At 35.4% G+C, this 144179-nt stretch overlaps 2 protein-coding genes across 2 annotated transcripts; one reads left to right on the top strand and one right to left on the bottom strand.

Moving 5' to 3' along the window:
• The first annotated feature begins 29197 nt into the window (after positions 1 to 29197).
• Positions 29198 to 92304, top strand: LOC149426372 (netrin receptor UNC5B-like). Its single transcript, XM_089650916.1, has 13 exons — positions 29198 to 29513; positions 52866 to 53286; positions 55071 to 55492; positions 55598 to 55811; positions 62388 to 62593; positions 63001 to 63079; positions 63176 to 63349; positions 63837 to 64037; positions 89587 to 89727; positions 89812 to 89989; positions 90069 to 90181; positions 90302 to 90568; positions 90662 to 92304. The coding sequence occupies exons 2-13, from the start codon at positions 53184 to 53186 to the stop codon at positions 91876 to 91878; spliced, it is 3315 nt and encodes a 1104-aa protein (XP_089507042.1). The 5' UTR covers positions 29198 to 29513; positions 52866 to 53183; the 3' UTR covers positions 91879 to 92304.
• Positions 74219 to 77269, bottom strand: LOC149426373 (uncharacterized). Its single transcript, XM_089650928.1, has 2 exons — positions 75490 to 77269; positions 74219 to 75389 (listed from the first exon to the last, which is right to left on the bottom strand). The coding sequence occupies exons 1-2, from the start codon at positions 77173 to 77175 to the stop codon at positions 74562 to 74564; spliced, it is 2514 nt and encodes an 837-aa protein (XP_089507054.1). The 5' UTR covers positions 77176 to 77269; the 3' UTR covers positions 74219 to 74561.
• Positions 92305 to 144179: the final 51875 nt, after the last annotated feature.

Raw genomic sequence — 144179 nt, 5'->3', positions numbered from 1 at the left:
CCATTTTAATAATATTAACCATAAAACATCATTTATATATGTATAGATGATACCTACAACCGTCTGATTCGAAAACCTGACCAAAACCTCTCAAACGGTGAGTTCTGGGGTCGTGAAATTCCATCGGCATTTTTTTGAGACAAGGCTACCAAAATAAGTTCGCATCGTTATTTCCATCTTATGAAAATTTAATATATTCACTGCTTAAAATAAGATACCATCTTATTTTTATTCAACATATTACTTGTTCCATATTTTTTAATCCAACCTAACCTAAAAGCTATGATGAAAGTATGAAAAGCTTACACACTGCGATATTGGAATTTAACCATAGACCACCAGCTACAGGATAGGTAGGTACTTGTATCAGACGTAATCGTGTGACACATAAGACTGTAAGGGGCCGGTGATCCCAATCCGTGGAGGCGGAAGATGTCGTCCTTCAGTGGCGTGGAGGGGTAGAACGGGGCCGTCTCTGAAGCCGCTGTAGAGCTGGTCCGTTCGCTTGTCGCTTGTTCTTGAGCTGATTCCGAGTCTGGTCCAAAGGGGTAGGCAGTCCGTGGTCCAGGGTGAGGCGGGGGTCAGAGTGAAAGAAGGCGAGCAGAGTCAGAAGTCGGAGCGAGGTAGAGGGCAGAGCAGAGAGAGAGGTGTAGAGCTGGTGGTGGTTTCTGGAGATCTCACGTTTTGAGGGCCTGTTGCCCGTTTTATAGCCGCCAGCGGGCGCACGACGCGCACACGGGCTCACATTCTCTTTGATTCCTGGAATCCGTGAGCCGTGTTTGCGACGCTATCGCGGCGCCCCGCCGCTCGGCCGGTAGTTTTGGGCCGTGGCCGAACGTGACCACGGCCTTCCTTTGTGATTCTCAGAACCGTGCCCGTGGGACGTAATGACGGCGTACCACCGGTCATTTGTGACGCTATGATGGCGCATGGCGCACGGCACGGCTTCCCACTACGTTTTGGCACGGTTTTAACAATCGTGCCCGAATTAAATTATGATTTTACCAGCTCTCACAATACTTCTCTGCCCGTATACCCCTAGCCAAGCTCCGACGTTCATTTATTATAAGATCACAAAAACATTTTACATCATTTTACAAACAGAGGGTTATAACAATTTATCATTTCACACATCAGCATTTTACATTCTTCAATTTAACAACAGGGCAAATATCAAATTTTAATATGGGGCGACCGCGGCCGAGCCGGAGCAGTACGTCCGTTACACTCCCCCCGTGGAGCTCGGCTACACTCTTCGCAAGCGGCGTGCTGCAACATGGTCCCCGGCGGCATTGTTGCCGGTGGCATGGTCCCCGGCGGTATGGTCCCCGGCGGCATGGTCCCCGGCGGCATGGTCCAGGGCGTCGGCGGCGAGGACGGTGTTTGGACAAGCCATCCTCGGCGTTGTCCCAGCTTCGGCGTCGCGCCGGGTGCTCCCATGCGTGATCCAACCGAGGGCTGTCCGGGACGTCATTTGGCCGCTCTCTTCCTTCCGCACCTCCCGCGACACGATAAGCAGCGCGTTATCTTGGCCGATCAGCAGCCTCGGCTTCACTTGCCGGCAGCCGGCTACTGTTTGCCGCGGGAGGTCTAGGTCTGTTACGGTGTGGGCCGTCACCGTGAACGCATCTCCGTCGCCGCGCACCGACAGTCTCACCCGCCGGGACGTAGCATCGAATGAGCACATCCCATTAGCGCCCCGAATTTGCAGGCCGCGTACCGGACCCGCGGCTCCAACGATGTCTGCAACATCCACCTCGACTAGGGTTATTGCAGAGCCCTCGTCAAGCAGCGCGTGCACGGTCGCATGGCCCCCGGGGCCGCACAATGTCACGGAAATCAGCCTCGGTCGATGCGTCCTCTTGTAGTCGGGTTAGCCGCTTTATCTTGTCGAACATGACAGTCGCGACAGAGTGCGCGCCACCAAAGCGATGCTCCAGGACGTCCATGATTTCCGGCACCTGCGCCGGGTCCAGGAGGAGAGGGCTGACGGCTTCTCGTGCCTTTCCCTTCAGGGCACGCTGCAGCCGCATCAGGTTCTCGGCCGCCGTCATCCCGCAGGTGGCCGTCGACTGGAGAAATTGCGCCTTCCAGGCTTGCCACTCTATGGCGTCGCCAGCGTAGGGCGGCAAGTCCTTTGCGCTGGACTGCCGGGCGATGAGGGATTCCATCCGCTCATTTTCGGGATGGTAGCGAGGTGTGCCACCGGCCTGGGACTGCCGGAGGGCGTCGGCGAACATGGCCGTCACCTGGACGAGAGGGACATTCCCTTGATGCACCCAGTCTCGTGTCTGCCTCGCTGCCTCATCCGCTCGGTTGCAGGCCCCGTATCCGTCAGCGGGGGGCTGCGATGGCGAGTTTCCGCTCGGGGCAAATGCTGGGAACTGGGCGGGCCCGCGGGTCACACCGGGATAGCCGTACTGCGGCTCTGGTCCACCTCGCAGCGTCGCGGCGCCTGGAGAAGCGCCGTCCGTGAGTGGATCCGCATCATGGTTTCTCTCCGTCCCGGTGTGAGCCCTCGCGGCGCAGCGCGAGCTCCCGAAAACATCGCTAGGCTGGGCTGTAGTTTGTGGCACAGTGGGCTCTCCCCCCACTGTGTACGTAAGGCTGTGACCGGGGCCGCAAGGGGGCGCCGCAGTCTGCGGAAGGCCAGTGGTTTGCGCCTCCGCTGCGTAGCTCTGAGTAGGTACGCCCAGGGGCGCCGGCGTTGGCGTCGGTCTGTAATCCAGCCGCGGCGCAGTGGTTCGCGCCTCCGCTGCATACCCGAAGCCGTGGGTGAAGCCGCTAGATGGCGCCGCCGTCAGTTGGTAGTTCGCTCGTGGTTCTGTAGCTTGCGGAACAGTGGGCTCTCTCCCCACTGTGTAGGCAAGGCTGCGACTGGAGCCGCTAGAGGGCGCCGCAGTCTGTGGAAGACCCACCCGTGGTGCTGTAGCTTGCGGAACAGTGGGTTCTCCCCCCACTGTGTAGGCAAGGCTGTGACTGGGGCCGCTAGAGGGCGCCGCAGTCTGTGGCAGGCCCACCCGTGGGCCAGTGGTGTGCGCCTCGGGTGCGTAGCTCTGAGTAGGTACGCCCGGGGGCGCCGGCGTCGGCGTCGGTAGGTATTCCACCCGTGGTTCTGTAGCTTGCCAAACAGTGGGCTCTCCCCCCACTGTGTAGGCAAGGCTGTAACTGGGGCCACTCGGGGGCGCCGCAGTCTGTGGAAGACCCACCCGTGGTGTTGTAGCTTGCGGAACAGTGGGCTCTCCCCCCACTGTGTAGGCAAGGATGTGACTGGGGCCGCTAGAGTGGGCCGCAGTCTGTGGCAGGCCCACCCGTGGGCCAGTGGTGTGCGCCTCGGGTGCGTAGCTCTGAGCTTGCCCGGGGCCGCTAGATGGCTGGCTTCCGGGATAGGCTCCGTCGGGTTGCCAGGCTGCAGGTGAAGCGGTCCGCGTGAGGCCCTTCAGCATGGCGACAAGTTCTGCCATCTGTCGAGCGTGGTCGTCCTGCAGCTTCTGGGTGCGCCGCCTCTCAGCTCTTAGCTCGAGCTGCGCCTGCCGGAGCGTGTCCTCGCTGGAAGCCTCGCTTCTTGACGAGACGTCGGCCGCGGCAGGGGGCGTCTGTGGTGGTGATGCGCCGGAGGGACCAGGCAGTGGGTCCGCTCGGGGATCAGAGGGGGCCAGGGGGGCGGTTGGCCGGAGTCCGGGGGGCGCGGCTGTGGCCGCCCCGGTTGGTGTGGGATCATCGCTTCCCTGCGATGAATCCCCGTCAGCGCTGTTCTTCCCAGAGCGCAGTGAAGGTGACATCTTATCCACAGAAAGATCCGGCGTCGAAGGACCACTTATGTATCAGACGTAATCGTGTGACACATAAGACTGTAAGGGGCCGGTGATCCCAATCCGTGGAGGCGGAAGATGTCGTCCTTCAGTGGCGTGGAGGGGTAGAACGGGGCCGTCTCTGAAGCCGCTGTAGAGCTGGTCCGTTCGCTTGTCGCTTGTTCTTGAGCTGATTCCGAGTCTGGTCCAAAGGGGTAGGCAGTCCGTGGTCCAGGGTGAGGCGGGGGTCAGAGTGAAAGAAGGCGAGCAGAGTCAGAAGTCGGAGCGAGGTAGAGGGCAGAGCAGAGAGAGAGGTGTAGAGCTGGTGGTGGTTTCTGGAGATCTCACGTTTTGAGGGCCTGTTGCCCGTTTTATAGCCACCAGCGGGCGCACGACGCGCACACGGGCTCACATTCTCTTTGATTCCTGGAATCCGTGAGCCGTGTTTGCGACGCTATCGCGGCGCCCCGCCGCTCGGCCGGTAGTTTTGGGCCGTGGCCGAACGTGACCACGGCCTTCCTTTGTGATTCTCAGAACCGTGCCCGTGGGACGTAATGACGGCGAACCACCGGTCATTTGTGACGCTATGACGGCGCATGGCGCATGGCACGGCTTCCCATTACGTTTTGGCACGGTTCTAACAATCGTGCCCGAATTAAATTATGATTTTACCAGCTCTCACAATACTTCTCTGCCCGTATACCCCTAGCCAAGCTCCGACGTTCATTTATTATAAGATCACAAAAACATTTTACATCATTTTACAAACAGAGGGTTATAACAATTTATCATTTCACACATCAGCATTTTACATTCTTCAATTTAACAACAGGGCAAATATCAAATTTTAATATGGGGCGACCGCGGCCGAGCCGGAGCAGTACGTCCGTTACAGTACTTACGCAACGAATTCCGTTTTCATTTAAATATACATATCCAGTTCTTTCAGTCAGTTTTCCGGACGTATCCTCCATCCGGTCCCCTGGGAGGAATTCAGTTTATGAACAAACAAATGAACACAATGTTCCAAATAAGTTTCTGATTCTTTAAAACGAAAAATCTGTCGAGTGTTTGTTTTATATGTAGCAGAAGCTCTCACAGTAGGCTTCATCGCTGTACCCACCTTGAAAGGAAAGTTTCAAAGGATTTTCTGTCATAATAAAGGAAACTCACGGCCGAAGAATAGAAGCAAAGAACAGTTTGTAGAGAAAGGCTATTATATTTTCCAGCGCAAAAATGAGGAAACTTTTGTTAGCTACCAAACAAATAAAAAAATACAAAAGAATGGCTGAAGTGAACAGAAATAATGATATGACTTCAAATTACAAGAAAATGACACTAGAATTCGCTAAAATGCATTTCAAATTAAAAAATTTGTTTTTTTAATTTTCATTGAAAATAGTTTCACTCGATATAATTAGGTATAATACTAGCGTAGACAACATTTTTTTTTACAAAATAAAAATAAAATTCTTAAAAATTAAAACAACAACAAAAAATTTCCATGGGTGAGGGTTGAACCCCGCTCAAGTGCTTGAAAAGCAACCATCACCACAAATAATTTTAAGAACTGCGACGCAAATTAATTACATCAAAATTTTTAAACATAAATTACAAATTACAACCGAAAATACATTGTTTATTTACTAGTGCAGACCCGTGAACAATCACGATGTAGTATGAAATCTTGATAATCACTTCCAATTTTGAAAATGTATAAAAAATATTTTATTTCGATACTTTATCGCTTGTCTGTATTCTTAATACAATCAGTTCCAATTTTTAAAATAAAACTGAAAATCCAAGCAAATTTTAGTGCAACCAAACCAGGAGTATTCACACAGGACTAACGAACAGCACAGACAACCGAAATAAGTATGTTTGGTAATCAATTTTTGCTTGATTTTTTGGGTGGAAAGTATGCTTTTCCATGTCGAGTCACAGAATAATTGAACAGGTGCTGGGAAAGGATTGCTGAATTCATTTTTTTAATTTTTTAAACAAGTTTTTTAATGCAAAAAATATTAATTCTAGCTGCCTTGATAGTGGAAGTCGGGAGAGGCAAGGATGGGGAGGTTGGGATGTACCTGGGTCTTCAGAACCTGGAAAACAAACACGTCTAACGATATTAAGACAAATTCATCAAGGCGATACTGGGAGTACAAACCACTCTGAATAAGAGGAGTTGTAAATCTGAATCGAAATAATCGGCGTTGGTATGTTGTGAACGAACCAAGGTTTGTATGCGAGGTCATACTTAGAGAAAAATCCAACCCATCTGCATACTCCTCCGGAAACGACATGAATACTAGTTAGCTTTGTAAAAGCTTCATACTAGCAAAGGGTAATTTATCCATTTTTTAATGCCGGATAACTCCTTTTTTGTTCGTATTTAAATTGAACGTTGGGACCAGCGGGGTCGCTAATCGCCGGGGTAATGACGCGACAGTAATGCTGGAATTTCCTCAGGAGAAGCAAGGGGTGGAGAGGACAGGGGAAAAAGGGATGAGTAGGCGGCTGCCAGGAGATCCAAGAGACTTACTTATGTGTGTGGTCTTCTGGACTCCAACAAACTGTGTAGGTACTAAGTTTACCTAAGCCAAAACTTTAAAATTAAAAAATATTCTTATATCATTACGTTATATTCAATTTTATCACCATATAAAATAAAATAATAAAATTGTGCATTCATTTAAAATTGAAATAAAAACAGTTTGCCCCACGAATGGTCAAAACTTGAAAAATATCTATTTTCAGAATCGCCCCACGATATACCAACATTTAGAACCGATACGTTTACCGGAATGGCGTTTCTCATGCCTATGGGTACACCCTTGCATTTCCTTGGCTAAAGGTAATTAGCCATATACTTCCCAAACTACTCTTAAACTATTGTTTTTTTAATCGTTGTTTTCCTTCCACCTTACATTGTGTCATTGGTCACCAATCTGACTCTTTTATGATATTCAAAACAATTCAGAACTTATTTCTTGAAATAAGCATTATTTTGGAACTCTCTGCCATCCCCAATCCTTCTGAAACAGGATGGTAGGTAGTAACTAAATGTTCAAGTGATGCCAACCCAAATTGGCTGTATTGGAGGTGTCCAGTGCAGTGATTAATCAAGTGCTGATTCAGCGGTATTTGGAATTCGGACTCGGCGGGTGAATTAGCAATTTAATGGTTCACTCTACGAAATCCTGTTGTTGCATGTACTCAAAAGCTGTCCTGTAGATTACCAGTAGTGAGGGTACTTTGTAACTTAAAACAAAAAAAAATTACTGGAACAGAAACATTTTCAGAAACGTTTGGTTAATCGATGAAAATTTTTTACTTCCTTCTGCTCTATTGGTGCCTTCACATTTTTTCCAAATTGAATTTGATGTATTGAGCTAAGTTTCTACCACAAATGTACAAAAAAATAATCCTCTCAATATTTTTTTTGTCAGGATTATGGTATACTTAAGGATGTTCGTACTCAACAAACAATCAAAATTATTAAATTGTATGGGAATAACTTTTGAATGTTATCACTCAACGTAATATTAATCGTCGAAGAAGAAGATAATACTAATAAATTTTATACGAAATGTCAAACAGTAAAAGACACAAAAAAATAAAAACATACGGTTAGTTGTCTTATTTGTTGTCCTTAGTTGCGACCCTTAGCTGCATGATTTACATAACATAAACATTTTGAAACGAATTTTGTTAGATTCGTTATGTTTATAAAACAATCAAAGGTGAATATCAACTTATGCAGTACTTAATACATCTTAGATTTTAGAAATTTATCGAAATAACGCCAGATGAACATGATTTTTTAAAAAGGTAAGTATTGAATCGCCATTTTTTAATACATCACAGTAACGGTATCACCGATGGATTTCAGCAACCAAAGCAGGGTTTTTTAGCAACCTCAATTATGTATATTCTGGTGGATTTCCCTCCCTCATCAATCAATGGTCACTTGCAGATAGCCAGAAGAGTAATCACTTCGCGGCCAACTTCCTCTTCCTCTATAGACAAAAAAGGGTTCCTTGCGAAACTTTTGGCGGATTTTTTTGACCTAATTTTCTCGCCATCAATTAATTACGGACCTTCGTTTGTTGTTAGCATCTGCTGTTTTTAATCAATTAGGTTTGGATAATTAACAGGATTTACCTACGAACAAGTTATACAAATAAAGCAAAGCTGAAGCCAATGAAGGGCCACGTCTCGATTTTCAATAGTGATTTATGTCAGTGGCAATACATTTAATTTCAATAAATTCTGTATTTGAACAAATTCATACATATATGGGTACGTTAATTATATATTTAAGTTAGATACATAGTTGGTATACATTATATCTATTTTATGTACGAACGTTTACCTCACGCCACCCTCAACATTCGGTAGGTACTCGACTAATTTGAATCGAGTGGCCGAAAGCAGTTGCCATGGAGATTCCATTTTTTATTCATCACCCAAAAACAATTTTGGGTGATGAATAAATGAGAAGCGACAAACCTTAAACACCTTAACAGAATATAATAAAACACTTATATTTATAATTATTAACCTGTGCGAAAACTTTCATATGTGTTTTCACATCCCGGTAGGTATTCAAAAAAACTTTTGGGAATTTTAATACCCACTGCACCAGTGATGATCAATATTTTTGGATAAATTCTCGCGGGCATCATGGGGAAAGGTTCACGTGCACTTGGTGTGAGAAACCTATTTATCTTACTCCTGATGAGGTGAACTTCGTTCACAAAACTTGTAGAGATGTAAACAAAGTTATTTGTGTTTTAATAAAATAAATAATGCCATCAAAAAGTGATAAGCTTTCAGAAGAAATCTTAATTAAACCTATTTAATATGGAATATTTTTGATAAAACATTTTTGCTGAGTTCATGTTAATCAAAATTGACTCCAGAAAACTTTTGGTATTTTATAAAACGGGAAACCTTTAATGCGTTAAACATTATTCTCATGGAAGGTTAAAATTTTTCTTCAACCCACGAAACGGATTCGAGGGCCACATATTGCCCGTCACTGCAGTACACAGTAGAAAAAATATTGAATCATGCTTCTATTACCCACCTACACAAAGTACAACGATAAGCAACTAAGTATTTTGTAACATGTTTCTTTAAATTTTTCTTTCTTTCCTCCTGAAGGCAAGTGCAATATTTAGATAACTGTAATATTACCAAGAGTATAAGTACTACGTAGTAACTGTAAGTAGGTAGGTAGGTACACATTCATTAGGTAGTATCCTTAATTTATTGTTTATTTCATCCATTTATGAACCCTCATCCTGAGCTAGATCCAAACCTCTTCTAAATCTATTTATTGTTAATGTTTTCAATTCGCTGAACACCATTTAGGATTTTGAAAATGTAATGTAAATAAAATTAAACAAGGTTATTTTTATGTAATTTCTAAAGTATTTTTTTGTATTTATCATTGGGACAGCTATTTCGGCGATCAAGTCCTGTATTAAATTGTGGTTATGCCATGTCGAGATGATTAAATAAATAGGTCGTCTCATGTAGCATAAACACAGTTTGATAATGGACATAAACGCCGAGACACAGTAAAAAAAAAAAAAAATATTGCATAATTTATACAAATAACATTCAGACATATTTGATTACGAAAAAAAACTCCAATATTTTCCATAAATGACATATTTTGGTTCTTTTACATTTTAAAATTTTGTTCTTTGTTCGAATCAATTTGTGCGAATTCCGTAAATGTTTCTTTAAGGCGATGCACTACGTCGTGTAATATTTTAAATTGAGCCGCTATCAATAACAACCCTTGCGTAGATGGCGATAAGGTTAAAATTCCCGCTTAACACCATCCGCCTGTTTTGATTTATACAAGAAAAAAACATGGCCAAAAAGTGCCTTTTATTTTATTTTGTGGATGTTCAGGCATAAATATTTAATTTTTTTTCGATCATTTTATAAATAACTAAATTTTCCACATTATACAATAAAATCATAACCGAAAATGGGTTCGTAAGTAGGAGATTTTGAACTTTAAAGCAGTTTTCATAGGCTTTTACATTATTTTTTTCTGGGCTTATAAAAAGACTTATCTAAAAATACTCGATTATTTCAATGACCAAGATGTATTCTACTTGCAGTATTTAATTAAAGCATCTGAAACATTTCTAGGCGACCAAATTTTCAAACCAAAAACACATGATTTTGCATTACTACTTATGGCATCGCCTTAAAGTTATTTTATATTAATCCCGAAGTAATAAACCAATTTAATTTTTTTAATACTCAAATCCATGGTGGGTAAATCTAAACAAACACCTTTACAAGACACGTATAAATCTCATTCCAGACTTAGTGAGGACCAAATCTCGGGGAGAGCCGCGACAAATAATTGCAGAGGACGAGAACGACTTTACGCAGTCGGTCCGGAAATTTGGCAGACATAATTTACAAAGACGACAAGTGCAGCCATAAATTTTCCGACGCGTAAATTACGCATTTTGCTCCCGAGGTCGGCTGGCGGCGCGCCCCGCCGAATAGTGCTGTCTAGCGAGCTTCTTAATCCGAATACTGCAACTTGGTAGGTACAAGTAGATAAAATTTACCGGTATTCGGACGTTATATTGAATATTTCACTCTGAAGGAAAGGTGCTACCAAGACTCCAATACAGACTACAGACCCCCCTCTTGTAAGCTTGCGTCGAGACGCTTAAATTTTTTACGCTTACTTGAAGGTATACATTGTATATATAAATCTAAACTATTTGGAAATTTGTAGAAGATTCGGACATTATAATGTATGTGTAATGTATAATGTAGGATACAGGTTTTGTGTCAAGCTTCTTTTCAGAATACTGCGACTTAGAAATTAAAAACAGTGTATTATTATTACTATCTCTTTCTCATATCTAAATAAATACCTACGTAGTACCTGAAGATACTTATAATAACTTATTTGATACCCACGGTATAAATACACCATACACTAATTGTAAATATGTCAAAGGTCGAAGTTGATTAAGTCAAAAATTATTCGTACACTAAATTGGACATCCATATAAGTTTTGTGAATTGACTACGGAATACGGAGAACTTTTCGTCTTATTACTGGTAATTACAAACTTTATTAACTTCAACTCGTTTCGACATCAAAATAAGTAGTATTGGTCGTAGATAAGTGCAGCAGAGGCGTACGACAGTCAATATGTGGTAATTATTACATTCCGAATAATTAACACATTTTTACCAATAATTAAATTCTTAGCCTCTTTTTTCTGTAAGGCTGTGCTGACAAAAACTTGGTTAGTATACACCTGCTGTTGTTATGTTATGGTTGTGTAATGGTTAACATCAACCATTTTCACAGTCCATCAAATTTTTTTTGGCTGTAAGTGGCACGTAATGTTCAAGCTGTGTTGTACTATATCGTTGTTCTATGAATATTTGATGATTTAGTGCCGACTCCGGAAACACTGAAGGTTTATATGAATGGTGGGAGGTGTGAGTGCAATATAATGTGCGCAGTGACTGGCTCAAGTCTAATTCCGTTTATATGAATGTGTTTTTAATACAATTTATTACAGCCCTCCCGATATGCATATTTGAATGAATAGGTACTAATTACAGTAATTACAGACCACGCATCCTATGCCGCGATTAATCCAAATGAATTACGCGCAGAGTAAACAACTTAGTATCATGTATCGTGTTTATAATTCACGTTTAATTGAAGTGCAAACGATAATAACCGCCGTTCTTCTCGTGTCGCGTTATGGAGCGACTGCGGAAGGAGGCGGGCGGATAACGTGTCATATTAACTGGCTGCGTGGGCAACTCGCGCCGCGCAATTACAAGGGAATGATCCGAAGGCTTTACATACATCCGCCAACAAAGCCTGCATCGTACCGAGGACTGAAAACTGTCCACAAAGAATCCGGTGGATAAAAAAACAACGCTATCTTGCGAAGGTAGAATGTAACGGCTAATGAAAAAGGGAATTGCGCTGCAACAAAATGGCGCTTCCTAAATGCCTACACTGTATGTCCTGACTACAGACAGCTTACAAACATTGCATTTTCCCATGTTGGGGGAGCCTACTAGAATTTTGCTGTAAGCATATTCTTCCACAATTTTCATCAGGAGAAAAATTTTACTCTTGTTTTATGTGTTATGGTACTAGAGACCTATTATCAATCTTATTTGGGAAATGTAACAAAATGGTGAAAAAATGTGAATAAAGGAGGGTAAATTAATGTTGAGAAGTAACTACCTACCTGGCTGTTCAGACCTGGTTGCTAAATATAGCTTATGTCATTTCAACAATTTCGCTTTCGAGTGGTGGAAACTCACCAAGGCGTTACTGCGAACAGGGTGCAAATAAAATGTCCATCCTTTGGTTTAAGCCGCAAACCTCTAGGACAGGAAATAAAACAAAGAATAAATTAACAAACACAATTTTAATAGGCCTATTATTTCTGGATTAGTCAAACGCATAATTCCTTAAAAATTGAAAAACAAAAAATTGCGTTAGACCATTTAAATATAAATCGTATTCCAATAATTCCTTGTCCGTAAAAGAAAAATTCTAAAGGTACTTGGTGATGAAACATCAGAAGCCATAAACAAACCCTGTTTTATATTCCTACAGAGTGGACTGTCGTCAACTCTATTAGGCTAAGAGCAATATATCATAATATAATTGGACTTGAAAGCAATTACATATTCCCACTAAACGTCAAGTATTTTCTCTAATAAGGTAAGTAAACACCGTAAGTATAAAAACATTTAATCATCGGAGAAACTTACTCGTAAAAACTGCAAAGTAACCAGAAGTTGTGTGATTGCTACAATAACATTTGGCTGTCATCAGTTGTTTTGTTTTGCTCTATCTAAAATTAATTTTTTACCATTATATTTTGTTTTCTGGCCAAAAAAAAAGTGTAGTGTGTTGTGCCTTGAGGTTTCTTCTCCCTTCTGATCTTCCAGGAGTCACTTTTCGCTGCTGATTTCCAGATATTTATAAACTTTTTTACTTCTGTCATTTTTCATACTATTATTGTAGTTGTTTACTGTTGTGAATAATGGAGGAAGATTTCCCTCCTGTACCCCCTACAAAGCCCCCAGATCCCTCTCCGGACCCCCCAGACGGGGAAAATGTAGAAATTTCTGACAGTGATTCTGTCATTTTGACTTCTACCAAAAAAAGGAAATTTACTCCTTCTTCCCCAATAAAACTTGACTCGCCTTCGACTTCACAGTCCCCACCAGCACTTTCTCAACTTCCTCCAACAAACTTTTATTCTCCTCATTCCCGTGGCCCATTCATAGTATACGCCCAAAAAACTGAGCAAGGAAAAACCATCCACCCTCTTGAATTTGGCAAATTCCTATCAAATAGCAAGAATCTTTCAATCAAGCCTGGAGGTGTAAAAGCCGAGGGTCGCTTCCGAATCTCCGTCGAATTCCTCTCAGGGTCAGCTGCCAACAGTTTCATCAAAAATATCTTCATTTCATCTAATTCAAAGTTTAAGGCATATATCCCTACTTTCAATGTCACTCGCATGGGCCTGGTCAGAGGTATCTCGACCGATCTGTCCATCGAAGAAATTCTGTCTTCACTTTCAACCCCCCAACACATTGGCAATCCCATAAAAGCCAGGAGGCTAAATTACAAGGACTCCTCTGAGGGTATAATTTCCTGGAAGCCCTCCCAATCTGTCGTTATCACCTTTGAAGGTCAATCTCTTCCCTCCCATATATATTTATTCTTCAACTCATTACCAGTTGAAATGTATACTTATCCCACCACTCAATGTTTCAATTGCTGCCGTTTTGGTCATACCAAAGCTGCATGCAGATCTCAACCCAGATGTTTTAAATGTGGAGAAAACCACGCAGCTGACCAATGTCCTTCTTCCTCCTCACCTAAATGTTTTAACTGCTCAGGCTCACATACAGCTATCAACAAATCTTGCCCAGAACAATCTCGCCAAAAAAATATTAAAATTTCTATGGCCTCTCAGAACTTGTCTTTTCTGCAGGCTTCTAAACTATTCCCGCCTGTCAAAAAATCATTTGCTGAGGCTTTATCCAGCAACTCCTCATCCAACCCTCTTCCCTCCACTACAACAACTTCTTCTCGTTCAACTAAATTCACATACAAAAACGCTATCTCTAAACCGGCTCCTGGATACGATCAGCAACAACACAACTCACTGCTCTTAAATCCCAATGGTTCACCTCTTTCAAATGCCACAAATGGGTGTGCAAATAATTATAATCCGTCCTCAATGAACTCTCTTAAACTTTCTGAAAAACTCTCCCAAGACAATTCTTCATTTATCCAAACTCTTATTATGCTTCTAATTGAGCTTATTTCTTCTCAAACTAATCTACCGTCCAACGCTGCTACTATTATTTCCACATTAAAATCATTTATTCAAAATGGCTCTTCAGGATGTCAGAATACTTCAGTGGAATAGCCGAAGTGCTATTTCTAACAAATCTGATCTCCTTAACCTATTAAATTCCAACATTATTTCTTTGGCTGCTATCTCGGAGACTTGGTTTACTCCATCCACCCACTTTAATGTGGGAGGGTATTCCTGTCTCCGCGACGACCGCCCGGAAGGTTCGGGTGGCGGTGCTGCCCTTTTTATTAAAAAATCCATATCATTTTCCCCAATAAATAATATCAAACCCCCCAATGCTGACTTCCAAATGGTTGCAGCTAAAATAAAGGACACATCCTTTATTTCAGTCTATCTTCCCCCAACAGCCCACTTCAATAAACAAACTTGGTTGCAAATTGTAAGTCAACTAAGCCCTCCTTTCTTTATATTAGGCGATTTTAATGCCCATTCCCCCGTCTGGGGTTCTGCTTTCTCCGACCGAGATGGTCGAAGTGTGATGGATTTCCTAGATCAATCCAACCTTTTCCTTTTGAATGACGGATCTCCTACTAGGATCTCACGCCCCAGCACAAACCCCAGTGCAGTGGATCTATCGATATGTTCTACTAGTCTGGCTTCTCTCTCCTCGTGGGTGGTGTCCCCCGACCCTTGCTCCAGTGATCATTTCCCGATCACCATTACTTATCAAACTTCTTTCCAATCAGACAAGTCTCATATTTCGACAAAAATTAAAACGAAACACACCAAATGGGATGAATTTAACTCTCATATGGACAAGTTCCTATTAAATTCACCCGCCACCGATATATTTTCCATCAAAGATGATTATAATAACTTCAAATCAATGCTCATAACTGCAATAAATAAATCAAATCCTCCCCCTAAAACTAAATCTCTCAAAAAACTTCCTCCAACTCCCTGGTGGGATGAGGAATGTTCCAAAGTAGTAAGAATTCGGAAAGCTAAATCTCTTTCCTATCGTTACAATATGACTATGGAGAACTATCTTATATACAAAAACGCTGAATCCAATGCCAAAAGGGTATTGAGGTCAAAAAAAAGATCCGGGTGGTACAACTTCTGCAGTTCAGTATCTCCGAACACTCCAATTTCGGAAGTTTGGTCTATGATCCGAAGATTTAGATCCTCCTCCAGTTCACCATCTCCTCGAGCGTCTCATTCTAAATGGATCGATGAATTTTTGGACAAAATTGCCCCCCCTTCTGTACCTAACTTAGATGAAATAACGCCCATCTATAATACTCCTATGTCTAATCATTGGCTAGACTCTCCATTCACCTTAATTGAGCTAAAAAATTGTTTATCAACAGTCAAGGACTCATCTCCAGGCAGAGATGGTATACCTTACAGCATAATCAAAAATAGTAATGATAATGTTCTAAACCACTTCTTAAGCATCTTAAATAAAATCTTCCAGACTGGTATAATGCCTGATGACTGGAGTTGTCAAATAATCATCCCTATTTTAAAAACAAACAAATCACCAAATTCTGGATCCAACTACAGGCCAATCGCTCTTTCATCCACCCTCAGTAAACTTTATGAAAAATTAATTAAAAACCGATTAGAATTTTTCGTCGAGAGTAAACAGCTTCTCTGACTCTCTCCATCTCAATTTGGATTTAGGAAAAAAAAATCCACTCAAGATAACCTTGCCATCATCAGTACTGATATTAATTTATCAATTTCTAAACAGGAAGTTTGTCTTGCCGTCTTTATAGATATAGAAGGCGCCTTTGACAATGTTTCCATCCCAATCTTGAAAAAAAAACTTCTAGGCCTTGGCCTTCCCCCCATGTTTGTCCAATCTATTATTAATCTATTTCTAGATAGAAAAATTTTCATTGAACTTCCAGATATTTTTCCTCAAAGTAGGTCTATTTGGAAGGGTTTACCACAAGGCGATGTATTGTCCCCCTTACTGTATAATATATACACATATGATATGCATGTCGCTATTCCCCCACAAGTAAAAGTTATTGAGTTCGCAGATGACATAGCTTTCTTCTTATCATCCAAAATCATCCCTCTCGCCGTCAAATATCTTAACGAAGCCATGAATGCCCTTTGCACATGGCTCACGTTAAATGGTCTTGAACTTTCAATCCAAAAGACTCAGTGTGTCACCTTCTCAAACCGCCATAAAACCCCCCCCGTTCAAATTTTATTTAAAAATTCTCCAATCCCCAACGCTTCTGAAGTAAAATTTTTGGGAGTAACATTTGATAGGAAACTTAAATGGTCTTCCCATATTAATAATTTAGTTACTAAATGCGAAAAAAATTTAAATATCATCAGATCATTATCTGGCGTTTGGTGGGGTGCTCACCCTACTTGCATTAAGTTGCTTTACAACGCACTTATTCGAAGCCATCTTGACTATGCCTGCCCACTTTTTAGTACTGCCTCAAAAAATGTACTTGATAAATTAGACAAAATTCAATCTAAATCTTTGCGAATTATAACTGGAGCGATGCAATCGTCACCCATCAATTCCCTTCAAGTAGAATGTTCTGATCCTCCTCTTTATTTAAGGCGTCAACTATTTGCTGACAAATTTGTTCTTAAATGTTTAAATTCTAAATGTCATCAGGTTATCCCCAGCGTCTCGTTGTTCATTGACTCAACCCATTCATCTACAATCAGAGCTTCAACTAAACCTCTTCCTGACATCTGTAAAAATTTTAAGTCTCTCTCAGAGCTTCACATCATCCAAAATGATCTACTACCCTTATACAAATTAAAATATAGTCACGTCACCCTATCCCCAACAATAATAGAAGGGATCGGAATCTTTAAAAGTCATTCCAATCTCCCGGCCCGAACTGTCAATAATATGTTCAATGACATTATTTCATCTAAATGGCCCAACTTTTCTCTTTTATTTACTGATGGATCCAAATCTCCCGATTCTCCTAACTGTGGTATAGGTATTAACGTTTACCACAATAATACCACTAATGACAGAATATTTCATTCAATTTCAAATCAATTTTCAATATTTTCAGCCGAGTGTATTGCAATAATAGAATCTCTCAAATATATAATCAAAAATAATTTTGAACATTCCCTCGTTCTCTCTGACTCCCTCAGTTCCCTCCAAAAACTTAAATCCAGTCCTCTTCTTCATCCTGATGATCACTTTGTATGCCTTATTCGAGAGATGATAGCCTCCATTCAAAGCTCTGGTAAAACTGTAACTCTGATTTGGATTCCTGGACATGTTGGTATCATGGGTAATGATATTGCGGATGCCTTGGCAAAACAAGGAGCGTCCAACCCTGTTGTTACCCTCGTAAACCACATTCCCCTATCTGACATTTTTTCCATCATCAAAGATAGATCCCGCAATGTTTGGTCGGAGTATTGGCACATTGCTAGTCAATCCAAGGGAGCCTGCTATGCCTCAATACAAAGGACTATTCCATCAAAACCGTGGTTTCAGCAATTCCCTCATTTTTCCAAAAAAGAAATTTCTTCACTCATTCGAATGAGGATCGGACATTGTTCCGTTCCTTCCCATCTTTTTAAAATTCACGTCCTTGACTCCCCAGATTGTACATTCTGTGGTCTAGAAGTGGGAACTTTAGATCACATATTTTTTGGTTGTCCCTCTCTAAACAAATATCCTCTCTTCTATCAAGCCTTATCTAAAATTGCCTCCCCTCCATTCAACATCTCATCTCTTCTAAGTCTGAACTCGACTCCAATTTTCATTATAATTTTGAAATTTGCCTATTTAAATAAAATTAATATTTAAATTCACCTTTCATTTCTCAATAATTTTAAATGATGGCCAAGAACACCCTTGAAGGGTGAAAGCCAGAAATAATAAGAAAAAAAAAAAAAAAACCAGAAGTTGTCTCGTTTCCTGCAGCTGGGAACCAGCGGTACCCACTGGATTTATTTTATATCCCTATAAAATAAATCCCGAGGTAAAACTAAGAGCTTGCTCTAATGGCTGACACATAATATACACTTAAGGGCCTAATTTAAAACATTTTTCATTTATTATTTGGCTTTTATGACGGAATCGGACGCTTGCATTCATTTAATTTTTTCGCTTCACCTTGTATTATGCATTTTGATATTCTGAGGATTATTTTATACTTGGTGATGATTGACGATTGCAATGAAGTTGGTCTCACTACAAATACGGCACGTAGGTTTATTATTTGTAAGCTATTTTGATGATAGTTTATAAACGGCTGTGAAGAAAAAATGTATGACTAGCTCTCCGATAATATTGAAATCAAAGCTTTTGATATTGATGTCAGGTATTCCAAACGAATTCTGAAATACCAATATGCTTGAAAATTTTATGCGCCTCTGAGAGTTATCGTACGAGTTTAAGGCCAAACCCAGTATTCATCTAAAATTTTACTATTGATATGGAGTAAATTAATAATTCAATATATCTGAAAGAATCTCACCTACCAGCCATTATTTTTTTAAACACTTTATGTTGGACAAAGAAGTCATGTTTTCTTTATAATAATATTCTCACACCTCGCCGATCTACGATAGTTGTGTGTTTTTTTCAGTAAAATTTTCGCTGAATGGTGGTATTTTACGGGATGTGTCACCCTGACTCTCAAAGGTAAATATTAATATAAAGTGACACTCACGTAAATATTTACAATATTTTTCATTTGTCGGCGTTTCGGCACTAATGTGATCAATTACTCGTTCATAAATTATATTTTTAAAGTACAATATTTAGAAATAATCATAACATTTCATGTGACACAAACTTCATTAGGTAAATATTATTACAATACGACACCACATGTGAATTATGTTCTTGAGTTCAAAAAGCATGTGGCATTTATTGTAAATAATGTACCCAACCCGTTGACATAAATGATGTAAAGATTTCTATTGAACGGTAAACTTTTTACACGATATGAAAAAGCTCTTCATTTGCTTACTACTACTCTTGTGAAGTTAAATTTTTGATTTTAAAACCGTCGAACTTTCTACAAATTCTTCAGCGAAGCCGTAATGGAGTAATTTGAACTTCAATAAGTTAAGCTCCATCCAAAGGCAGGAGTTTTATGGTAACTGTAATGTTAATTTTATGATCATAAATGGTCATAATTTATAAACAAATTATCTTTAAATTTTGTAAGATTATGAAATTGATCCATAAATGATTATCTTGGACACATTTCTTAAGCTTTGTAATTTGAATAAGATGCTCTAGGACCATACTTTAATTTAATGGTGGATTAACTGCTATTAAACAGATTTATTAGTACCATTGTATAATCTATACATATTTACATTTCTATTTTGTGTAAATTATTCTTAGTTATATCGGAAAGTAAGCTTTGGTGAGATAATTAAATGGGAAATGTTAATTTGAATTATGAATTGTAATAATTATATAGACATGGAGGGCATAAGGTGCAAGCACATATTATTCGAAAACATCAAAATGGAATGACTGTACAATTCAGGAGAATTTCGCACTGCGGTAATGGCGGGAACGGGTAAGGGTGGCATAAATTTTTATTTAGTACCCTTAAAACAGATACCATTCCTTTTTTATATCCAGTATAATTTTAGTTGGAAACTGCAGGTAGCGAAATTTCGTTAATGAGTTTACTACGAATATCTCTACTTGTCCACTTCCATTCTGGTGGTGATATTTCAGAGATGTTATAAATTTAACCCTTCATTATTTTCTTCACATTTTTTCACTTTGAAATGTTTTATATGTATTTCAAACGCGCTACATAGGCATCTTATTTTTTAATTGTTTTAGAAACTAGATAAAATTATCTTTCCGGTGTATGCATTTAAAATAAACATTACTATTTCTAAATAATTCAATTTTAATATCAAACGTGAAAAATGTTGTCAAAAACGCTAACCACATTTTCACTTAATTTTTTTACTCCAATCGTAGAAAAGTTGAGATGACTCGATATTTGAAAAACACATTCGTTTTGTTTGGGGAATTTGTAAGAAAAATGCACGGTCATAATAATAAATAAGAAATAATTTTAACCGATTGTTACGATAGCGGCGTGAAATATGAATTATTCATTTCGGCTTTTTTTAGGATTTTATTAATGGAATCCAGTAAAATATTTAAGACAAACTGGAAATAATTATTATTTTTCTTTCTAACGTCAAAAAAATTACGTATTTCCGCATAATAATAAATAGATAAAATATATAAAGCATAAAAACACTTGTACAAAATGTGGAAGCCCGGTCATATTTGGCTCTCAAACGCTGAAGGGGTTAAGAACTTTTTTGTGTGTTCACATTTATTTATGTGACTATGAACGGTTATTACCATAATTGGTGAGGATTTAAACCGTTATTTAAGTATTGATGATAAGTGGAGGCACTATAACTTTGTAGATGGAGGAAATTTACGTATGATTTTATTAATACAATTTAATAAGGAATTTAAGTAAAAAATATTAAGATTTCTAATAAAATCATGTAGATCAAAAAAACATCGATTCTGAATATATTCATCTATTTATTTTTTACACTCAGAATTAATAAATCGTTCTTTAAAAGTGATTTAAAAGCTTTTCTGTGTAAACGCTTCATGATTACATGAAATAAGATTAGTAAACATTGATAAATAAATGTACTGGAATTCCTTACTAAAGAATGAAAAAGATCTTCATATGAAATTCACTAACTACAGGACGTTAAGGCAAAGCTTAATGCTAAATTAATATTTTGATCAATCTTTATAATGAATTAGTGTACTTTATGAATATAAATTACTCAATAAAAAATATAAATTTAAACTATTAATTTTTTTTCATAATAAATGTATGAACGCGTAAAAAAAAAACTTTAAAAAATACAGTATTTTAGCTAAGATTATCTGTGAAAGTTTAACTAGATTAACTTTTTTTCTTTCTTACAAAATATATAAAAAACAATTTTGTGCTTGAAGTCGAACGTTCCTAGACTTTGTTTGTCAAGCGATTTTAATGCCTATTACCTACAATATAAGGCATACCAAGAATATACACATTTTTGGCTTGTAGCTTCCTCTTAAGCGCACAGTTTCGTCACGCACTCTCCAACTTTTGTTTGGCGGACTAAAAAATATTGAAAGTTGGAGAATTAATTTAATCATAAAACGATTTACAAAAAAAAATTCATTTATGTTTGAATTTCGATGTTGATAAAAAAGTTTTAATCAATTGAGTCAAATTCCTTATTGCGATGGACAGTGCACGCGGTGCCCACATTATTTATATTACGCATTGGGTAATTACAACATAATACAAGTAAAATACATTAATGATATTACGATATGCCTATGCTAAACCCCGCATATTATGTTAACTATACGCAATTGACTTGTATTGTATCTAAGTGTTTTTATTGATAATTTTTTGGTGTTGGTGTTCGACATACCTCAATATTAATAAACAAACAAAAAAGTGAATAAAACAAACATATAATTATTTTGTAAAATTCTTGATATGAAAATTGTGACCGTATTACAAGTGTAGAGATCTGGAAAGAATGTAATGCTAATGAGCGTATAAGCAAAAATAAAGGTTAGGGCAGGTTGAGCAGATGAACGAAGAAATGAGTGTAAGGAGACGGCCGGCATAGTCCAGTGGTAACGCATTGGACTGCCATTCCGAAGGTCGCGGGTTCGAACCCGGCGTGCGCAAATAAATTTTATTTGATTAATTTGTGTTATTTCACAATTAATTAATTAAAATAAAAATAATATATAGTATATTTGCGGCACGTTCCAGAGTGGAAGATACTACCAGTATCGCCCTGGTGTAAGACCACCATTCAGAATTGAAACGTTGCTCCAAATGGCTTTAGCCGTGTTTAGTGACTAGATCTGAATAGCCAGGTACTTCCCCACCTTCCTCTTTCCCTTCCCCACTTACCTTCAGCCTCACAACATCCCCCAATTGGGGATGCAATAGTCTCACTGGCTCCAGACGGGAGCAGTTGGGACTCTTGTGAGGTATTCACTATAAAAAAAAAGGAGAATTCATGACGGGTAAGAGAGCGGCGAAGAATTAGAGGATAATTACAATTTGACTTCACGATATAATTTAAAAAAATATATTTTATATTGCAATTTTATTTTTTAATAATATTTAATTGATAATTATTCTTTTTGCCTATGCCTAACTAATACTAATTACAGGTGATTTATTATAATAGCTCATAACTTAAAGAAAACAGATTGAATCTACCAGATGATCAGTCAATAAGTGCGATGCTGCATACAAATGTTCATATCATAATATTTGTTATGTACAGGAAGATAATTATACATTTTATGCGGGACCAGGCATTATTGGTCATGGCCTGTTAGTCATTTTAGTGTTAGAGACTTTTAAATACAATATATTATGAATGTGAATGAAGCAAGGAGGGAGTACTTGTTTAGAGTTGTGTTGCAGCCGGTCCACTCCGCCCACCGCTGCAGGAAAGGGCAAGATGGTTTGTTAAAATAATGTTTGATATATAGATTTTAGGTTTCAACTGGGTAGGGATGAATATTATTTGGCCCCCGTATAATGAAAGTTTTTATCTGTAGAATGTTCGCAACTCTTAATGTACCCGTTCCTTGTCCCACGTTTAGCTGTGAGTTTGGGGAAAAGGTCTGTCCTAATTTATATGGACCTGGAATTTATAGGAGATCTTGTCGCCTGCTTGGTTATAACTCAGATTTGCAGATTGTCCTTTCTTATCTGGTAACTAACCTTTTATCCCTAGACCTGAAAAAAATAATTGACCATATTAGACTTCATACATGTAAATCAGTCTTAGTACTTTGGTATGTAAAATTATGACTTTCGGTACCGACTTCCAACAGTTAAGCTTGTAATAATAATATTGGATGATTTGTATAGAAAAATTACCACAAGGGCGCTATACCAATATATAATTTATTTCTACAATGCTAACTATCGACTAGACAAACTATCATCAATTTATGGGTAATAGATTGCATCCACCGATTGGCCGATCAGTAATACAAAACTATATGTACCTATAACTTATTCACAATCTTTTAATATATTTAATATGAATGAAAAATTATGGACTGCAACATTCAGATCAATATCACAAAAAAATGTGGATCTAAAAAAATTTAATACATTTACGTTCCTCCTTTAAGTGTGTTAAGGTGTACGTACAAGACCTCTCTCCGTTGTTCCAGCGTTTATTGCATTGAACTTTTAAAATTTGTGATGAATTTGTTAGAATATGGGTATATCGAACTTATTTATTTATTTATTATTGGATAATTTGTATAGCGCCGCTTTTGTGAGATATCACCTCAGGGGCGCTTTACAGTTGATGCAGGTATTACAGAAAATATAAATATTACAAAAATAGAGTGAAGTTAAGTTAAGTAAAATGAAGTAAAGGAACAGGTGACACGAAGATAGAAGATGGAGACTCTGCAGCAAGAATCCCAGGTGGTGAAGAAACTGGTCCAGCTGCTGCAGCGAAAGAGTCCACCGCGTCCACCAACAGTGCCAGCACGAGGTTCGTCATCCGTCCAGGTATGTGTCTGCTGCTAATAAAGCGCTGAAACACTATCCTCTCACAGATACCAGACCTTGGCAGCACCGCTGTGACGTTCTACGAAGATAGAAGATGGAGACTCTGCAGCAAGAATCCTAAGTGGTGAAGGAACTGGACCAGCTGCTGCAGTAAGAGAGTCCACCGCGTCCAACAACAGCGTCCAGGTATGTATCTGCTGCTAATAAAGCGCTGACACCTCACATAGATAAGAGACCCTGGCAGCACCGCTGTGACGTTTGGCAAGTCCATCATTTATCTCCATGTAATCCTGTTCCTGGTAATTGTTGAAGTGGTGCATTCTGTCCGCAATAAAAAGCGACGGTTGGGTAATAAATTGCCCTGGGCTTAGTAAAAAACTTGCCAGTGTCCAAGCTTGCCCAGTTTCCGAGAATTTTGTTGAAAACATCTGGAGTGCATTTACCGGTCGCCGTTCGTTTCGAAAGTCCGATATTTTTGAGCAAATTTCAGAATATTCACTTTAAAACACTGCACTCAAATCTCATATTATAAAGTTCTAATAATTATTAAGTTTATTTTTATTTAAGTTCAAATGTTGATGGATTGATTTTAAAAATAATTTCAAAGGGATGTTGCCTCATTTCCCTTGAAAATACTAAAAAAACACAAAGCGGTTGGAGGAAGCGTTAGGACGCGTCCTGCTGCCACGAAGGGCGCTACAATACTACAGAACATGGGCGATCGATAAAGGGTTTATCAATAATGTCATTATTCCCGAGTATGACTGCAGATTGCGTACGAACAAACAACAGTTCACAGCGCCAAGGTGTTCTTAATTTATTCAATTTGAACTGTTGTTCGTACTTCGGCGATCTGCAGTCATGCTCGGGAACGACCACAAGTTATCGACTTATCGATAAATTCTTTCAAATCATACCAAATACTTTGTTGATCGAGCGTGATAGTTAGATACCCTGGAGAAATTAGAACTAGAACTCTCCTAGTATTGGGGAATTTCGTGGAATGAAAATAATAGGTCAGGGAAAGCAGGATGATGGGATGGGGAGGAAAATTTTTATTTTCATTGTTCGTTGTTTTACGATAATAATTCCTCTTTAACTTGAATGTGAATAAAACTAATTAATCAATAAAAATAATCACTTTATTCCCCACTTTTTAACGAAAAAGATCGACATATTTCGAAACAGGATAAACATTTTTAAAAACTAATATTTATTGCAAAAGAATGAAGTTCAAACATATTTTTTCTAAATAATGATGTGCCTGGCTGCATTTTGTTGTTTATTGAGCCAGACATTTTTTAACAACAGTTTTTGCTCACAATTTCGCCCCTGAGTGAATGGAAATTCGCAACACCCCGGCTTGTTAGATTTGAACACTAAATCTAGCTAAAGCCATTACAAGTTGTAAATTGTTTTCTGAATGGAGATCTATTAAAAGCATCTAGAAATCAATTTTAATTACATGTACCAATGAAGTAGACACCCAAAGGTACAACCATCAATCGTCGGCATCTAAAGTGATTAATTTATAAATTTATGTGTTGTATAATTACTAATATATGCAATGTTTCATAGTGTTGTTAAGTTTATGAAGACAAAACCTATTAAATAACACAAGTATCCACCCAACAAATGTATTCTTAAAAGTGTCATATTATATCACGTGGAAAGCAATCCGGGGAGAATTCTGAGGGACGGATGAAATTAAAAACGAAAAGCCTGTTTCGTATAGAAATTGGTAAAATACGGGGGAAGTTGTCACCTGAGATGACGCAATGAATTTTACCATATTATGTCAGGCTACCTCCAGCCAGCGCTACCTGCCCCGAAACACGAAACTAGAGACATGCTTTTTTAAATTACTTCACTGTTATTTGATATCTTTTACATTTCATGTTTATTATTATAGAATATAAAGAGTTTCCAGCCTTTATTCGGAGGCAGGTGTGCGTGAAACTTCCAGTCAGAAGATTGAGCGTGTTTTTACGTTTGCATTTATTCATATTGTTATTTATATTTATTCATATTTCATCGGATTTAAAAGAAGACTAGCTTCTAATTCACAAGAGTTAGAATCGAACTCGTTATCGTTTATACGCTAATAGCAAACATATTTGTATTTAGCCGACCATTGATACAATCACCTGAACCTGAACAAAATTACCCGAAAAATTTGAACAGCTGCAATAGCTAAGAATTTCTACTCATTGTAAATGTTTGATTTGTGAATGCAGAGTTCATTATGTATATAAAAGGACGATTTGAGTGGCTTTCTGCACAAAACACTGTAGATATCTACGTAGTATTGGAATTTACTTTTACCTGTCGCGTTTATGATTTTGGTCGAAGTGGATCATTTTTGTTGCACTATCGTTGGTCTAAAAAAACAATGACCTATTATGGATACTTCATTCCTGGCATTGTGAATGATGATTGATGAATCCTTGAAGCTGACTTTTCAGCTGTCCTGAACTGTATTGACTGTTGATTGAACTGTTTCTGAAGTTGTTTTTTTACACAGTACTACGTCCACCTGTCTTTATAAACGAACTAAAGTTTTGGGCATCATCATCAGTATCATAGCTTTATGTAATCCCAAATACATTATTTGATAATGTAAAAATATACCCCTTTTCACAACCCCCAGCTTCATAAATTAAATTATTTTATTTAGATGTAAATATCAATATTTTAGGGGATGACAATAACCTACTACCGATTTTTGGATTTTATAATTGACAACTGAATTAGTGTTAGCCTATTTTGAATATCGAATAAATTATTAGTTTTTTACCGGTTTTATCTAAATTACATATATTATATAAACGACTTAGAAATTAGGTAGCTCCCAAGGATAAAAAAGTAATTGCTGTATACCAATTACAATACAGAGCTCAAAAAATGAGTTCGGGTCCATCCTTCAAACCATATTTTGATGGTAAGTATCTAATTTTCCTTTTTTTATATTTGATTAGAAAGCGCCCTTGAGGATTCTCCAAAAGGGGTAATGCAATATAATTATTATTTGTACAAAATAAACCACCTCTATTAAATTTTGGAAGGCACTCAACCTACCTACTATTTTTTTTTGTTTAAGTAGTATAATTTTTTCAGGAAACAATCAAGGTAAGTACTAATACTTTTTATAAGCCTTCTGTTAAAGGATCAGTCCCCGTTATTTTTCCAAGGTTTTAAGGCCCAATAATGATCTTCTGTCTTCCCTACCGAGCAATCAACCTTCAAGAAAGCTTCTCTAGAAAGCTCTTAGATAAACTAGTTTAAATTTATTGATTCGATTGGTACTCGACGAATGGACTGTAATTTTTAACCAGAAAATAAGATTAAATAATCGTGTTAATTAATCGTGAAAAATAGGAGTGGGAAAGGAGGCCTTTACCTTATGAATGATCTTGCTTCATTTGGAATTTCTGACGTTAGTCGCGAATGTAGGCACTATAGTTTTTAGATGTAAATCTAGTATTGTTTCACAACACAAACGTTTTTTTGTACAATTTGTACAATATTTATTAATGTATGATGATTGGGGCTGATAATTTAAACTGTTTTCCGAAAATTATTACGAGGGGGCGACAAATATGCAACTATATGCAACAACGATGAAAATAACAATAAAAAACAAATGACATTTGCTTTTGACTTCTATTTTTCATATTTTATTGCTTGCTTTTTTCGAAGATAAGATCTTAGGGAAATGGAATAAAAACAAGGGAAAGGGCAATTTAGGTAGGAACCGGTTTGTTGGGATAACCATAAAAGTGTTCCAATATTAAACAATATTTGATCAAAATTCTCTTTCACAGTCTATTATATAAAGTGTTTTATTTGAAAAATACCCACAAAAAGTGCAAAACAGAAAGATATTTTAAATTCATGTGAATAAGTGAAATAACAGTACTTCAACTCACTATCAAAAGTTTGGTCAGTGAGGCTTATTCCTGGTTAATTTTCATCTTCTAAAAGCTGGGTTTAACTATGAAATGAATCCCTCTTAAGCTACGATCATCATTTTGATGCTTACCGATTCCCCCCCCCCCATTTTGGGGCGTATTATGTCTCCATAGAATAACTGTTTGTTAGCATTTTTAATGCCAGGTGGTACACCAGATGACAGAAAATTAAAAAAAAAAACTAACGGTCATCGTTTTATATTATTAATCACTTGTCAATAATAAAATCGTCACCTAGATAATTCATGCCATTGTCAAGTTCTTTGTTTGTTTTTAATATCATAATCATTTGGTTGGTGCATCAGCGTAATATTGCATAATCTTCTTCAGTAAGGGAATGGTGTCACATTTAGAATTTTATTGTAAAAAATAACGATGACAGTTTCAACAGCTGTCTTATTTGATGTTATAGCGACAAGCGCCATGAGGATTAGGAATTCATTTTAGTTTAGGTTCTTTTAAGATTAAATTAAATCAGGGGTTTCATTCGTTAAACTCAGCTGGATGAAAAATTGTACAGAAATCATTTTTCATAAAACCTTATCCTTAAGGCGATGCCATACGTAGTAATTCAAAATCATGTGTTTTTCATTTGAAAATTTGGTCGTCTAGAAATGTTTCAAATGCTTTGATTAAATACTGCGAGTAGAATACATCTTGGCCTTTGAAATAATTGAGTATTTTTTAAGTCTTTTTATAAGCCCGGAAAAAAATAGTGTAAAGGCCTATGAAAACTGCTTTAAAGTTCAAAATCTCCTACTTACGAACCCATATTCGGTTATGATTTTATTGTATAATGTGGAAAATTAAGTTATTTATAAAATGATCGGAAAAAAATTAAATATTTGTGCCTGAACATCCACAAAATAAAAAATGCACTTTTTGGCCATGTTTTTTTCTTGCATAAATCAAAACAGGCGGATGTTGTTAAGCGGGAATTTAAACCTTATCGCCATCTACGTAAGGGTTGTTATTGATAGTGGTTCAATTTAAAATATTACACCGCGTAGTGCATCGCCTTAAACCATATCTGAGAGAAAAAAATATGGATATTAATACATGAACTTGAGCAAGCATACGAGTTAAGACGCAACAAGGAACCATAGGTTTTAAGACATATTAATACATGATCTTCAGCAAGGATACAAGTATTACGAGTTAAGACGCAACAAGGATATAGTTTTTAGGAGAGAGGCATCTCATTCTAAGTCATAAATATTTAATGTTTATGACTTCGAATATGTATTTGCATCCCTCTCTGCCACAATGAGCTTTTGGGGATGATCGTGTCTCTCACGTCACATGTTTTGTTGCATCGGCATGTTTTTGTGCATTCTCTTTCTAGCGCGCTGCTTCTTACATCGGCCGTTTCACTCTAGCGCATGGCTGCGGCGCGCGCATGCGCCGATCAAGTCTGATTTAAAATAATCTTCAGTTTCAGTCGCGCCAAAGCTTTGAAAGGTGAGGGTCTAGTCGGGAGCTTTTAAACCTTTTGGAAACATCGTGGTTTTAATTGGAAAAAATTAACAAAGTTTTAATTGTCGGAGAACTATTAAGAGCTTCCATAACATGACTTTAGAAAGTGGAATTTCGAGCGTTCGGGGCATTAACATTTATAAGCAGTTTTTGGTGACACGATAGGAATTTTTTATTTCCGATGGTAAGCCGTGGAGTGACAGTGATTAAAGCTATACGAACACAGTATACATTTTAAGCAGTTAAACGTGTGAAAACTATCGTGTTGGAAGTTTGAAGGAACAACTGTTCTTGAGGGTAAGGGAATCTTTATAAATAGCTTGTAAGCATTGTTGACACTAACAAATATATGCATATTGAAGTAAGCGTTATAGAGTTCAAAAAACATTGTTTTATATTGGTGCAACTAGCATATTTTATGTTGTAAATACTGTTCGATGAAGATTTAATATTATAAAATATTGGTCACAAATTATATTAAGACATTGTAGAATTGAATAAGGCCTACCTTTTGAAGGTTCAATGAGTAGTATGTAATTCAAATAAAATCTTATTGTTTTAAGTTTTTAAATATATTGGTGGCTAGGTTGAAGCGCTGAAAAATTTTCGGAGTACAAGTTTTAATAATAATAATAATGATTGGATTATTTATATAGCGCCGTTTTCGTGAGAAAATCACCTCAAGGGCGCTTTTTCCATCGTTTCATTAATTATTCGGTAGATGAAATCTCGGTTCTTTAAAGAAATTGGTTAAATGCTCCCCTTTCACGTAACACTCACAAATGTACCTACTTTACGTTATTTCGATTACACTTATTAGCCAACAACTATTAATTTTTCTAAAAAATCCTCTTTTGAACACCTATTTAAAGGTTTTGAGGTACCATCAAACATACTTATTTCAGTTGTCTGAAATGAACGTTATTCGCGCATAATATTATTTACGATCAATTAACTCAAATTTATTTTTAAAAAGCGTCATTTTCAATTTTATAATTGATTTTCTTAATAAATTAAGACAAGCTATAAATACCTACATATAATACAATTATTTTAATTGTCTTTTTCAAAATTGTAATTATAAAATCCCGTTATTTTTCAAGGGTTTTGATATATATTTTTTATATTAACCCCACATAGGAGGCAGTGAGGAAAATAATTTCCCTCAAGGTCTATGTTATCTTTTGGGATGCTGTGTGGAAGGTCTTTTTTAAAGAGAGGAAGGAGAGGCAGTTCTAGGAAGGTAAAATGTATGAGGGTTGGGTAGGAATCAAGGGACGGAAAAATGAATACATCCCTTCTACTGCTGCATAAGGCGATGGGTTGAGAGACCAGTTGAAAAGATCAAAGAGATTCCCCAAACCAGCCTCTCCCGATCTGGCAAACCACGCAACTGGTGGGTAGGCGCATCCTGAACACACCTCACCCGATGAATCCGGGCATCCATGCTAAATCATAAAACATAGTGAACCACTTGAAGTGGCCCTTGGCAGAGGTGTCTGCCAATAAATGGTTACCGGGGCGGCGGTATCCAAACCCGCCTCCCAAATTGAATTGAACGTACCGGTACCTTTACAAACAAATCAATCATTTCCGAGGTGCGTATTATAAAATTTAAACAGTAAAATTCTTTCCATACTATACATTATAACTTCGAATGTGGAAAAGTGTCTCAAAATGAATGAATACTTGAATTCAGGTGATATTTCATCGATTTTTTCTTATATATTGTACTTTCAAGTACGTAAGAGATGTGCATTGACATGTTTTTTTTTAATGTTGTTTGATCTACAAAGGACATTCTATTCTAATAGTTTTGCTGGTTGGTAGGTTGCTTTGTCCGGAAATACGCTTGCGTTACACAATACTCTAAACAGTATTCGAGTAGATACTGCAAATCATACAATCTAATGTGGTAGGCACTGAGAGTAGAAACCTTAGTAGGTATATTATGCTCTAACTACTTGATTAAAGGTAGATTATTCTAAAAATAAGTGCAGAATATTTGAATAACCTCCATTTTGTTTAGAGAAGTAGACACCTATCCAAACTGTTTAATTACACGGTTAACTTGGAAAGACCTCTTTCGTCACGTAAAACAATTTTTCAAGTATTCACACCTGCAAATATTATAATAATTACAATAAATGTAATAATAGCTATCAACACAAGACATATAATCTTACTTAGGTACCTAAATACGCACACCATATAGGAACAAACTTTTTCAGAAAACATTATTTTAGTCTCTAGCAAACATAGGCCAAACGCATTGGGCCAATGCGCTGGCCCAACGGGTGGGTACAGGACCACTTGGCGTATATTGGCCGCCAACATCGGTTTTCGTGCACGCAAGGATCTTGGTGAAAACCCGCCAATGTGTGAAACCTGTTGGCGGGTTGGCACCAACGTTGGCCCAATGCTAAGGGCTTTATTCATTGACGTTATAAAAGACGAAAATCTGAAAACACGCTTAGCTCAGTTTATGGGCGCAATCGAAACGATCGATCCCGAAAGACTTAAATATTCGAACGGGCACATAAAAAACCGATTAATATTTCTAATTGTTGAAAATAACAACCATCGATTTTGTCCACTACGAAGAATTTCGATGTTACCTATTCGACAGTTTTGGAATCATTATCATTTGGTTAATACGAGAAATCGGCATTCAGAAAAGTATTATTATTTGGAATGCATCTTTATCGATTAATTTATGACTCGGAATAGCCGAATGAATTTTAGTCGCTTTTAGAAACGGCATAAATATTTTCATTATTATAATCTGTCAATTTGTAATGAATATCTTGGTGGCGCCTATCGCTTATCGGGATTCAACATTCATTCTGAACAATGAATTAAATTTTCTAAAACGTATACTGGCGAGTGATTGGATTTATGACTAGTAAATTACTTGCGGATAGGTATTACATCACTTGAAAAATATAAAATGTAGGTATATATATATGATGTTGCTATGTGTATCAAAATTTTACGGGAAAATTAAATGAAAAATAAATAACTCGTCGATTTTCAATATATACTCTGTTCATGAAGCTACGTGCACCACATACCGCTTCATTCACTCTGTCGGAAAATGCAGTAAAGCATTGCTGGGATTCCCTGGCTGTAGATGAAGGCTCTGATAGTACAACGGCGCTGTTCACAGATGACTGCAAGAGCAAAATATAATAATCTATCTCAACATTACCAGTCCCGCATGGAGTCCAGATAGCATTCACTTCATAAGCTTAAACCTCAATACGGCGACCACAGACGTTCTCAGAGAACTCCACAAGCCCAGGGCAGGCTGCAAACCATCACAGAATAATATCGTGCCTGAAATCATTGATTCGTATGTAATACACATTCACTGAATACCTACTCTGTAAATTCTCATCTCCTAATGCAGTGGATGGAATGCTTGCTATTTTTTTGACGGTGAATCTGATATCTGAATAATTTGCTAGTAAAATATAACTTTTTGATTAAAGTATGAATCTTTTAAACCATTATTTTATTATTTTTTTAACTGGCTTTTGTTCGGTCACATTACAATTTCATTTCGCTGTTGCAGCTAAAAAGTTGTTAATTAAAAGTTTTTAATATTATTTGCAAACAGACCAGCATCGTCACAAAGATAGAAGTCCAATTATAATTGACTTGTAATTGGTAAATTTTATTACATAAATCATAATTTAGTACGGTAGTCCGTTGTTTAAAGCCGTGTGTCCATAAACCTCTCTGCGTCATAATATAATACAGGCAATCTGACAATTTTACATTCTAAACAAAAAAAAAATTCACTAACAGAATCAAGATATGGATTAAATAGCAGTAATCTCTACCTCAGAAGCGGATAGTGACGGATAAGTAAATTAGATTTGATTAATTTAAGTCATGAGTATATTTTTCTTCTACATCTTGCTTTTTATTTTAGTATTTGTCGATATTTAATATTTAAAAGATAATCGAAACTAAAAGTTACGAAGGCAGGAAAAGAAACATTTTAAACCTTCGATTATTCCTACGCGTTCATTTTGCGTCCTATCTACCTACATTTGAAATCGCACACTTTCATGTATCACATCTCAAGCTCATTTATGGGACCCCTCTTTATATTTTTGAATGGCGATAGGTCCTTTATTAGGTATTTTCTTTCTCCATGTGAGTGCGGATGGAGCCCGTCCCCGCAGTAAACCGTTTTCTGGGCTCATTTGCGTTCCGCAATCGGCTTACCGGTTCCACTGCGGTTTTTTCTCCGTATACCACTTGTTCTTCAAAGGGCGTAACTAGATTTCTGGAAAAGGGATTTCGTGTAATTTAATACCAAAAGAAAGACTGATTTGCTTATTTATATTTTGCATAATCACGAATACGTACCATTTTGGGGCTTTTATATCGTAAGAATGTTTTACTTTGAATTTTAAAATCCCGTGTTACTTTACAAGTACTTATCTACATCACACATCCTAACAGGGCCCTTGAGATTATTTTGCAAAAACACGGAGCTATGCAAATCATCCAAATATTCTTATTATTATTCAGTATAATGTTAATATAATGTTATTACACACAAAACTCTTACTTAAGTGAGTTGTTAATCCAGAATGCATTTAGTGACAGTACAACACAATTCCACATATGGGTGAGATCTATATACATATGCTTAATAATTATTATCGGATAATTTGCACAGGGCTGATTTTGCGAAAAATTACCAAATGAAATTGGAACACCAAAGTGTTTCTTAATAATATTTGGTTAATTTATTTAGCACAGTTTTCGTGAAAAATCTCTATTTTCAATAATGATTGAATAATTTATGGGAAACATTAATTTGTAGTTGTCCTTTGGCCAAATGATGTTCTAAGGAGACATATAACGTTGAGAGTGTAAATTTTATATTTAACCTTATTTTACTATTCTTCATCTTGATGCTCACCACTCTTCTGTACACAATCGCCAGCTTCTATAGAAGAGGAACATTAACAAATAAAAAGCAGTGAAAACTATTTTACACGTAAGGACAAATCATTTATCAATTTTACTAACAACTATGAAAGTTATGTAAATAGATTTTTATTAGGATATCAAATGTGTAGTTTATTAAATTTATCTATATAAAGTATAAAAATAAACATATCATCTAATTGTTTATTTTAAAAATATAGCTGTTCGTGACAAAAATTAGCTGTGAAATATATCTCAAGAAAATTAACGAATGTAAAAGTATTTTTTATCGGTCTTTATAATTAACTTTTTTTTCATTTGTAGCAAACACTTGGGTATACATAATTCTAATAATTAAAATAAAATAACTTTGTTTCAATACCACTTTATTATTTATATTTCTAACCAACCGGTTTCAGTTTAACCCGTACATTTTTGTGCATATCACATTCAAAATCGCCCACCTTACTTTTTTTTAAATTTTGTTTAAATCTTTAACAGACATCGTAATTTTATTTCTGAATACTTATTTAGAGAACCTGTTTAAATAATCAATTTCAATTGCTAACGAATTTCTCGAAAATTATTTCATTTGTTAAAATGTGAGGAACAGGCGATCACCGGGTGATGATGTAGAAAATAATAATCACTATTTTGTATTATTTTTAGTAACCGAAATAGTTTTTATAAACCCTGATGAAGGTTCGGGTTGAACTGAAACCGGTTGGTTAGAAATATATATATTTATAATAAAGTGGTATTCGAACAAAGTTATTTTATTTTAATTATTAACTTAAAATTGTTCATTCTCTTATAAAATACACACAAAAAAAATATTTTTGGTACAATATTGGCGCATTTATGTATATGGTGTTCTCCGCAGACTAAACTGAACTAAAAAGGGTACCTTCGCCCCGAAGCACGGTCACTCCCTGCAAGTGCTCGTTGGAGACACGTAGAACAACCGCAATCGGCGAGGTGCATTCGTTAGAGGATACCTAGAACATAAAATGTACGCAGTGGTAGTCGAAACTACTAAGATTGGTATTCAAGGGTTAAATACAAATAAAGTATATTTTCAGTAACAATTTATTACTTTAAGATTTTTACATATATTTATATTTTTAATTCATTGGAAAATTTCCTCCAGAATTTACTTTCCATAACCACTTGTTTCCGTTCGCGTTTGTATACACTCCTTGGTCACATCATTATAGACTGTCAGCACCTCTCATTCGAAATGCTTAACTATGTAGACTTATTTATTCTTATTTTACTCCAGGAACTGTATTATAACTTCTTATAAGGCCATTTTCCACACGTCTCATAGAATAGACCTATCTGCCATGAACCACTAATTCGCACAATTGTAAATAGGCATTTAGATACAGTGAATAACTACTACCTATTGTAAAAGGGAGATATTTCAGTTCATTCATCAATATTCTTGTGTACTTGTAATGTAATTAATTTAAATTTTATTTTGTTGAACTGCAGATTTTTATTATGTAGTTTAATGTTGCAACGACCTTCCAATTGCCGACTTATATTACTTTGCTGGGGTAGATGATACATTTCAGCTTCACAGCCGTAGGTACCAATGGTAAATATTCAATTGATCGGTATCCAAATCCCTGACATTATTTTTGATTAATGTCAAGAAAACTATTTATTTTTTATGCGTATTTGCCTATAGATATCTACTGCGTGATATCTAGATATCTATTCCGCGCATTACTTCATGGCTTTGCTAGGAACTATTTAATTTTTCGAACATCAAATTTACCTTCGGAAAAAATCGAAAGCGTTAGTTCGTAGCCCACTGAAAACCCGTGCCAAAATAACCATTAATTTTGCATTAGCTTCTGTGGAAATTTCCCATTTGCTTCATTTGCGCTCGTACAGGGAAGGAATGAAAAACGTCTGCCAAGATTGTTTCAAAGTAACAATAAGAAAGGTTTTCATTAGAGAGGAGGAGATAAATCAAAGAACGGCTCGCGCTCCGCGGTTCCCCATCGCTGATTATGATTTACCGCTTTACCCGGGACATGTTTACACCGCGGACTTGTTGGCTGAACAAGCGAAAACCTTTCCGTCGAGCGAGATATATTCGTTACATTCTGGAAGACATTCATTTCGAAATAAAAGTCGAGTGTCGACTCATTCCATCTCATATTCTTCGGGCGTTATTCCGAGAACGATTTTTTATGAGATTTTTCCCAGGAAGTTACATTGAGGATGTTTGAATGAGAATAATATGTAATGGAAAACATATTTCACTAATTTCGAAGATATAAATAAGGCGAACACTTCGTGTTTTGTAAAATGGTTTCATAATATTTCGTTCTTCCGTAACTCAATTTATCTAAATTAATACGACATAATTAACACCGAATCAAATAAAAAATACCTAGCACAAAACAAGCTAATAATACTTCTACAATACCACTACTATTAGCCTTTTTATTGTCTTTTTTATATCTAACTACTTACGTACCTACCACTGTAATCCAGTTGACTAGGTACTAATAAGTATTTATTTTATATCAACAAAACCATATTAGTTAAAACATATTTTAAAAAGTCTACACAGAATTGAAAAATGACCGCATTGGAAAGAATTTGTTTCTCAAAAAGAATAGTTTTTTCAAGTCACAGCAGAGATAGATAATTCAATTCAGCGGGTCACAAGAAGTCCACGGTATACAGGATTTAACTACTTCGGTCGATACGGACGATTAATTTTCTTAGGGGCATCAGTCATTCTGTCGTTGACAATAAAAAGCTCCTTAAAGCATCCTTAGAAGTTAGAAGCGGGGGTTCCAGGTTCCAGTTTGTGGTACGGTTTGTTCCTTGAATGTATCTCCTTGATGTAGGGGGCGGACCGGAGTATCATAAAATCCATCGGCGACAAAGATATAAAATGAAATTATATTTATGCCACGTAGTCAGGCTCGTAAAAGACTTTGGGCGCTTTTGTTTGACATTTCCAGTCATGGAACACAAACACTAACACAATTCCCGAGCATTTTTACGCAAAGATCCGTCTACGACGTTAATTTTACGAGAAAACAAGGTTATTTTATTAAAATTAGCCCAAACTGGGGTCGGCCCCCAACAAAAGTCTTAACTAACTTCAATAATTACCAAATTTCTTGTCGTGGATTTGGTTAGGTACGTTGTTTGTAATTCGCTTTCTATTCTCTTGTAAATTAACAAACAAATCCTTGTTGAGGGGAAATGCGTTTTGAGGAAATACAATATTAATTTATTGAATTAATGAATGCAGACATCTGATAATATTATTACTCCAGCGTCTGGACGGTGTAGGCCCTGTGATTGGTCAAATTCAAATTGTGTTTAAATAAGACTTTAAAGATTAAGACACCATTTCATACTGAAATAGAATCGCCACATGTAATACGATATTTCTTAAAAAATATCGTTTCTGCTCATACAATTTTTGGATAATATCGAAGAAAATATGTCTTAGAAAGTTCATAATCCATTGGATTAATTACATTACAGTGAAAATTATCCACAATTACGTGATTACATTTGACGTTTGACGAAAAAAGCAGGCGTTAATTCAATATGGCCGATTCCCGATACGCATCGCGGCTAGGTGGCCGACAGAGCGCCCCTCTGGCGGTGAAGAAACGAATCAAATGACTGGCGCGTATATTTAAATATGCAAAATTACTTGAACATCAAGCATTTAATAATAAGATTTCTTCTGGAAGTTTAGTTCTACTTTGCAATGGCATTTTTCATTATTATTTATAATTTTTTTTTTGCTTATTAATTACATCTGATTTTATTTGCGATGCTTTAATCCTGAGTGAAGTATTTTAAGACCTGAATTTTTATCGAAAGTGTGATTCAAAAGATGATTTGCAAACTCATATTCACTATTTCCATTTAGAACCCTGAGATATTTTTTAGTTCTGACTTCAAAGTTTCTATTGGTTCTACCTTTGTAAAATAAATTACAAATCCAGCCCAATTGAGTTTATAAACTCCTGATTTTTTTGTTTGATTTTCGCAATCTATATTATTAAGAATATATTTATTCATTCTGTTATTAGTGTAAAACGCCGGTTGAATAGTACCAGGAATGTTTATATATATCATTTTAGAAGTGTCGTTATCCACAAACAGAATTCTACGCCATTGTTTATTTATATCTTAAGAACTAGGGTAAAAATACCGTTTGAAGATAATATGTTTAATTATTTTATTTAGTATTTCAACTATCAATTTATTAGAATAACCGTTATTAAATGTTATTTGTCTTATGAATATATTGTTTTATGGTTATATGCAAAAAAAAATTTCAGGTCTTAAAATACTTCACACAGGATATAAAGCATCACAAATAAATAATTTAGAAATTTTAGAAATAAGAGAACATGTTTATAAAAGTAGATGTAATTAACAAGAATTTTTTTTTATAAACTCTCTTTTAAATATTTTCCCACTTAACTGGTCTTTCATATTGTAATTCCTAATTCTTATAAACCCAGCCTACTCTTACCCCTCCCCCCTCCTTCCACTTCTTTTTTCCAATTGTAATCTATATTTAATTTTTGACTTCGGTGTATACTTCGTTCATGAAACATGTATTGGTTGTATATAATAAAGTGAAGTTAAAAAAATTATTTGTTTTTTAATAAAATAAAGTTTAATCGGATAACATTATTTTATCTATTTCCATTGTATATCAATGCATACGAACATAATAAAATGTAAACATTATATTTATTTATTAATTGGACAATTTGCATGGCGCCGCTTTTGTGAGATATTACCTCAGGGGCGCTATATTGTAATAATCTACCTTTATATATAGATTTTTACTCTCCTGATGAAGGTGTATATATAATCTAACTTTAAACTTTATTAGATACAGTAACAGTTTTAGGAAAAGAATTACCACCAGTTGGAGTAAAATTCACACCTTTTAATTAAACCGACTGCTAATCACATTGCACCATTACCCTCCTTTTATCCATAAACACGGGTACAATTAATCAATATGTAATAATGTATTATTTCAGTCAACTTTGTTGTAACTATCTTTAATTGTTGTGACAAACTATACGATATTGATTCAACTTATAGACATTGACGGTTGTAACACATATTTAAGCACTGCAAGTCTCCTATGAGCAAATTATATTAGGTACCATAACAGTTAATATCAGTTGTAGACATGTAGTCAATAATAGTGTTTCATTTGAAATAATCCATCACAAATACGTAAAATTTCATTTATTCAAACAACTGTCATTCTTATTATGCCTAAATTGAGCATGTTATTATTCATTAACTCCTTCCTGTTCCGTGTTTTAACAATATATACTCACCCTCTCTCTGTGAATGACCTAATATCTATCTATTAAATGTAACTGTTGTTAATATCACTTAAACTGGGCGCAGCCCAACCAAGTGCCGCCCGCAGGGCCCAGCAGCAAAAACCCGCGGAGCGGGTTTTTAACTGCTAGTTAGCAATTAATGCTTTCTAAATCTCGTAAGAAATATGAATTCCTTTTTATGTTGGCTGAATTTAATGAATCCAATCGTAAGTTAAGCGTTTTCCTAAGAGAAGAATGTTTTCCGACATAATCCACATTTACGGGATAAATAAAAGAAGAAGACGCTATTCATTATATCATAATGATTTATGATGTATTCGGAAACATAATATCTTTTAACATCACCTGAGCTCATAGGCCATTATTCTCCGCTCTGCGCTCTCGGGTCCTGCAGAATGAGGCCGCGGCTCACGAACGTATTTTTACTACAAAATACCAACAATGCGAAAATAAACAATGCCTTGGAGATTAATGAACGCGTATATTCCCATCGAAGCTCGGACAACTATTGCTTTTATATGAAAGATTAAGCGAGCCTTTCGGGAATCAGTCGAAAACGCTTTGAATGGAATATGTTTGTATTCTCATTACCTACACAAAGTATAATCTAAATCCTGTTAATTTGAAGTGGGGCTCCTATTGATAGGAGGAGAACAAATTCCTTCCTTTGAAGTGCGGCTATTGGCTCCAATCTGCAATGTTGCTCAACAAACCCATTCATCCCGGGAATGGTTCGGGCGAAGGGCCGATCCGACAGTAAAACAATCTCGGGAGGGTTTATTGTAACTCTCGCCCGCTCGCCGCCTTGAATACTAAACCGCGGAGGTTTGCAAATTAGAGTAGAGAGGGTTGTTTTTAACGGGACCTAATAACACAAATTTCCAAGGTACAAATTAAACCAGAGACCTTGTTCAAAAAGCAATTAGACCGCGCGCTCTTTCGAGTGTTGCTCACGAAATGTTTCCCATTATTTCCAGAGTTTTTGCTTGTATCACTATTCGAACAATCTACCTGTATTCATTGTTGTTTTTTAAATACAATAATTGTCCTCCTACCTTGTTAATGAAAACATTGGTTAAAATGTAGTGGAGTTTCACAGCAGTTCAACAGCTAACCTATTGACGTATGAACATTTATGTGACGATTAATTTATAGGAAATGAGTCGTCCGACGCATCGCGGTCGGCCATTACGAGTCCAGTCGTGTTTGTCGCAGTCGGCAGGTAGGAACTTTATCTTTATCGACGGATAAAAATTTTATGCTAATAAAATTAAGGAATCGGATGTGGCCTCTGGCATTAATATTCATGTAAAATGTCAGCGCCACGACACTTTGCTGGAATCGTGTCGTGAGCTCACGGCACTCTGGCTTCCTGTCAGTAGTCAGAAGGTGAAGGCAAAAATAACAGATCAACGCGTTTTCGGTTGATGAAGGATATTTTTTTAAAGTATGCCACGTTTCAGGAATCAATACAAATCAACGGCGAGAGAGTTCAGAGCGGTAGGATGTAATGAGGTACTGGGTAAGAAATGGGTCGTTGTTGGTAGGTAGCAATGGCGTCCATTGCTCTACCAACAAAGAGTACGTATGTTTTTCAAGTTCGGGTGAGAATTGTTCATTGAATATTTGAGCATGGCCACAATATTTTCATCATCCGCCGATTGATGAGGTCAACTAAGTTTCTTAACTATTTTTAGGTAGGTATATAAAATATTTTTTCATATAAATTATTTTAATGTATCGTTTTCTTAGGGTAGGCACCGATTTTTAGCTTGTATGGACTGGACGCCACTGGCAATATTTTTCCGCAGTGGGCAGGTACTAAGTTACGAAGATTCCATGACTCGAAAAACTTTATGCGTTATGCGAAATTTCTCCACCAAAATTCTCTGCTGGGAAGTTATTAGCGAACTGTTTGCCTGTAATAATAATTTGCTAACTTGATTGAATTACCCCTAGCTTACAAAATACTTGCTTTTTTCGGAGTTTAATTAATCTTACATTATTATAGAAATGATGATGCTTGACTTTCACATTCAAACCAATAATATATCAGAGTTCACTTTTAAGTGTTCTTGATCTAGCAAATAACAAACAAAGTATAAACAGAGGTAGCCGATAATTCGAAATAAGCTTAGAAGGTATTAATCTTTTAATTACTCTTTCGGAGTAGAGATTTAAACATTAATTCCCTTCGGAAAGAACCAGCTATATTATACGAAAATCACTTTAGTTTTTTTTTAAATTTAATAATTTAAAAAATAAGTACTTTGGTGTTCGAATTTCACTAGAGTTCCGAGAAACAATAGCTTCGCATTATTTGGCATTTTTTTAAAGGTTGAACTAATCGGTACTTAAAGCCGCCATTTACCCTCTTCATCGAAAAACGGCATCAATTTTGTTGATAGTGAAATAACATCTTTGGAATTCGACGAATTTTATAATAAAATGTCTCGATTTATTAAAAAAAATACAGAGAAAATGGGTTAATGTGATCTTGGGTAAATTGTTGAGAGCTTTTTGAAAATTATTGATTTTTCGCAGTGCGTACTTAGGTACCCTAGGTAATAGGAAGTTTTCTATTTATCATCATTACAGAATATTTTCAAATATTTTTTCCCGTGTAATTGTACATTCATTCAAATTGATAATTAACATCGATGCAAGCACACATGTGTATTTACACTACAGTCGAAAATAACCATAACATTATTTCATATCACAGAGATAATTGCATAGGGGCATCTGTAACACAGATGCAAAACAATTTTGTCTTCTTTTTGGTATGTACTAATAGAAAAAGTGAACAAGATTATTAATTAATTTATAGTTTCCCGTCGGCAGCATCTATTTTATATCGGAAGATTTTTTCAACTTATATGGGTTTTTCAGACTAATAATAAACGTTTTTTTTTAATAATTTGTTATCTTTTGTGATTTGCATAAAAACCACGTGTTGTAAACATGAATTTATCGTAAAAAATAATTATTATAGTGTTCATTCCAAATTAAATAAGTCTTCCGCGCTTTACATTAATTATTATAATATTTTATTGAATTAATTCATATTTTATATATTACATGACGGAATTAATAATAAAGACTATTTTTTCACATTATCTCCACATAGGCCACGAGCCACGAGGAAAAGAATTTCTCTCTGGATCTTAGTCATCTTTGGGGATGCTGTGTGAAAGTTTTTTTAAGGATTTTTGTGTCCAATGACAGACGTATAAATCCACCCCTCCCACTGCGGTTCAAGGCGATGGGTTGAGAGTGTCCGGCTAAAGATGAGAATGGGTTTCTCTCAACCGACCTCTCCCAATCTGGGAATTCCTTCTAAGTCACCAAAGTTAGCGAATCACTTGTAGTGACCTATGGCAGAGGTGTTGATTATCCAATAAATGGTTCCCGGGGCGGCGGTATCCATTCTCGCCTCCTAGTGTAAATGTGTATGATTTGTTTCTAATTACTGTTTTTAATCTCAATCAATGTTAAAAATATTGTGAAATCAGATATGAACGCATCAGATCAGCAGAATGCTACCTGCTCATTAAATAATAATAATAATAAAATAATTTAATAAATCGAAACCAAAATTTCTTCAGAATATAAGATTTGTAAGTAGTTAGTAAAACACCCACCAAATTAATATTATAAACCGTGAATTATTATTATTATTATTACACGCCCTAATGGGCTTTTACACACCACAAAGTTTAATAGTAGAGTATCACAGTTATTATAGATTCTACAAAATTAAAACAATAAAGGAAACATAATACAACGAAAAAAGAAAAAATATTAAATTTTACAACAAAAGCATATAATAAAATAAGATACATTAGTAAAAATGATAAGAAGTCTCACATAAATAGATATTCAAAATAAAAATAAAAATATATATATTGCGGAAATTATAGATGTCTATTTGTGTCTCGATCTATAAAAGAATTGAAATAAACAATATTTATATTGATTATTTTTAAGATGAAATATATCTCCCAGATCAGAGTATTTATTTCCGAGACTGTGAAGTCTTGGAATTGGGGAATTTTGATAAGACAGTGTCCTTGTGTTGTAAAAATAAAAGGGTAGTAAATTTCGGATTACATAATTTGTCCAAAGAAACGTTACTATCTCAATGACAAATCTTTTTTTAAACTTTCTTCAGACAAATATCTACCATAATATAAAAAAAATGCGAATAAAAAGTCCGAATAAACACGACGATTTCAAATTTGAATAATAATTTGTATTGAATAAAAGTAAGAGTAGCTTGAATAATAAAGTGGATGCAGCAGATTTTCAAAAAACAGAACACACAAACGAATTTATAGACCAATGAAATTCCAAATGGTTGAGTTAAAATCGCTATACTCAGTCGATAAAAATAATATATTTTTTTAATGACAGCTGTGTAAAAAAACACCCTACATAGAAAAAATGTTATGAAGTTAGGTTCAAAATATAACAATTTAATTGGTGAATGTGGACTGATATTTGAGCGACCAACTACGGGAATGAGAGAGAAAAAGATCTCTCATACGTCATCACAGCATGCGGGCCACTTGTAATATAATTATTAGTTATGTTTTATGATAAATATTTTAATTCAAACAACATTTTCATCAATCTCCTTTATTATTTACATAATTACAGATCATGTTTCAGTGAATTATACTCTTAAGTGCCCGGTTCCCCTTTAAATCAAGATGTTAAGTCAATTTAGCTGTTGTCGATAGCCATGTATGAATGTATGAACAACTACAATATATTATGTGAATAGATTTACATTCTGAGTTGATTATGTGGACATTATACATATGCATGATGCATGATAGATGGTTTGGGAAAGCACAAAGGACGTTGGTAGCCTACTTTACATATTAATAATTAGTAGGTATACCCATATACAGTATACAATTTGTATGTTACAAATAAATAAATATATCATTTTTATCATTAATATTAATACATTTAAACGTAACATGAAATAGACCAAGACATAGAAAAATAAAAAGGACGATTAATTTCATTCATTCACTTCATTAATTTAAGATATATATCCAGCCAACAATAAACACTAATTATAAAAACTACCTCATATAATAGAACTTCCTTCTTCTTCTGGCACTAGTAAAATTAGATTTTTAATGTTAATTTTAGGTGTAAGTTTCTAACTAACTAACTAACTAACTAACCATCACGCCGTTCCCCCGAAGGGGTAGGCAGAGAGGACGGACCGCCAAACAACTCGGTCTTGGCACACACTCCTTGCCTCATTCACATTCATACATCGTCTCATACATACTCTTCTATTATTCTGACTCTTGACATGGCCCGACTCGAGTATCTGATTCACTTGATCGTGCCATGTCTTCCTCGGGCGTCCCCGACTTCTGCTACCATTCACATTTGCATCATATATCCTCCTTACACTCCTATCTTCGCTCATTCGCTCTACATGCCCAAACCATCTAAGCGTCCCTTTCTTAATCTTACTCATTACGCTTACATCAGCCTTGCACTCTTTGCGGATCTCCACATTCCTCACACGATCAAACATGGTTTTACCACACATACGCCTCAGGGATCTCATTTCAACAGCATTTAATCTACTTTCATCCTTTCTTTGCCAGTTCCATGCCTCACTTCCATACATCAAGGTAGGTACCAGCACTCCGTTGTGGACTGCTAACTTCGCTTCTTTGGACAATTTTTTGTTAGCGCCTACGGCGTTTAGTCCTCCATTAACGGAATTACCTGCATTTACCCTTCTTTCAATATCTCTGTCAGCCTTCCCATCTCTCGTAAACATACTTCCTAAATACACAAACTCATCCACCTGCTCCAAGTATTCCCCATTCACAATTATATTGCACACTGTTTTCGTACTCTCTCTTTCAAACACCATTACTTTAGACTTACTTACATTCATCATTAACTCATTCTTCATGCATACTTCGTTCATCCTAGACACGAGAGACTGTAGATCATCTATACTATTAGCAATCAGCACCGCATCATCAGCATTCAACAGGCAACATACTTTCAAATTATTCAAATTCGCGCCCAATCCCACCTCCTTCAATTCTTGCAGGTAAGTTTCTACATATGTAAATAAATGCCATTAAGATAGTAGTAATAGGCCTTAGTCGTAAGTCACCAGATATAAGTCTTAGAGGTAAGTCAGAAGTAATTATATTTGTTCAGCGCCCTTGAGGTGATTTCTCACGAAAACGGCGCTACATAAATTAGCCAAATATTATTATTATAACCGTCCGAGTTCGGAATCGAAACCAGGATCTCGTTGCTTACCGGGACAGGCGTCTTAAACCACTCGTCGAGTATTGATAAGTTATTAAGAATCTCTTCAAACTATTCGTAATCCGGTTAAAAACGAGATTGCAAGCCCTTAACGAATGAATTGATATTTTTTTTGTTGTAAAATGTCTTATCACAGTGTAGGAACACGTGTTCATAACAAAATTCAATATATTATCAAGGCAAATTCAGGTGCATGAACACGTGTTCCGATATATTAGGAATTTACTAAAAGTTTATCAGGAAACGGCAGAAAATCCAGTTTTTAACTGGATTACCAATAATTTGAAGAGAATTAATAAAAAATAGCAATACCATTTTTCTCCGTGCACCTGAGCAGCCGACAAGCTATTTCAAATACCTATTCAATAACCCAGGTAGATTCTATGTAGATATAATACGTGGTTGTAAAGTTTTAAGGTAGGTTCGTTTTTTTATGTTCATATCCATAATCATTTTATAATGACGATTGCTAGATTATTCATCCATAGACCCAACCTTGAAAGAAAAAATATACACGTCGCTATTACATTGTTTATGTTTATTGTCTGATCAAAATTAAACGTGCTGTAAAAAAGTTAGCCAATGTATTCGTGTGAATACCATTTTATAGTATTCTCAATCGTGAGGCTAATATTTATCCTATCTATAACCGCCTCCGCAGGTAGGCATCAGTTTTTTACGATGGGGCATAATTGATCACGTAGAAATTTTATTTGCCGTGGCTAAATTCCCGACGTGCGATCAATCAACGCGAGAATTAAGTAAGTAAGGGGTAGATCTTTCCTACTTTAAATACATTCCGTTGTTCTATCGATTCTCTTCGTGTGAACTAGTTCAACCTGGAAAACACTGTTGTCATAGTGTGCTTGCAGAGCGGTTCCTTCAGACTTTATACATATATATTATTATTTTTTAATCACAAACCTACAGTCGATTGAAATGAGAACTATATAAGTAATTAATAATACTTTTTTTGATATTAAAGAAACAAACAATACATTGGTTACAGTGATCATAGAGCTAAAATTAGAGGCGCAATTGCGTACTAATATCTCGTCGAAACTTGTTCCACTATTATAACGGGATGAGCAGTGCGCGTAGACCTGAATCGGTAGTTTTAGTTAGAGCGTTGGGAGAGTTGGAGGTCAGTTGGAGGTCAACAAGTGGAATATATTTTTATGTCTCATTTAAATATAATACATCAATGACAGTGCTGAAACAATTTATCTTACAAGTTTCCTTGAATTGTCTTTTATGTGGTATGTATATTCAGTAATTACTAGATCACAAGTGTATGTGTGAGCGTGTGTGTATATGTATGCGATTTGAACAGTTTATATTATTGACATGATGCCACGTTTAAATTTGGGCAGTGAGTCCGAAAATATGTCGTTGTTTAGAAATATTATTGAAAGAATGAAATGCACGGTTGATTGGCGAATTAGATGCTGATTTGTTTTGTAATTAAACGTGTGGAATAGTACTGTATGTCAGGTATGTTAAAATTAATAAGGGACAGAGGTTCGGTACAGTTAATGTTATTCTATGTATAGATGTTAAGTCAGCTACTACTCGCCCTGGCTTATATCTAAGATAATTAATACTTTTATATTACAACTAATACTTATAACTGAGACTTATAATTAGTGACTTAAAACTATACATATTTTTCTCATTCACACGGAGAAACGAGTACTTAAAAAAAATAGTTAAAAAATTGTTAAAAACGTGACTGCATGACCATTTTCTGATAAAATATTAGTCATTGAGAATATATCTAAACACGCGTTCAAACAGGTGACCTTGTCTGAATAAATATATAATGGACGAGATGCGCAAATATCATTATTTTGAAGAAAACGTGTTCAGACTTCCTCATAACTCTTCACATTAATCTTCATATATAATATGAATTAACCACAGAAACCAGGATGTGATAAAAAACGTATTATTTGTAACACAAAGTGTCATCCACTTTTCAAAAAATAAGTTTGAAAAGTAAATACATAGGTATATAAGCTATTTAGATACCTAGGTGCAGTGCCTAGGTGTCAAATAAATTGGCTGTACAGGCACGTTAAGTTCAAAGAATTCGTTTGTACGCTTGGTAAACACGCTCCGTCATTTATCACTTGAGTACATAGGTGTTTTGGCTAACTGGTCTGTAGAGGGCTTTCGCTATGTGCTTGGAGTAGGGCCATCAACGCGAGAGTATAACACTTTACTCTTTAAACTGGGAACTACTTGGAACTGGTAATGGACATTTCTCGTCACTCCGCGCTCTCCATCCTGATGTTTCCACAGCATTACCATATCGACACAATTCCAGTTCGTTTTACTACTTCCTATTTCATTCTGCCGATCTGTTTATAACATCCTTTTCTCCTACTCTTGCAAGCACTTCTCCTGATCACGAAATCTAATGGAATATTCGTGTTGCGATGGCTTTAATATCGCTCGGGTAAACCTCCCAAAGGATTTGTGTGGAATTTTTCATGTTTTCCATAATCCGTGTATGGATTTACGCAAATGTACAATTTCCAGAAAACCTACCGACGTAAACCATTCGCCCTTTTTGCGGAATATGATATTGGCATAATAAACTTTCCAGAATATTTTCCTGGCATTAACCATACCCGCCTCGGTGAGGTAAGTACGAACTCTCCACCACTTACCCCGACTACCTTCAGACTTCAGAGAGTTGTGTATGTCTCCTGCAATGCTCGGATTCAATCGGACCGTTCTCATTTGTGGAAAAAATATATTGTGGTACCTACTTGGGTGTCAATTTATCCGACCAATACCTACATATTCATTAGAAACCAGATATACTAATAGTTATGCGAACAGAAATCGCGTCCAAAAAAGTTTGTTTCTAATTTTGTCAATGAAAATTCTTTTTAAAACTTTCTTCGTGCAGGTAGGTACAATAATATCAAAAAGCTCAATAAAAGTAGGCCGCCGAATCAAAGTTGTGTTTGCTCAAATAAATGCTGCAGATTTTTGAAATCGGAAATAGAAAGCACGAACAAATTTACTAACAGATACAATGACAAACGGTCGAGTTAAAAAAATTGGAATAACAACATTTATCCAGAAAAAAATATACATACTTTGAAACTTTGAACCGCGAAAACCCACGCGTTCACAGTCAAGAAGATAACAAAATTTTAGATCTTCTTTCACATTTCAAGGTAACTTTACAGGTGGTATATTCATCTCAGTCCAAAGATAAAAAATGCTGGTCAAATTTTTCAATCATCAGAAACTCGGCTCCTTACCACAACATACCAATGTACGTGAATATACGTACTAAACCAATTAAAAGAATATAAGATTCGAAGCCAGAATGAACCTAAATTGGAATCGACCTATGGAGCTTTGGGTCAGTAGGCGTACGAGAAACCAATAAAATAAGACGTAGGTATACCAAACTCAGATAGCGTAACACAAACGTGTTTTTTTTCGGCTTGGTATTGGTTGTCTCGGACAACTTGAGGCTGGGTCATTCATCTGAGGAGCAGATGTTCCCGGGGGTTGCATGGTATTTGTGTAGTATTACCAGAAGACCGCGCACAATACGACGGGTTACATGTCCAGACGTAGGCATTGTCAGGTCCCTCAATGGACGGATAATGGTTAATTATAATTTGAAGTAAAGCCGTGCAAGTACTAGTAAAGTAAGTTAGCGCTGCGTCCGAGCTGTGGCCGGACCGTGTAATTACAAAGATAATTGTTGGAGATACTGGCTGCTTCTTGCCTCTACCTGTTCCATGATGTGCGGGTCTGTCTTTGTGGCTCGCGAATAGCAGAATAGTAACAGACCAACCTTCCATAAAAAGAGCTTTGCGAATTAAATTGAGGAAGTTTTACGTGCAAAGATTTTTTATTTATAACTAATCGGCACTTTTCATTAGTTCCTTGGTACTTTAAATACGCCTTTTTGAAATGCGCAGAGAGATGAAGCCAAGGGAATTTATAAGCAATACTATAATTAGAAAAATTAGTACGGCTTTTTAAAATCACAATACTGTTAAAAATGTGACTGCATGACCATTTCCTAGTAAAATATTAGTCATTCAGAATATATCTGAACACGTGTTGACGCAGGTGGCCTTGTCCTAATAAATATAATGGACGAAATGAGAAAGTATTTTAATTTTTAAGAACACGCGTTCCGACTTCCTCACAACATATTTATGCTTTACTGATAGTTTGTTATGAAATTTGTCAATACATTCGTTAGAGGCCTCCATCTCGTTTTTCAACAGGAAAACGAATAATTTGACCAGATTTTTAATAAATTAACAATATTTCATATCATTAGGTTTTCTCCGTATTGTATCTTCCTGACTTCGCACGAGATTATTCGATTTCTTCTGTTGCTAAGCTAAACAGTTGAAAAAATTCTGAACAAACGATAAAATATTTATATTGACTTAAAAATTTCATAAAGTAAAATTTGTTCAAAATTCTGAATATATTTCTCAAGTTCTCACAGTTCGAGAGTTACAAAATTATGAGGCATGTTTTTTTAAGGTTTTAGTTAAATAAATTTTATCCAACAATGAACACCGCATAAGGAAGTTATTTTGAATACCTATTGAGTTGGAAATGTCAAAGGTTATTTGTATATTTTAGAATTAATCCTGGCGGGTACATTGAACGCCTAGCTACTTTTATCTTTTTAAGGTATCTTATCAAATAGGTTAAAGTTTATCCACGTTGTTCCATCAATTTCATATTTTGTAGTCATATTATTAATTCTAACCGATTTTTACAAGATAAAAACAGGTATCTTCTGCACAAAAGAAAGCAATGGCAATGACATTGGTAGATGATATAAGATTTCGAAGCTTAAAAAAATATTTTTCTATTCATTTCTGAATAATTCTCACTTTTGTGGTCAAGAGCAAATGCCAAAAGTGTGAATTGTGGTTAAGAGCAAAAGGCAGTCCTAATACGGAACGTATTGTCCTTCTAACTGTTTGCATTGTCCTCCCACGGTTGGTAGTCTGCTCCTATTCAAGGGACGCTCGGACAATGGTTTTTGGCGGAGGTCTCAATTCTGCGCAAGAAACAGAACAGAACTGCTGCGCTAATAATAAGATTATTGTTTGAGGCTAACTTGGTCGATTGTAGCATCTTATTGTGAGTCGTAAGCTGCTAGTTCTTCTCCCCATTGTCGGGTATCGGCTCAAGGGACAAGTTACGCCCTTGTACCGCAAACAGCACCAGCGGCTCTTTAACTATTATAATATTTTTTGAATGGTTTTGAGAAATAAATATAAACGGCGTTTTGTAAAGCTAAAGATGCATAAAACAATAATTAAATACATTTAAAATATGCATACACTAACTAACTAACTAACTAACCATCACGCCGTTTCCCCGCAGGGGTAGGCAGAGAGGACGGACCGCCAAACAACTCGGACTTGGCACACACTCCTTGCCTCATTCACATTCATACATCGTCTCATACATACTTTTCTATTATTATTACTCTTGACATGGCCCGACTCGAGTATCTGATTCACTTGATCGTGCCATGTCTTCCTCGGGCGTCCCCGACTTCTGCTACCATTCACATTTGCATCATATATCCTCCTTACACTCCTATCTTCGCTCATTCGCTCTACATGCCCAAACCATCTAAGCGTCCCTTTCTTAATCTTACTCATTACGCTCACATCAGCCTTGCACTCTTTGCGGATCTCCACATTCCTCACACGATCAAACATGGTTTTACCACACATACGCCTCAGGGATCTCATTTCAACAGCATTTAATCTACTTTCATCATTTCTTTGCCAGTTCCATGCCTCACTGCCATACATCAAGGTAGGTACCAGCACTCCGTTGTGGACTGCTAACTTCGCTTCTTTGGACAATTTTCAACTATGTGAGGGTTTATGTAATAAACAGTAAATGGTTGATATATATTTTTCGGTTCCATGATAACTCAACACAGTGACAATTCAACACACTTTTAAAAAGTGATATAAAGTCATTAAAAACGATGCACAAAAATAAATTTTAACCTAACCTAACCCAACCTAACCTAGCCTAAATAACCAAGTTAATAAAGTTTTTGTTTCATCACTTTCCATGACTTTATATAACTTTTTAAAGATGTAATGAATTATCATTCTGATGATTTATCCGGTTACCAGATAAAATGTATTATAATATCATTATGTTGGGAACCACTGTACTTGTGTTTTTAATACACAAGATGCCCAAAACTGTGCCTTTGTAAAAAAATGACATATGACTTTGAGGGAGAAGAAAGATAAAGGCTGGAAGGAGATGGCGTCAAGGGTTTGTGGGAAAAGGGCCTTCGGGGTTTTTGGTTAGGTCAGGTATATTTAGTTAGCGTGCCCCCCTGCTCCGACATACACACATAACATAGCTGCCAGTTGCTTCACTCAGGCCCTAGTTGCAACGTTCAGTCATTGCACGTTTAATTTCTTCCTACTGCGTTCTGCAGAAATAATTGTGCAATCAGTATACTGGATGTGAATATATTCAGTTCATAATTTATGTTGACCATTGCCGGTGTGATGAAGTGTCCGTGAAATTAGTTATAAATGACAATCTTAATGGAGCAACGTGTCTGCGTTGGTGGTGTTATATTAACATTGAAAATTAAATAAATTACTAGAAAGGATGGTAAAATTTTTTTCTTGAATTTTCATTTTTGTTTTTATATAACATCCTAAAACATAACTGATGCTGATGTTGTTTACGACTCTTAAATGGCACTAAACTTTGGCGCCAAGCAAAATATTTTTTTAAAGGAAATTATACCCTCGCACCTACCAAAGTTTCAACCTACTTTCGTTCCATTAGAAACACGGCATCAGAGAAAAATTGTACATTAGAATTTTAGAATCTCATTGATTAATTTTTTGATTCCTTATAGTTGATCAATTGTTTTATAAACAACATTAGATTGCGTATTCATAATGGTGTTTTTTTGTTACAGGTGAATAACAGTCGTGCTTTGAACAGTCTGTTACGAAATAAACAACGAGTGAATCAAAACACTACAATTTTACGAAGGCTTTACGTTTAATTGCGTACTAAACAGCCAGTGAATTAAATGTGATTATTGTGAATCGAATATCAGTGAAAATTTACTATTAACAGTGCAACTTAAATCCCAGTTTGTCTTAAATGCCTGCTATTAAATTGACGAGCGGAGTGTTGCATGTCGCGTCGCTCTAATGACACCAGGTGAGTGCTGGGACATCAGCCTCGCGTGGAAAAATAACTATAGCACGAGGGGTGCTGCAGCCTGCAGATGGGCAGCACCATGAAGAGGAAAAGCACCATACAGAGGGCGGTACTGCCACTAGTGCTGCTAGCGATCTTCGTGTCCGCTGCACCGCAGCTGCCCGCCCAAGGTGAGTTAACTAGTTTACCAATAAACTTGCAATTAATGACTTCCATATTGTAATACGATATCATTTCATTTACTACCACCTGCAATTCAGTCTGAATAATGACAAGCAACGGGGAAGAGTTATTTGACGATATTAGTAGTACTTGTTTATTACCGGGGAGTATCGGTTTACTGTTCGGTTGAAACTGATATAAATTTGCGCTGCGCACAGGTTGTTGAATCAATTATTGAACCAACAGATTACACCGTAAATCGTTTTATTGCCGTTATACATATAACGATTAAATTAGTGTAAGCTTGTCATAATTATGTTATTAAGAGAACAGGTTATTATTTGAATATTCATAGACCAGTAGCTAAATCAACTAATAAAACACTACAAGTTATGGCCATAATAGTAATGTGTAATAAATGAGATAAAAAGAATTTGGCATTCTCAGACTATAAAAATATTACCATTCGTTATTTCGGCTACTGGCATTATACCTAGCTCTCTCAATAAAAATTTAGGCGTATTAGATCTATCAACAAATTTATATATAAAGATGTAAAAGTCGGTTATTTTGAATACATGTAGGATAACGAAAGATTTTTAAAATATTTATGCTGAGGGATCAGTAGGATTTATAGGCCCCGTTAGGAGTTCTACCGAGCCAAACCCTCTGATATGAAAATAGCTTGAGTCGGTGAATTATTTTCCCATTTGATCTCTGGTGGGTTGACGTGTTGTTATTGTATTGTTTTGTATTTATTTTGCTTACATAATGCACTTGCATAATGTTGATTGACAAGATGATCATTTGTGGAAAAGTGTGTGGAAGGGCTTAGTTTTTCCTATGGGGAAGATTTAACCCGGACATAAAATCGGAAAACAGTATATATTTAACTACGAAAATAATTATTAAATGTCTATCTCGATGCGGGAACTCTCCCCAGCGAGAAAGTCTTAGCAAAAACCATTGCTTTGAAAAATAACTAATGACCGTAAAAAGTATTTTTAATCTCTTTGCATTGAAATGCTAAATTAAAGTTTAGGCAAACCGATTAACCAATTAATGTGATAGCAATATGTATATTGCAAACAAAACAACATTAATCATGCAAAAAGTAATTTTTAACGTTTTTTCATCAAATCCTAAATGTATACGTGTAAAGTAAAAAAAGGTTTGGCGAACCGATTAAAAGCACACAGTGGATGTTGTTTGGCATTCACGTGTACGTAGTCCTACAAAGAGCGCAGTCAATTTATCAGAGGCCCGGGTCCGGCTACCTAAAACCATTGCTCCATGATAAATAGCCGAATCAAGCGGCGCGACGGATTCGGGGAAAGTGCTGGATATGCCGCAGGATAAAGTCCATTTAATTGTTGTTTTATCACTTTTCCCGCTTTTTCATTAATCACATTTGAAAAAACTTCACCAGAACATTTATCCTAAAAAGTTTCCGTATCAAATGAAAACCCACGAATGATTCATACCAAAAGTTATATCAATACTTATTATTTATTAACGATGGGATGAAACATTTATTGTAATTTTGATACCCAGTAGAAACTCAATCAATCGATCAATTTATTTTATGGCACGGTACCAAATTTATCTGGAGACAGGAGACCATCAAACACCCCACATTAATTAATCTATTGAATTGATGCTTTACTCTGTGTGAACATATTTTTCGCTAGGGATTTTTTTCTCTTACCCACTTATGAAGGGTTTTGATATGTACTAGCCCTACTACTACTGAAATTAAATGTTATTATTATTAATTTGTCTCTCTCACTAGGTGATAATAATTTAAAGTTTCTTGACGATTCTTTGGAGTCCAGAAATAAAACATCAGCTCCTGCGCCACGGACAGATAAAACCAAAGAACCCAACCATGCTCCAGAATTGAGTCCTGAGCCATACGATCCCTACAATCCGGCACACAAGTTCCACGTCGAAGAGAGCAGACACGGTGGTGAAGATGAATTAGATTACGAGAACTACGACGTGAAAGAATCGTTGATCCCTCGAGGGAACGAAGGTCGTGAAAGAGATGTGGCAGAGGAAGATGAACATCATTTGCTGGCGCCTGCAGGAAATGATCACCTGTTCCAACCAAATTCAGACAACCTTCCAGTTTTTCTTCTTGAGCCAAAAAATGCTTACGTGATCAAAGGTAAACCTGCCACCCTACAATGCAGAGCCGCTAACGCACTTCAGGTAACTACATATTTTCTATGTCAATACAAAAGTTATAATTGTGAATCTTATTGTAATAATATGTTCAAAAAATTAAAAGTCACCAATGTACTGATTCTTTTACAGCTGTACTTCAGATGTAACGGAGTGAGATGGGTGGGGTCATCCCAACAGGAGTTTGTAGATCCTCAATCAGGAATGAGGATTGTGGAGGCTGAATGCAATGTGACCAGGAATCAGGTGGAGGAGTATTTTGGAAAGGAGGCCTTCCGCTGTGATTGCATCGCCTGGACCGGCCGAGGCCAGATCAAGAGTCAACCCGCTTTTGTGGAAGTTGCATGTGAGTACATTGCTATGTAAAATACATTTTTTACCACTTTCTTTCCTCTCCAGTTAGAACCAGATACAGTGAAAGGATTAAAACTTGCGCGGTAAATAACTTCCTTCGTGATTATTCTTTAGTCATCAGCTATTTTTTTATAAAAATTGACGTTAATGAGTCTTAGAAACGATCCATTCTCGTTAGATGAATGTCAACCATGTCAAATAATGAGCGCGCGTTTGGCGTGTTTCCGACTATGAACCGGTGCCGAAGGGTTCATTGACGCTAGTTCCTGGGAGTATCTTCAGAACAAAAACAACATTAACACCTGACGATTGTGCTTTAATGATTGCGATCCGTTTGTTAAGATAGGGGAAATGACTGTCCGTTTCTGCACAGAGTCGAGGCTTTTTCAAGTACTTTGGGGCTCCAGACCAGAGGTGGTTGCCACATTCAACACAATTGTAATATCATCAGTGTTAACAGTTGTTTACTATTATCTGCGGGCACTGTAAAGTAATCCTAGCATCTGAGAAATGCAAATGCAATCAACAAAACTGATTACCAATAATTTAACTGTAAAACCATTTTCTTTTCACATTTAATTATTAATCTCATCATACTACGTAGCCTTATTCTTTCAAAAGACCTATTTTTGATGTTAAGAAACCATTAATTCTTCGGTTTCTAATTAAAAGTCACACGATAATCATATCCTGTATAGGTAATACTAATAATCCAGAGACGTAATTGAAATAACCAAAGGTAGAAGCTTTTTCTAATTTATTACGAATCCTTTATGTGGGTTATACAAGTAACGTATGAGGGCGAATTCAACCTTTTTCCATTAGCCTAATAACACTGCTACTTTTTTCGTTACAACGATTTTCTCACGTGAAGAAACATTTTGAATAGGGTTCAAATTAAGTAGGAATATACAAAATATACCACCCTTACAAATGAGACATTATTTTTTCTGTTGCAAAATGAAAGCATTGGAAGAAACATCAAAATAAATTAATAAACCATTTTGAAGGAGTTTGGCAGTTTTAACTCTTATACTTGGACAAACTTATAAAATATTAATATAAACACCAAAATATTAAAATTTGAACAGTGCGCCCTTCTCAAATTTATGCCAGACCGCAAAATTTATGGTCGTAAAATGAAAACTTTAAAAATGTCTCCTTCGGTACACTTTTCCCTAAAAACTCCTCCATAGATTAATTTCCCTATAATTATTCAGTCAACTCGTTCATTTGGAAATTACAAATGGCTGATACATAACTTGTATATTATTTGTAATTCCGCTGGTGCGGAAACCCAAGCTATCTCAAGTGTAACTTTAAAGTTTGATTTCTCAGTTTCACGTTTAATGATGTATACACCATTTAACCTGCAATCTTTGGTAGATCGTGGTGCTCTCTGGCGGTAAACTTGTCACTAAACCACCGAATAGTGATACTTAAACTTTGTCACAAAACCATTGTCACTTAATGTCGATCGTAAAGCACGCGCATTCCGAGCTATTATTTTTAAGCACTCAACAGCATTATGTAGATATTAATAATACAAATACGGAACGCAAAACTATATTCCGATACACACTTGATTTTATATTCATCGAAAACGACAAAGTCTAACTGTGTATTTCAATAGCTTATGCAAATGGATAATAATTAGTGATATTAATTCATGGTTCTAAAGATGGATAATTTATAGACATAAATTAGTGGCATTTAGCGGAAGCACGTTCATTTCCATAGTTTAATGTTATTGTGAACATCCGTCCCTTTGTTGATTACAGCTTCTGTTCTCGGTCCAGCCAATTTAATCGGATAAATAAAATAGTTAGTTTAATGACTCTTTATAATATTTACGAAATGAGAGCCTTTTCTTCTCATACTCCGTGGTAACCTAAAGGAAAAAAACTGTTATTAGAACACTTAACCGACCTCTCTCAATAACACATTTCGAGGAATTCATTATTTTCAGTTATCACGCAAGCAATCAATGCAACGAAAGAGTTTTCAACAGTCAGTATGTATTCGTACGCTGAATCAATTAAATTTTCTCATCCGCAGGAACAGAAGATCCAAGTTACGAATTCGACAGTGAAGATGGAATACTTGGGAAACAATTTTAATGAACCCATTTTGCGGCGTATGTTATCGCAGTTGAAGCGTTACGTTATATAAACTTCCTTTGCTAATTATGACAAATTAAATTAAAACTTGTTCGGCTCATATCGGTACGTATTTTAGTATTCCAAATGGAGTTGAGCTCGAGCTCACCGAAACAAGAAGTAGGGATTGCTCTTGGCTATGCGAAATGTACTCTCCCGACTTGCTCTGTTACAACTTTAAATCGTCTGCAAAGTTACGGCTATAATTCAAATTGTATGAATTTATTTGTAATGCTCCTCCGAATTGGGATAAACGAGTTGTTGTGTACGTATGTGGTTTTTGTTGCCGGAAACTTTATACGGGGTTTACTTCGAACTCAATTTCGTTATAATTGCAGTTGAATTAGAACTTGTGTCGAATAACTCATTCATTTATGTAGATTCTAGGATTCAATTACCATAATAATATACACATCTCTGTGATGTATGTCAATATTCAGTCATTTCCGCGCTATTTTCAAGACGAACTATTCTTACGAAACATTGTTTCCACAAAGTTATAATTTATTTTTATTTGATACAATAAAACTTTATCGAATTAAGCCAAATGTATATATTCATCGATATGAGTAGCATGGTATAATATAATACGGGTATACATGCATCGAGGATAAGCTGCAAAATAGGTGTGGACACATCATGTCCCCATCTAAGATTAGTTTCTAACTAGGTAAGTTTCTAAGAAAGTTACAAACTTATAATCACTTCGGGGTTCTGATATGTGTCGGTCGTCATTGTTGACATTTAATTTTTTTTATTTTTTATACTTTATTTACAGTACGGTGTATGAATGAATATATTTTATTTAAATTATTTAATTAAACTGCTGCTAAACATTTATCGTGAACCAAATGTGGCCGATTTATATAAAAATTTACTTGCTAGATTTTCACTATTTCGGAAAACGATATATTTAATCGCCTTGAAAGATCATGAATCACCGGTGACAAATCGACTTGTGTCCGTACAAAGACAAGCGAATCCAGAGTCCGTGGGAATATGGCAACGGGCGCTCTCGGTACCGGGTTAGGGCTCGCCCGAGTGTACCCGGCGTACCCGGCGTACCCGGCGTACCCGGCGTACCCGAGAGTAGCCGGTCATACCCCACTATTCCGGTGATGAGCTCGTGAAGAGTGAAATTGAAATCGTGCAGCATGCCCTAATGGGCGGCCGTGGAGTGCCGCGGCGTCTACAGACTACAGAGCACAGAACGGAGTACGGAGTTTGCTAGTCCCGGCGGTTCACCTACCCGCTGAATGCGGTCATTAGTCATAAGTCCCCGCAATTATCAGCCCGCCATTGTGCAAGGCGGCTCAAGGGGTGCGAATCTCCAAGACGCATCATTAGCACGGCGGAGAAACGCAGAGGACGTGCTCCACGAGAGGGGATTAAGTCCATCGGCGTTTTACGACATATTTTTTCTTGTTTGCTGGATTGTTTTAAAATGAGAAAATCCCCTTCTTTATAATAAATTTGATTAAACGTGATGCGGTTGCTTGATTTTTTTCTTCTCACGATTTGAATCTCGCTCTAGAATATCTTAATCATACTATTTTTTTGAAGTTCTTGATGATAAGGATACCCATTCAAAATACTTCGAAATACTTTAAAAAATTGACAGGAACGACTTTAGAAAAGATCGATTGAGTAATGAAACCGCTATTATACTAACGAATGTAGGAATGAAAACCATCTGTATCAAAGTTTCGCCTCCAGAAAGCGGATTTTCGCCTATTTTGTTAGTTATACTATTTTTTTATGAAAACATAACCTAATTCTTAAAATTCGTATTGTGATGGTATGTGGGTAAAACTGAAAAAAAATACAATTAAATCTTAGAAATGCTAGCCGCTTGTTACAAAAGGAGTTTCGCAGCTTCATAAAATTGGTACATTTGTCATGAACAATAAACCCGTCGAGAAGAGAAGCGCTCTAGTTTTTTTATGAACAAGTTGTTAGGATAGCTGATTTTACGCTTTATAGCACACATTTTTTATAATTTAAATGTTTACCAACTAGGCTTTTACATGGAATTTTATTAGTTACAATATATAAGGACAAAAGTAAAACAAGTAGGTATAACAGGATATATAATATAGTAGTCGGTAGTCGATACACATATAACATCCTACAACAAAACTACTTAAAATTAGCAAAATACTTTTAAATAAGAATAACCCGAAATATTAAATAAAGCAAATTATGACATGTAAAAGTACATATTATTTGAATTAGTATAAACTAGTTAATATTAATAAAATTTGATTAATCCTTAAAAATTAAAATATAAACACATAAATTGGTTTTTGACAACATTACTTTAATTACACTCGATTTGTTTCAGAAGTACCCTTCCTTTATCAGGAGAATATTAAAACTAACTTATAAGATTACATAATATAGTTTACTTATAATTTAGATTTAATATTCTCCTGACGAAGGAAGGGTACTTCTGTGTAATACTCAAGTGTAATTAAAATAAAGTGGTCAATAACAAATGTATGTTTTTTATATTGTAAATTAAAGCGAGTGCTACACACTAAAGTGTACGAAACAAAATTACAATTACCTGCAGTGATCATTATATTTTCCAATGAATGCGTTCATCAACACTTTCTTCTTGTAATCTTATATTTTATCTGTAAATTTTGTTCGTTAATAATAATTAGTGGGCTTATTTGTCTCGCTCACAGACTAACCCTAATTCCTTCTGGACGGGCAATACTTGCCACCCTCCGCAAGCAGCTAAAGCTTCCGTTTTGGTAAACAACACCGTTCAACTTACTGTTTCAGGGGCTAAGGTTACACGAGATTCCGAGCTTACGCCAAATCCTAACTCGATCCCAGACTCTCTTAGATCTGCTTAAATATACCTAAGTTATGTAAATATAGACTTTATTGGCTTGTGTAAACACTATACCGACTAGCTCTACTCTTGAAACCGAAATGAAACTCAGTTATTATTGAATTATTCTGATCATTTTCCCAAACCCCTAGTACGGTACGTACACATATATTATTCTGAGAATCTCTTCCAATTCGGGTCCCACATTATTTGACAAAATATGAGAAGGATTTTTGCGAGTATTGTATAAATAATAACGTCTTCCGAGTAATCAGAGCTTTGCTTCCGTCACAGCTGTACCAACTGAGAGAATGATTAGTTTATTTAAAGTGACGCAACGTAAAATCTAGGCCAGAAAAATATGTATATCTTTTCACTAGCTTAACAGATAAGCAAAATCCTTACCTGGCTTAGCTCGCGGTTGCGGCCAAACCCGATAGCATTTCCATAATTATACCCGAAGTATTTACCAAGTCCTAAATACGCGCTTCGGTAACTTTCGTCCTATTGAACAAGCAAACTTAAGTTCTTGAATGGTGTTTGTTTGAATTCTGTGCAGTTCCGCTAAACGGTTCATTCAAACGCGGCCGCAGCCGAGAAAAGGAGCCAAATTCGAGAACATTATGTCCGCATTATTATGAATATGGGATTCACTAAGCGCTGAAACATTGCATAATCGGGGAATGCCTAGTTCCTAGTTGTTTAGAATACGCAAACATTAGAATTTCAGTTTGAAAGGGTAACACGATTAGGGTTAGGCTGGAACAAGTCTGCTTTGAATGGAATGTAGATATCTAAGTACCTATTATTATGCTGCAATTTGATTTAATGTGCATCTATCGAAAGTTGGATGTTAAAATCAATTGTTCGAAATAATTATATAAATTTTGTGCAGGTCAAAATACGTAGAATAAAGGAGAAAACTATAAATGCCGATAGAAGTGCTGAAGTACAAATTTTAATGGAGACAAATGTGCCACTGACTTAGTACCTTCTGGTTCTAGAACACTTAGCACGCGGTGTCCATATTAACACTTGCCTGAAATTGTATATCGCTATCCCATACGATTATCACTTCAATTTCAAAATCACGGCGAAACACAGTTTTGTATGGAAATATAGGCCCAAATCTGGCTTATATTTGGATTACGAAACATGTCCAGAAGGCACTTCTCGTGTTATTCTTTATTCTATGACCAAAATAGGTTCGAACATTAATACTTGCAAGGAAATTTAAAATGCCGATTCCCAATTTTTTGGGGTTATAGTGAGGCTCACGGAACTGGGGAGCATAAAAAGTCAAGTGAGTAATATCTGGCTATTCAAACCTGATCACTGAATACGGATAAAGTCAAGGCAAGCAATGTTTCTATCGAAATTGTGGCTTATGTATTCGTCCGCCAGTGTGCCTTCCACTATTGCTTAAACGTGTTATTAGATTCGAGAACAATAAAGTGAGCACGGGTGTGCCAAGACAGAGCTGTGTGGAATTCTACCCTATCAGCAACCAACGGCCCGATTGTTAGTTTGGAATTCAGTAATAATAAATTGTTCTTCTCGTTAGATCTTCGAAAGCAGTTCATATCACCTCCGGAATCGACGAGCGTTGAGCTATACGGGCAGGCCGCCATGCGTTGTCTGCCGCCCGCAGGTGCTCCGCCCGCCCAGCTGCACTGGCTGAAGAACGGGGCCCTCATGACCCCCGAGACCCAGTCTACCGTACTCATCTCTGCCGAGGGGCACCTGTTGGTCACACAGGCCACACTGCAGGTAAAAATTCAAACAAATGAATGTCACAAACATTACCGATATTTTCCGTTGGCCAAAACATTAAAAACCCATGAATATCACACACACTAAAACAATGCGTTTTCCTGTGGCGAAGCTTTTTCATAATAAGGCTCTGGTAAAACTGGTAAACTTTTATGAAAATAATAATATATAAAATCAATGACAAAAAAATGATTGCTTAACCAAACATAACTTTGGCAGTAGGTATGCCTATTATTGTCCTTTAAGACCTTTCCTTCTCTTGTATGCCTCGTACACGAAAATGTGGGGGAGGTTACAATGATTAGCTGCATGTGGCCAATGTTTTCAGAAAAACAATTTTTTACTCGTTTCAATATCTCAACAGTCAATTATTACGTCAAAAATTACAATGAAATCTTTTTTAGGACATGGCGAACTACACATGCGTGGCAGAAAATGTTGCAGGAAAACGAATAGCTGAACAAGCCATGCTCACAGTTTATGGTAAGCAGTCTTTATTTGAAATACTTATACAGACTTTTTGCGTTGGACTGAATGCCCTAAAACTGTCAGTTATTTACAATTGTATAATGTTTTTAGTAAATGGAGGCTGGAGTTCCTGGTCTCAGTGGTCTGAGTGCCGCTGTCCAGGGCAGGCAGCTGAAGGCCAGAGAAGAACTAGGGTCTGTAACAACCCACAAGCCCTCAACGGGGGACAGCCATGTAGCGGGCCTGCTATTCAACGCTCACAAGACTGCCTTCCATGCCACAACGGTAAGCAAAAAAATTGGATTAGGTAAGCAAGAAATGAAGCAATTTATGGAAGACGGGATTAATCACCACTTTATTTAGATATTTATTCATGTTTTTTGTTTTCCTTTCTTGCATTCATTGGAATAATAGCTGGATTGTACTTTAACACATTCGACAAAACTGAATCATTGTTAGGTGAGTACATAATTCTCGAGACGTATCATTTAAATAAGATATGCGTTTTGTATTAATTTCCTAAGACTCAGGGATTTCATTGTTCCTGATTGAGCTCCACTCCGTATGATGTTTACTTATAGGTATTTAACCTTGTTCTGTTTTTTTTTTTTATCTTTCCTGAGCCAAAGTTTAGGAGCCTTTTCTATTAGACATGCTGGAGATGCCTCTCATTTTTTATGCAATATGTAGGTCAGACAGTGGTAGGATTTCCACACATTGTAAGGTTTAAGCAAGTATGAAGGCCAATGTGTGATAATTCTGTATTGTTTAGGTGTGGGCGGGAGATGGGGTCCCTGGTCCGAGTGGTCGCGCTGCGGGCGGGACTGCCGGCAGTCGCGCAGGCGACAGTGTGTGGGCGGCGCGGCGGGGGCGGGGGCGGGGGCGGGCGCCGAGGGCTGCCCGGGGCGAGACTCGCAGGTGGCGCCCTGTACCGGGGGCGGCTGCAGGGATGATATTCTCACGGATCACGAAGGTAGGAACCGATCAAACACTTGACACCTTTACTCCAAATGACATTCAGTCAAATAAAACTGTTAACACATAGGTAAAATAACATAGAGAGAAAAATGCATACTTGTAGAATTGAATATTTTTTGGCTAGTCATTACAACACCAAAATTAGATTTTAAAATTTTCTGTTTAAACTTCTTCAATATTTTTATGTCTTTTTGCTTATGAAAAAAATATTTTTTGGTAAAGCTGAAGTACTTAGTCCTTAAAAACGGTTCTTTAACTTGTAATAACTTCATTTCGGTGACTCTGTAAAGATGGAATTTTGCCATTTTGATTTTATATCCCAAACATATTTTTTTATTAAATGAATGTAAAAATAATAAATAACCACAACACGTACAATGTGATGACTTCTTAGAATTCAAGTTAAATATAAAGGTTGCAATTTGTAAAACGAAAATTATATTCATGTCACAAGGTTCCGGAGTGAACTTCATAAATCTTACTTCTGAGCTTGTATAAAATAACGGAACTACTAGCCTAAGCCTACGAATGCGTATGAAATGTAAGACATGTATCAAATTCGACATTGGTCTGTAAATTCACAAAGATTCTATAAGGATTCTTAACGCTAATTTGCTCGTTTGAATAAGTTCTCTCTTGTGTCGAGTCTGTTGGAAAATTTAAATGTGTAGGCATAGAGGGCCTGAGGAGTTTGGGAGGATAAAAGCGACAGATATTTGGATGGGTAAGTCTGTAGGTAGGAGTGGGTAGGATGGTATGAACCTCCCGGAGTCTGCGAGAGGGCGGGACTGATTAATGTTCCGGTAATTATCTCATTAACGTTCACTCTTTAGACTTTCAAGGTCTGCTCTTCTCAATATAAGCATTTTACACTCCACGGGTACTGGGTTCTGGATTCTGGGTATCCTCGTGAATGAAGGGCTTTGTTTTGTTACTGATTTTGTTTTTGAGCTTCCATTAATTTCAAGAGATTTTGGAGACAGGATGCTTTCCCAAGGATATTTTGGAAAGCTAAAGGAATAATAATTAAGTACGACGAAGAAGTGTAATAACGTTATATTTATTCACATTATTTTGAATTGTAAATGTCGCCTTATTTTTAATTGAAACCCTTTTTTAGTTACTTCACCCTCTCTGCAAAATTTCGAAAACCTTTGAAATTTCTATCCAATTGAACTTTGAAATTATTTATCAAATTGACTATATTAAAAAAATCCCAAAAATATAAATATCGGAAAATCTATTAATCCCACTGAAATCCCACATACATCTATTTAAAAAAAAATATATATTCTGTTATCAGCTCGGACTGTCATTTCCACGGTTAGCTAATGAGCCTTGACACTTTTTTTGCAAAAATACAAGACAAGACGCCAAATATTGTGTTTTATTAACCATATTTTCCAAATTTTCAACAAAATTTCAACCGAGATGCAATAATTAAATACATTAAGTAATGATGATAATGCTACGACATTTGAAGAAACACAGTATATATACGATTGGACGATGTTTGGTAGAGAAGACAGTTGGTAAAGTCCGGATGGCGGAATATGGCAATGGCTCCCCACGCTATTTTAAACGGGAAACCAATTATGCAAATGAAGTGCTTATCTTTGTTAGATCGGTCTGTATTGAATTAAATGATTAAGCAAATTAGCACGACAATAAACTCTTAAATAATGTATGGCCATATAATCTCCTTGCAACGGTGAATGACAAAATAACACACGATTATTTTTAGTGCACATAATTTTATCTTTCTTATCTACCTAACCTACCTTAACCTACCTAACCCAACCTACCTAACCTAACCTAACCTAACCTAACCTAACCTACATTAATGGATCAAACTTTCTGATATAAAATATTGCTAGTTTATTAAAAATATCTTTAATATATTCGGATTGCTATTAAAAACGGGACTGCAGGCCTATAACGAATGATGACAGATTTTATAATAAACTATCATTGAAACAAAAATATGTTATGGCGATGTGGGAACACGTGTTTTGTAAAAAATCTAATATGAACACGTATTCCGATATATTATGCAAGTGCTAAAAGTTTATTAGAAAATGGTCTGCTATCGCCTTTTTTTAACAGGATTTTAATAAAGCATCAATACTCAATTTTTTCGTGTATTCTGAGTATTTAAAGGAGCTAGCATTAATGTTTTTATGAACATACTAATTGATATTTAATGGCAGAATGATGATGTGGACTGTAAGTAGCATTGTTGTGTAAATTTATTATCAGTAAAATAAAACTGAAAAAAATCACCCAGAGCTTATCGATTCAGAGTGTTTTCTGCTTTATTTGATATATTCATTGTTTACACGTGAAAACCACCCTTTGTTTACTTGCTTACTTTGCTTACAGTTTTCCTATTAGTATGTAAGTATGTCCGAAACCTTAATACATCAATTTGAAATTCACCATTGTATGGGTGGAAATTAACCCATTTCCCGACATCCGATCGAGCTGAAACTCGGCAGATAGACTCGTTGTCGATGACAACGCATTATATAAACTTGGTGGTAATCTCGCATGCGGACATATAACATATTTCTCTAAAATTTGATGACATTGCGGCAGTTGATATACGAAATAAATATCGGTCCTACTCAATCGGGATTTAGCGCGGTTTTTAGCGCCGCACAGTGGGCTGAAAATCGCCTTTCATAGACATAGAGACTTGAATTTTCAAGGGTATTTTTTTTTGGCTAGAAATGGATTCTGCTGAATCTGAATCTGAATGCTAGAAATGATTAAAAATCCTCAAAGTTGAAAAAAAACACTTTTTAATGTTGATGATTCATTTTAATGCTTAAATGCTTTTAGGCTTGCAGTGTAAATAAAATATTGTAAACTATACTTAAATTTCGAAGGAAATTGCTGTGATAGAAAATATTAATAAGTTCAAAAATGAATTAAGAAAATATGTCTATCTCAATTATTAATGTTTCTTTTTTGTGACTTTATTGAAATATTTAAAGAAAGATTATGTTTGCCAAACAATGTACATGTTTATATGTTTATAAAACTATTAGCACACACGAAGATGTGAGCTAACATAAGATTAATAAATAAATAAATAAACACAGCATACTCATATGTAAAGCATTTAAGTATTAAAATGAATCATCAACATAAATTTTTTATTTTTCAACTTAAAAAAAAAATCACAAGCGCCACAATACGAAGTATGTCAAAAAAATACAAATAAATAGTAGTATATCTGTGTGTAAGGATAGAATGGCCAACCTTATGATTCCAGAGATAGCCTCATTTTTAATGTCAGTGCCATACAAATTTTTCTTAAAAAAATGATAACTCCTTCATTTGTACACGCAATTGCTTCGTACGAAATTTTATAGCATAATAATGATCAGCAGAATCCATTTCTAGCCAAAAAAATACCCTTGAAAATTCAAGTCTCTATGTCTATGAAAGGCGATTTTCAGCCCACTGTGCACCGATGAGGAAGGTTCAATCCTCAGTCAACCCATTTTTTTCAAAGTTTTGAAGATATTTTAAAAGAGCCAGTCCCTGGGGAGGAAGATTCAATAAACATTTTTTTTTAAATTATCTACTAAATTGCTAGGTCTGAAATTGAAAATAGATATATTATAGTAGAAAAGTTTGAGTTTGCTTGTCGTTTTTTTTCGTAATATTGGTACAAATATTAAGTACGAGGGTTTTGTTTAGATCCTATTAAAAACAATTCGAATGACATAGATTTATGGATTTCAGTTTCGCTTTGTCTGTCGGCAAAAATGTTTTAATTTGAATCACTTTTCGAATAATGTTTCGATAGATTGAAAGCGCTCTTTTTCAATTTACCGAGCTGTCTATTTCGTAACTTTTGTCCGGAGAGAAATTCAGTTTGACACAATGTCCTGGATGGTTGCGGCAGGCCTGCTCCGCTCGGTTTTTCAAATGAAGTTTAACCAAAATTTTAGACACTTTTATAGTTTGTGAATTCGAAACTTTATTCTGAACGGCGAATATTTAGTTTTGACATGACTGGTGGAAATTGCATGTATATTCTGCCTGTAGATAATAAGATTGTCTAGCAACACGTTTTCTGATATTTTTTTTAAATCCGCAAGCAGTGCACTCGATAGGGTAAGCACTAAGGAGTAATCGACTAAGATTTGGCCAATCGACAATAAGCGAAATTTTTTTACTCTTGAACGGTCTTTGTTGATCGCCCAATCTTGGTCTGTTTCAGCTACTGATCAAATTGTGACGAAGTGACAAGCATAATAACATGACCTCTTGATGTTTGACAGCTGAAAATGACAAAGAATCGAGGGTTCGCGAGGACTGTTCTAATGTAGAATTTTCAATTTTCAAAACTGCAGTGAAGCTTTATTTTGATGGTCAACGAATAAGAGGAAAGTTTGAAAATATCTTTTTGCCTCCACAATACGACCATGGGTAGGTAATGTCGTACTATCGTCGTAGAAAGTTAGTGGGGTAGGCTGGAACAGAAAGTTATAATTTTTATGCCACTTTTAAAATCTTTTTAAATATTTTTTTTCTACCAAAATACACAGGTATCCCAACTGCTCCCAATCTTCTGAAGCCAGTGGGACTATGGCATCCCCAATTGGGGTATGTTGTGATGCTGAAGGTAGTGGGGAGGGGCTAAGAGATAATAAAAATTTGAATAACCTCCCTATTTATATCTGGTCACCAAACACTGCCAAAGCTATTTCAATGAACGTTTCAATTCTGAATGGTGGTCTTACACAAGGGCGGTACTAATATCTTCCACTCTAGCACGTGCCGTAAATATACTATATACTATTTTGAATTAGTAATTTTGTGAAGAAAAAATAAACAAATCAAGTAATATTTACTAGCGCGACGGGATTTGTTCCCGCGACCTCCGGCTTGCTAGTCGAGAGCCTTACCTCTCGACTATGTAGGCCATTACGTATTCACGCATGCTAGCAATATGATTATATCACGTTCATACAGTTCATACCGAGTGTATATAATAATTATTAAGATGGTCCTATCTATCAGATTTAATTTACATATTTAGTTTGTTTTGATAACACCTTCTATTCACCGGTACACCTAGTAAAAATGTATTAAAAACTGATTATTTTTAATTTTATTTAGTGATTGCTTCAATCGAAAAACCAATCATTTGTTCCAGAAGTTATGCGTTCATCCGTCTCTGTCACCCAAATATCCAAAAGAAAAAAAATCTTTGAAGAACAGAACTGATCCAATTCAAGTAGTTAATTAACTTGTTGTTTTTCACGTTGTTATCTTACCAAACTTGGAGAGCCGGTGTGAACTTGCAAAATTTAATTTTAAAAGTACGACTGCCAAAAATATTGGATTCAACGTCGAATTTTCAGATGTGTTTTTTATTATTGCGAATAAAAATTTTGCTAAGCGATATCTATATTTTGACAACAGACCCGTGATAACATGGGTTATACAGGGTGTATCGGCACGTACCCGACAAATTTTAACCAGCTTTTCCTTAGCACATTTGGAGTAAATAATGTTATGGGCACTTTGCTGTCCGGTAACATTTTTTTTCAATTAAAAACAAAAAAATTATAAAAAAATCCACACTCCGTCACTGTCATTGGCATTGTTTCTCGAGTTCAACAGCTGTCATTAGCAAGTGTTTCAAAAAGCGTCTTCGCTCTTGCACACACACTAAATAATAATAATAATTAAAAATGAGACGAAAGGTGCCATGCCATTTCGTTGTGATTGTAAAAGCGCGCCAATGTAGGTACGTACGTATATTATTCAACAAAACTCGAATAAAATATTGTCAGATGGGTTTTCAAACTGTGAAAAAGGATAAAACAGTGGTGACATGTGGTGAAAATATGAATGGTAAAATTTTTATTAAAAAAAAATGTTACCGGACAGCAAAGTGCCCATAACATTTTTTACTCCAAATGTGCTAAGGAAGAGCTGGTTAAAGTTTGTCGGGTACGTGCCGATACACCCTGTATAAGGAGTGGTACATAAAGAAATATATTCGTGTATTCTTTTAATAATGGAAATACTTTTTATCATTAATATTTGGTTAAATGACCCTGCGGTGATACTTAATAAAATGGCGCTATACGAATTAGGAAAGTATTATTATTATTGTGTTTAAGAAGGATACAATAATAACATATATTTATTATTTTAATGGTAGAAGAACAATGGATAAATTTGTTTATAAAGTACCACTAAGCACGCAATATTCGGTTTTATAGATTTAACCCACAATGGCCCGGAGGCGAATGTTGGTTATGTATACATCCCATTTCATATAACACTCAACTGTCACACCCAGATCCACAAAATAATTCTTCACTAGTTCAATAGTGCTCCATTCACAGGGTTGTGCAACAGTTGCGTATGCAATTGAGTGAATCTGAGCTTATGTAAGTGTAACCCGAAATGTTAAGATCGTACACACGTTGCTTTAGTTTGTTTTCAATATTATTTTAAAGACGCTTTTATTATTTTCATTTCAGATTAACAAAGTTGAACAATGGAGGTTTAATATTTTTTATTAATTAGCAATACGTGACATAAGTGCGCGTAACGTCAGCCCTGAAAGGAATCCTTGTTGTGCACCTGAGCAAAAATATGACTTTATTAAAGCAAATGGCTTTAGCCGTGTTTAGTGACTAGATCTGAATAGCCAGGTACTTCCCCACCTTCCTCTTTCCCTTCCCCACTTACCTTCAGCCTCACAACATCCCCCAATTGGGGATGCCATAGTCTCACTGGCTCCAGACGGGAGCAGTTGGGACTCTTGTGAGGTATTCACTATAAAAAAAAAAATATATATATATTTTTACCCGAATTTTACAATTGGGTGCATCATTTGATTGTACATCCAGTAGGTTTCCTCTGATTCATATTGATTCAAATGTCATTGTAATAAAATGTTCAATAAATCTGGGAGTTTGTAATTAAATTTTACATTATTTAAATAAGTCGCAATACAAAATGTTTGATATCATTTGAATGAATCGTCTCACCTTTGGTAGTCGACATGTGTCGTATCAATATAATACGGGTATCTTTGGAACGAATATGTTATTTGTCGAATTGTGGGTACTTTGTTCATTATTTGTTTTCAAAATTTTTACATAAGTACCTACATCAAAAATATCGTATCAATTATTCTATCATTACGCATGACAATAATGGAAACATTACCTATAGACCATAAAACGAAATTTTACTCTTAGGTTCTTGGTTACTATCAGTTAATAAACCCATTTATCGTTGTTTGATAAGAAACATTAGGGTTAAACATTCCCATTACTGAAAAGGGCATCAATCATTCCATTAATTTATTGGAGTAATGGCCGGACATTCAATCATGCCACTTTATTTAATACTTCTCAGCGTGAAACACAATACACATATCGATTGTTTGAATTATTTTGTTTCGTTTTGTTGGTTGTTTGGGATATTCTATGCCTTAAATAGCCTCCAGTTAAAACTCTGCCACTATGCTATTATTTTTCAGTATAATTTAATATACCAAAATAGATAAGCGCCAAGATATTAAGTAATTAACTTGAAATAAGTTGAAATGTTTTTAGTTTTTGTAGTTTATTAATAATATCAGAAACACAAAAAATCTCGGGCAGAAAATTACATAAAAAACCGATACATTCCGATACATAAAAAAAAACATTGGGTTAACGAAAAAGCATTAATAAAAAAAACAGCAAGAAGACCTGAATATGTGAATAATTATAACTCTGTACATATAGTATTTTTTTTAAATAAATAAATTTATTTTAATTTATCTGTGGTACCAATAGTGTGTTCAGTAACACACGTTTGTACACTATTAGATTAGCATCGTTATCCATTTAATAATGTAGGCCTATAAATTGATTTTGTTTCCCAAATCACCGCCACAGAAACTATTACCAACTTCAATTTGCGGTTTGTAAATTCGCCCGATGTGCGTGTTAACGGGAATAATAATTATCTGAACTGGTCTACATCGATAAAAATCCTCCTCTTCTCCTCACATTCCACATTTCTATCTAAACACAATGTTTACCAATTTGATATGACATAGTTCCATAGTTCTAATGTCACGTTAAAAATATTGTTCAAAATTTAAAAAATCGGCCTTTTTATGACAGGTTTAGGGTATTTGTTGATATTGTAATTTTTTTTGTAAAAGGGTGGGTTCCTGGGTTCTGCAATTATTATCAATGTTGTTCTCACGCAGGGATATTTTGTGTGAGCCGTGTAGTGTAGGGTAAAAAATCCATTATATTTTCATCGAAGGGATGTTTAGCAAAAAGCCTGTCATATGTCACGGGTCCTGCTTACAAATCATATGCGGTGTTTTTGCTGGTGTGGGTCTCGTGATCGATCAATCACACTGCAGCATCCGTTATTAAAACAAAGAACAAAGCCATGACGACCCTCCCTCCTTTACCTCACCCCTCTGCCCCTCCCATAGCCATGCACTAGTGCGGAGCATGTTTCGCATTCTATCCGCGTCTCATCTGCCCATTTCCTGATCCCTCCCCCTCCCCCTCCACCCTCATGGACCGAGTCATTGAATGTCATTAGTGATCCGACCAATCAAGATCCTTGGCGACGAGAGATGGTTTATCTCGACGAAAATAATTATCCCTGGTTTTTTGCTAACCGATTCTCGAAAGATGTCAAAGCCAAATGTGAAAAATGATTTTTCTTTATTTCTAAATGTAGCTGGATACTGGGATAATAACGCTTGTCGATAATAATGGAGAAAAAAAATCAAGCAACGAAGCTGGCCAAATTCCTTTGACATCTCCTAAAATTTTACTGTCAGTAACGAAAATATTCGTTAATTCAATTCAATTTTATACGTAGAGTTCGAAAAATGCTCTTTTTGCATTATTATAATTTGATAGGTACCTATGTGATTTAGTTTTTTATTGCATCATGATCATGTTAATTTAAATACACATTTATTTGACTGGTAATACAAAATGTGTTTCCAAAATACTTTTCATCAAAATCGTACACGAAGACATTTAAAGACGTAACACAAGAACGTGCCATGAGATCAGACTACCAAAAAGGACAAAGCCAATTCCCAAAACTGATTTTTCTACAAAGTGATGAAATATAATAATCCTTTGCCAGAAACCATAATAACTATACCAATTAATAATGTACATTCAAAATCATGAATGCAAACCAAGCTGTAAATATAATTATTATTAGTATTTTTTAAACTTAAAATTACAAATAGGTAAAAAATAATAATAATTGTTGTTCGATGTTCGCCGGCCATTATTAAAAATACCACAAACCTTTTAAAGTGTTGAGGTTCAGACACAGAATATAAACTAAAATATTTGGAAAAGAAATTAATAATTTAATTTCTACCTTCTTAATTACCTTGAGTAATTCTTTTAAAACCATGTTTAACCCTAGTTCCTTCGATAAATTATTTTTTTCTAAAAACAAAGTCTTCCTCAATAATCACTCTCGTCATATGCGAAAAAAGTGAGCTGAGTTGAAATATTTTTAATTTATTTTCAATCTACAACAGAAGTTCTTTGTCACCGTATACAAATTTGCCAACAAACTATTTGCCATTTCCAATAGTAGAATTTTGCACGTTTTCGGTATGACAAAAATTCGCAATAAAAATGGACATTGTATGATTCGATATGGGAGAAAAAATGTGACTGTGTCAGGGATTTTCAACATGAATCCAAAGAGAAAAAACGATAGTCCGAATATCCAAATTTTCTGAAAATCGTTATCATTTCCACGAAAGTAGAATAGTTTTATTTTTGATGCATTTATTTATCCGGCCTCTTTTTCTGCTTGTTATAGTATATTTTTGTACGAGAATACACGAACATGAGACATGATATTATTAGGCCCAATTTATGTGAAAAAAACGTGTTTTATGTATAGTGAGATGCAATAAATAAAATTTATAATTGACGGAATTGTACAATGGTATCGAAATACATTCATATTTTTGTTAATGACAAAGACACATGTTTTTTGTATGTTATAATAAACGTCTTAAAATGAATCAAACGGGAAAAATCACTATTTGAGTATTTCTCAAAATAAATGTACGTAACGAAAATGTAGTTACGAAATAGTGTTACGAAATAGTCATAAGACGTAACTAAATAGTAAACATAAGGCTTGTTTACACAATGGCAAATTTTATTTTACTTTTTTTATTATTTATTAAATTTAATTTGTTGTCGTCTTTTTTAAATGTAAGTAATTATCCTTTACTTTTTTATTTATTGTACATACTACAAACATACATAAACTCACGACCCAAATACTTGTATTTTGTTATACCCGTTGTAAGGGGCTTAAAAAAAACAAGGGAGTACAAATATTTTTTTTTTAATCAAATTATCAGCTCCCAAATTTAAGTACCTAACACGATATTCAACAAATCTTAAGAAGTTAAAGAACAGGCACTGTTTAAACTATTAAAAATTTAATAACATACAATTATTTAGTTTGAATCACTATCCATTAGCGTTTTATAAATTTCTTCCTCATCTTTATAATAATTGAAATCTTTCCAAGACACATTTGGTTTCACAGTCAGTTTTTCAGTCTTTGGTTTATCACTCCGCTTTGGCGCATGAATATAGTCATTTAGTGATAGAGATTTAGAGATAAGGCCCTTACGAACCACTTTCTTTTTTGTATGGATATTTTCCAGTTTTTCGTTTTTAAGAATAGTCACTCCACATGGTTTATCTTTGATTTTGTGAGAATCTTCAATTTCATTTTCATTATTCATATTTTCAATATCAGTGTTATTTTCTATGGCATTATTATTTCCTATTATAACATCTCCGATGTTGTCATCAAAATTATTGAAATTAAATTCTGCTTCATTAAATGTTATTGCATCCGACAAATATTTATCAACTGTAATTATAACTTCGTCAGTTACTAAATCGTCGAAAAAAATTATTGGCATTGAATTTAAATCAGTGGTTAACCCTTCTATCATATGACTTTTTATTTCTTTACTTTGTTTTTCTGTGTCATCTGTTTGTATTATATCAATGGGATATTTTTGTTCTTCTATAACTTGTTGGTGTTTTACTGTTGTTTTTCCTTTTCCTTTTCCTTTATTTTTTATTTTTTCTTCATCGTGTTGTGTAGAATATGTTTCGTCTTCAGTTATTAATCCTTCTTCTTTGAGGCATTTTATTTCAGTATCATAGAAAGTACGGTTTGCAGATATAAGTTTTGATGAAGATGACATTGTTGCTTTTTCTTTTTCTGTGGGTTTTCGTTTCTTGCCTTTTTCCTTATTTGATGAGTCCTAAAAATTAAAAAAATAATCATTGAAGTGTATTTTATTAATAATCCCATTGATACTATTCGAAATTTCAGAATTCTAAGGGGTATTATTAGATTTTTACCTGCGTTTCCTTGTCTTTGATCCTAAAATGCGTTTTCTCTTTAATATCTAATCTCAAATCAACTTTCACTCCTATGTTTTTAAAACTCTCTCCGTCATCTGTTATCTTTAAATGACCTTCATTCTCAAATTCCATATCTATTAGATTTGAATCACTACGTAAAATTAAACTGATATCACTTTCGGTCGTAGTAGAACTATTTGTTCTTTTGAATCTTTTAGCTGGTGGGTATTGTTTTTTCAAGGCTTGACGTATGTAACTACATTGTGCTTTTGGTTCTGATAGGGTGTTGGATAGAAGTTCGTGTTCTTTTGTGTAGTAACAATTGCAACAGATATTTTTATTGCAATCAAAGCAGCTCAGCAATTTATATTTAATTGACGTGTTGCCATCCGTTGAAATTTGATGCAGCTTCATTGTACCTTTTATAGGAACAATGTTTTCAGGTATCATTTTGGTCATCTTTTGAATGTCGTTTTCATTTATATAAAACATTTTTACTTTGCTATTAACCATTAAATAGTCATATGCTTCTTTTGCGTTGGTTATATCATTGCCGTGTGAAATATGATTGTCAAGTTGTCGTTTCAATGCTCCACCAACCCCATCAGCTGGGCCTTTTCCATGAGAGGCTTCAAAGAAATTCCAAGTTGCATATTTAAATCCGTAATCTTTTATATTTTTTTGGAACAAAAAGAAATTATGTTTTTGGCGGTACTGAGTTGCAGGACTATCAGAAAAGATATGAATCTTTTTAATGTTAAAGTATTTGCATAGTTTCATTATTGGATCCAAATGAGCCCAGATTGCTCCAGGACCATGTTCATTATTTGGGGATATGGAGCATATGGATTTGGGATTCACATTTTTTCTGTAAAGTACGCAAGTGTGCAATGTGACCTGATTCCTGGATCCTCCGAAGTGTACAGCCTGAATTTCTTCCGACTGCTTGCATGAAAAGTTTTCTGAAAAATCACAAATCAATGCAGCTTCGTCTTCATCAAGGTTTTCAATACACTTTTTCCATGCTAGGTACTGATGCAAAACATTGAAGTAATGAGTTTTAAATTTTTGTACATCATCTTGAAATTCTTTAACTAATGTAATCACAGTTCCTTTCACTACTTGTTTTGAATACTTCTTTGTCTGCTTTTCTTCAGATTTCTTTATTCCAATTTTAGTATAGATATGTATTCCCATTTTCCATTGAAGCCACTGCACGGGACTATCTTCATTTATGGTCAAATCAATATCTGGTTTCTTATCTTTGCATTCAGAACACTCGGAGTACATGCATTTGAAACATTTGCTGCAAGTGACATTTTTCATAAGTTCATCAATGTCAGATGTTTGAAGCAAACCTAGCTTCTTCAACGATTTTGCTTTGAAAGATAAATTGCAATGCTTTATGCAAGCACAAGTATTCCTATCTTGAAGTCTTGGTTTCACAACGGAGAACGGTCGGAACCGATAAAAAGTTTGTATAGATGCTTTACCACCTTCTGTCCTGTATTTTCTGTAGAGCTTGTATATTGGTTCAATTAAATATCGCTTTTGTACTTTTTCTTTGTTTCTCGTTATGCACTCGTTTTTTCCCGCGCTAGATCTACTTACATCTTCTCTTTCAAAGAAATCTTTGATTTCTTTCTGGTATTTCTTTTTAATTTGGTTACTTGATTTCGTCATTCTAATTCTTCCTTTCAGCCCAAGAACATTAGAAATAGCTGTTTTTAATTTGTGTTTATTTACTATTTGGTTTGTAGCTACTTTTTTTAGTACTTTCTTTTCTATGGGATCTGCTTTATTGAACTCTGTCTTTAAAGAATCTGTAATTGTATTTAGCAAAATTAGCTTTCTTTTCACCTTATCTTTTTCTGGCGTGGACACATTTGGTAAAGTTTCTTCTAAAAAACTATTTGATTTCGTTAATGGTGTATCGTCACACCGTGGAGTTTCAGTAGTTTCAATGGAAATAGCATCATTATTAGTTTTAGTTTGTTTATGCAATAATATTTTCAGAATGTTCACTTGCCTTTTCATCCGATTACAGCACTGTCTTAAATTCTTATTTCGACTTTTTAATCGAGTATTTTCTTCAGTCAGCTTTTGTAGTCTTTCCTTTAGGATTTTTTTATCATTTTTTCTATCTTCAAATGTATTATTGTCTTGTGTCATAGGATTAGCCATTTTCTTTCTTTCAGCTCTTTTATCATTGGCTTGTCTCCACTTTGCTCGTAGCTCTTCTTTTTCTTCTTCTGTAAGAATTTCTTTTTTCTTTTTGATATTTTCTTTAACTTTTGTTAAATGCTTAATTCGGATTTCCTCATATTTATTTGGCTTTTCCTTTTTCAGTCTTTCTCTGTAAGCTTTTTGCCTTTCGGCATTCGTTTTTGGGGGCATTCCTAAAAAAAAGTTATGCTGTAGTTATGGTTTTATCAGAGTAAATAAAAATAAATTTATATTTAAATAAGCTTTTATAAAAAACTTAAGGCACTTATAAATATTGTATAGAGCGCCTGTAGAACGGATAGTGTGTATGAGTGCCTAAAGCTTATTTAAAATAAAACCAGTATTGGACGGCTCAGCTTGATCTTCAAGTACTTGTCATTATGTATAATGCCATATAATCGCGATGATAAAACATACAAGTCCGACGAAACCTGCTCTGCCATTGACCATCAGGAATTTCCAGCGCATCCTATGTATTACAACCTACCTACTTTCCAGCGCCATCAACAGATCTGCTCTATGGTATAATAAATTTTATTTTTTTCCTATTATATCTAAATACATATGTATATTTGTGCATTGTGCATAATATATTACATTATTACCAAACTTAGATAAGACTTTCATAAAAATGCTAGACACACTAACAATATACTTACGTTTTCTTAATCACGTTGTAACTGTGTACACTCAGCTTTACATTGAACTTTTTCGTTACGTTACGAAATTCATAACAAACGTTACGAAATTGTAATAAGAATTTATGTTATAAAAAGTCAATGGTTTGATAAAATTTAAAAGTGTTAATATGTAAGCTTAGCAATGTTCGTTCCGCACATATTACAAAAAGATGAGTAGAAAAAGACTTACCGTTTTGTGAAAAAAGGCTATAATATTTCCTGTTACGAAATAGTGGTCCCACTAAAGAAACACGTTGTTACTGATTTTAACAATTAATGTTATGGCGGAGAAGTCAGACCAACAACTAATCAGAAAGAGGCTAGTGTTGCCCATGTTAAATTTTACAAATGGGTTCAAAAATTACGGTGGAAGTACTAATAAAACGTAACTAAAGAGTAGTTACTAAAAAGTAAATGACTATGTCTCATTTTGTTTTTTGTGCATAAATTATTAATTTATTATGAAACCCCATAGAAAATTACTTTGTACAGAAACTACATTTAATTAAGACCCTAAAACTTACAAAAAATCACAAATTATAACGTTATTATCGCATTTTATGAAGTATAAACAAATGAGGTGGGTAGGGTGGCAATTTTATTTTGTATGGAAGGTAAAAATCGATATTTTTTAAAAAATTAAAATATTTGCGAATTAATACGATTGTAATGTTTATTCTTCGATATGTTAAAGTGTAATATTTATTCTACAAAATGGTGCATATTTTTTTTTGTATGATTAATTAAAAACATGTGTAATTTTTGAACTGTTTCTAGGCACACTTTATTTTTCCAAAATGTACACTTTTTTTGAGAAATACTCATTTATGATTATCACGTTATCTACGTAAGTTTTCAAATTCAGGATTCCTGAAAATATACTACCTGTTACGCAAATCTAAGAACCTGGAATGATTGCCATATGAAATTATTTATTGCCGGCCTCTATTTGGTAAGGCTCTCAACTGGCAATCCGGAGGTCTCGGGTTCAAATCCCGGCTTGAGCAAGAAAATTTTGTTTCATTAATTCGTGTTTTTTTATGATTAAATCATTAAAAATAATATAAGGTGTATTTGCGGCACGTTCCAGGGTGGATGATATTTTTGTATCGTCGTGGTGTAAGTACACCATTCAGCATTGCATTGTTAATTGAAATGGCTTTAGCTATGTTTGGGGACCAGATCTGAACAGCCAGGTACTTCCCTATCTCTGTGTCCCCATCTCCTTCCCTGCCCTATTACCTTCAGTCTCACAACATACCCCAATTGGGGATGCCATAGTCTTACTAGCTCCAGACTGTTGGGACTAGTTGGGACCCTTGTGCGGTATATACTTTAAAAAAATATTGGTGAGAGAAATTATTGGGGTAAGAAATTACTGATTGTCATTTTGTTATAATTTCTTGAAATTTTTTTTCAGGGGAATATATTCAGAACCTAATTAAAACAGAAATAATGTTTTTTTCAGTTATTCTATCACCCAGGGTTGTTTTTTTTAGAAACCACTCCATTTCGAATTACAAATTTTAATTTATTAATTGAAAAAACTTTGAACACTTTTATAAAACTGACAATGAAATCTTGATAGTTCTAATCTACGCCAAAAAATGTAAAACATAATATTTTATTATAAGGGACGTGTTTTCATAAATTGAATATATCATATTATAATAAATATACCTATGGAGGAAAATTCTTACAGCATTTCGATTTTCTTGAAGCACCTTTTTTGCTGAAATCAACGGCGCTGGGTAAAAATCTTTTAGTATTGCGAGTCATCATTACTCGTTATTTTAATGCCAACCACAAATTGCGTAGTAAGCACCATAATAAATTGATAAATGAATCCTCCCCTACATGATCAACGTTTTGGCGTTTTATTCAAGGTCAACGAAAGGTATAAATAAAGCATACAAATCAGATACAACTTAAATAAATTCAAGTTACACAATACAAAGATGGTAAAAATATCACGATGACATAACATGGTTACTGTCTAGCGATGGAAAATAGCAATTAAAAAGGATCAGCGGTAATGATTTATAAAGCGATAGAGATATTTCAAAAAAGTTTATTATATTATTAATCAAGATAGATACGTCACTAAGCTTGATATTAGGCAAGAGGGTTGGAATGGGTTATTTTGACGCCACTATGCCCACACCTACACCAACGAATTAATGTATTTTTTGGACACTTGTGAAATACTAAAATATTTGGTGAGTTTTCATTTATTTCAATTTTTTTTTTCTAAAATTATCCCTTGAGAAAAATGGGGAAGTAGTGTCATTTTTCTATAGAGCTTGGATTAACAATTCACACTCTCAAAAGGATAGCAAAATCATCAATAATTTTATTGAGATTAGAAATGTATAGCTCTCTCTTATCAAATGTTATATCTGAACAGATCGAGAAGTGAGAAGATTTGCCAACTTTTAGTTTTCTTCACTCTCAACGGATGTTTTAAAATCCTGGTTCTGGGTTATCTAACGTATCCAAGTATGACATGAGGTTTCTCATTTTTAAAACATACTTGGGCCCAGTGTTTTGCCCCTGGCCTGTTAGCGGGTGACATGATGTCCTGCATCCGCTTGTGTCATTGTCATGTCTCCGCCATCCCTCTTTCTGTACACGGATTGGGCGGATTCTGGCAGCCAGAAAATATCATACGGCAATCCAACATACATCCATACACTCACTCACACGAGATAGTGGCGTTCTTTGTCCTGATGGCTTTTTGTCTGGATATAAAGATCTTGATTACCCCTTTCCTTTGCTGCCGAGGCAATTAATCATTTCAGACGGAAAGAAAACACGCATCGCGTTACTGTGCAAAGCTTTTCCCTGTATTCGGAAATATTTACCTCAAACTCATTTTTTTTGTAACGTATCAATAATAATAAGTTTTGGCATGCAACCCATTAAACATTTTTCTTGAATTACGCATACTTAATGTAAAATATGTGTACCATGACACAAGTTTGAAATGCTATTTAAGCATATAATCAAACCGCTTAGATAACGAATGTTTTCATCGTAATAATTTATAAAAAGGTAAAAACTTAATCTCTCGAATTTAAAAATTAAGAGATAATTTTTAATAAGCTTCTTCTTGGGATACGGTTCTATGTTATTTCTAAAGCACATTTTCTGAAATACCTACTCCCGACAGCCACGCTGTATATCTGAATGCTTTTGTTTCGTTTGTATTCCATCGAGATACGAGAAACGATTTATACAATATTTTTTTATTGTTGACGAGATTTTCTGAAAGATTGCTCTGTTATCCCCAGACGGTGCTCTTTATGTTTTTACTATCATGTTTCATTCCCTAGTAAACATTTCTTCAATTCTTCCTTTATGGATGGATACAATGGACGATGCTGGTAGCCTTTTGATGTCTCTTCATCCCTTCTGACGTGTACGCGGCTCCCATGGTTGCAGCATGCGCGACAGGAGACAGGGGCGCAGGAAGCAGGAGGGTGTTGTGTGACATTTTGTTTTGTTCTTGATCCATTATGATCACAAGAGCGACTATGACTGGTAGTGGCGCTAGACAGATACCTCTCTCGTCCTAGGGGTCGCTTGTTTCAATTGTTTTCATATTCCATAAGACTTTTTTACCTCGTACACAACCGACGCTAATTTTGACATCCATGATATCCGTCAAATACAACTCTTCATGTAATATTTAGGGTTCATTCCTCTTTGCAGGATGGGTTTGATGGATTGTGTTTTATAAATTTCCGTGGACAATGATAAAGACATGTTTTGGAGTTTCATATCTAATTAAATTAAATCTAATCCGAGAGTCCGAGAATGCTTAGGTATGCTAGCATTTTTCCGAATAGCTGTGCGAAGAGCCAAATGTGGATGCTGTTAGTTATTTAAAGGTGATGTTTATTTATTTATAACTAAGCATCAAGAGCATGAGCATCAGCATGAGCAAGAGCATGAGCTTGAGCATTCGCCAGCCGTACGGCGTGTGGCTGCATGCAAATGAGTATCCCTACTACCTACTACCCACTGGTATCGCGGTAGTAGCGCGTACCACGCCCGCTCGAAGTCTTCCATCTATCTTTGTTTGTCGGCGCAAGAATGTTCCCTTTTAATTGGGGCGACAATAAATATTGTTTAAGTGCACATTTGCAATGTTTTCTCAGTGTAAATCCGACTCGGCGTAGGCCTTAAACGTATGCAGATAGGTCACGCGGTATAATTAGTAGCAGTAAAGTTGTCAGGCGAGAGAAGTCGAGCGGGAATACTTGGGCGTCATGCAATGACTTGATTTACTGCACTATTTAAAATATTGAGCGTCCCCTTGAACCCAGATGGGTAATGGTACCCTCTTCTGAGCAGCTGGCTCTATTAAGACGTTAGGAAGGAGAAGATTTAAGGTGGATTATGTATATTGGCATCTATAGGCCTTGATACACTCGTAAATTGAAAACGGTTTTAATTAACCTAAGAACAATGAATTAGCTATAATCTTGAAATAAAGTTTTACCTAAGCAGAATCATGAATTTTATTTGCTTTATTCATTCGTATTTCATGAACCTATTTCTAAATGTTTGTGTCCTTGAAGATATTTTATTCGCCTCACATATTACAATGTGTTCCACAGGCTTCCCCTTATTCCGTAGTTTCCTCGGCGGCACAATTTCCTAACTCAATTTTCCATGCAGGTTAAAATAATTCGATTTTCGTATAACGGAAAGCGCCACTTTCTCTGTCAAATAAACAGACGGCTCAACTTGACTCCTCTACAAATGGGAACACGACAAACACATATTTGGAGATATTTGGGGATGCCGCAGTCGTGTATTTTTATTTATTTATCCATTTCAATCAAATTCGTGACAACGGAGAACAGAGTACCCATTCGAATTACGGAGCAATTTATTAGGGACAATAATAGCGTTAGTATGTTGGGCTAAGGATCCGTGGCGGTAGGTTATTTGGAAGTGAAATGTATACGAGGACACTGGAAGTAAATGTATCAACACCAAGGTGCACGGGCGCATGCGTGTGGTGATACCGTTTTAATTAGACTCGATTTGGAAGCGCTAGTAGAATAATGTTACCGCTCGCCCCATATTTACATCATCGACTGATGTCAACAAATATTGTTCGCATATAATAATTAGTGCCGAGGCGCGGAAAGTACTTCTGTCCCTTTGTTTTTCATGTATTTATAGTCTTACCCTCGTTGTCTCCAGATCGGGGAAACTTGACACCCGTCGTACGATCAGGAGGAAAAATGTTTGTATTTGTTTCTGAATTCGATGTCTCTTTATTATTCATATGCATGTTCGTAAAAGTAAAACTAAACATTAAAACCATCGAACACAAACATAAGACTAGAAGTAACGGCAAAAATGATCTTTCTGTTCCAATGAGCAACACAGTGACTCAACGAACAATTAGTCTCAATTGACCTACCAGAAGTATGGTACTGTATATTATCTCCATATATAATTAGTAATAACATAGATCATTGTTGAAATGTATTATATATTTTTACAGCGCCCTTCAGATAATTTTGCACAAAACGACGCAATTATTATTTTTATCCTATTATATTATTTGGCCTAATATGTTACTTTTATGTTTTTTTTTGTATCAAATACCAAAGTTCCTCCTGACGAACACGAACAATTTTTTTTTATCTCTTGATTTTGTCAAACAGATCTCCCCATATTTTTGTATTGCTTGTTAAACATTATGCTACCTCGCAACCTTTATTCCAGCAACAAATACTGTAAATATAATGAGCCCGTTTTGACTGGTTTTGCTTGGACTGGGTTCTATTATTATTTGAATGTTTTTTTAATGTTATTTTTTAATTACGGTACACTGTAAATGGTTTTTTTTTTCTGCGATAGGTTTTTTCCTGACTAATAAAAAACAACCCTTTGAGACCTAAAAATAATAAAAAACAAATTAGAAATAAATCTAAATTAGTAAGCAAAAAAAAAATTACACTGTATAATTTTGTTGGTGTTATAAAGTTTAAAATATGGTCTATATGTGGAATTAAAAGTGCGGTGCTAAAAGGGTTATTATGTTAGTATGTGGGTAATTTTTCGAAAGCGTCAATTTTTAATAAGTTTTCAAAACAAATTTTTTTAATTTATGTAGACTTGGCCAACGTCAAAAAGTTTGTCAGAAATGTTCAATTTCAGTACAATCAGAATTGAAACGAAGGAATCTGACGCCAATAAAATTTCGGCGAAAAGATTTCTGTCCATAATAATTTGCGAAGTTTAGACACGTGACATTTGCGGTTTCAGGTTTCAGGAACTCGACAGACGTGTATCAAAAGTTGAAAAGTTCAAGATGAGAAAAATACCATTATTTTATGATCCCTTAGAACAACTCAAATCTTTCCAATAATAATAAAGTAATGTGAGATTTTTTGGGAAACTCAAATTGTTTGTTTGAAAAAAAAGGTCACGATGAAAACCAAGTAATATAAGAGTGCTGAATCAACGGAATTTAGTTTTTGAAACGGTTTGGCCAGGAAAGCTTCAGATTATTAAACTGTAGCTAATTTTAGTGTTGATGCAGCATTTTAAAAATACATATTTTACAATAACCGTATGAAATGATTATGAGAACAGAATAGTGTGATATTTCACTCCTGAATAAATATAATCGAAAACACAAGGATTTTTTTAAATGTGAAACTGCACAAGAGTCCCAACTGCTCCTAACCGTCAATATAAATATTACATCCCCGATTGGGGTATCTTTTGAGTATTTTCCACTCTGGAACTATTGTGAAATAACACAAATTAATCAAATAAAATTTACTTGCGCACGCCGGGATTTGAACCCGCGACCTCCAGCTTGCTAGTTCAGATCCTCTCTCCTTTAACATGGAGGCCGTCAAATCGATTATGTACGTATCTAAAGCTTTTTAAACGAATGATTGAACGGAGGTTCTCGAATGATTATTCCGATCAGATTGCAATGAATAATCAATAATGTTCTGCTCTCAGTCCGCTGCGTGCAGACTGCAGACTGCAGACTGCTGCCTGCAGACTACGGGTTCTCATTACTCTCGCGCCTACCCCGAGAATTCATCATCGGCGATTCCGCGTATGTAATTAATACGTGTATGTAGAATGGAGATAATGACGATTTATGACGTCGCGTGATTACAATAATCTACAAAAGTCGTAGGGGCGATAGTCGGGACTCAAACCATCCAGCTCCAAGCCCTCCTACTCCCTTCTCCCAGCTTCAATACGATACTTGTCTGCCTACTTATTGCTGGCCGCCACTTGCCCGTATCTTCGGCAGCTACCGTTAAAGCGTGTAATCAATACAAATACAGCCTCGAGTCATACATTTGTTACTTGAATAATGAACGCGCGTAAGCTTTTATTCATATTTTCATGAAATATTTATGCGTTTTAAAGGTACTTTTATATCGAGGAATTTAGGAATTATTACAGTGAATATTTTTATAATCTCGATAAATCAAAGCATTGCTTTAAATTTAATGATAAACAACGTTTTCTTCTTAATTTTTAAAAAAATATTTTTACGATCGTGAATCCGAAATCACATAAAAATTGTGCCATTTTAGACTCGATCAATTTAAACTGTTGTATAACTAATGTATTCATTTCCATTTTATGACTCTAGATATAGAATTGAAGTTAGCAGAAGCTATTAAATCTGGAATTTCTGTTCAGTTAGAAGTCATCAATCTAAAAATAGATCCTTCACTTGAAACCTCGATGAGAATTATAATTTCTATCATTTATTGATATTCAAATCAGGACGCATTTAATGTTTTTAAATTATATGAATTCCAGGAAACTACTTAATATTTCTTGCACAAATGCATCAATTATAATTTTGTCTGATAAGTTATAACTGGTTACGATGAAAAGTGAAAACAAATCGAATCCCAGATAGGAAATCACGCAAACAACTTTGAGTTCGCGTATCGCCAGTAAATCCACTGTACCTACTGATTGTACCAGCATCTACTTGCTACTAGACTATTTCTGATTGCATGATTATTTATCAATACAACGCTCATATTTTAACCTGACATTCTGATTACCACTGTTTGCTTGCGAACTAATGAATACGCGATATGCAATCATAACAAATGTCCCTCCTATTAGTCATCGGGGATTAAGCCATGTACAGCGAATCTGATAAAAGTCTTTTATGCAGCAGCCATTCCATTAATGTTCTATCGATTACATAATGCATTAAATTATGCGGGCACCGCGTTATTATTTTAAACTATCGAATAAATTAACTACGCGGCGAATTATAATGGCTACATTTGATGTAAATTATTTACATACTTTTCCAGCTAAACACATCTTTAAGAATTCAATAAATATTGTCAGTTGTTTTGATTCGTAGCAGAAAATATCAATTAATATTAAATAAAACCATTGTGATTATGCTGTAATGCTAATAATGTTTCAGCTACCCATACTTATGCAAACGAAGGGGTAATGTTTTCATGCGAAGCTGTTTATTGGCTGCCGGCAGGTTCTGGTGTTTGCTCAAAACTCTTGTATCGTGGTTTTCCTCTCTGTGAGGCCGTGTCCGGTCCCCTATCATTTATCTTTCATACTCTTCATTAATTATTCAAAATACCACCCCCAGATTCCGAGTAATATGTCGGTGTCTCGTGCACTCCTCCGCGCGTACGGCGCGCATACTAAACAGTTCGCAACGGTCAAATATGGTCAAAGTTATGGCCCCGGTTACGGACACCCCGAACTATAAGTAGCTACTAGTAACCGAGATACCTAACGCCTTAGTTAGCCCTTATTACCGATGCACATTCTAGTAAACAATCATAATTGGCAGCCAGATACGCATTATATAAACTTCACGTGTTGTGGCAGTACAGCGTGTAATTTTTAAGTGTTTTAAAGAATAAGTAACCTTGCTTGTTCTATTCTTTGTTGAACCGGATTTGAAGTTAACAATATTGCGATATGGATCGACAGCAAACAAGTATTTCAAGTCTTTATAACTTTTAAAACTAATTGTAAGATCTGTCACCCAGTGCCCTCTGAAATTAATAAACGCTATTTAGATACCAGCTTTTCGAGTTAGTACCAACTTGGTTACTGGTTACAGGGACTGTAATATAATCACAAAGTGGAAACAGTTTTCATTAAAGTCGATTAATCGTTACCCATTTGGAAATAATCGATTTAGCCTGCTATAAGCAGTCGCAGTCGGTTGGTAGTAGTTGATAGTAGACAGTATTAAAATATAGCAAATGTCTGGGAGGTCTCTTCATCATTTCCGCAATCGTAAATGCTGTACAACTCTTGACGATATTTCCGCAAAATTCTCAATCTCGGAAACTCCAATAACTTTTTCCCGCAGGCGACAAGATTGAAAGGCGAAATTGAATCCATTTCGCATCTGTTGCGAGAAGACGTATTATTGAAGCTTTAGAGAAGCACCCATTATAATATCGCAGACTGCGGATCAGCCAATATTCGATACAATGCTACACGTGTTGGACATGCGGGTCGGAAACTTGGAATGATACAATAAATTTTCCGCAACACTCCGCACCATGTCTGGGTGACATGTCACTTCGTGTTATCGGATGGAGCATGTACCTACCCTACACATTGTGTCAGGTCCATATGCAAGCCATTTAAGAAATATGCTAAGCACCGAGATTGAGGACGCGAGCATGAATATATATCTACAAAGAATTGCTTATTGTGAAACCAATATGCACCATAACCGAGTACTTTCAAATTGTAAATTCGCGCTGGCCGCAAATAGGTATCAAGTTATTACAAAAAAATCCTTACTTAGAAGAAAAAAAAAAGTTTCTCTCGCGCGGTAAAATAAAACTTTGATCCACAGTTGATAATGCTTCGAGAAAGCGAAACAGCTTACACAGCAGAACGTTTTATAAATAAACTGTATTTATAAATTGATGAACAACATAATCTATCTATCTACTTATATAAATAAACATGTAAATAGTCGTTTGTTCAAAATCTTAAGTCTCCGAAACTTCTTCAAGGATTCCTTTGAAATTTTGACACGACGTTTTATTCTAATACGCGTGTTTTTATATACTTATCTATTATATCGATGTCACCTTCACAGGTAAAACATGTTTTTTTTAAACAGCGAAATCTGTTGGACGTAAAAGCAACACGCGCTATTGTTTCTCTATCTGCACAGTCGGACTAAGCTACAGCAACGCGTGGCGGAGTACAGCTAGTTGAATATAAAATTGAATACAAAATAAAAATTAAATGGAGTTAATAATTAAACTTGACAACAATATAAATTTAACTGTCTACTTTATATTTTAAAACTTTGGATCAGTACATATATTGTTAATTAACATTATTATTATGAATCACAGATATAAGAATAAAAATATAAGTCAATTATACATAATAAATAAATCAAAAAACGAAAACAATAAAAAATGAATATGGAATCAGAAAAAAGTTCAAAGTTCAAAGGGAAAATCGCATAGAAAAATCGATCAGTAATATGATAAACATGATCAATTCTACACGGATCGTTTTTTAAAGCACAAAATATCCTATAAAATCAATTCACCCCAATGTCCCTACTGTATATCAAACAGCTCTAGGTACTTGCTTACCCTGGTAGGCATTTTATATGTACCTACTGGAAGGGGTTGCCTTTAAATGCCAGGAATGCAGTGGGGTATCTAGGGTCAGTGGAATGATACCAGTCTAGTTAAAGATAAAATTCCAAATTCTCTCCCCAAAATTCCGGAAGGAGTGACGAGCTCCCGGAAGTCACTCAATTTCATCACCGCCGACCTGAATCTGCTTCCTAATTCTAAGTCACCCCTCGGATGGTTGAATTGAAAGCTACGACAATTGATAAGCTCAAAACCCTGATACATGTGCTAACTTACCCCGCGCCCTCACGGTTCGGTAAAGAATCGACGTAAACCTAATGCAGTAAGAATGTACGGGCGCCAATAGATATGGAATGGATTGTTCTCGTTAACACGCTTTCTTACTGCTCCCTGTTAATGTGGATTCATCACCGACCCGTGACGGAGCCAGCTTCACAGACGTAAAACAAATAACGAAATGTTTATTGATTACCTAGTATAAATATCTTATTTTCTCTGCTAGCTCTTAATATTGATCGAATGCGTCTTGTCAACAGTTGCAGCCGTCTCGAACATCACACCACTCTCCATAGGCCTCGCAGTTGCTGTTGTTGTGTTCGCCATGTTTGCCTTCGTGGTGTTCAGGTACCTAAAGAGGAAAGGCCGCGATCGATCTTTCTACAATCACCCTAGAACAGGTAAAGAAAACAAATATCAACAATGTATTGTGCAATGAGTACGGAACCACATCAGTCAACTTATAATTATTTTTGTTACTGCAGATGCTCGGCCGCAGTTTTTTCAAGATTTGGATAAGAAGGTCCTTCAACCAGATTTGATGCAACATTCAGACGGTCCGCCTTGCTACGAATATCCACCGTTTTTGTCTAAACAACCAAATGCTGCTTTGTCCAGTTGTGTGACTGAGCATCATTACGATGTTCCGCATTTGAGTAACAGGTGAGCATTTTATAACAATAATTTATTTGGTGGTACAAATTTACAAAAATTCTTTTAATAATTCATTGTTTTGTTTCAGTTATGCAACACCAATAGATATGCAAATTGTGAATTCATCCAACGAGAGTGATAATTATGACAAGAAACCATACAGTGATTCAGAACAGTCATCAGCAAGTTGTTGTACGAGCTGTGAGTAACATTATTATAATCTTGTTTCATTATTTTGCAAATATGTATTTATTATGTTAGTATAGTTATACTGTAACTGCTATCACCTATCTTAAATTAATGAGATATTTCTCCCGACAGCCGATTCAACATACGACGCAGCTGCCGACAAAGTAACCCTTACAACAATGTCTGGAGGTTCTCCGGCTATCCAAGGAATTTTCGGGGATCTCGTTCCTTCGACGTGCAGCGTCAGTCAAGTGGTCGGTCCCACCGGGGGGCGGCTTGCACTGGAAGGGGCTGGGGCGGCAATCTCAGTGCCGGAAGGGGCGGTCACGAGAACAATTAAAGATAGTATGACAATTTCTCTGGTCAAAGAGGATAGATTCAGACCGAAACTTCCAGAAGGTAAGATCTTACATGTTTATTTTGTAATTTCATCTAAGCCAAATCAAAAATATTTTTTCGTACACAATATAAACTGCATATTTTCTTTAACAGGTGCCACACAGGTAAGTCCTGTCATTCGAGTGGGTCCTGCATCCGTGCAACTCGGAAAAGCTGTCATTGTACAAATCCCTCACTGCGCCAGTCTTCGTCACGGCTTTTGGAACCTCTCTCTTCTTACTCTAGAGAGAGATGTGCACCACAAAGGCCAGCCATCTTGGAGGAAGATCGTCAGCCTCGGAGAAGAAACGATCAATACTCCCGTCTTCACTCAACTGGATGCTGACAGTGTATTTTTAGTGACGGAAACTTTAGGAAGTTTCGTTCTAGTTGGTGAAAGCCTAAACGGTAAATCTGTGAAAAAGTTGAAACTCGCTGTGTTCGGACCGCTGATAAACTCTAGACCTACGAAAGACTTTAATATTAGAGTGTATGTATTCGAGGATACCCCGGCCGCGTTGTATTATTGTTCGGATCAAGAAGCTCGCTTAGGCGGCGTGCTAATGGATAAACCTAAAACTTTGTTGTTTCAAGACGGCGGATCCAACTTGTGTCTGAGTGTCGAAGATGTTGGACTTGGCTGGAAAACAAAGTCTAGTTTTTATCAAGAAATACCATTTCCTCATCTCTGGAACTCATCTTCGAATTCGTTGCATTGTGGATTCGTACTAGAGCAAACAGATTCCATAAATGTTTTAGAGTTCAATGTGATAGCCTGTCAAAAACTCAATCCGTCGTACAAACAGACGTTCAATATCTCTTCGGCAGAAGATTTCACGTCCTGTAATTCACCGATTCGTCAGAATAGAAGAACTTACATGAATAGTGATTTGAACATGATCATAACCGAGAACGCCGTGGAATGTAAAACATTACCAGGGAGGTCCCTCGGAGTAATCGACGAGTATAATGAATCGTCCGCGCGGCAAAAAAGCTTAACAGTGAATGATAAGGGAATAAACGCCTGCACGATTGACAGTTCAACACCGTTCAGATTACCTAAAAATGTGAAGAAGCAATTATGCGGCTGTTTAGATCCCCCAAATTCAAGGGGTAATGACTGGAGACTTTTGGCTCAAAAACTGAATGTTGACAGATATATCAACTTCTTCGCTACCAAAAGCTCTCCCACTGAAGCTATATTGGACTTGTGGGAGTGTCGTCACAGGAACACCAGCGCCGTGGCCGATCTGGCCACTATCTTCAGGATTATGGGGCGGACTGACGCACTGAGAATAATTGAAAGTTGTCTAGGACCGAGTTGGCTATAAGCTGTAAGTGCAGATAGACGCTTAAATTATTTAAATTGTGTGTTTTTGATGTACATACGTTGTATGCCGTAGAACTGATGTTATTTTGTTAAAGAACAATAGGTGTTTTGTTGATTTAATATTTGTGTAGGGACCATTTTATATCTTTTCTGAAATTACAGAAATGAAAACTATTCGCAATATTTAATTATTATGCACACTCGGCCATTGTAAAAACTTGCATTTTCCTAAATTAAAAATAAACTTGCATTCGCTGTTTATAGTAGATGCTCTATTTTAGTAAAGTTTTTTTTTTAATTAACTTTTATTTTTGTAGCTAGTAGTTTAAGAATCATTTAGGCTTTTGAATTTGCAATGAACCGTTATTTTTGGAGTTTAAAAATATTTTTGTTGTTGTTTGTCCCAAACCCTTAAGATTTATAAAAAAATATTAAGCAACTCTTTTAAAAAGAACTGTATTTAAATATTACAAAAACTAATGTTTAGCCATGATATATAGAGAAGTATGTTACTCATACGAATATTATTTTTTGTAGATTTTTATACATATTATGTCTAGTGTTAATTTAATGACAAGTAAATGCCTTATTTCACTTATATTTAAAAAAATATTATATAAAGAATGTTGTAGTGCCATTAATTTGTTTATAGAGGAGATATCCTAGATGTGGTGGTGTTTTATTTAAATATATATACGTTACTTTTAATTGGTATAATATATTCATTAAAAAGCTGCACATTTCAAAGCCATTCATTAACTGGCAAGAAAATGATAATGTCATTAATTTAACTATGGTAGTTTATTTATTTGAGATTTGTGGATAGATATTTCTAATATACCTAGGTATCGTGTATCCCCTGGCATCTGTCCTATCAGCAGTGTAAAAAGAATAACCTATGTAAATCGTTATGATATCTGTATTTAAAAACTACGGTGCCAAATAAGTTATCAAAATAACTTTTTAATAATTTTTTTACTGGAACAACTTTTCTTTAACTTTTGGAAGTTATACCTATCAACGTTTGAAAAAGAATATAATGTTAAAAAATCTAATCCTAACATGAAACAGAACAAGACACAGAACAAAATAGAAAAAAATAGTTGTCCGGTGATATTGTTAATTCTGAATATCAAATATGAGATCGGCAAATATGACGTTTAATAACTAGGTCCCAATGGTCGAGTGCTGTCCCGGTAAGACAAGAGTTCCTTGGTTTGGTTCCTAGTCGTGACCGTTATCTTTTATTTATTTTGTGTCTTATTCTGTATCATGTTTCATTTAGATTTGTTAATATTATCTTCTTAACATATTTGAAAAACATACAGCTACGTTCGTTTAAATATCTTAAAGTAATTGCTTAAGAGCAATGGAGTGCCTAGTTTTCTTGGGCACATTTATTGTTTAGTTTCAGTCACTTCAATCAAGGCCTAATGCTTTCTGTTTTCTGAAAATTTTGTGTAAATACGTATGTCAATCAGAAACTATAACGAATTACCAATTGTTTGTTTTAATTTGCTTTTAACAAAGTAAACAATTAATATATGAATGTGATTAAAACTTTACTACGATATCTTTTAAATTAAATATTTATCTGTGATATAAAAACATAATGATTTAAGATTTGTAAGTTGTAAACCCAAATAAATAAACAACGTTTTCAAATAAATCTACCTTTATAATTTATTGATGGTTTTCCTATTTCCTTCCCGTAATATCCAATCAGATGATAAGATTCCTAGCCATATTTTAATACATCGCAATCGCTAGTGAAAATGCAAGCCTGAATTAATCTGATAATCCGAACAGAAATTAATTTTAAATCACAATTCTAATGTTGAAATTTACTATAATATATGTTGGAAAACATTATATTACTTTGCAATCTTGTGTATAAATCCAAGTGTGTAGATTTATTAATAAAGTAGCATTTTGATGTGTAAAATATTTGTGATCTATTATTATGCTTGACAACGGACTTATCTCAATGGAGCTTTATAAGGCTGCAAAAACACAGGAAGCTCTAATTAAATTTCCCCAAATGCCCACTAAATGTGTTAAAAAAACTTTACTTTTATACACGGTGTCCGGAAACTTAAAGTTCAAGCGGGAAACTCGTTAAATACATGATATTTGGAGTTGATTTATAAGTAAAACTAATTTAATTTTCGAATTTATCGGGATTTTTTAAGTCAAATTTGAAAACAGTCGGTCGCTCGGGGGTTAATATCAACTGTTTAATGTCTTTAAAAATACGTTGATGTTTTAAAACTCTTTAGTTTACGAAAAAAATGAAAAGTTTAAAAATCTACGTTTTCAAAAAAAAAATGTTTTTCTGTGATGTTTATTTTGGAAAATTAACTTAAACAATAATTTAAAAATTAATAGCAAAAAAGGTATAGTTATTCAACCAATAAAAGGTTTTCACTGAAGTATGCAGTGATTCACCGGTGCTAGTTGCCGAACACCATGATTGTATTAAAAAACTTCGTCGACCGCCATGGTGTGGAATGGTTCCCATGGGGATACACAGAAAGGAATGAAAAAAGGTAAATTGTAATTTTTTTCTTTAAATTTATTTTTATATGCTCGGATACAGTGGATCATCACCAATTGTGGACTGAACGTAGAAGGGAGGAAAGGAAATGGGGAAGAGGAACGTTCAAAAGTACCTACCTGACTCTATCTGCATATGGTCATCAATCTCGGCTAAACCCATTTAATCAACTTTTAAATTCTGGATTGTGGTCTATGTTGAGGGAGATCGCTAAGAGGAACGTGCCACAATTCTTCATTCTAATTTCCGTTGTCTGCACGTCTTGTGTAACTCTAGTTCAATGAACTCAAATTCGAAGTTGAGTGTCATTTTCAAAATTGGAACTCATTGAAGAATTATGACACGCGAAAAAGTATCAACCTGTAATATAATATTTTTAAGAGAATATTATTTTATTGTTTTTTTCAAAATTGGAAATGATTTGTCAAGAATTTATACTAGCCCGAGATTTTAACCATTCAAAATTACTATAGTATACTTTTTGCTATTCAAAATTTAATTTTTTTTAATTTGTGTTGTATCACAATTTACTCATTAAAAATAAAACATCCATTAAAACACTCCACGGTGGAGGATACTGGTGTAAGACCACCATTCAGAATTGATAAGTGGCTTGAAATAGCTTTGGTCATGTTTGGTGACACCAGATCTGAATAGCCAGGTATTTCCCCACCTTCCACTTCCCCTCCACATTACCTCCATCCAGACAGCATATTTCAATTGAGGAAGCCAAAGTCTCATTGTCTCCAGACGGTTGGGAGCAGTTGGGACTCTTGTGCGGTTTCACATAAAAATTAAATTATTTGTGCGCCGGGTTTGAAAGTTGGTTTTGATGGTTTAGTCAATCCAAAATTTTAAATATTAACGCTTATATCTTTTAAAAACCGAGAAATGATTGATTCCTAGTTTATTCATAAATTCTTTAAACTGAACATATTTATGAATCTTTGATTTATTGGCTTCACGATAGCAGGCGTGATACAAGTTTAGTATCAGTTTATTCTTTTTGTCCATAACCGGTGGGTTTAATAAGGAATATGCAAATGTGTCGGAAACATTATTCAAGAGAGCATCGTAAATGCAACATAAGGCAAACTTTACCTCGAGTTGGCCTTACAACATACAAGTAGAACTTAGCTCCTTGCTTAACCAGAATGGTTTCCCGGATATTAACAATCTGGATATTATATTTAATATTATCTGGAGTAGAATCTTAAATTATCGCACAAAAACCAACGTCAAAATTAAGAGAGTATTTAATGACATGCCTATAAAACTTTCATGATTGGTATATCATAGGTACGGAGAAGCTGACGTGTAAGGTAGGCGACACATTATTTATTTTTATTTATTTATTTGTTAAGACATACACAGTACAATAAGATACAGTTAGAAATTTTTTAGTTATTACATAGTTGTAGTACCTATTACGTATGTCCATAAAATGTCATTACGTAATTTCGCCTGAGATTGTTATAAAAGGAAGGAAGTGTGTGGATAGATAATAATAAATGAATTGAAAATAAGAATTATAATAAGCTCACGAATTGTAATTGACTGTTATAATACATAGGAGTTTTGAAAAATGATGTGAAAATATTTTTGAAATTTGTCATGCTAAGAAATTTAATAAGTTAGTTTTGTATGTTAGAAAGGAATCATGAAAGATGTCTAAATGTAGTAATTTTTCGTAATGGGTGTATGTTGTGATTGCGCGAGTAATTACTGAGTTGTTTGCTGCATTGGTATTGTTGGCTTCAATATGAAATAGTGTAGTGTGCCTGGTACGCCTCGTTGGAACATTTAAACCAATGACGGATAGTAATTCGGGACTATCTATTTTATTATTTAGCAGATTATGTAGAAACAACAGGTCTGACAATGTGCGTCTTTTTTGTAAAGTTAACATATTATTTGTAGTATTGTTGTATTTCTTGAGTAAATGTTTCGAAAATTTATTCTGTATACTTTCTACTAAATCTATGTATACCTTATATTGAGGATTCCATATTGTGGAAGCATACTCCAGTGGACTTCTGACCAATGAACAGAACAAAATTTTCAGAGTCTTAGCACTTTTGAAAACTTTGCATATTCTTAATAAGAAACCTAGCATTCTGTAGGATTTAGAAATAATGTGTTCAATGTGCTTGTCAAAAATTAATTTGCTATCTAAGTAAACACCTAGATCTTTACACGTAGACATAGGTTGTAAAGGTTTGTTATTCAAGTTGTATGGATAGATGATTTTGTTTTTATTTCTAGTAAATGTAATCGAGTGACACTTAGATATGTTTAAGGACAATAAATTTGATTCACAATATACGCACAAATTATCAAGATCGCTTTGCAATTCCATACAATCGGATAAACACTGTATAGCTTTATAAATTTTCATGTCATCCGCGTATAAAACAAAGTAACTATTTTTAAAGCATACGGAAATGTCATTTATATAAATATTAAATAAGAGTGGTCCAAGATGCGATCCCTGGGGCACACCTAAGATGATTTCCGTTAAGCAAGATGCAAAACCATTGACAACCGTGATTTGGTGCCGATTATTGACGTATGATGCGATCCATCTATAGAGGTCACCGTGAATTCCTAGACCTAATAACTTTTGTAAAAGAATATAATGATTAACACGGTCAAATGCTTTAGAATAATCCATATAAATGGCATCTACCTGGCATCGCATATCCATTTGAGCATGAAGAAAATTTGTAAAAAATGCAAGATTTGAAGTTGTTGAGCGATTTTTCATGAAGCCGTGTTGATTATTTAAGAGTGAGGGTGAGATAGTAGAATATAATTGATCGTAAACAATTTTTTCCAATACTTTACTTAGTATCGGTAATTTGGATATAGGTCGATAGTTCGAGACATCATTTTTACTGCCATTTTTATATATTGGGGTAATCAGGGCTGTTTTCCATTTGTCGGGAAATGTTCCTTCGGATAGCGATAGTTTGAAAATAACAAAAATGGGGGGTGTCAATTGTTTACTACAATAATTTATGAAGATCCCTGGAAGTTGATCATCCCCTGGTCCCTTTTTGATATCAATTATGCTACATTCATCACTGTTTGACCTATTTCAGCATTTCGCATGCTATACACCACCAATGGGAATATATGAGGAGCGATATGCTGAAATAAGCCAAGCTACGAAAATATCGTACACTTATAGCGTTGTCTGTCACAGGCATAATGCTATTTTATCTGTCAGTGTATTCTGTGACGTACAAATGAATATAAAATCAGCACCTACGTAGCTATGTCAGGATAACATATTAAATTTATATGCGAAGAACTGTAAATGCCGATTTTTTTATCGAACAGGACATTTTACAACCTGACTCAGTCGGTGAATTATTATTATTACCAGCGCTCTGGCGGTGATTTTTCACAAAACCGGCGCTATATAAATCATCCAAATATTATTATTATTTAGAGGTATTGTAAGTTTTCATAAATTGTATTTTTTTAACCTTTATTTTCTCTGAAATTAAATGACAATATAGATTCAATTCTTTTCAGCAAGAAAATTAGGGATTAGAGATTCTAAGATTATTTCAAAACACTTTTTTTTCAAAAGAGAATTTTTGTAAGATGTATTGTTAGATAATATTGCATTTTATCTTATCTGTTTAAAATTTCCCTTTTTTTCGTAAATGTATCTTGGAAGTGTAAATTAATCCACTTTCCGGTATTCGATCAAGTTGAAACTCGACAAATAGACTCTTTGTCGATGACAATGCATTCTATAAACATTTGGTGGCAATCACGCATACACACATAGGGCAGTTAATATACCCAATTAGTGTCGGTCTTATCCAATCGGGATTTGGGTTTTGAGTAGAAAGGTTCAATCCTCTGTCAAGATAAAAAAATTATAAAATACACTTGAAGAGTAGATGTACTATTGTAAATAATGTTTATTAGAGGTTGATTTAAATAAAAGTTAATTCCAACAAATTTTTTTTTAACGTGAATACCGCAGAAGAGCCCAATTGCTCCCAACCCCCCTGGAGCTAGTTATACTATGGCATCCCTAATTGGGGTTATTGTGAGGCTGAAGGTAATGAGGAGGGGACGTAGATGTGGAAGAGGAAGGTGGGGTGTACCTGGCTATTCAGATCTTGTCACCAAACACGGCTAAGGCAATTTCAAGCAACCTTTCAATTTTGAAGGGTGATCTTACACCATGGCAATACTGAGAGTATTTTCCACTCTGGAATGTGCTGCAAGTATACTATATATTATTTTGAATTAATAAATAATTTATTCATTCAAAAACAATTATTGTAAAATAACATAAATTAATCGAATAAAATTAGCGATCTTCAGCTTGTGTGAGTGCCTTAACCCTCGACCACGGAGGCCGTCAATTTCATATTTCAGATCTAAAATATATTGCGAGCTGAAAATAGTGGAATTAGTAAATTCAAGAAAGAATTAGAAATGCGTTTTCCGAGACCTGAGTAAAAGAAAAAAAGAAATGTGTATGGTTCCACGACAAGTCAGAACAATTTTTAAATGTAATGTAATTAAAATTGAATAAAAATAAAATAAACCAAAAATCTAATCTAACCTAGTTAACTCACTTTTCAAAAGTGTTCAAATTTGTCCCATTATCCGTCGGGATTCCTATGTATGGATTACTTCTGTCCGTTGATTGTATTGTACGTTTTACCTGAAAAAGCAGAAGAATACAGCCGTTAGAAGTGCGTAGGTATTAGTAATATACCGAAGTACCTAACCACTAACCACTAACTACGTAATATCTCGTCAGGTGGAGAAAACCAAAGACGTTTTAGCAAAGTCCACCGCAGAAATTGGCACTTATCCCCTCGATCCTTTTCCTTATGGCTTTACCCAAGAAAACTTGTTTGGCCCGAGTTTGGGTGCTTATAAACTATGCAAGCAGTTTCACTATTATGGAAATGGTCACCCCTTGCAGGGTGGAAGCGGAAAATGGAAGGTATGCTGGAGTTAGACGAAGATGTATTTAAACCCTTGCCCTTACCTTATTATAACTACATATATGCATAATAGTAGGTATCCTATACGTGGCGTATATTAGCTAAAGAACCCGGCTTCAACATATGAATACTTGACCATTGATTCTATTTTGTGTTGAATTCGTTCACCATGGCATATTATATTATAAGTTCATTTTTTGGATACTCGGTCTGTAATGTACTGTTTCATTAAAAAAAATTACCAAACAAAAGTAATATTTGAAATAATTATTTTGAAAACTGTTTTATTCTAATTTCTAAACAGTATTAAATATTTTGCTGATACTTTATATTATCAATCATCAAACATACTGATTTCGGTTGTCTGTGATATGCGTGATGTCAATTATTCTTGTGTAATGAATTGGAATATGTGATTGTGTGAATTCAGACAAGCGATACAGTAGGTACCTACCGATAATCAGAAAATGTGTATTATTATTTTTTGACTGATGATTTCTCTTTCGTTTGGTTTTTTTGTCAACATAAAATATCATTATATTATAAAGAAAATTGACAAAATTTAATTTTGAATGGCAAGATCCTGAGGCAAATATTTTATAAATACTTTCAGCTTCACAAATCCTACAATTATAATGTCATGCGTTTTTTTTACGTCTGCACCAGTGAACTGATAATTGCAGAATTTTTTTAATTATTAACTATAGTGTAAATATTAATCTTTAATCTAAAACTACCGCTAGTTCCTTCCCGGAGAATTCTTGTACTTTTAAAATTACTGAATAATATTACAGACTGCGCTCAAATGTTAAGTGTCATAAATATCCGTGTCCCTGTTAAATCTACAAGACTCCAGTTTCATTGCAACAACCATAGTCCTAACGAATCGTGTCACTCACCACTATCGTATTTTTACTGAATTATCAATACATAATAAACAGACATGTTGGCAGTATTTAAAACCTCTCCGTCCTACATCAAAGCAAAAATAATCAGTTGTGAATATAACTGACATGTTTCTGTAGTATGTTTGAGAAACGATAAGTTTTTATTGTGCAGTTATGTAGGTATTCATATGTTATTTCTGTGTAATGTTTGTAAATTTTCAACATGTATTATGTTTATAAAAGACCTACGAGCTTTCAATAAATACATATATAAATAAGTAACAGAAATAACTCACTGAACGTACCTAACATTAAGAATGGAACTTTCAGAGTTTCATTTGTTGGAATGGAAACGAATTTAATAAATTTGCTCTGCCGTAGAAAAGAACCGAACTAGAAAGTTTTAAATAGGGGACAGCAGGCAAATAAGATAATACGCAAAAGCTTGAAATAAATATCGATGAAGTTTAATCCTACTCCATGTTTATGGATTGTTTTCATCATGATTATGGATTTCATGTTTTAAAACTTGGTTGCATGATCTTGATTGGATGATTAAAAGCGATTGTAAGATTTATTAAGATAAGGTATACTCGTACAAATATACATTATAAAATTATAGGTTTATGGTTATTTCTTATGAATGCCAAGTAAAGCTTTTTTGTTATCAAATAATTTGTAATCTTTTTAGTATTTAATATTTGGCTAATTTATATAGCGCCGTTTTAATAAAAAGTCACCTGTCATTACATAAAAAATCTCCCGTTATGAAGTTATGTTCCTAGAGTCTCCATTATTTAAAAATAAATATCAACTTTACTTTTGCCACTAATCTTCTAATAAATGTAATATCATCACATCATTAGGAAAGGAAAGTAAGGTAGAAAATGTATTTTTAACCGTGTATGATCAGTGTTTTTAATGCAGTGTTAATACAGTCTCTGCTTGCAGCGTCGTATCTTCTCCAAGTTTAAACTTTATAATAAAAGTGTGTTTATCTAAAGTAACATGCAAGGTATGTATATTTTCTGTATCTGTTTGTAATTAATAAAATTAGATAGTACCTAAGAACTCATAGTACGTTGTACAGTGCCGTGTGCAGCCGTGTTAATGTAATGTTGCATTTGAATAATATTATAAACAATAGGAGCTTCGACTGAAATGTTTCTAACCCAGAAGAACCGATATATTGAAATTCTGATTCAGTTATTTAGATGACATTTTGTCCCAAAAATGGGAATATTACAGAAACTTTATTTCACATACCCGTTTGTTTCATCATACGTGTTGTTTCATTGTATTACGTTCCACCTTCCGGTTCCGCGCAATGCGATTCCGAAATGAATTTTCCCTCAGGGAGGAGGTAGCCCACGTGACCCAGTTGTTGCTAACCTCCTGTTGTTTTTGCTTTGTTTCAAACAATTCAACACTTCCGGCATGAAGGCTGTATGTTGTAGGCCCTGCTTTCTTTTTCTCCCGTGTCCTGCCTAGTGCCTACCCTCTTCCTCTACGTAGTGACGTAGTACTACCTGCACCTACATTTGATACGGTTGAGGCCACTTCCCCCGTACCATCACTAAGAAGGCAAGGTGACGTCACCGTGAGAAGTCTACGAGTCTACGGTGTCATTGAACTGAGATTTTTTTGTTGAAGATTATTGTGCGGCTTAAGGAAGTAGGGAGGGGTAGTATTTGTGAAATAAGAAGAATGGAAAGAACCAACCTAGGTTACTAAACATATCTTTAATTTCAAGCAACTTTTCTATTCTCAAAGGTGGTCTCGCAATGATGGGAAGTTGAGAGAATCTTCAACTTAGGATGAATTATGAGTACCTATAATGTATTTTATAGTATCACGCTCCAACGGTTATCAGAAGGTCAAAGAAGGACGCAAGGACCACGAGTGAAGGCCGGCATTTACGGCTTTATATTATATCAAATAGCGTAATAAAGTAATTACTAGGTAAAAACAAAATCATAATTCTTTGTAAATTATTAAACCATGACGGGTATGAAAATATGTACTGAAGTTTTTGCAAGGTCCAAGTTGTAGGTATTGCTAATAGGGAATTCTCTTCACACCAAAAAATCACTCATTATTAATTATTCATATGTAGAAACACTTCAGACAAAAGAATACATAGTTTTTATGATTTTCAAAAATCATTTATTAAAGTTATAATGACTTTAAAAACAGGCACGAACGAAATATTTCAATGCAGCTAAGAACGCCCGGTGGATTGGTCAAGCGTTCAAGGGCGAACGATGACGTCGTGGTTGACCGGCCTGAGTAGATCCTGCAAACCTATTCGCTTTAGCTGTGTTTCGCCATTAGGAAATCGTACCGTCATCTTCTCGCTTTATTTTCGTTCCCGTTTTGCTGTTAACAATCAGTCTTTATCGAGACTTCTCTTATTAGTTCCGTGTAGGTCTCTTTTTGTTATTTCATTCGTTATCATTTAGCCTAGTTTATTAGTAGAGACGATTTGTCCCGTATTATTGTTGTGCGTGCAGCGTGCTAGCTAGATTTGCGATGCCGAAGGCCGAGCAAGGATTTCAGAATGCTACGTCTGCAAATCTTCCTCGAGTGGATATGATGATGGCGTTGACCTACACGTATTACACGCAACAAAATAGCTGTGCAGTATAGATTGACTTCGTGTTGCTTCCAATAAAAAACTAGGTCTTTACACACATTCTTTGCTTCATTCACATTCATACATCGTATCTCACGTTTTTTTTAATTTTTTATGTTGAGTATTTTGTTCAATTGATTGTGTCATGACTTCCTTAAACGTCCCCGACTTCTTTACCATTCATATTCATGTCATATATTCGCTTTACACTCCTTTCTTTGTTCATTCGCACTACATATCTAAAATATCATATCTAAAGCATCCCTTTTTATTTGCTTTCATGATGATGAAATGAGCTGATGAGCCTTGCATTCTTTACAAAAAAACTTATGATATTTGTTGACGCTAACATTTGTGCAAATATTCCTATCAAAATAATTACGCGACGAACCACTTTATTTTTAGTTTTAAAATTTTGAAATTTGAACCCAAGTTAATACTGCGCATATTTATTTATTTATTTATTTTATTTATTTATTTATTTATTAGATACAAATAATTACATACATATTAAGGAAGCTTTGGCTGTCCAACTAGGAAATTTTCCCGTTTTAGGACAGCCAAATTGCCTGGTTTAGTTAACATTTGTACACGCTGCTGTTATGAATTATATTTCCATACTTTACATTAATAGTTACGCTAGTAATATAGTCTATATACATATATATTTATCAAAGTAATCAAAATAAAAACTTTTTCAGACATATTTGTACACCCGAATATTAGTTTTTTTTATGAAAACACCTGATAAATTTTATCAAGGTACATGTAATAATATGCAATTAAGGAACACTGTATCAGGGTACATGATAACATATTGGATTAATTCAATTTATAGTTACAATATAAGAAAAATATTAGGTGGGTTTCTTAATTTGATCGCTGTTACTGTGCTGTGTATTAAATTACATAATCAAGGTACATATAATATAATATACATAATCAAGAAACATATAAACAAGGTACATGAAAACATATTGTATAAACATTATCAATCACAAAAATTATCAATCGCATTGTATAAATCAGATGCATGGTAGGAATTTTTTATTTAACTGCCAATAACAATGAATAAATGTGAGTACAGAACATTTTTGTTTATCTGTTGGTCATCATAAGTTCGCTTTCAACTCTTCCCATGTCTAGAAGCCAATAATAAACTAATTTACGCAGAATGCTTATGCTTTTCGATTTCCATAAATCGGGTAAGAGGTTGAATAATTTTGGACCAAGGTAATAGAATTGTCTTTGGGCAAAGGATGTCATAGTAGTAGGTGGAACAACTGGATTCCTCCTTGAATGTCTAGTGTCGTGATAATGATCAATGGAAGGGTAGTGGTGACGTTGTTTTTGAGTGTGTAATATAATTTTTTATGTATAGTTGCCTGACATCAAGAACTCGTATCTCTTTGAATAATACATCACTGGGGTACCTAAATGGTTTTTTTAGGATGACCCTTAGCAGTGATTTCTGTGCTTTTGCTAAGGGATCCAGTATTGTTTTGGTACATCCGCCCCATCCCAAAGATGCATATTCAAGTAATGAGTTACACAGAGAATAATATAAACATTTAAGATCTTTTATGCAGAGAATATTTCTAATGCCCAGGAAAAGATGAGTAAGTTTTCTGACTTTTGTGGAAATTGAGTCTATATGTAGGTCCCATCTCAGAAATTTGTCTATCATAATTCCTAGATATTTTATACTATCTACACATTCTAGGGTGTTACAATTACAAGTAGTTAGGTTATTGCAGTGGTGTATAATAATGTTTTGTGTTTCTTTCGGTTGTCCTGCTTGAGTTGCACTGAAGCGGATGAATTTTGTTTTCTCCGTGTTGAGTGTGAGTAGATTATTATCAAGCCATTGTTTAACACTGTTTATACCAGCTTCTGCTTTACTGTGAACTTCATTCCAGTTTTTACCTTCAAATAACAAGACCGTATCATCTGCAAAGGTAATAATGTGGTCGGCAAGGGAACTGTTACATAGCTCATTAATATATATATTAAACAAAATTGGCCCTAGAGTACTTCCCTGAGGTACACCAAATTTAATATTTGCTGAATCGCTTAGAGTATCATTAATGTTCACTCTTTGGCTTCTGTTTTCTAAATAACTAACCATCCACTTTAATAGTTGACCCTGTATTCCAACGCACTGTAGTTTTTTCAGCAGAATTTTATGTGATATAGTGTCGAACGCTTTGGCTAGATCCAGGAATAGTGCAGTACATTTAATTCCTCCATCGATATTATTAGAGATGATTTTTGTCAGGTTAGCGATAGCGTTTTCTGTGCTTAAACCTGGTCGGAAGCCGTATTGTCTATTAGAAAGAATGTTATTATCTTCCAGATATGTGCTAAGGCGATTTTTTACAATTTTTTCAATAATTTTCGAGACCGAATTTAGCAAAGAAACTGGCCGGTAATTATGTACATGCGATTTGTCACCATTTTTGTGAAGCAATATAACTACTGAATGTTTTAAATGATTGGGGAATATTCCTGATTTAAAGCTTAGATTCGAAATGAACGCGATCGGTATTGCGACTGAGGATTTAATAAGTTTTAACAGATTTGATGAGACTTTATCAGGACCACAAGCATTTGATGACTTAAGATCGTCAATTATTTTCATGACTTCGTTTGTCGTTGTTTGTACATTGTCTATTTATGACCGAAATTAGAGGTAGTAAACTTAGCGAGATCAATTTCAGTAGTGTTAAGTTTATCAAGAATTTTTTTCGCAAGAGTGACTCCCACTGAAGTGAAATAATTATTGGCAAAATTTGCCATAATTTTTGGGTCTGAACAGTTTATATTATTAATGTACAACGATTTAATTTCGGAAGATTTATTAATTTTTGTTTTAGATATATTACGAAAAGTTTCCCACAGACGTTTTGGCGTACAGTTATTTTCGTAAATAATTTTTTTATAATAATTTTCTTTGGTCGATTTAATTAAATGTTTACATAAATTCCTATACTTTTTATAATGAGCTTGTACTAAAATATTTTCAGGACATCTTTTCGCCTTTTCGTGTAATTGATTCCTTCTGTGAATAGATTTGACAAGGCCAGGGGAGATCCAAGGAGTGAGTTTTACTTGATTATTTGTTATGTGTATGTGACTAGTGTGTTTAGATATATATGAATGTAATTTTGTGATAAATTCATTCATTGCTGAGTCAGTATCATATATATATATATGGTTATTGGTTTTGTAAGAAATTTTTCGTTTTGATAGACTCTGATAGACTTTAATCCACGCTTTCCTTCTCTTGATATCAACTGGCACATGTACGAGTACAAAGTGTTTCTCTGGAGTATATACAGTTGTATTTGTACACAACGGTACAAAACACCACCTCTTAGGAATCCGTTTATTAACATCTACATCCATTGCGAATGAATGACAGCTAACGTCATGTAAGGTAGGTTAGGTCACAACACATTTGTTTATTTACTTTTATACATATAATATAATATTTAACTGCAACTTGAGTTCAAAAAGTGGTAAAATAAATAGTAATAACTATGTGGATTGTAAATATACCACAAACACAACGAATAACACTTAAAAGGGAGAATAATGCGAGATGCAATTCATCAATGCGTTGATCCCCTTGGTTTAACCAGCAACAAGCAAGACAGGCGGCGATGGCGGCAAAGGTGTGACGTAGCACTTATGAAGTAGCGGTCAAGATGGCGCATGACCGTTTTCAGAGCCGAAATAGCACGCAATTTTTAAAACAACTACAAAAAATTGAAAATGCGTTTAAAAAAAAGAAAAAAAAGGGACATAATAAAATAATTATCTTTATTGAAATAAATTATTTACAAAATGCACGAGAAGTCCCTATTGGGTATAATTTACTTGGAATATTTTCTTCTTAACAGGAGACATTCTTATGCCGACCGTTGTTCAAACTTTTTAATAAATTTTAAATTCCAGAGGAAGCAGGCACTGTATAGAAGGCCCTGCTGGTACTGCTGTAAATCGCACATTTCTTCACTAGACATTCACACGCTACAATGCAATTGAAAATTCTACTAAGCTACCAAACAGATCTAATCAAACAAATTTATGCCGTTTTCTTGTCTCGGCGTTATGTGGAAACCGCAAGTGAAAAACTAACACAAAGGAACTAATAATTTCTACCCCGCCTATTAGAGCTTAATTTATATCTCAATAATCACAGGAGGATATTTGACAGAGTCATGCGAAATAAAAGAAAGGTTGAACAAACAACAAATTTATTTCCTTTATTATTTTTTTGTGTAGTTATTTAATTAAGTTTAGTCCATATTAATGGTCTGGCACAAATTTTTGTTGAAAAAAAACAAATTCCTTTTCAGAATTTCGTAGTAATTTATTTGCATAGCAAATAACTCAACTTTTAGTTAGAGCATAAGTCATTCTTGGTACTTTATGCCAAATATGCTAGTTAGAAAATGATAATTATATTTGCGTTATTCTCTTTAAATTCAATAAAATTACAAGGTTTTACATTCATTATTTACTACCTGCCTTCGCGTGTGTTTCTTAATTTATTAATTAAACAGTGAGAAATAAATTATTAAATTTTTAATATATTATTTCAAACTCTTTTGATGAAAATGACGATACTGACCTATAAAATTCCATCAAGTTTCTTTGAATCTGACGGCAGAGGTCATGACCGATTTATAGATTATAGTGGGATACGTCAACACATTTTTGCTGCATTATTGTAAATTTATTAAATAATATTATACAATTCTATTGTTTTCTATCTGTAATTTATTATCTGTTTTAATTCTGGGTAAGAAATTAAAATAAAAATCTTTCAATTTTTAAGAAATCACAGGAGTGATAAGACAAGTTTTTTTAAAGAGTGCTGAGAGAGAAATTATAATAATGTTAAAAATGCTCATAGGATTGTTGATTTCCATAAAAATATTCACAATTAATTTTTAGTGGTACCTAGCTACACTAAGGACGGGTTGTTTCGGAGAATCTGAACAATTCATCAAATTTCAACGTTCATTTTCGGGTTCTGTGAAAGACTTATTCAAGTTCTATTTTTATATCATTGTAGGCTAGTTGCTTGACAAAACTGAAATAAAAACAGAACTTGAAAAAATCTTTCACAGAACTTGAAAATGAACGTTGAAATTTGATGAATTGTTCAGATTCTCCGAAACAACCCGTCCTAAGTTTTGAACTGTATTCGTGGTCAAAAGCCAAGACATTTCTGTTTAATTAAAACAATACGTGACACAGAAAAGCGAAGATATTTATTCCGAGCTTTTTAATCTTGCCTGATAAATCTCAAAAGCTCCCGCATTGTTTAAAAATACTCCATGCTAAAGCATCTATATATCAGGAGGATCACTTCCTGCTGCAGCTTTTTAGTTCCAGCACAAAGAAACATTGTGTGCTGGCACTTGACTATGTGTGATGGCTCTCCACTGACTAACTCTGCACATAGCTGGGAGCTGGTCGGTAGGCGGAAGCTAGTTACAGGGGCGGACTGGCCCGGACTGGAAGCGCTATTTGGGAGTAATCCGTAATAACAAGTTGCTTGGCTTTAAAAAATATAAAATCTCCTAGCGGAGATTCAGTACGCTGTAATGAAGAATCGCAAAGTCATTCGATTTTTCGATAGTTTCTTCACGAAAAGACGCGATTTGAAAAGTTGAGAACAGTAATATTATACTTTTAATCTAACCAGTTTTGTAACTGAAAGATTGTTACTTCAACCAATATCACATTTCGTGATTATACCCAAAATTTTGATTCACTTTTAAAAAGTGATATAATATCATTAGAAACGATGAAAAAAATTTAAATCTAACCTAACCTTACCTACTTAACCCAGTTAATAACGTTTTTGTTTCATCACTTTTCATAACTTTATATAACTTCTTAAAGATGTGATGAATTATCATTGTGATGATTTATCCGGTCACCCAAAATTTTATTGAGTTGAATACATGATAAAAACCAAAATCTCATTTGGGTAACATAAAACATAGACAACTTAAGCATTAGTAGTGAACGAATGGAGAAATCGGTTAATACATTGAAAAACTCTTATAATATTAGTTACGGGACAATATACGTATGCAAATCAGTCAACTAGTGTGTATTAAGACATAGTTTTACGACGTTCTATCCTCTGTGCCTACCTCAGTGGGATATTGGTGGTTTTAGGACCTAAAATTTATGTTTTATGACCTTTACTTGTTTATTCTGTATAAACATTTTTTTGCATAAGGCAGGTATCAAGTATCAATAATAATATAATAGCGCCGTTTTTGTAAAAAATCACCTCAAAGGTGTTGTACATTTTTTTATGAGTTCATAGGCTCTATCTATCATATTGTATTATTTACAAACAGATACAGAAAAACACACTTCGGACAGATACAATTTTATTAAAAAGCTTAAGACTTTGCACACTAAAGTAAAAACACTAGACATTAATTTTACTAATGCTCTTTTACCCTCCATCACCATTGATATTATATTCGTTAAAAGATTAGTGGAAAAAAAAGTGCTGATGTATAAATTTAAAGACTGGAGAATTTTAAACTTTTTAGAACTAGAGAAAGTGTTTTTATGAAATGACATTAAAATGCTTACCTTGGTTTACCTGAAATGTTTAATCATATAATAATCAATTTTATGCTGACGTCTGCTTGTAGCCGTCCAGCGAAACTCAGTCTTTGTCAGATTCAGCTTCAATCTGTTTTGAGGACGTCTAGCGAGTAATTTCTTCTAGACAATCAGTTACGCGAATTGTCAGACTGTCTATTTCTTATGGTAAGCAGTAAACCTAAACATGCTGGTCATTAGAGTGGGCCCACCCCTGGGGTACTCCAGATGAAAGAGTTGCATAGATTGATTGGTTTTAGCCCACCTTCACTGCTTATAAACGGTTGTATAAATAGTATGTCTGCTTGTTTTTAACGTTGCGAAATAAACTAAAGGATTCTCCTAATCGTTTAATAAGAAAATCGTGGTCAATCGTATCAAAAGTGGCACTTATGTCTGAGGAAAGGAGCGCCAGTTTACACTAAAAAATTGATGTACGGAAACTTCTTTTGCAAATCCTACAAAATATGAAACAATTATGATCGGTACTTTAGTCAGAAAACTTCAGTAGCAAAAGCATTTAATTAGAGGTATCATAAAATCATTATTACCAAGCTCATATAACTTCAGATACGACGAAGAGCCACTAAACGCCATAGAGATTGTTAAACGGGTATTTTACAAATCATCATTAAAACAGCGGGAATCTTTTACAAGCAATATTTGACGTGTCTTTATAGATTCATTAAGTATATAACTTGCATGTAATAATATATTGATTGTAATGCATTTTTATATTACCATTCCTTTGGAAAATGCCGATAAGAATATAGCTCCTAGAATTTATTTGTTTATGTAGATTTTTTGTCTGATGATTGGATTGATTACATAATAAACTCAGTTGTAAACTAGTCCACCCCTACCAGGACCGCCAGGGATGGCTGCTAGGGGTGCGGAAGTGCACCGATAATGTGGAAATACTTCACCGAAACGATTGTATTCGATTCAAGTCTTGCCCTAGTCACTCGGGTCAACAGCTAAACCGTTCGTTCAAGTCTGGTTGAGTTTCATGTTAAGTGCAAAAAGTTCCCGCAGCCCTTTTAGAAAAAAAAATCTATTTTGAAGGTAGTTGGCACTAATAAGCATCGGATGCTCGAACACGGTTCAGAAGAATCAACTTTCATATAATTGTCTGGCGAAGGCATCAGTCTAATAGAATGATTCTATAAATATTATTTTCTTATTTTTGAGTACTTGGATGTTTAAAAAAGGGTGACACCTTTATTATTATATATTACCTCAAGGGTTCACGTGAAAAAGAAAACGTTGGATGAAAAAAATAAAATTTTGGGGAGAAAAACAAAACGTAATTGCGATGAAGGTATCTCGCGATATGTTTTAAAGGATCAGACAGTGGAAAGTGTAACCAACCAATATGTGAATTACTTCTCAGATAGTATAAACCAAATGTTGCACAGATGTGACTTTAAAGCATCCAATGCCAGTAGAATTACCTCAAAGCATGTATTTACCCGAGGCAACTATCACAGAGATTAAAAATATTGTTAAAAAAATGAAAAATTCGACATCTATGGGAATGGACAACATAAGAATGTTCGACATAAAAAGACATATGGATATTTTAGGACCTGTTTTAACACACTTTGTAAATAGACTTATTATACAAGGGAAAATGCCTGATGACCTTAAATGTGCTATTACTAGACCTATATACAAAGGAGGAAAACACTCGGAAATAGTAAACTATCGACCTATTAGTATCTTGCCTGAACTTGATAAAATTTTAGAAAAATATGTTTCTTTAAAATTAAACAATTACTTCAAAAGAAAAAAGCACAGAAAAATTATTACAGGACTTTTCGAATTATATAAATAATGAATTAAACCATAAAAGACGTGTATTGGTACTATTTATCGATAATTCCAAAGCATTTGATACCATTGATCCACAAAAATTATTAAAAATCTTCGAGGCAATTGGAATCAGAGGAAACCTACTAAATTTGTTTACAAATTATTTATTTAATAGACATATCTGTGTAAAAATATTAGAAAAATTGAGTGGGAAGAAACAAAATGAGCGCTGGCGTACCTCAGGGTTCAATTTTGGGACCCACGCTTTATAAAATATTTGTATCAATAATGAAAAAAACTTTTTTATATGTAAAACATTTTGTATACGCAGACGACACTGCTCTTGTTATATCTGATGATCAATTATCTAATGCTATTAAATATATGCAGTATGACTTTACGTCCCTAATAAAATGGTCACACGACGCAGGCCTAATCATAAATACCAAAAAACCAAATTGATGCACATACGATCTCCACCTGCTTCAGTTCTGAATAAGCCTGAAATAATATAATTATATAATATCCCACAATTTTGTATGTATTCATCAAAACATTTTGCAGAACTGCAAATGCAATAGTATTGAACTTGTTAATGAATATGTTTATTTGAGAGTGACTGTTGATTGCAACTTTAAATGGGACTTGCAAATAAACAAAATTTGAAAAAGGCTGAGGGCGATAGTGGGTAAACTGTATAAATTGAAATGTTTCGTTCCTGTGAACATTTTAAAAATACGTAATTTTAAAAAGCATTCACTTTGTGGCTCATCATAATTTACAATAAAAACACATAAATTTGTTTTTGACCACTTTTGTTTTATTTTCACTCTACCGGTTTCGGAAGAACCCTTCCTTCGTCAGGAGAATATTAAAAACTGTTTTTAATATTCTTCTGACGAAGGAAGGGTTCTTCCGAAACCGGTAGAGTGAAAATAAAACATTAGTGGTCAAAAACAAATGTATGTGTTTTTATTGTATTTTAAAAATAATTTACTTATCACTTGCAGAATCTAGTTTACGATATGGAATAACCACATGGGGACACTCTTGCAAAACTAACTTAAATTACCTACAATTAGTACAAAATTCTATGATTGAATTACTAGTTCCAAAACAGATATTTTCACAGAGGCGAAACATATCATTATTGTATCGGAACTTGACTGTCTTACCGGTACAGGCCTTATTATGGCACAACATATTGATTCAGCATATATACTACTCTGAATATAAGAGGAAAGTCGAACATGAACATAATACTAGGTTCACAAAAAATGAAGGAATGCTTGTACCAAAACATAACAATTAATACGGACAGCGAACCCTGAAATACAACGTGCCCAAAATATTCAACATGTTACCAAGCAATATAAAAAAAATGCGAATTACCTCAGTGATTCAGATATCTGCTGAAAACATGGCTACTAAGCAGAGATACTCTGTATTAGTAATACTTTTGATTATGGCAGTTGTTGGTGATAAATATGATGTATAAGTTGTATTGTAATAAGTAATAATATTATGAAAAAATGTTATATTGTAATTGAACATGAACATCCTGTTGAAAAACTGCTTAATTGCGGTTTAATGGGATTGTACTTTGAAGAACAATATATAAAGAAATAAAAAAAAATCACGTTACAAAGGCGTCAAATATCAAATTGTACCAGGCGCAATTTAACTCAGGACCAGAGCTGTACATGTTTTCTAGTAATTATTCATAATTAAAACGTAAATACACAAATTTAAAAATAATAATGTGCAAGTATATATAGTTAAAAAACCGACGAGGTATTTCCTCAATCTTTTTTATTTATAATTGAAGATAATTTAATTAAAACTATGTACTTAAAACTGAATATTATTACTGTGGGATTAGGATGCAAGAAATCATAACATTCAACGGAAACATTTCACTGAAGTTTCTATTAATCTTTTGCAAGTGCGTGAAGGTATGTAACACATACAAGTGTACCGTCTTAATGTTACTTGCGGTAAACTTATGTTATTCCTGTATCGCTTTCATCATTGCGAATCTGTTTATATTTAGATATAGCTTAATCATCCCCCTTCTGAGAAATGTATGAGCCTAGATGCAAAATTATCTAATTTAATCGGACTGGATACAAGTACTTCCATCTGGTAAGACTCGTTTGGGTTCCGTCTTCCGTCTACATACATCTCACGTTTCCTTTGATACTACAAAACTTGCACTTTGAAGTTCGGCTCTATTCAAATGTTTACTTCGTGATTGATACATTCTTCATATAAAATATTATACCAGTAGTCATTCAGTTGTCTATTGAAATGGGAATGGGCAAGAGAATTGAAAATGATTTAGCTATTTGAAAAATTGAATAACTTTACATCTTAGTATGCTTTGAAACTAGACGCAATGGCTAGAACACCCCTTTGGGGGTGAAAAGTCACAAAAAAATAAAATAAATTATTAATAATGCATAAATTACACAAAAAAAAATAATTTCAGAATTAATTAGAAAAGGTGATAATATTTTTTTTCATTGCCGTTTCTTATATTTTTTAAGATTTCCTAAAATTATTTTTACAAAAATATCTTAATAATTACCTTCTCCAATCGCAACATGTTATATTGTTTTGCCTTTGCTTATTTGTATATTATTGTATACTAGCCTCATCGAAAGATCGTACGCGACGTCGTCGTTTTAGTATCTTCTGTCTTGAGAAGGAAGTCCATACGAGCTTTTGCTGGAACTAGTTTATTATGTCTTAATTTTGAGTATAAATACTCCGTAATGTAATGAAGGAACCATTGGTTCTGAAACATGTATACTTTTTTTAATTAATATTGATTTAAACTAAGTTAATTATTTCTATTTAAAGTGAACAAATTTAAATTATCAGATGATACACTTACAAATATGATGAAGATGCTCTATAGAAGGTTTGGCTTGGATCAACTTCTGGTGCAGTCTACAAACCAGATATATCAAACAATGATTTCATATGCGTAATCATTGTTAAGGATAGTTGTTATTCGGAACAATAATGAGTTGAAAGTTGCTCCAACGTTAGTTTTCAACAAAAGCTTTAAGCAATTTTTGTGGTTTATAGTGGTAATATTATTCTTTTTCCGCAAAATTGCCACCATAAAAAATATTATGGAATAGGAAAACACAATTATCGATCGAGTTGAAACCGTTCATAAACATGATTATGCCACAGATTTTAAATACAAAAAAAAAATCATGTAATAAAAAAGTAAAAAATTTTACGTGATAATGTTTAAGAATCTCTTTTAACATATAAGTGCAACTAATTTCAATAATTCAATCCACACTTATAATTAGAATCTCATTGGGCACACAAGAAATGCAAATAAAATCTACCATGAATGAATTACTTTAAATTCCCGGTACATCCTTTCTGGAGGTATTCCATCCTCGTACCGCACCAATATAACATATTGTTATCTTAATGCAAATCAACAGCAGTCGAGACCGATTTAATTGCGTTAAAATACCGCCACTGCCGGTCACCGGTCACATGCATTGTTCTTGTACTTAAGTAATTGCGAAGGAATCCCAACTGTCCGGGAACAAATTGTCTACGGTAATGAGAGTATTTACAAGGGGCGTCAGACATTATGCGGCTGATGTATGGCAGCAGCCAGAACTGACAGTCTTGTGCAGACTGGGACACAAAAGGTGACAAATCTAAATCCTGTCAAATCAACGGCAGTCAGAATGCTAGATTATCAACGTGCCATTTTTTTGTCATTTATATGTTTTTCAGGCATACCTGCGGGTTGCTGTTATGTTATTTTTATCCAGTGATTTAGAATAAGTATTGTATCAGTGAGATTTAAGACATTTTTAGATATTTAAAGAGAAGACAATAGATACCTTCTGAAAGGCTGTGAATTGTGATTCAATAAAAGACTAGGCATATAATTTGACATAGGACTTTATTTGCTTATTGGTCTAACACTTTTTTTTTGCTTTACTTTAGAATTAACGTTGAAATTAACCGACTAGAGAGCTCTCAATATTTTATGATAGCGGGGGAAGCGTCAAAGATGGCCGCCTCACGCACTCTACAGATGAGTGGTAAGCTAGAGATGTCAGCGTAAATCGAAATTGCTTTTTGTTTCAAACTACATACCTTCTTTCCATATTTTATTTTCCATACCATTCAAGGTTCAATTTATTGAATTTGTATAAATTCTTATGAGAATGTCTACAAACGTTAAAGATTATTAATTTTGTGAAAAAAATTCGAGACAAATATTCTGTACTACCATATTTGTACTTATTGCTCTTTGCATACTGTTTATTGACGTAAGATATATTTAGTAGTAGACATTTCAACAAGTGCCATTTATGTAGAATACCCGCATGGAATAATCAACACATGCCCATTTAGCTTTTAAATATATTATGCCCTCTTCGAAATACATCTATGAAGTATAAAGAACTTATAAAGTTCAGGTGGCCAAATAAAACATCGCACCTACATACTTCCGTTGCATGCCCACGATCGCAATGTCTCAATAAAGTGCGCGCGGTCCGCTGCTGTCGCTTGGACTTGTCACATGATCGGGAGGCGACAAGCGACAAGCGACAAGGCGACACAGCGACAAGCAGACCACATACTCGTATATAAAACGCTTGTCAGACTGATTCAGAATAAATATCAACCAAGTCCAAAAGGGAGCGTAATGTGAAAACTAATCGCTACTGAAATTTCTAGATGTCTCTCATAAATTGTTGCCGATCGACTATGCGGCCAGCAGTACAATAATTTATCCGCGTTTGGGACACACTTATTCTGCAATATTTGAGATTTGTTTGTTTTTCGGGAAAATTTTATCATTCGGGGGAATATTTTCCCATTTCTAATTAACGACGGAGTTATTTTTACGTATATTATGGAGCCAGTAAATAAAATAAAAAAACCCCTAAAAAATGTATGTGTATTTTCAGATACCCCACCTAAGTAGGTACCTACCTAATACCAAATTTATAAAAAACACTTAGTTTTCTTATTTTTGAGTCTATCAATAAATACAAACCTATTTATTTATCTATTTATTTATTTATCTATTTATTTATTTATTTTTATAATATTGATTACATTTTATGATTTTGAATGTTCAACTAGGAAGGATTCCCGTTTCAGGACAGTCAAATTTACATGTTTCAAGTTATCCTAGACGAAAACAGGATTAAAGACATAACACATACAACCACACACAGACACACATGCACACTTACACACACAAACACTCACACACACCTCTCTCCTTCCCCAGCACACTAATTAACTTAACTTAAAAATGTAACTTAACCGTAAAATGTATAATATACCTCATATGTATATAGGTCAGCGACATGTCATTGGTACCAATTATTGTACTAACTTTTATAACTTTGTAACTATTGTCATCTATGTAACTATGTACTGTTTGTTTCTGCAATAAACAAAAAATAAAAATAAAAAAAGACTAGCTATAATAAGTATGTTAAAACGAAGATACATAAAAAGATACATAAAAAAGATTCATAAAGATACATAGAGATATGAACCTATATGAAGGAATTATTTTGTAAGAATAAAAAAAATGTGTTAAATTTAAATTTGAATTTGCAGTGGCTTGCATGGTTTTTCGGTTTTTCAGTCAAGATGTTTTTCGTTGATGAAAACAAAATATTACCGAAACACAGCAAAAATTTGAATAATTTTTGTCATTGTAACTGCGAAATGTATTGTCAGAAAGATTATAGAATTTAAATGTTTTGATTTGCGAAATGTGTACGTAGGTAACATAAATTGTGTATATAAACTTTTTTCATACTCCTGCGTTCTATTTCCATTCACGAGAGTGACATTTTGATGAATAAAACCAAAATAGTCAACTTGCCTCCAGTACCAGAGGCATTAATGTTTGAAGTTTTCACAAGCGAGCAACAGTTAGTACCGGGTGAACCGAGTGTCAGCAGCCGTTTTGCATTATTGCAGAGGCCGTGTCACTCTTTATGGGTGCGTATCCGTCTTCGGCCCCACAGTTCTCCCGCCTTATGACAAACAGCTGGGTTAAAAGGAGGAGACGCAGATTTGTGGCATTCTGTATTGCCCCGTATTGAAATTAATTGGGTGGGCTTTTAAATGAAAAATGCGGATTTTAATGTGGAAAGAATGGGACGTTACATAAATAACCGACTTTGTATTAAGCCTATATTAAATAACTTGTTCTTCTCCAGGACGAAATGTTTATTTTATTGTGAAAAGTGTTGGTAAATAAAGTGATTTTGGTTTACGATGTTTTAAGAGCTTTATGTTCTGAGTTTCATTTGATTGGTATTACTGGTATTTCTTAATGTTACGAAGCATCAGAAGTAGACGAAAATTAAAAAAAGCTTGAACGCAGATTAAATTTAAATTTTATAAACCGAATTATTAATCTTCTCATAGAAGTACAATTATTCTTGTTCTTCAGAATTTAGTTCAAGTAAAATTCCTGTATTTCCGATAAACCTAAATCATTTTTAAATCCCCATCCATAATCTTGAAAAAGAAAACCAATAATTAATTAAAAAAATACAGATAATATAATATAAACTTGCTAATAGATAATATACATAAATAATTATATAATTTCGAAAGAAGCAATTAGAACCATTTTCTGTAAAAAAATTATACCTACCATATAAAATGTACCTACTACATCACCTGACTGAATTATTCTTTGCACAAGCAGTTCTAATTTTGAAAATGAGACTTAATTTAAAGAAAATTGGAGTTAATAGGGCGGAGAAAACTGATATGAAAAATTACCAATTTATTAAAAATCTCTTTAAATTATTTGTAATAATATTAAAAACGGGATTGCAGGCCTTTTTAGTAAAAAATGAATGTATTTACGCGATGTCGGAATATGTGTTCATAAAAATCATAATGTGTTTATGAACACAAGTTATTATGCATTTCGTCATTATATATTAATAGGGCAAACGCGGGTGCATGAACACGTGATCCGAGATATTGCTGCTGTCCCGTTTTTGACAGGATTTTAATACTCATTTTTATTCCTCTGAAATTAATAATTTCACGCAGGAAAAATGCACTTTACAGCGAACCATAATTCGTATTAGTTTGATTGAATATAGGTATTTATATTGCGGTCGTCTCCTATTTTTTGTAATTTGATGAAAATTTATTATATGTAAACCGATGTTAAAAATTGTTTTCCGATATCTCCCAAAATGTCGAAGTAATGAGATTTTAATTTGAACTTGGATAAAACGTACGCAATGGTATCCCTTGACATCACTGTCATAATAATTCGTAAGGCAGTGCTGTACTACCGTTGCGCATGTACCGTGATGTCACGGCCGGCCGCAAATATCAACATTTTGACTATATGTATCTATATTGGAATGATTTAAGATTTTCACGGCCAAAATTATTATAGTGATTTGTTTTTGGGGTATTATGCCGTGTTGCATCTGTCAGATGTGTAATCAGATGACACATCTGCCCTGATGATGGACACTGCAATGCTATCCGAAACGTTGGCTAAAGAAGAAGATAGCGCAACATGGCATAATACCACATAAAAAATCACTATAATGTATCTATATTATTTTCACTATATATTATTTTCAAAAAATGTAAAAAGTTATGCCCAATATGCTCTAGTTAATATGATAAATTTGTAAAAGACACGAAATTTTGCCGTAGGAGAAGACCTCATTAAATTTATAAAAGAACCTCCAAAAATAGTGCCTAAAATATGCTACGCAAAAGCGTAATTTCCGGTTGTTACGGTCACTTCATGGTGCGACCGCGATATCCTTTTATTTCAAGCGCTCCTACAACGCGCGTGGTCACTTTTTAGTTCTCCAGAGACAAATCACGCGCATTTATTTATTTACTTTAATTAATGCACATAACTATCCCTGATGCCCAGTTGACGGTTGCCTGGTTGATGGTTGCTCGGTTGATCGTTGATGGTTGAGTGGAATGCTCCGCTGCAGTCGCATCCGGCGAGTATGACTCCGAGTCTTTTCACTTCACTACACGTCTGAATTCACTCCCGGCCCGTCAAACAAGTGTGGAAGTGTGGACCGAAATAAATCCACGGTTAGGGAAAGAACTATATTTGTATCGGGATTCTTCCACAAATATTTGGTTGACCTCTGGTTCGAGCGTCAACGCTAAACACGATTTATTTTCTTACCGTATTCTTACAGAAAACATTTAAATACGTCTGAATAGACGCGGGGCTTTTCATTTAAAATTGTCATGAGTATTAAAAAATGCTTTTTATGGAAACATTAATATATATGTTTTACTTTAAAAAAATGATTACATCTGTTGCCTTTTAGAGATTTCTATGGAGGGTGGGTGGGAGCACTCAAATGAGTCTATAATAATATTCTCTATAGGGAATGTGTGGGACTGCACTAACCTCCCCACATTTCGGAATAAACACCTTATTATTATTATAAACCAATCGATAAATAAAATAAGTCAGTCTAGTATCTTTGTTCATCATCGGAAAGTTACAAACTAAAAGTGTAATTATTTTTTTGAAACAAATAAAATATCACCAACGAGCCCACGTGCTTGAAATATGCTTAAATCGCTGATACTTTTTGAAAACATTTATAGAAATAATAATAAATTTATTTCACATAAAAATCATACAATAAAACATGCGGAAACTTTGACTAGCCAACTAGGAATGGATCCTGTTTTAGGCCAGTCAAATTGACAAGTTTAGTTCATATTATAATTTAGCACTTAATATAAAACAAAACCGGTAAAGTAAATAACAGCCAGATAGTAGTAAAATAATTAATAAAAAGACAGATCACGGCAGGAGTTGTAAGGTAGAAAAAATGGGAAGGGTAGTTTATAAGTTTATAATATAGTTGGATGATTAGAAAATAATCGATAGCGTTGATAAATAAAGTATAGATTAATACAGAATTGACAATTGTGTTCAGAGGTGATAAATATGTAAATTTAAATATTGAAGACAATATGAGTGATTTTTTAAACGAAAATCTGAAACAGAAAAATCAGAAAAGGAAACGGTCACATCTGGGACACGAACCCAGGACCCTTGTCTTTCCGGGACAATGCTCTACCAACTGCGCTAATGGGACCCTATCCTACTCGGTCACTTTTAACTGTATCATACTTCGAATAAGAACTACCAACATTGTCTTCATTTTTTCACCGCACATTTTTATTGGCAACTATCTTTATGTATGATCGCAAGATTCAACATTGATAAATATGTGTTTTTGTATTGTATGGACTTTAAAAAATTATGTATCAGTGTTTTGACAATAATGTACATGTATATTTTTTATAATTTTTTTATAATGAGATTATCTATTGATCAACATATCTTCACTTTTTACCCTCCATAAATCAAGGAGCCAGTTGGAAGGCATTTTATTGAAAACGTAAAACGAAAACGTTACGTCTCATATCCATTAATTTTTCAATCACTGTTGTGTCTAATATGAGTAATATATTTTTGACTTTTAACTAAATAATTATATTTCAGTTTTATTCACATAGATCTCACGACGAATCATCTGAACAATGTATGCAAATTTCCTTGTGAAAGAGGCAAAGACTGTGTTTCAAGACGGATATCTTTGGCGGTCCGTCCTCTTGCCCATCTTTGCGGAAACGGCGTGATGTTTAGATAGTTAGTTGGTTCCTTGTTCAACGGAAAATATATAATATCGTCTTACCTTATTTCGTATATTTATAGAATAAAGTTCCTTATTCCATACATACATTTTACATGAAAAATAGGTACCTAACTTCCTAACCGGTAATTTTTTACAGAAGCCGAAGCCGGTGAAATTATTTTCAGCGAAACATTTCAGGTAACCGCGATGGAGCCGGTAATTTTTATTTTTGTGTCTGCTTATTTATTATCATAAGAGTACTTATACTCAAAATAACACCTTATGTATAATTATTTGCACGAAGGGAGAAACACAAGCGCTGCGGACAAACCGAGTGCTAGTGAGGGGTAAATTACCAGTGCTGTTGGCATATTTCTTTTGGATTATTATAGTCCCTATATATACTATTCCCGGGTAAAATTAGCCCTTAAAAACCCTGAGCCTGGAATCAAAAGCTTCGAAGGAAATTATGTTTATGTAATATTTATAATACAATGAAACACAAAGGGAGTGACACTTCTTTAGGAGCGTGATTGACACGCGATGTATGAATGTAGAAGGAGCCATTTAAATATGAATAAATAATGAGAGAATTCTTGCAGCTGTTATCCTCTTACTAACACGGAAAACTTCCCTTTCAATATTCCTCTCAATAAATAATATACTAAACCTGTCGCCGTTTCTTGGAAAACTAAAAGTATTGCTTTTTATTTTGCTGACAGAAGTGTTTTTCTCTCAGAAGTCTCTCACGAAGCCTATTATTAGAGTATTTGGCGGTATTTAACGGAGGTATACTTATTTAAAATTTAGTAGAAAAATTATTGCTTCTCTCTACCAATTCATTTATACCTGGGTTATTTTTTTGGAATTTACGATTTTTTTTTTTAAATTAATTTTTTTGCTATTTAAAAAAAAAATATTTTTTTTCTTTAAAAAGAAAAACAAACATTTCATGATTACAAATAACCGGACAATATTTTAAAAAGTCCTTCTACACAGAGAAAAAATATTATTTTTAATTTATTAAGATTTTCTTTAAATTATTCGTAATCCGGTTAAAAACGGGATTGCAGACCCTTACCGAATAAAAATGAAAAGATCCTAATATTTTCGCATTTCGGCATTATACGTAATCAAGGCAAATGCAGGTGCAATAACACGTGTTCTGAGACATTAGGAATTTACTTAAAGTTTATCAGGAAACGGCCCACAATCCCGTTTTTTTTAACCAGATTAAGAATAATCTAAAATGATTCAATAATGTAGCAATTCTCATTTTTCTCCATGTGCCGTCACATTAAGCTGAAAAGGTTTCTTGTGTGTGATAAACGACTTAGTTGTTCTTTCTATATCAGGTTGTCCACTAAAACAATATGCTCCCAAACCGACCACGTAAGAATGAAAACTTATTTATTACGTAATAAACATGTTTGATAGTGAAAATTTGAATTAACCAAGATTATAATAAAATAAAGGTTTGTTTACGAGTAGATGAGAACATCTTCATAAATTCTCGTGTCGTGTTTTACGAAGCAATATTCTTGGAGCAAAGAGAGGAGCTGAGATGAAATTGTTTGCACGTTGCGTATGAACCACGTCAACCACGACTATGTTGATACAACCTAGCTCAAGCCTTCGTTACCCATGTTTGTACTGGACAAGTATCATGTCCATGGGATCATAGTAAGTGTGTAGTTTGTGTAGTGTGTACCGTGTCCTGTGTTCATAAAACGGATTGATTAATATGGACCCACTTAGAATATGCTCTCTTGAGTAAACTCATTCCATATCGGTCCAATCTAAGTATAATAGATTGCTTGTAGATGGAGTACTAGTAAGGGTATATATGCGTCATATATTTTTTTTCTGTGAGCATTTTAAAGGAGAAAGATGCTGCCAAAATTAAATAAAATTATTAGGCTAAAACTTAAATTACATGGTTCTCTTCTAACTTTTTAAAAATGCAAAAATTTTCGGTTTTAAAAAACATCAAAATATGGTTTTTTTGTAATCAGTATGTAATGAAAAAAACACATGAAGTATTGAAAGGGTCGGATAGATGGTACATATAAATAATGCCCCCAAACTCATTGATTCAATGATTTATAGGTATTTATACAAGCTTATTTTATTTTTACGCAAGAGGCTATCGAATCAAATCGTTTTCTTACTTAAGTGCCTAGGTGTAACAAAAAATGGAGAGTATTAAAAAATATATATATATATATATATAACAGACCCTTAACGACTCTGAATTCATGTACACATCATTTACATATTTTACATTTGAGCCAGTCCACTAAACTTTGTTTACAATTTTCTTTCGTTATTTTTCAATACTGAGTTGGCTCTTTAATAACATTCGCTAAAATATCGAATTACCCCAATATAAGCACAACGTTAGCAATACAAAATTAAGTTATTTGAATTTCTACAAAAGCAATTTTCTCATTGTATTGATTAATGAAGCAACTCAAGACATATTATGTCTTAATTCAAAAAAGTTACAACAAAAAAAATCTTTCTACTGGCGAAAATATCTAACAACAGAAGATGATCTGTAGACAGTGTTGCTTTAATCAATGCGTTTGGAAGCCATGGGCTATTTCATTACCCGGTTCCTCCATGCCAGTTCTACCTTACTCAGAGCCGGCCCTGTGCAAGCGCAATAGTAGCATTACGCTCCGGGCGCCGAATTGCCAAGGCGCTGATAAGACCTAAAATCTAACAGTCCCAACGCATCGCTTCTGGAATTATTTTTTATAAAAATGGCTCTACACAAAAAAAAAAATCATTCCAGTATTATTGATTAAAATAAATACCGAATATTATTGATTACAGTTATCTACCTAGGCGTCTACTGGCTATTACAAGGGGCGCCAAAATATTACTCGCGCCAGGCGCCGTTCGGCGAAAAGCCGGCCTTGCCTTTACTCATAAGTGCATTACGACAAACTTCCAGATCCCATAACCGGCTTACTAAGCTCAAAAAGCAATCGCGATAAAGGTTTAAAGGCCTTCACTACCCAGTAAAATTGCTTATTGGGTTTAGTTTGTAAAAAAAAAAAAAAATTATTATGTGATTTTGGAAGATTCAGTTTAAAATGAAGATATATTTTTTGCTAGAAAAATCAGTGGTACTTTTTCTTTAAAAAAGCAGTATATTTGTCAAATTATATTTGCATGTTAAAAAAATTAGGTTATCCTTAAGCCTTATTTTATTTGTGAAATCGATTTACTACTAAGAAGCTAATAACAAAATGCTATGGAGTCGATTCGTTTCCATAATATATTCATTATGCATACCGGGTAGCGAATATGAATGTGACATGTGAAAACATATTAATCTAGTTGTAAGGAGTTAAATGGTAATAATTTACTGAAATTTAAAATCATTATTTTTGTTGACAAATTATTTGAAGAATTACAGTATGATAAGTTTTTTAATATCCCCAGACGATGACGAAGTTGCGAGCTTTCAAAGTGAACCTGGGTAAAACATTTGCAATGATGTCTCACCACGTCACACGAGACACGATTCAGAACAATTCATAATTCGAATGGCAGTGATATAGTATTCCTGCGCATGTATCGTTATGTCACTAACTTTCTTCCTACATCAACATTTTGACGGCTTATGTCTTGGTTACTATTCAGTACTTTCCAAAAATTCAAAATACGCTTTACCTAACATGCTCTAATTAATATGATACATTTGTAAAAAACATATAATTTCGTTGAAGGAGACGACCTCATTAAGCACTAGGCATTTAATAATCTAGAATTATTTACATTAATAAGCTTTCGGATTTCACTACGCAGTGTAGTAGGGATTTATTTGAGTGTACAAATTCTGGGATTAACTACTACTTGTATTACCTAAAATACTTTTTATCAGATACAAAACATTATTACTGAGACAGTTTAGTTATATATATAATAAATATGCAAATTTTTAATATTCATATATAAGAGCCACAAAAAAAAGGCGTCAATAAATTAATAATTAAATAACACTTCATTGATATTTTTGTAACATTGGTTAATTTATAAAATATTGTTTTCAAGAGATTGAAACAATGACAATAGGATTCGAACGGTAATAAATTAAAATATCGAATTTTACATATTTTGTTTCAATAATAAACACCATACCTCGAGTATTAAGTTCTTAAAAAGATTTTTTTTTCAATAATTTACAGCATACCTGAATATTAAGTTTTTAAAAATAAATGCATTTTTCAGTAATTAACATCATAACTGAGTATTAAGATCTCAAAATATATATTTTTTTCAATAATTAACATCATACCTGAGTATTAAGATCTTAAAATATAATTTTGTTTCAATAATTAACGTCACACTTGCGGATTAAGTTTTTAATATTTAATTTAGTTTCGTGTGATTCATTTGAAGGTATTGGCTTGGACCATTGGATTTTCCTTTAGGTATAATGAAAGAGCAGCCTAATTTTTTCCACTGATTAGGGTAGGTAGACGTGGGTGGAGCTTAATATCAATACCGAATAGATAAATAAATTTCTTCTTCAAATTTTGCAAATTCACTTTGTGGCACCATTTTATTAATAAAATAATTAAAACACTTTGTTTTTACCACGATAATCTTTATTTTTTATATAAAGTCAACATGTTTCGAGAACGATGTTCTCTTCATCAGGACAATTAATGTACTAAAAACTAAATTGTCAAGTATATAGATACAGGTGTGGGTAGAAAAGGAAGTAATGTGGGGGGGGGGTTGAGGGGAGGGGTGAGAGGTGGAAAGGGGAGGTGCTTAGAAGATCAAAGACAAAAAATTACAATGGAAATATGTTTAATACAGGGTTATTCACAAAATTAGTTTGATTATTAATAATATTTAAATTTCTATTGACATTTTTCCTAATTTCTAATATTTCTAAAAGGTCTAACTGAAAACCACTAATATTACTGTGTAAAATTTTAAAACCAGTATTTATGTCAAATGAATGGTTGAATTCAATTAGATGGTTCGCAAATTCCGAATAATTATTGCTATTTAGACATCTCAAATGTTTCAACACAAAAAACAAAGTGTTTTAATTATTTTATTAGATAAATAAATCTTTATTCTCTTTTCGCACCTTATTGATGCCGACGGCGAAGTATCCAGTGATATTTCAAACGTGAAAATAAAAATCAGTCATAAAAAATGATTCAATTTGCTGTCGCGTGGCATCCATCGCCTAAAGCAAGACCTATATTTCATAACATCAGGACTGTGCCTAGGCAGTTGATTGGCCGCGTACGATAAAATATCGCCACGGTACAAAAGTGGGCTGCAAGAGACTATTGCAATGCAATTTCTGATATCTAATCATACATCTTAAGTTTACATAATAATTTATTTTATTTTTTATTAATATGACTTAATTCTTGAACTTTGTCGAATAGGTTACTTGTTCAAGTTTTGACTTGACAATATCTTATTATTTTTTGTCATTGCACTATTCAGTTTTGGTCCTTCATATCTGTTTGAAGTACCATACACACAATGGATAATTGTCCAACAATAAATAAACAAAACAAAACAATAAATAAAAATATATGGTTCCACGATAACTCAACACACATTTAAAAACTGATATAAAGACATTAAAAGAGATGAAAAAACTAACCTATTAACTTAACCTACGTAACAAATTTAAAGTGAATTTTGTTTCATTACTTTTCAAGACTTTATATAATTTTTAAAGGTGTGTTAAATTGTGTCACCAAAAAAAATTACAAGAAAAACAAAAACGACTAAACATGTTACTATATTTTTAAATATTTATATTTAAGATATGTTTTTTAACTTTGGAAAGCATCGTTTCCTCTATTCCAACTTACTGCTTGCAGTTTTTTTTCGATCGCGCAGTAAAGACATAATTTATTGGAATTTTGTACTTTTAAATACTTAATAGTTTTATGTTGACTAACATTCGTTTTGAAGTTATATCTCTATTAATTAATTAAAATTGATTTATGTACCATTTTTAGGAATGTTCAATAAAGAAATAATAATAATAATAAGATTTTTTCGATTAAATAAAAAAAAATTTTGTTGACATCTACACTAGGTTCATGCCGGTATTATGGTAGTCGTAGATGATTTAAGTGAGAATAACAATAATAAAACATAAGGGAAGAAGAAATTGTTATCGTAAAACAAAAAAAAACAAAAAATGCTTATTATTATTGAAACCGTTTAAGAAATAAAAATAATGATAAAACTGATTGAAAAAAAAGGTATTTTAAAGAAAATAGAAATAAAAATATTAAAAGTTAGATTAAAATATATGCAAAATTATACCAAATTATTTCATATAATTTTTTTATAAAAAGTAAGAGTTGGAGTGAAAGAACGAAAGAAACGCCTGGAAGAGGAAGAAGGAATGAAAATGACAAACCATTTCCAAGAAAACATTAAGTTGTTTTGGAAAGAAGTCAAAAGGTCCCGGAGTGGCCCAGAAAACGGAAGCATGAAAGTGATCAAATCAAAAGATGGAAAAATGTTGACGAATGAGGAAAAAATAAAAGAGAGATGGATGAATTATTTCGAGGAAGTCTTCGAAAGCGAAGTGAGTGACAGTGATTCCAGCGGCGAATCAGATATGAATGACGATGGAGTGAATGTTACCGAAATTAGCATGGATGAGATAGAAAGCTCGATTAAATGTATGAAGAATGGTAAGGCTGTTGGGTTTGACAATATTGCTGCTGAATTTTTTAAAGGAGGTAGCCGTGTAATTCTCACATGGTTGTGCAATCTTTTTAACCAATGTTTAAAGGAAGGTTACACGCCTTTAGATTGGAGAAGGGCTGTGATCATGCCATTATACAAAGGTAAAGGGTCACGTATGGAATGTGGGAATCATAGGGCTATTAGCCTGCTTAGTTCAGTTGGCAAGCTGTATGGTAGAATTTTGATTGAAAGAGTAAGAAAGGAAACGAAGGATAAAATATGGGATGTGCAAGGTGCTTTTATGAGTGGAAGGGGGTGCATGGACCAGATCTTCTCATTGCGTATGCTCACTGAGAAGTTTCTGGCAAAAAACCAGAAACTTTTCTGTGCCTTTGTAGATTTACAAAAAGCATACGACCGAGTCGATAGGAAAAAGCTATGGAAGGTGTTGTCCAAGTATGGAGTGAATACGAATCTGACTCAGGCAATTGCGTCTCTGTATGAGGGAAGCGTTGCATGTGTTAGGGTAAACGGTGGTTTTACGGGGTGGTTTGATATCACAAAAGGTGTTAAACAAGGCTGCGTAATGTCACCGTGGTTATTCAATCTATACATGGATAATTGTATGCAAGAATTGAAAGAGGTGGGATTGGGTGCGAATTTGAATAATTTGAAAGTATGTTGCCTGTTGTATGCTGATGATGCGGTGCTGATTGCTAATAGTATAGATGATCTACAGTCTCTCGTGTCTAGGATGAACGAAGTATGCATGAAGAATGAGTTAATGATGAATGTAAGTAAGTCTAAAGTAATGGTGTTTGAAAGAGAGAGTACGAAAACAGTGTGCAATATAATTGTGAATGGGGAATACTTGGAGCAGGTGGATGAGTTTGTGTATTTAGGAAGTATGTTTACGAGAGATGGGAAGGCTGACAGAGATATTGAAAGAAGGGTAAATGCAGGTAATTCCGTTAATGGAGGACTAAACGCCGTAGGCGCTAACAAAAAATTGTCCAAAGAAGCGAAGTTAGCAGTCCACAACGGAGTGCTGGTACCTACCTTGATGTATGGAAGTGAGGCATGGAACTGGCAAAGAAAGGATGAAAGTAGATTAAATGCTGTTGAAATGAGATCCCTGAGGCGTATGTGTGGTAAAACCATGTTTGATCGTGTGAGGAATGTGGAGATCCGCAAAGAGTGCAAGGCTGATGTAAGCGTAATGAGTAAGATTAAGAAAGGGACGCTTAGATGGTTTGGGCATGTAGAGCGAATGAGCGAAGATAGGAGTGTAAGGAGGATATATGATGCAAATGTGAATGGTAACAGAAGTCGGGGACGCCCGAGGAAGACATGGCACGATCAAGTGAATCAGATACTCGAGTCAGGCCATGTCAAGAGTCAGAATAATAGACGAGTATGTATGAGACGATGTATGAATGTGAATGAGGCAAGGAGTGTGTGCCAAGACCGAGTTGTTTGGCGGTCCGTCCTCTCTGCCTACCCCTGCGGGGAAACGGCGTGATGGTTAGTTAGTTAGTTAAACCGGCAATCTTGGTATGTACTTATCGAGAAATGTATCTATTTACGGTTACATTTGAATTTAACGATAGAAAAAATAAATTATATAATTAAAACTTTTTTTTAAACAGTGCAACTCTTGTATTCTTTTAAGAAAGCTTGTCCCCTTTCAAATAGCCAATGTTGAACACGGATAGTAAAAGGGATATAGAATTAATTGACTCGATTAATGAATTAATCAGTCAGTAAATATGTGCGGGCCTGCCTAATATTGTATAATCTAGTTACGTTGTAACATTATTTGTAAAGCACGGGGGAGTTTTTTTTAGTAAATATTGTGATAACTATTATGAAATAAAATCCATATTCGGTTTTTATTATTTATTACGATGTGTAACTTTATTTATGTTAGATAATAAAAAAGTGCGAATCATTGTCCAAAGCTGTAGGTATTTCGGATATTGCTAATAAAAATTCTATACAAACAAACAATTGTTTAATAAAACAAAGAAACCGTGCTACGTCATACGAGCGGAACTGCGTATAATTAATTTTTATTTTTATTTTACGCTTTTTTCCGTAACTTTGTGTAATAAATCCGAAATAAGGGTTGTTTTAATGATTATGTGTTTACTATCGGCGTTCGTCTTGTTAATCGTCTGTTGTTTCTTAATGTTCCGTGATTCCTTTGTATAAAACAATGGTATAAAAAACGGGTTTTAGAACATCTGTTTACATAATTTCAATCTATTTACAGAAAAAAGCAGTTTAATTCATGAGAAAACTAATTTAAAAAAAAGTAGGTTAAAAAAATAAAACCCTACTTAGTACATTATCATTAGAAAATAGTCTCCGTACCTATTTCGGAATGAGTATATAATCATTCCACTCGTAACGACAATTTCACATACCAATATCAATGCCAACATTTGTAAGCTACACCGAAAGAAAATATACGTGCTGATTCACCACACTCAATAATAAATAGTTTATTTTATTGGAATCCATATTAGGTAAAGAGTGATAGTTGACATCGTGGAATTTAGGAATCCTCCCGAGGTACCTAAATGTGCAACATTTTACTTATTTTTGAAATTGTCGTTAAAAGAAATACTATTTTAGAAACTAGATTAAATAATCATTGAAATATTTGCATTAAAAAAAATTGATCTTTCTGAACAATAAATTATTACTATCAAACAAGAAAAAGTTACCAAAAAAACTTACCAGGACATTTTGACTCGGACCGTCTATAATTTTGAAAAAAATACGATATTTATAAAACATATTCTTTTTGTGTAGGTAATTAGTAATAAAACTGTCAATTCACTTTTTATGCTGTTTATACAATAAAAAAATATGAATAATTTTTTGGCTTTCAACTGTCAATGAAAAAATGCCACTGTAACGGACGTAGTTGACCATATTATTTAATTTCATAAAAATTGTTTTACTTTTATAAAATGTCCCTACTCCACGCCACTGGCAAAATCACCACTCCCCGCCACTGGTCATTTTGTCCAATTTTCGGCCCAAGCATTTTTTTTTTTTTTTTCATTTTCTAGATTCTTATATTCCATGAAGTGGTGAATCATTTAAATTTACTGAATTTAAAGTTAATGTTCTTTATACAAATAGAACGGCGTCATATGCGCCTCACAATTTTTACCTCATATGGGTTTATTTAAATATTACCTGGCTTTTATAGACTTAGAGGCCTTGTATTTTCTCGGTAGGGAAAAAATTTGTTACCTAAAAACCCTACTAAAATTGCATGTATCATCATCCAGCATCAGCACCAGCGGCGACCTACAGCGGCCATATACTACATACGTGTCTGTTTGTGTTGTGTTGGGAATGGGGAGGAAATTTTGGCTGCGCCCTTTTGTTGGAGTCCTTCCGCATTTGCCGTTGGGAGTAAGGAAAATCGCAGAAAACCTTACCCAGGAAGGAGCGGCCGAACGTCAACTTGAAACGTTTTCGGCCTTCAGTAACATCGGTATATGATGTCCTGCATTTTTGAGATGTGTGTGTGTGTGTCTGTTTTTATGTTAATATATACTTATGGGAAGATAGAAAATAAACATACATATACATACAAATTATAAAATATTATATAAATATATAAATAGATATATAGACATTATATATTTGGGAAGAAGGTCGGGAGTTTAGGAAATACCTACTGCTCGCTATTCGTCCGCGTCTAGTTCTGGTATGTGCCATATGTGGTCATGGTCCATGAGGATGTGTTTTGGTAGTCTATGTGTGTATCTGAATGTCAAGTCGCTCGGAGCATTGTATTGTCCTATGTCTCGTATTAGTTGATTTTTACTAAGTGTGAGTGATTTGTAAAAGCGTTCAGTCAGTCTGTGTGTGAATTCGTATAGAGTTGGAATTTGTTCTCGTTCGTGTAATCTCTTCAAGTTTGTTCTGAGTCTCGTGTTGTATGTGATTTTAATGCAGAGATTTTGAAGTGTCTGTAGATTCTTGTGGTCTGAGTGTGAGATGCTGCTCCATACGGGAATCGCATACGAGAGTACTGGACGAATGAGCGAGTAGTAGACGAGGAGTTTGGTTTTGGGAAGTAGCGGACTCCGTCTATTGAAAATTGGCTTCATCATGCCGATCGCTTGTCGCGTGCGCGTGTGCATCTTCGCTTGGTGAGATTTCCAGTTGAGGCGGGAGTCCATGGTCAGGCCCAGATATGTCACTTCATCTTTCCATTCTATGCTGTGTCCTCCCATTTCGATGTTAAAGTCAGGTGTTCTGTTTACACGTTTTCTCGTGAACATGATGGCTTCAGTTTTCGCCTCGTTCAGTTTCAGGCGCCATTTTTTGTAGTATTCTACGAGCGCGTCGAGCGCCCTCTGTAGGTAAATAGCGGCCATATTCGCTTTCAGCGAGGAAACGTATAGTTTGACGTCATCAGCGTAGATAGACAGATTGCATCTCTCGTCTCGGGGGATGTCGAAGGTAAACAGAATGAAGAGAAATGGTCCAAGTAAACTTCCTTGCGGCACGCCTTTTGGAATCTCACGCATTGAAGATAGCACGTTCCTTATGAACACTCTGAACGATCTATTCTTTAGGTATTCCTGTATCAGTCTCGTTAGGTATATGGGCGTGTTAGTGCGGTGCAGTTTATGCACGAGCCCGTCAATCCATACTGTGTCGAATGCCTTCTCTAGGTCGATGAGCGCAGCGGCGGTGAAGCGATGTTCGTTAAATTTTCTTGCGATAAATTCCGCTACTCTGGTGAGTTGATGGGTCGTGGAGTGCCTCTTTCTGAAGCCGAACTGCTCGTCTGGCAACGTTTTGTTGTCGTCGTGGTGTGGTACAAGCCTGTTGAGTATAATTTGTTCAAATACCTTGCTCAGCGTAGATAATAGGCTAATCGGCCGGTAACTTGTCGGCTGCGTTCTATCTTTATTCGGCTTTGCGAAAGGCAGCACGGTCGCCGATTTCCAAATCTGGGGGAAATGCCCGGTCATGAGGCAGGCATTGAACAATTTTGTTGTGTAGATGATGGCTTTTTGAGGGAGATGTTTGAGTAAAATGTTATGAATTTGATCGCTTCCCGGCGCCTTGTTTGTTCTCAATCGCCTGATTGTGACAGCAATCTCGCTTGGCGTAGCAAAGTGAATATCTTCAGCGTTTGTTTGCTCTGCTTCCCTCAAGTCTCGTAGAGAGTCTTCTACGATCCGGTCTGTAGCCGGGTCGGAAAGGCCGTCTGTAGCGGCGTAGGCTCTCTCGAACCCGTCGGCGAGTGTTTCAGCTTTTTCCTGTAGCGAAAGCGCCGTCCCGGGGCCGTTCAGTTTCTGTAGCGGGGGGATTGTGAAGTCTTTATGTCGCAGCGCGCTTGCCATTTTCCATAGGGAATTATCCTTCGGCGTGAGTGATGCGACTTTTTTGTCCCAAAGTTCGCGCTTGAGTTCTGCGATTTCGGTCTTGATTTCCCTCTGCAGGCAGTTATACGCTGTCTTGAAATATTCGTCGCGTGTGCGGTGAAACATGCGTCGCAGGCGATTTTTCTCCTTGATGAGCGATAGAACGTACTCGGGAAGCTTGATCGTGTATGGGTGTATTTCTTTGAGAGGAATGTGTGTATCTTGTGCTGTTTGAAGAATCTCTGTGAGAGTGCTTGTAGCTGCGTCGATTTCTTGTGGCGTGCGCAGAGTTCCCGAAGTGAGATGAATTCGTTCGTTGACTTCTTTTTTGAATCCTTCCCAGTTCGCATCCTTGTAATTGCGCTGTTTTCTGGGGGTCCTTGAAGTTGTGCCGCCTATAGTAAAGCTCACGGGCAGGTGGTCCGAAGACAGTTCGTCTAGTGTGCGCAGTGGAGATATTGTCTTGACATTTTTCTCGAGTACTATGTCCAGTGTACTCGGATATCTAGATCGTTGCGAGTAGTACGTAGGTCTGTCGGGCGCCATTATCGAATAGGTATTTGTCTGCATGTGTGTAAAGAGCGTATTTCCGTTCGCATTTCCTCTGTAGTTATTCCAGTAGTTGTGTTTGGCGTTCAAGTCGCCTCCCATCACAACAATCGGTCCCAGATTGAGCAATTTATTGAGATCTTCTCTCACTAGGTTACTTTGGGTGCAGTATACGGAGATGATGGTATGCGCTCTACCCTCTATGGTGACTTCGATAATCGTGGCTTCAGCGTGCTTCAACTTCGGAGTAGGTATTCTTGTGGACGTCATAGATTGCCGAACGAATATTGCGGTTCCTCCGCCTGATCTTCCTTGTCGATCGTCACGATAAATCTCGAAACCTTGCACTCTCAGCGGTACGCTTGGATTCAAGTGAGATTCTGATAGGAGAATAATGTCGGTGTGTAATTCGTTTGCCAAAGCGAGCAGTTCGTCTGTCTTGTTGCGCACGCTAAATGCGTTCCATACGAGGACTTTCACCGTCTCGGTATTAGGCATCGAGGGTGTCTAGGAGCTCTATCAGTATGACGAGCTTGTCTGCTGTTGTTGTGCAGCGGGCGAGCTGTGATCGCATCCTCAGGAGTCCTTGGAGCAGGGCCATCAAATCCAGGTTGTCCTCTGAGGAGTCGGGCGCGCGCACGTGCTCCTGCTGTGGGCGGGGCTGAGGTCGGGGCTGTGGGGGCGGCACGGGCTCGCGCTGCTGTTGGGCGGGGGCGGTGCCTCCGGCTACGTTGGCCCATGTGCGTCCATCCGTCCTCGGCTGAGGAGGTGGCCTGCTCGGGTTCTGTTCTGCCGGCGGTCGTTGGGCCCTTCTGGCAGGTCGCTGCTGTATTGAGGCGACGTACGCTACCCGCTTGGGGCAGCCTCTGTAGTTGGCGGGATGCGGGCCTGAGCAGTTGCAGCATGCGGCGGGCTCATCTCTTGTCTTCTTGGGGCATTCTGCCGAAGCATGCTCCAGTAAGCATTTTACGCACCTTGCTGTGTGCGAGCAGTTTCGGGACCCATGCCCGAAGTCTTGGCACCTGTAGCACTGGGTGCCGTGCTGTAAATGGTTGCTCCTGTGCTTCTGGAGTCGAATTCGGCAGTGGCACAGGTATTTAACGGCCGCGCGCAGCTGTCCCATGTTGACTTCCTTATTGAAGTGCGCTAAGTATATAGGATATTCAATTGAGGCGGTCATCTTGACCACCTTCACTGCTGGGAATCCCTGCGATTCCAGATCCGCCGCGATGTCTTCCACTTCGACGAGCGGCAGGCCCTTGATGACTGCCTTTTTCATCTTTTCCGCTTCGGCCGTGAACGTGTGGAAGCCGCGAGCCTCCGCTCGCAGCCCGTTGGTAAGGGCGCGGTGGTCCTCCATCGTGCGCACGAAGATGTTAGCCGTGCCGCCCCTGTTGTATCTGAAAGTGAAGAGCTTACCAGCTCCCAGATGTCCTTGCACCGCAGCTGTGATCTGCGCGTGCGTCATGTTCCCCAGGGTCATCACAACCGGGGGAACGCGGTCTCTCCTGCCCGTACCTGCGGGAGAGAAAGATGTATTAGTGTTGGCACGCTTTATACGCGGCGCGCCAGCGCCTTCGCTTACCTCGGGCAACTCTTCAAAACGGTTGCCACACTGGAGCGGTTGTGGTCCCCGTGGGGACATGGGCCTCTTCACGGGGTTGGACGGCCTCGTCCAGCCTCCGTCCTGGGGGGCAGCCGTCTCCATCGGCTGCTGCGGTCTCGGGGGCGCCACGTAGGCCGACGCTGGGCCTATCGGGGGGCGCGTGGGGGCAGAACTGGGTCCTGCTGCCCAAGAGGGGCCTGCTGCGGGCTCCGTCATCTCGGTGGCGTCGGGCGTCGTGGAAGCCGTGGTGGTGGATGGTCTCCGGGTCCTTGGGTCCTCGGGGCGGGGCTGTGGTGCGGGGACCGTAAGGCGCACGGTCCCGGTCTTGGTGCGATGCGAAATTTGGTGCGCGCCGGGCAGTACCACGACCGGGGAGTCCTCGTGGTCAGCGGGGAGCATCCGGGTCGGGAACATCTTCACTAGTTGTGAGCGGTGACTCCTCTTAAAAAGAGAGCACGTCTCGGGGACTTGCGGGCGGTTTGTAGGGGCCAGCGTGGATTTTTATGTTGAGTAATACTTTGCGTGAAGAAGTGTTGCCTTGAGAAAGGCAGTTGGGGGGCGCGAGCGCCTGCTCAGTGGGCCGGCGGGATTCCTCCGGCCGGCAAAAGTAGCGGGGCCTGGCTAAGTACACAAGCCAGACAAAAACGCTTGTGTGGTTGTGTCACAAACCACAAAAACGATCTCTCAATCTATATCAATATCTATCTATCTATCTATCTCTTTCGGCCCAAGCGGCTTGAAAACTTTGACTCCGAATGGCTTCGATACCACATCGCCGGCTTACCTGCCGCGTGGATCAATGTCCAGCATTTTTTTCTATGTAAATTTTACATAGAAAAATCAATTTTTAAACATTGCAAATATGTATATTTTACTTGTTCATCCCCTCGGCGGTAGTCAAATAAACACTATTTTCGATATACTACCGCTGAGGAGATATTAAAAAAGCTGTTTTTCACCCATATGTAAACCCATTTTTGAACAATATTTTTTACCCTTTTTGCGTGTACAAAAATCCAGGAACCTCGTAGCATAGTGAATCTTATCTCTTTCTGAGCGCTATGTTACGGGGGACCTCGGAAAAATACTAACTTAACATGTTTTACAAATTTGATCGCTTGAGATCATTTTTACACATTTATTTTACAAACATTTCTTATTTTTTGTCGTATCTTGACAAACAAAAAATCTAGTTGTCAAGATACACATTCCTATAACTACTATGCATTTAAACTATGTAATTGTCATTCATGTAAGCGCTCAAAATCTTTTCTAACTCGCAAATTTGACAAAATGAATATGCAGCATTTTGTCGGAGGCTATAAACGCATTGTTGGCGCGGGTACAACCCCCCACCACTTTTGGGCTCCTAGCCCAATGTCGGGCGCGAGTCAGGCTAATTAAATATAAGCAGCCCCATAATTCAAAATAAATCAGTTCATCTTTACCACCAAAACCAAGCGTTTTATTTATCAACAAGTGACTCCTGCTCAACATCTGCCTCACCTCGCCGAGTCTCCTGCTCCAAGATCTTCTGGTGTTACCTCTTCGAGACCAGCCGGCCCTCCTCTGGAAAACCGCCAACACCAGAAGCGAGCAGAGACGACAGCACACCCAGTGCCCAACATTCACCAAGCCTGGGTGCGGGAGGCAGATTTCATCATAAATACTACTACTATCATCATCATCGGCCGTAAAGGAGCATTCTCATCGGTTGAAGACACGGTTTGGACCCGGCGCCTAAATCTACAGTCTTGTGCGGACTCCCGTCCAGTACAGCCACCAATTCGTAATCATGCACATTTTCATTTTTTTTTTAAATATTATCCATGTAAATGTATAGATATTTGATACTAATTGTGAAGAAAAAATATTTTTCTTTTTAATGACGAGCAAATCAATATGAAAAAAAAACATAAAAATACTTTTATAATGTATTGACGACCCGGTCAGATCTGTGCTTCAGAGGATATAATGGAATATGATGTTTGTGGCTAGTAATGTCCTTTCGAGGCCTGAATGGTTAAACGTAATATAATTTAACAAAAAAAGTCTAATCTGTGAACTAGACTAAATTATTTAAATCCTGTTCAATGATGAGAAACAACCAATTTTTGTTGTTGTTTTATAATTGTATACAAACCCATTGTTTCTTTTGTATATGATTTTATACAATTTCATAAATATGAAAAATTCCTAAACTTAACTTAATTAAATATCAGTACAGGTGAATCAAGGGTGAATCATTCAAGAAAGAATCCTGTTTGTCTAGTGGTGTACTGGATGGATAATTTTTTTTTTTTTTTAAGTTTAAAATCATTTTTTTTTATTATTTCTAAAATGAATGGGTCACTTAGTTTATTGTGCTGTTACTGTTTGTTTGTTTACACCTTATTTAGAAGTGGGAAATGTAGGGGAAGAGATATAATGAAAGTGATTAGAATGAAGAATTTATTTAGTAAGAATATAAATCATCTTCTTAATTTGAAACCTTACAACTCACAATTGAGAGAGCAACCTGTACATAGTGTGCATGGATGGGTAGTTTATTTCAGATCTTAGAAAGTTCCTCGGGTAAATCCGAAAAAATTACTTTACAGTTGGCTAAAGAGTATAGAATTAAGAATTTTGGTGGTTTTTTAGTGGGAAACCAGTATATCATTATTAGGTGGGTTGTGAGCTCACTGAACCGACCACCATTATTTCTATGGCAAGTATAATTTTCCATTAAATTACAAGTTTACAGAAAGTTTTGACTTACATTTAATACGCAAAAATTAACAAAATTTCTTACTGTAATAAAAAAAAAATCCGGAAACGAAAAATTATTTATTTATTACTTTATTTACTTTTTACGTTCTTCGTAATACGGTTATTCATTAATAAATCACTGAGAAGATTATAAATTTAATGTACCTATAGATATAAATATTCAAAAGTCATTGGGGTAGTTTTACTATTTTCTGACATGTGTCAAAAGATACACGAAAAAGGCAAGTATTGCTAATTAATTAAGAATATCTTCAAATTATTTGTAATACGGTTAAAAGCGGGATTGAGAAAATTTTAAGAAAATTTTTGACCCCAGAGTTGCAAAAATTTCTAGGTTTTAATTCAAGAACATGGTTCCAACAACACTGGGATACATGTCATATATCTGACCAATGAATTGAAGGTGTGAATAAATTGATTCTGAATAGAGTGATTTCTCGGAGAAGTATCATTAAATGGCCACACAGGAGCCCTGACTTCAGTCCGCTGAATTCATTTTTATAGGGGTACCTAAAAAATAAGGTATACGAGAACAAACTGATAAATTTGACACTATTAAAGCAATGGATTTCATATCACAAATAGCAGCCATCTCACGAGCAATCATCGTTCAAGATTAGAGGTGTGCCAGCACGCAAATGGCGGCATCTGGACAACATAATCCTTACAATTTTTTTTCTATCAGCGGCTATAGATAAAGAATAAATAACGAATTTTAGTATTTATATATTTAGTTTTATCCAACTATTAAATTCTCGCTACTCTTATTGGACATCCTGTATAAGTGCATTATTGCCATCATGAAATAAATACAAATTCTTACATATGAAGTTGTAACTGGGCTTAAGCTTCAATTCGTATTTTACGAACACCGTGAAAAAAAAAGAAAACACGAGATTACTGCAAAATATTCCCATCGCACCTGTTTGCGACACGTACTCTCGGCCGACAACCAAAACACCGCGAGACACTTCTTTCGCGGAAAAGTTTCCAGTGCCCGACTGAAAAGCACAATTAAAACGCATTTTAATTTATGCACTGCTCCGGTATTGTTTGTGATTGCGCTTAAGCGGCGCATATTTGCCGTGAGTGCATTCCCCAGCCGGTAGAGAGCGCATTGTACGAAGTGCACCCACGCTCGCTGCGCCGACCCGCTCCAACCGACCCGCTCCCAACAACAATCGTATTCAGGGGAGATTTAATGGTGTTTTGATAACGGCGTAAAATGCGCACCCAAATTTATATCCCACTAACGATCGCGGAAGATCGGTCATCATTGTTTTAGTAACGAGGATAAATGCGCGCGGAGGTACTTTTTACTTTTGAAATAGTATGGACAATTAATGTTATGACACGATGAAGGTTAAGAGGTAAAATAATATTATTGTGAAAATTTAAGCAATGTGAGAATGTGTCTCATGTTAAGAATAATGTGTGCAACGCGTTACGTGCCACAAAAACACAGTATGTAAGTTACTGAAAAGAGAAAGATGCTGATTGTTTACCTCCTCCGATGCTGATTATGAAAAACCAAGTTTACTGCCGTACTTCAGTATTACTTTTTGAAGTGAAACTTCTTTACGCGCGTTATGCAATTTCAAGGACCGGAGTAAAAACAACTCATGACCGTCATCAAAAACCGTGATCATTTCGCTATAGGAGCCTAGCCAATATTATATACCTACTTTCGGTCGCTCTCCAAACTCAGCTTCGCGGTCTAGAGGCAAAGCGCCCGATTGTCGTCGTGAAGAACCGAGGTTCGATCCCCGCTTTAACAATTTTTTTTTTCTTTTTGTGATTTTTTTAATAATAATTTTTTTTAAAGTGATAAAATGCTCTCCTGCTGCGACTTTTAGATATTTTGACTATATGATATTTTGGTCGAATACGTAATAATCGCGGTCTAGAGGCAGAGCGTTCGACACTCGTTATGCAGGACCCGGGTTCGAATCCCATATTTTTATAACTTTTAATTTTCAACATCAATCATTAGTTTTTTTACTTATAAATATGTCAATAGACAGAAAAAAAGATAGAATGAAATGAAAAGAGAGAGAGAAGAATACTAAAAGTTTCACTTCCGTCGTGCGTAGGCTTGCCACACACTGTATTTTTTTACTCAAATTAGTTTATTTTCCAAAATAAAATAAAAACTTAAAGCGTTGCGAAATTCTTTCCCCATCCTAAGGTTTTTAATGTTAAGGAAAAATAAATTTATTACTATACAAGATGATAATGATTGCGTATAATGTAATTATACGCGTTCATTATCATTCATATTATAGTTTTCAAGCTCCTAAAAAAATATATGTGAGTTTTGAAGATAATTTCTCCAATAAACGATTAACAGTGTTAATCTCAAGTGATCTCCCAGGTAAGTTTGGTCCTGTATATCATATGCCTGTATAAAATATAAATATTAATAATATACGTACATTCTAATTTATCAAATATCGACAAACCGGTAGATGCAATATGTTAGCCATAAGTTGATGATAACGAGTCTACAGTTAGTAATAAGAAAGATCATTGTAGAAATATATTATATATTTGTAAAGCGGATTTGATTGAGGGGATTTTTCACAAAAAACGGCGCTATACAAATCACCCAAATATAATAATTATTATTATTTGCCTATTCGAAAAGTAATTGTATGAAATAGCCTCGATAAAAAAACGCAAATTGTGCTCCGAAAATTATAAAAACCATATTTGGTTCAGGTATTAAACTTGTCATAGGTATGGAAAAAATTATTTTAAGTGTTGAATGCTACTTTAGACATTTTTCGAGAGACTTTTGCTCTAATTTATGTCATATCATTGGTCATCATAGACATATGAATATTAGTAGACCTGCCCTAAGTGATTAAAAGCGTATTATCCCCACTCCCCATACCGGTTCCATTGAGCCGGCTGGGCTCGCGTACGGCCTCAAGTGATATTTGAAAACGTGACGTCATCATTCTTGTGCGAACTATGGTCGAGGCATCATCGGTTCATTTTACGAAATAACACGGCAAAATGTTTACTTGTACTATGAAAACTGGTAAAAATAGATGCGAAAAAAGAGAATAAACCCAATTGTCGTATTACATTCCATATATAAGCATTATTTTATTTTATTTTAAGCATATTCACATCGTATAATATGAATCAGTTGTTACTATCACATCGAGAAACGTCTGGACGCGAAACACAAAGCTGGTTGGTTGCTGGGAAGTAAATTATGAACATTTATAAAAGTGTCTTAACTAAATACTCTGAAACTAACTACGACTCTGAATATAGAAGCTGCCTTACTTTGCCGAATTTGGACTTCGCAAATTTGTTCATAACGTGGCGAGTAATTTGCGCTCCCATGTAAAAATGTCTATTCATTCAAAGCAGATTTTACTTTTAAGAAGTAAATGGTGATATTATAATGCGAGATGCCTATTTACTGTCAGATTGATTTATTGACGAATCACAGTCATCTTCACTCCCTTCGTTCTTCAACAGTTGATTTTACCCCTCGCCTTTATCTTCTCGTCTATTAATTCCTATGTCTGTGTTGGTCATGCTATTTTCGCTTTCGCCTGTTAATTATAATAGTTTTTTTTTTTAATATTAGCACACTCCCTCTAACTTTCGTATTTACATACATCCCTTTCAAATAATCTTCTTCTTCTTTTTGAATGCTACTACGGGACCTCAAACCTTTCTTTTTTGTATTTAAATGTTGAAAAAGTCGAATTTGGGATTTTTTATGGGTAGTCCAAAGTTATACACATATTTTTATGTTTTAGAGATTGTTCAGAGCCAAATGTGCTGGTTAATATGAAATTTTAAATGTTAAGTCCAATGGTCCAGATCAATACCATCCAATTCCGGCCATAAAAAATCATTAATCATCTCTCGATAGCGCAATCCATTCACCGTAACTGTTGCTCCAGCCTCATTTTCGTAAAAGTAAGGTCCAATGACTCCGCCGGACCATAAACCTCACCAAAAACTCACAAGTTGAAAATAGAGAGGCTTTTCAACAATAAATCTTGGGTTTTCCGAGCCCCAGATGCGACAATTTTGCTTGTTGACGAAGCCACCGAGGTGGAAATGGGCCTCATCACTCAAGATGATTTGCATTTGATTCACTCAAGTGAATTTTAATAATTTCAATGCGTTGTTGAAGCGTGTATCGTTCCATTTTAATTAATGGCGTAGTTTCTACTTGTCAAATGTCAAAAAATGACAACTTCAAAATTAACATCTACCGAAATAACGGGCTATTCAAAATAACACCTCTTATTGGAAAACCCTGTAGTAATTAAATATTAGGTAAAGAAAACGCGATAAAATCGCTTTCCAAAATGAACGCCTTTCCCGCAAGCAAAGCAAAACGGAATTATGATTTAAATCTCGAGTTTGCGAAATAATGGGATATCGCGCTGCGAAAACGAATAGTGCTAATCGCGAAAAACATACGGACTTGGCGTTAAATTTCCCAAGTCTGAGGTACGGCGGGCCCCGGCTTTGCCCGGGTACTACTCGGGTACTCGGGGCGTGTTAACTCGCCGAGATAACATCTTTCTTTATTTGTTATTCTTACGATGGAGTAGACTCCTTCCTTGGCTGGCAGCCATGAGAGACGATTGCTGCTTTATAAGCGAACAAAGAATCCATAATATAAGCACAAATTGCAATTCTGAGTGCTGTGATTATTATAAGCGATTGGAGGAACGGTCGTTGAATTCGTTAGTCGAAAAGACAGGAAGGGTTTTTTTCGTGATTTAATTCATAAAAGTATCATACGTTACTACAGGGTAGTCCATTAAAACTCGTAATGACTTGTAAGTAAATGCGACGTTTTAATTGATTACTTTTTAAATGCTAGAAATTTGAAATCAGAATAATTCGGAGTGGAAGTTACTCTCAGTATCGCACTGGTGTAAAACCAACCATTCAGAATTGAAACAATGCATGAAATGGTTTTGGCCGTGTTTGGTGGTCAGATTTGAAAAGTCAGGTGATTCCCCACCTTCCTCCCATTTCACTCAGCCTCGTAACATACCCCGATTGGGGATGCCATAGTCTCACTGGCTCCAGATGGTTGGTAGCAGTTGGAACTGGTTTGTGGTTTTATATTAAAAAATAGTACAAAATATTTTGATCTGAATGTAAAATAACTTTGCGATAAGTAAAATTTAATATTAACTTACACGTCGATTGAAGTTACCAATAATATACGTATAAATCTGTTTCAAAAACAATCTACAGCTTGTCGAAGACAGTAGCTTAGTAATAAATTATTTTTGCAAATACCTACTACGGCATAGTACTCATTGTATGATTTAATCAAATTCGAAATATTATTGTGAAATTAAGAGAAAACACAACAAAACTTGATCGATTTTATCAACATAAAACTAATGTTTAAACATGCTAGTTTCACTGACCAAATAGCATACCATGAAATAAGAAATCGCCCTGAAAGTACATTAAACAGCAAATACACGCAGACTCCAAAAAACTGGGATCCGGCAGCAGAGAACGGAAACAACATAATCAGGTAGACGAGAAGAAAACAAAAATAAAGAAACACATTAGAATTAAAAAAATGGACCAATATAAACCTCCCTATACTTCAAAAGGTCAAACTTCTCTGTCATTCATGTACCTTAATGTAAGAAGTTTAAAAGGTAAAATTGAAGATATAGAATGTCTACTTAAATCCACAAATTCCAGTTTCAATATTATTCTGATGAGTGAAACATGGCTGAAAGAAGGGGAAGTAAAGTACGTAAATCTAGAAGGTTACCGGCATGAAGCATCCTGCCGCCCACAAGGAGCTGGAGGTGGAGTGTCAATATTTATCAAAGATACCATGGACTTTAATGTAATCAACAACGTGTATGACTCCGACAACAACTTCCTGTGGATACATATAAACAAACTTAATTTAAACATAGGTGTAGTGTATAAAAAGCCTAGTACTAATTATCAAGACTTTTTGGATAAACTTAGCCCCCAACTTGAAGCACACAAAAGATGTATT

Source organism: Hesperophylax consimilis, chromosome 1 (assembly GCF_061612785.1).
Source record: "Hesperophylax consimilis isolate HC1 chromosome 1, BYU_Hcon_1.0, whole genome shotgun sequence".
NCBI lineage: Eukaryota > Metazoa > Arthropoda > Insecta > Trichoptera > Limnephilidae > Hesperophylax > Hesperophylax consimilis.
The sequence above is the reverse complement of the archived record's forward strand: the minus strand, read 5'-3'. Positions and strand labels throughout refer to the sequence as shown.

Coding starts and splice junctions, on each gene's coding strand:
- LOC149426373 (XM_089650928.1), bottom strand. CDS start 77,175: ATGACGAAATCAAGTAACCAAATTAAAAAGAAATACCAGAAAGAAATC. Junction 75,390..75,489: donor TCAAAGACAAGGAAACGCAG/GTAAAAATCTAA, acceptor TTTAATTTTTAG/GACTCATCAAATAAGGAAAA.
- LOC149426372 (XM_089650916.1), top strand. CDS start 53,184: ATGGGCAGCACCATGAAGAGGAAAAGCACCATACAGAGGGCGGTACTG. Junction 63,080..63,175: donor AGCCATGCTCACAGTTTATG/GTAAGCAGTCTT, acceptor TAATGTTTTTAG/TAAATGGAGGCTGGAGTTCC. Junction 63,350..63,836: donor CTGCCTTCCATGCCACAACG/GTAAGCAAAAAA, acceptor TGTATTGTTTAG/GTGTGGGCGGGAGATGGGGT.